General features: G+C 46.2%; 5 protein-coding genes and 1 long non-coding RNA gene across 9 annotated transcripts; 3 read left to right on the top strand and 3 right to left on the bottom strand.

The window, feature by feature from the left end:
• Nucleotides 1-7,100: 7,100 nt before the first annotated feature.
• SNF8 (SNF8 subunit of ESCRT-II) lies at nucleotides 7,101-15,650 on the top strand. Its single transcript, XM_080682103.1, has 8 exons — nucleotides 7,101-7,261; nucleotides 7,615-7,665; nucleotides 9,224-9,362; nucleotides 10,153-10,257; nucleotides 11,220-11,292; nucleotides 11,975-12,116; nucleotides 12,970-13,044; nucleotides 14,075-15,650. Exons 1-8 carry the CDS (start codon nucleotides 7,208-7,210, stop codon nucleotides 14,210-14,212), a joined length of 777 nt encoding a protein of 258 aa, XP_080538229.1. The 5' UTR covers nucleotides 7,101-7,207; the 3' UTR covers nucleotides 14,213-15,650.
• Nucleotides 15,651-15,653: 3 nt separating this feature from the next.
• Nucleotides 15,654-30,521, bottom strand: UBE2Z (ubiquitin conjugating enzyme E2 Z). Its single transcript, XM_080682105.1, has 7 exons — nucleotides 30,127-30,521; nucleotides 28,193-28,265; nucleotides 26,122-26,309; nucleotides 23,721-23,832; nucleotides 22,359-22,471; nucleotides 21,614-21,704; nucleotides 15,654-17,678 (listed from the first exon to the last, which is right to left on the bottom strand). The coding sequence occupies exons 1-7, from the start codon at nucleotides 30,447-30,449 to the stop codon at nucleotides 17,508-17,510; spliced, it is 1,071 nt and encodes a 356-aa protein (XP_080538231.1). The 5' UTR covers nucleotides 30,450-30,521; the 3' UTR covers nucleotides 15,654-17,507.
• Nucleotides 30,522-40,798: 10,277 nt separating this feature from the next.
• Nucleotides 40,799-43,604, bottom strand: ATP5MC1 (ATP synthase membrane subunit c locus 1). Of its 2 annotated transcripts, none has more exons than XM_080680533.1 (5): nucleotides 43,458-43,604; nucleotides 42,905-42,952; nucleotides 41,950-42,027; nucleotides 41,357-41,535; nucleotides 40,799-41,001 (listed from the first exon to the last, which is right to left on the bottom strand). In XM_080680533.1, the coding sequence occupies exons 2-5, from the start codon at nucleotides 42,941-42,943 to the stop codon at nucleotides 40,887-40,889; spliced, it is 411 nt and encodes a 136-aa protein (XP_080536659.1). In that variant the 5' UTR covers nucleotides 42,944-42,952; nucleotides 43,458-43,604; the 3' UTR covers nucleotides 40,799-40,886. The 2 variants fall into 2 exon arrangements, with proteins under 2 accessions (XP_080536659.1, XP_080536660.1); XM_080680534.1 differs by having other exon boundaries at nucleotides 43,528-43,600.
• Nucleotides 43,605-65,739: 22,135 nt separating this feature from the next.
• On the bottom strand, nucleotides 65,740-90,429 carry CALCOCO2 (calcium binding and coiled-coil domain 2). Of its 3 annotated transcripts, none has more exons than XM_080677697.1 (13): nucleotides 90,346-90,429; nucleotides 83,987-84,175; nucleotides 79,623-79,725; nucleotides 79,335-79,468; nucleotides 78,411-78,536; nucleotides 74,786-74,874; nucleotides 74,318-74,387; nucleotides 74,041-74,163; nucleotides 73,644-73,730; nucleotides 70,884-70,979; nucleotides 68,665-68,800; nucleotides 67,610-67,638; nucleotides 65,740-67,128 (listed from the first exon to the last, which is right to left on the bottom strand). In XM_080677697.1, exons 2-13 carry the CDS (start codon nucleotides 84,164-84,166, stop codon nucleotides 66,952-66,954), a joined length of 1,350 nt encoding a protein of 449 aa, XP_080533823.1. In that variant the 5' UTR covers nucleotides 84,167-84,175; nucleotides 90,346-90,429; the 3' UTR covers nucleotides 65,740-66,951. The 3 variants fall into 3 exon arrangements, with proteins under 3 accessions (XP_080533823.1, XP_080533824.1, XP_080533825.1); XM_080677698.1 differs by having other exon boundaries at nucleotides 90,198-90,355; XM_080677699.1 differs by lacking the exon at nucleotides 90,346-90,429 and adding an exon at nucleotides 88,997-89,019.
• Nucleotides 68,863-71,305, top strand: LOC308252878. Its single transcript, XR_013961068.1, has 3 exons — nucleotides 68,863-69,544; nucleotides 69,796-69,865; nucleotides 69,904-71,305. It is a non-coding gene; the product is annotated as an uncharacterized lncRNA (long non-coding RNA).
• Nucleotides 90,430-109,826: 19,397 nt separating the features above from the next.
• Nucleotides 109,827-126,897, top strand: TTLL6 (tubulin tyrosine ligase like 6; the record flags this gene model as incomplete). The annotated part of the gene is made up of 12 exons (XM_080679336.1): nucleotides 109,827-109,862; nucleotides 109,977-110,107; nucleotides 111,485-111,641; nucleotides 112,950-113,093; nucleotides 113,882-113,967; nucleotides 116,370-116,595; nucleotides 118,167-118,342; nucleotides 120,340-120,528; nucleotides 121,374-121,551; nucleotides 122,776-123,048; nucleotides 125,803-126,157; nucleotides 126,629-126,897. Exons 1-12 carry the CDS (start codon nucleotides 109,842-109,844, stop codon nucleotides 126,895-126,897), a joined length of 2,205 nt encoding a protein of 734 aa, XP_080535462.1. The 5' UTR covers nucleotides 109,827-109,841.
• Between the last annotated feature and the right edge of the window lie 14,948 nt (nucleotides 126,898-141,845).

Raw genomic sequence — 141,845 nt, 5'->3', positions numbered from 1 at the left:
CAATGGGAAGAAGAGGACAAGCAGGTCTCGACAGGTGGGCGGAGGCAGGGCCTGAAAGACCATGTTAGAGCTTTTGGATTTTATCCTCAGTGCAAGGATAGGTCCGAGAGGGATTTTAAACAGGGTCGAGTCACAGAGGATCTATTTGCACTCCCAAATGATCGCACTGCTGAAAGTAAGAATTACTAGTATATTGAGCTGAATAGGGATGAAAGGGGAAGAGGAAGACCAGTAAAGAGGCTCTTGCAGGATTCCAGGTTTATACTGGGGGGGGGGGGGGGGCGGCGGGGGCGGGGGAGCAAAGTAGGCAAACTCAATATACCCAAAAGTCAATACCTTTATCTCCCATGTTCAGAGCCTTCCCCACCTCAGCTTGCTGCCTTCTCCAATGCCCTGCATCCACAGACATGATATACCTTCTCTCCCTAGCTTGGGTCACCTTTTCCTGGAATGTCCTCCTTGATCTAGTCATAGTTTAGTAGACTACTAGAGTCTAACACACCTAGATTCAAAGCACTTACTAGCTCTGTGAGTTAGCAAGTTAGTTTCTCTCTTAAACTCAGTTTCCTGTCTGTAAAAAAGTCGAAAAAGTATCCACCCAATAGGGTAAAGTAAGTATTAAGATCATGCCTGGCACAAAGTAAGTGGTCAATAAAAGTTAACTTGTTATTATTACCCACACACCTAAGCCTTAGTTTAAAAGGGTGTTAGTTTAAATCAGGGAGTGGCAAGCTGGATGGCTAAAGGTCTGGGCCAGTAACATAAATGAGCGAAGTGAGGAGGGTGTAAGACAACAGGAAGGATGGGGACTGTGAAAACGGAAGAGACATGTTCGCCTAAAATCTTTCTGGTGCCAAACAACACTCTTTTTTTTTTTTTTTAATATATTTTATTGATTTTTTTACAGAGAGGAAAGGAGAGGGATAGAGAGTTAGAAACATCGATGAGAGAGAAACATCGATTCAGCTGCCTCTTGCACACCCCATACTGGGGTTGTGCCCGCAACCAAGGTACATGCCCTTGACCAGAATCGAACCTGGGACCCTTCAGTCTGCAGGCCAATGCTCTATCCCAGGGGTGGGCAAACTTTTTGACTCGAGGGCCACAATGGGTTCTTAAACTGGACCGGAGGGCCGGAACAAAAGCATGGATGGAGTGTTTGTGTGAACTAATATAAATTCAAAGTAAACATCATTACATGAAAGGGTACGGCCTTTTTTTTTATTTCAATAGTTTTATTCATTTCAAACATTTTAACAAGAAGAATGTAAGCACTAATTATTATAATTTGAAACTTCAAAAAATGGAGGAATCATAGCACAATAACATACCTTATACTGAAGATGGCAAAGGCAAAATAAAATTGCCTAACAAAGGAAAGGTACAAAAGCCTTTCAAATTAAACTTAAATATAATAAAATAATTTAAAACTAAAACAAATAGAAAAGAACAAAATGTGTAAACAGTAAATTAAATATTTTCTTTAGTGCAACTTCCAAATTATGCCCGGGACGTAGATGTAGATGGCAATGTAGACTGGGTTGAAAGGTTTTTGGTCTTTAAAACATCAACTTCAGTGGGAACAGTGTTGTTGGTCTCCTTTTTAGCTAATGCTCTGATACTGTGCTCTCCAGGGGCGTGTCTCCCTACATCACCAGATAACGTGTCTACGCATTCCCAGGGTGATGTGGGGGGACGCGTCCGCGGGCATTACAAGGAGCCTCTGGAAGATTGAGAGGTTGTTCCTTCTACTGAATGGGCGGATATAAATCTGCCCACTCAGAAGAAGGAGCTGCAGCCGAAACCGGTTTGGCTCAGTGGATAGAGCGTCGGCCTGCGGACTGAAAGGTCCCGGGTTCGATTCCAGTCAAGGGCATGTACCTTGGTTGCAGGCACATCCCCAGTGGGAGGTGTGCAGGAGGCAGCTGATCGATGTTTCTCTCTCATCGATGTTTCTAACTCTCTATCCCTCTCCCTTCCTCTCTGTAAAATATCAATAAAATATATTAAAAAAAAAAAAAGAGTGTCTGCTGGAGGAATGGAGAGACCTTGAGAATGGAGAGACCTCGATCTTTAAAAAAAAAAAAAAAAGAAGAAGAAGAAGGAGCTGCGGCCGTGTTTCTCCTGACGTTGCCATGTTAACACTGCTGCTGGTGAAGGAGCGGAGGGGAGAGCAAGAGAACACTGCTCTTTTGGCTCCGCGGGCCGGATAGAACAGCCGAACGGGCCGGATTCGGCCCGCGGGCTGTAGTTTGCCCACGGCTGGTCTATCCACTGAGCCAAACTGGTTAGGGCCAAACAACACTCTTGAGAGCTGAATTTGCCTGAGCACTGCCAGTTTGCCATCTCTCCCGTATTTGGTTTCCTTTCCTCTATAAACTCCTGAGGTCTCAAGAATGTGTACCACACAATTTAGAGCATGCCTTTGTTCAGAGGATGTATTTTAGTGATTCTCCATGATAGTACTGATTGTCTTGGGGAGAACTTTGGATCTATATTTCTGAATTCTTGGGTGTCTCTTGAAAATCAGTAAATCAGAAAGGGTTATTTTAAAATATTTTATGCAATGTTCTTGGTATGGGGCAGGCATTGTGCTCAGTCTCCTATAAACATTTTTTCAAATTTTTAAGTTTTTTTTATTATTTTAAAAAATATATTTATTTACTTATTTTAGAGGGAGAGGAAAAGAGGGAGGGAGAGAGAGAAAAATCATTTTGTTGAGCAGAGCCCTAACCGGTTTGGCTCACTGGATAGAGCGTTGGCCTGGGTTCGATTCCGGTCAAGGGCATGTACCTTGGTTGCGGGCCACATCCCCAGTAGGGGGTGTGCAGGAGGCAGCTGATTGATGTTTCTAACTCTCTATCCCCCTCCCTTCCTCTCTGTAAAAAATCAATAAAATATATTAAAAAAAAAGAAAAATCATTTTGTTGCTCCACTTATTTATGCATTTATTGGTTGATTCTTTTTTTTTTTTAAATATATTTTATTGATATTTTACAGAGAGGAAGGGAGAGGGATAGAGAGTTAGAAACATCGATCAGCTGCCTCCTGCACACCTCCCACTGGGGATGTGCCCCCAACCAAGGTTCGTGCCCTTGACCGGAATCGAACCCGGGACCCTTGAGTCCGCAGGCCGACGCTCTATCCACTGAGCCAAACAGGTTTTGGCTGTTCATAGTTGTTTTTTTTTTAAACTATAGTCCGGCCCTCCAACGGTCTGAGGGACAGGGAACTGGCCCCCTGTTTAAAAAGTTTGAGGACCCCTGCTTGAGCTACTCGGTCAGGGCTGAAGTTTTTTGTTATTTTTTTGTTGTTGTTCAAATTTATAAACATCATTTTAAAAAGTCATGATGATATCATTTAAAGCCTCATCACAACCCTTTAAGATAATACCATAATAGCTGCTAACCATGCACTACACTGCCTCCATGAGGCAGAGAATTAAAAGCCTATGCTATTAGCCACCTTGCCACAAGGCCAGAGAGTCACTTAAAGCAAGTGAGGGCATCTGTCACAATCAGTATTCATGGTGTACTGTAGCCATGTGCTTCTGAGAGCCATTGTTAAATTGTCAGGAATTTTGAAGAGGCTGTAAAACCACTGATAGCTTGAAATTGGCCATGGTTAGAGGATTTATACCATGGCAATTGGCAAATGCTGTCATATCAGAGCCTCCCTTCCCACCTGGAGAGGTTGTTAAACACTTACTAGCATATTACTGGTCAGCATCCTTTCTCTGAAAGTATAAAGGAGAACAAATGTGTACGAATAAGGGAATAAGCATTTCTGCTTGAGGATGGCAATGAGGTTTGTCAAGGGTCAATGTGTGTATCTAAAGGAGTGAATATGTGTATGTGCATTTGAGGATATGAATAGTTAAATCTAAGGTCAAGGGTGTGAGTTAGGGGTCAGTGTGTGCACCTTAAACTGTCATACAGTGTGAGTCAAAAAGTGATAAATGGGCCTGGCCGATATTTCTCTCTCTCTCTTTTTTAAAAAAAAATATATTTTATTGATTTTTTACAGAGAGGAAAGGAGAGGGAGAGGCAGAAACATCAATGAGAGAGAAACATCAACCAGCTGCCTCTTGCACACCCCCCACTGGGGATGTGCCCGCAACCAAGGTACATGCCCTTGACCGGAATCGAACCTGGGACCCCTGAGTCCGCAGGCTGATGCTCTATCCACTGAGCCAAACTGGTCAGGGCCGATATTTCTCAATGGTTAGAGTCTTGGTTGCAGGCTTCATCCCCAGCACATGCCGGAGGCAACCCATTGATGTTTTTCTTTCACATCCTTGTTTCCTCTCTCTCTCTCTCTCCCTCCTCCCTCTCCTCCACTCCCTAAAAAAAAAAAAAAAAAAAAAAATCAATGGAAAAATATTTGGGTGAGGATTAAAAAAAGAAAAGTGATAAATGAAGCAGGTGTGATGGTGTCAATGAGTACCTAAAGGACCAAGTTTTTGTGTTAGGGAATGGTGTAGTAGGGAAATGAGGATATGAGGTCAGTGTATCAGTATGGGACTAGTGTGTTTTTCACAGAAGGGTGGGGACGTATATTGGAAGTCAGTGTGTGTGGGGGGTGGGGTCTGAAAAAGCTAGTATCTGTTGAAGGGGACAAATACATATTTGAGGAAGATTGTGTCTAAAGGGGCATATGCTGCCCTAACTGGTTTGGCTCAGTGGATAGAGCGTCTGCCTGCGGACTGAAAGGTCCCAGGTTCGATTCCGGTCAAAGGCATGTACCTTGGTTGCGGGCACATCCCCAGTAGCGGGTGTGTAGGAGGCAGCTGATCGATGTTTCTCTCTCATCGATGTTTCTAGCTGTCTCTTTCCCTTCCTCTCTGTAAAAAAATCAATAAAATGTATTTAAAAAATAAAAAAATAAAGGGGCGTATGCTATCTGAGCTTAAGTGTCTGAGGATGTGTAGGAGAATGAATCTGAAAAACATTTAAAAGGCTGAGTGATTGTTTTAGCCTTGGTCCGTGCATCTGATAAGACTGTATTCTGCTTCAAATAACAGAAAAACACAAAATAACAGTGGCTTTAGCAAGATAGGAAATTATTATTATTATTTTTAATATATTTTATTGATTTTTTTTTTTTTTTTATAGAGAGGAAGAGAGAGATAGAGTTAGAAACATCGATGAGAGAGAGACATCGATCAGCTGCCTCCTGCACACCCCTCACTGGAGATGTGCCTGCAACCAAGGTACGTGCCCTTGACTGGAAGCGAACCTGGGACCCTTCAGTCCGCAGGCTGATGCTCTATCCACTGAGCCAAACCAGTTTTGGCTATTTTTTTCTTGTAAACAGCCAAAGGCAGGCAGTCCAGGGCTGGCGTAACAACTCTGCTCCACGAAACCCTCAGGGACCCAGGCTCACAGGACTCACAACTCCATCAGCTCTTAAGGCTGCAAACGGCAACTAAACAGCTTGCTAGCCATCTCTGCACCATCCTCTTATCCTTTTACTAGAAACCCCTCTAATAACATCATTCACTTTGGTTTCACCTGGACCTGATTCCCAGCCCAACTTTTTCTGTAGAGTTTCATACAGAAATAACAATTGGCCATCTCTCCTGTGATGGCCGAAGACCTCAATTTCTACATGTTCAAAACGACTATTAATTATTGCCCCAACTTCATGTTGTGGTCTCCCCTCACCCCCAATGGCACCATCCTTGGTGCTCAAGCCAGAAAATCGAGCATCCTGCTGACTTTCCCCACCTATCCTGGCCCCATCTTGTCAGTTTTATCATTTCACCTTCTTCCTATCTCCTGAATTTGTCCCATTGTATCTTTATTGCCACTATCTTAGTTCTGGCCCCCATCATTTCTAGATTATTTGGCAGAAACAGACTTAAGTATAGGTTGCCACTACCTTTTCTAAGACAAAAATTTCATCTTTTTACTCACTGACTTAAGAATCCTCCATATTAACTCCTTTGTTAGACTCAATAATCACTGGGGGGGGGGGGGGGGCGGGGGCAGAATCACCTACGGGGTTCCCTAAACACACAGGTGACTAATACCCCTCTTTACTGACTAACTTTGATTGCTGACTAACAATCATAGCTGATACTTAACTGATGTGCCAGGCATTGTGTTAAATGCTTTGCTAATATACTTTCTGAATTAATCCTCACGAGTAGGTATCATTTACCACAACTGTGGGAACTGCAGCACAAGAGGCAGAATCTGCTTGACGTTAACTGGACCGTATGTAATGGAAGTAAGCTATGCAGCCAGCAATCTAATTCCAGAGTCCAACTTAACTGCCAGGCCTTCGCCGGACAGAATGCGTGTGACTCTCATGGTTAAGGCCCATTAGTCTAGAACCGTGGTCGGCACACTGCGGCTCGCGAACCACATGCAGCTCTTTGGCCCCTTGAGTGTGGCTCTTCCACAAAATACCACGGCCTGGCCGAAACCGGTTTGGCTCAGTGGATAGAGCATCGGCCTGAGGACTGAAGGGTCCCGGGTTCGATTCCAGTCAAGGGCATGTACCTTGGTTGCGGGCACATCCCCAGTGAGGGGTGTGCAGGAAGCAGCTGATCGATGTTTCTCTCTCATCGATGTTTCTAACTCTCTATCCCTCTCTCTTCCTCTCTGTAAAATATCAATAAAATATATTAAAAAAAAATACCACGGCCTGGGCGAGTCTATTTTGAAGAAGTGGCGTTAGAAGAAGTTTAAGTTTAAAAAATTTGGCTCTCAAAAGAAATTTCCATCGTTGTACTGTTGATATTTGGCTCTGTTGAGTAATGAGTTTGCCCACCACTGGTCTAGAATGGATTCTGGTTTATGCTCTATACGGAACCCTCGTTGTTCAAGAACCAAGTAGGCGGCCAATGAGCATGGTGCCTGGGGTGGGGATGGAGGGGCAGTCACGGGAAGATGAGAGAGTCCGAGACGTCCACGTGGGTGAGGAACGCAGGGCCGCACTAAGACGGCCTGGGCCGGTATCCGGACACCGTGCCTTCCCCGTCGCCGCCGCCAGCTTCGCGGACCTGGCCACCAAGGCAGTGCAGGGCCAACTCCAGGCGCTGGGAAGTCTGCGCCCCGCGGAAGGAAGTCGGCGCGCAGCTTCCGGCGCGCGGAGATGACGTAAGGACCGCGCTTCCGCGTTGGGGAGCGGGTGGCGGATCCCGGGAAGTGCACACCCGGGGTCCCGGCAGCGGGGTGGCCCGCGGGCCCACGGCGGGATGCACCGCCGCGGGGTGGGAGCCGGCGCCATCGCCAAGAAGAAGCTTGCCGAGGTGAGGGGAACAAGGCGGACCCGCAGCCATCTCTGATCCGCGGGAAGCTGGAGTCTCTGGAGCGGAGAGCTCTGTATCCTCAAACTGCCTCCCATCAATCCGACGCGGGCTTCTTGGGTACCCGGGAACGGAGTTTCTCTGGCTTCCGGTAGATTGGAATGTCAGCATCCCCAAATCTACCAACCCTTTCCCCACTTCCCCAAATTTTACTACAGGCATTCGTCCGTTCTACTTCCTCATCCCTCTCCCTAAGAAAAACCAGTTAAGAGAGACCTTCTTTTCAGCGGAGGCAGTATGAGTGGGTGCCCTCAGCGCCCACTCTCTCAACTCATGCTGGTCTCTTTGTCTGACAGGCCAAGTACAAGGAGCGAGGGACTGTCTTGGCTGAGGACCAGCTGGCCCAGGTGAGTCCTTTGGAAGGCTCCAGGCAGGAAGGGAGACCTCATAAGCCTGGGCAGGACACATCTGGTATAAACTAGATTGTTTGGGTTGAGTTAAAAATAGGATATTTGGCAAGTCCTGATTTCTGAGCTCCTCAATCTTTTAGGTGACTTGCTAATAATAATGATAGTTAACATCTTTGAATGATTACATGCTCATAGCCTCCCAGGCATGTGTCCACTTTCTTTACATAGACTGTCTTGTTCATTCCTCCTGAAAATCCTGCCAGGGAGGAACACTGTTCTTCCTAGTGTGAAATCGAGGACCCTGTGGTATTAACTAATTTATCCAAGGTTACTTGGGTAGTAAGTAGTAGTGCTGTTTGATTTAGGTCTTTTGGAGTTTTTACTTTAAATTCCTAAGAATAAGACCGGCTTTGGTGGATCTGGGGTTGAGCTTCAACCTATGAACTAGGAGGTCACGGTTTGATTCCCGGTCCAGGCATATGCCCAGGTTTTGGGCTCAATCCTTCCTCTCCGAAATCAATAAAGATATATTAAAAAACTTAAATTCCTAAGAATAACGTGAAAATATTGCCTACCCTATGGCACCCATCACCACGATCATCATGTCTAGGTACATACCAGAAGTGTGTATGAGTGATGGGTGTGGCTCCTGCACAGTTCCTTTTCTAACTACTAGTACTTCCCTTTTCTGTGCTTGCCCTGAATTTACTCAGTTATTGTAACTGGTGAAGAAGAGAAGAAGGCAGTGAAGCAGGGAAATTGGCCCCTGAACTGAGGAAAGATAGTAGGCACAGGTTGTGCTTTTCAAAAACTCTCACTCATGGGGAGACGGCATGCAGGAAACAACTGGAAATGATGACTAAACAGTTTGTAAGTTTCTCATGTGCAGCAAGAGAAGAGATATTGGGCCAGACGTAACTCTTGGTGGGGTGGAAGATAGGCTTTGTGAGAAGGAGTAATACAAACGAAGTCAGAAAATCCCCAAAATATTTGTATTTAACTTTGGAATGTAATCTGGAAGAGCCGCAGCCCTCAGTCAGGGATTCTTTATCTGGAATTGATCCCCAAGGAGGTCCATGACTCAGATTAGACAACCACTGTAACTGCAACACCTAATTCATGCCACGTTTCCTTTTTCTCCTATCCAGCCTTTCTTTCAGGGGCTGAAGATTTCCCGTTGCATGCATGCTGCAGTCCCTCCTTTTGAAGACAAAATGAATCATTAGATTCATCTTCAATTTAATGACAGTTTTCCTGGGGAAAAGAAGTACCACATTAGATATGCACATTGATTGTTAGATGCATCTTGACTTTAGAACAGGAAAAAAATGTATATTTTAGAAATAAGGAAACATTACCGCATCTCTTCTGCGGACAACGGGACTGCGAAGGAAAGGCAGGGATCAAAAGAAAGGGAACAGAAAACAGCATAATGGCAGGCCTGAGGACATACCTTACTTAAGCCTTTGCACTGCCACTGGGCCAGGACCTATTTTTGACATCTGATTTTCACCTAGGGGGGCTAACCTTACTCTCCCCCTTGTCCATCTTACAGATGTCGAAGCAATTGGACATGTTCAAGACCAACCTGGAAGAATTTGCCAGCAAACACAAGCAAGAAATCCGGAAGAATCCTGAGTTTCGGGTTCAGTTCCAGGATATGTGTGCCACCATTGGGGTGGATCCTCTGGCCTGTAAGGAGTTGTCTGTAGGAGTCAATATGTTCTCCTAGGATTCCCAAGGGACAGAAGCTACCTAGTTGTTAACACTGCTGGTACAGGGGCATCTTCTAGAAAGGACTGCAGGGAGATAAAGCATTGTCTTCCAGTTTGATGGGGAAGATGGAGAGGCTGGAATGCAGGTTGAGGAGCCAGTGTTCTTCTCTTGAATGATCTACAGTGGAATTTTTTATGGCTATTTTTTCCCTTTATTACAAAATATTTAGTTTTAATGAAAATAATGTGTGATCATGCAATCAACAAAGGAGAAAAAAGAAAAGGAGAAAGTAGAAGTCTTCTCAGTCCTATAATTTCAGAGATAAAGTACTGTTAAGGTATATCTTTCTAGACACCTTCATATTTATAAATTTCTTTCACATATATGGGATTAATGCTCTAAGTACAACTCTAACCTGCATTTTTCACTCAAAATATTGTCTTCAATAGATTTTTTGAATGCTAGGTCTGTGTATTTCTCTGAGCCTTGTTTAGATCATATGTCCCATTATGTTTCACTACATACTTTGGGAAAGGAAAACTCATTTTTATAGTACCTTGAGCCAGAATCAGCAGCCAAATAGAAATGCCTTTTAGATTGCCTACCCTTTACAACTGAGCCTGTTTCAGGAGTCAGATTGTGTTGAGGATCCTACGTAATATTGGAGCAGAAGGACTTAAGGCTAGGCAGGGAAGACTTCCCATAGGGTAGCTTTCAAAGAAAAAATGTAACTAATGAATACCTGGTTTTTGTTTTTCTGTCTTTTAGCTGGAAAAGGATTTTGGTCTGAGATGTTAGGTGTGGGAGACTTCTATTATGAACTGGGCGTCCAGATTATTGAAGTGTGCCTGGCCCTGAAGCACCGGAATGGAGGTGAGGGTGGTTAGGTTCTGTGGACTAGGCTTTGGATTTCTCTGAGAGAGAATAAACCTTGAAAAATAACCTTTCCCATCCTGCCATTTGCAGGCCAATAAGGTCTTGAGAAGCATCTTAACTGCTTCATGCTGTTGAATCCTTGGTAGGCAAATGGAATTACCTGAATGATTGTCTCTATTCTTCAAAGATCTTTGCCGAGGAAGGTCTCCAGCCGTGGGCAAACTACGGCCCGGGGGCCGGATCCGGCCCGTTCGGCTGTTCTATCTGGCCCGAGGAGCGGAAAGAGCGGGGGTGGGGGGTGGGGGGGTGTTCTCTTGCTTTCCCCTCCGCTCCTTTACTTTGAATTTATATTAGTTGACACAAACACTCCATCCATGCTTTTGTTCCGGCCCTCCAGTCCAGTTTAAGAACCCATTGTGGCCCTCGAGTCAAAAAGTTTGCCCACCCCTGGTAGCCCCTAGTCATCGCAGAAAATAGTAGGGAGGTAAGAAATAGGGTATGATAATGCCAACTAAGTGTCTGTGTTCTCTAAAATGTGACCTTAGCCCTGGCCCGCATCGCTCAGTTGGCTGAGCATCGTCCCTCCTGATCAGAGGTCACTGGTTCGATTCCCAGTCAGGGCACATGCCCTGGTTGCAGGCTCTATCTCCAGTAGCGGGTGTTCGGGAGGCAGCTGATTGATATTTCTCTTTCTCCCTCTCCCTTCCTAAAAAAAAAAAGTCAATAAAAACATATTTAAAAACAAAACAAAATGTGACCTTAATTATGGTCATCAGTGTCATCTTAATAAGCACATTAAATGGTCTGTGAGAAAACCTAAAAAACTGGTTATAAATCATTGGTTATAAATAGACAGCATTGATGTGAAGGGAACATTTATAGTTTTTCAAAGATGCTGCTGCCTTTGTTTTATTAACCATAAAGGTAACCCTCTGCTTTCTGTCTCCCCTCTCCAATAGGTCTGATAACTCTGGAGGAACTACATCAACAGGTGTTAAAAGGAAGGGGCAAATTCGCCCAGGATGTCAGCCAGTAGGTCTTAACTTCCAACCTCTTGGAGTATAGAAAGGTCTTTAAAAAGCAGATGGATATCTTTCCTCCTTACTGTTCTATGTCTAGAATAGTTTAGGAATCATTTTATTCCTCATTATGATCAGAAAACTCAAAATACAGAGATAAAACACACACAAAAACCACTCATTTCTCAACTGAGAGATACAACTGTTAAACATTTGGATATATTCTAAGTTTTTTTTCCCATTCATACATACGTATATTTTTAAACATTCTTGGGTCTTTGTGTACTCTTGAGATTGAGATCAGGTAGAGTGGCAAGCACCGAGAGAGGCTTGGGAAGGGGATTGGGTTAGAAGATGGTGTATAAATTGTTCTGGTTCACCCAGCCTCTGTGTGTGACTCCAATTTGAGAAAAGGTAAAAAAGGTTGTATGTGGGCTGAATATTTGGTCTACACATGGTTGCGCAGGTTTTCTTTTTCTCTAATTTGAGTTGGTTTGTTGAGTAGGGAGCCTGACCATCTTCCCAGAATGTTAAAGCAGTTTGGTGCCCTTGAACCCTCTTTTTACTGAAGTAGTTAAATGTTGTACAGCCTTTGGAGTCTTCTGTCAAGGTATTCTGCCCAGGGCAGAGGTGAAATTGCATTGTTGCTGGGTTTGCTTTGCCAACGGTCTTTCAGCAGCTCTTCCTCACCTTAGAGACGACCTGATCAGGGCCATCAAGAAACTAAAGGCACTTGGTACTGGCTTCGGCATCATCCCTGTCAGCGGCACTTACCTCATTCAATCTGTTCCAGCTGAGCTCAACATGGATCACACTGTGGTGCTGCAGCTGGCAGAGGTACTGATGTGCGTGCGTGCGTGTGTGTGTGTGTGTGTGGTAGGGAGGGGATTCTGGAGCACCTTTGATCTCAATCACTCAAGTCTTTTTGCTGAAACTGTCTAATGGATGTACTACTCAGACCTGTGCTTATTTAGCAGACATTTATTGAGTAGCTACAGTGCAAAGCACTGGGCTAGGCTGTGGGCCATATAAAAATGGGTGCTACATAGTTCCTGCTCTCAAGGAGCTTACAGTCTAGTGCAGTAGACAGACATGCAGAGAACTAACCGTTATTTCCTTGGGGAGACAGATTCTTGGATGTCTTCTTAAAACTATGTAATGGATTCTTGAAAACAAATTTTTAAATCTTGTTTGCCATCCCCTGTTCCTCATCATGCTTTAAGCATAGGCCATCCTCCCCCAAAACCTTATCATGTATTTAAGGAAGACATGTTCAGTCTTAATTCTGTAATGTAGAACAAAACTAATGAGGGGCTTTTCTTGATTGGAGAATAGGTAGGGTGAGACGGGCAGGGGCTGAATATTTAAATATTTTAGATTATTACCATTTTTTCCTATCACTTAATCATTCTGAATCTTCCCTTGTCACACTAGAGTTCTCTGAGATAGTAAAAATTAATATTTTAGTGCCAGGGACTCTACTTTTTAAGACTGAATCACTCAACCTACCTGTCACCCCTCCCTTCCTCTCCTCTCTCTGCTGGGACCTCTAAACATTGTTTTTTAAACATTGTTTTTCTATGCTCTTAGGCTTTCTGTGCCCACAAACAGTTCCTCCTTCTGTCTGGATAAGTCAATTGTCCCTGGGCAAAGGCTGGGTTCTAAAAAATCCCATTCCTCCTTCCTTCAGAAAAATGGCTACGTGACTGTCAGTGATATCAAAGCCAGTCTTAAATGGGAGACAGAGCGAGCTCGGCAAGTGCTGGTATGTGACTTTTGGAATGGCCCAGAAAAGTTGGGCCCCAGATGGGAGGAAGTGGGTGGTCAGGAACCACACAGACAGGAGTTGCAGCCTTGATCTGCTGACCTCTTGCCTTGAAGGCTACTGCTGCCACACTGAAAGTAACCCCGGCATTTCACTGAAGATGGCACTGAGAGGTAGAACACATAAAGGCAGGCTTCTGACCTCGACACGTGTAAAACCGGGCTGCCACTGCTGCTGGAGGATCACCAGCACCTGCTCTCTCTCCTGACCGGTAGAACTTGGTCAGATGGTTAATATAGTTTATACTGGAAGTAACAGTTCAGAGTGAAAGAAATTATTAACACTTATGGTAATTATATATCTAAGTTATATACTATTGCATATATATCTATAATTATATACTGTTGCATATAGTTACAGTTTTATATGTAATTTCATGGTACTAATGAAAGATTGATGTGGTTAAGAGGGAGTAAGTAGCATGGAAATGTAGGCTTTTAATACCTTCTTTCTTATCCAGACTATTAACCTGTAGACACAACTTCATCTGTAATGTTAACATAGACATCTGTAAAGATAAACATACACATCTGTTTAATATTGGGCAGAACAAACTCATCTCGAGCCTATTTCCAGCTGTAGGAATTGAGCCCATTATAAATACTAATAATGAACTTGCATTAAGTTCTCCAAAAAGGTTTACCCACATTACCGGTAAATTAACTGAAAGATAGTGATCTCCATTTTGCTTCAGGGAATGGAGTCTGTGATTAGCTCAAGGCCGTATACAAGTACTTCTGTAGTTTGTACCCCCCTCCCCCCCAGCAGCACAGGTTAAGTGACTTGGTGGCATTTTTCACACCTCAAAGGTCGAGGCCAAACAGATCATTCCAGTTTGGTTGTGTAAATGTGTGAAGGCACTCGTGTAGACTTAATTTGAAAACCCCATTGAAGCCAGAATAAGACGGGATTCTCTACTTTTGTTTGTGGGAACTCCCCTTTCTCAAATGATTCTTCCTTTTCCCTCCAGGAACACCTGCTGAAGGAAGGGCTGGCCTGGCTGGACCTGCAGGCCCCAGGGGAGGCCCACTACTGGCTGCCTGCTCTCTTCACTGACCTCTACTCCCAGGAGATTACAGCTGAGGAGGCCAGAGAAGCCCTCCCCTGACTCTGGGAGTGTGGAAGGGGGCTCAGCAGCAGGAAGGGAGAAGAGGGAGGACCTGTGGGTAAATAAAACCTGGACAACTTTGTTTAAAAAAAAAAACCAAAAAACAAAAAAAAACCACACACACAGAAAAATATGTTCCAAGTTTTTTTTCTTCCCCCAATATTCTTCACTCATTATTTTATTTTTTAAAGTGCCTTCACATTGCATCTTTATTGGAGAAAACCTCATTTATCCAGTAAGGATAACCTGAGTAACAGAACAGCGAGCATGTAAAATGACTTGCAGAGGTCATTGACAAGTCCATGGTAGAGCTGGGCCTAGAATGAAGGCCGTCTCCTGGCTTAGACAGTCTAGTCTCTCTGTAGCCCTGAGACATAAATTACAGCCTCTGTTAATTCAAACTTCCTTATAAAATGTTTTTGTTTTTTTTGTTTTTTAATCTCAAATGAGATCCTAACGTACTAGTAAATTATATTCACTCTTCCAGCATCCTCTTATAGAGGTTCCAGGTTATGAGACTCAGCTATAAGTGTGAAGGAAATAGAGGTTAATGTTAAATGGTGGTTATAGGGAAGAAAACAATGGGATTTAAGGGGAACTGACTAATAGTGAATGTAATGTTTCTCAAATTCCCTACTAGCTTTTCCTCCTGGACTGATCACTAGGTCCTTATAGCCTTAGTTGTGGGAAAGGAAGTAATTTACTGAATCCCTACCCTGTGACCATTTCTATATACACCTCTTAATCCTCACTACCACCTTCCAAAAAAAATAGGTATCCTTAACTTTGCAGGTAAGAAATCTAATTTGCCAGGGACCACCAGTTTAAGACGCAAAGCTAAAACTAGAGCCCAGGCCCACTAACTTGAGCCCTCACTGCAGGACACAGGCTGGCAGGACACCCTTCCTCCATGAATGGTCAGTGAACAGGAAAAGCCTCTGCACCAGAAAAGCTGGGGTGGCGATAAGCAGGAAGGCTAGTTCAGTTGTTTTCAGTCTGAATGCTAAACTGCTAAGGGCTGGCTTAGTACAGAGAACAACCCAATGGATTATCCATACTAAGACCCCCTTCCCTTAGTAGGAGACATAGCCTAAGTCCATCTTTACCTCTGTCTGTGCCTGTAGGACATGCTCACTTAACAGTTTCTGAACGGGTATATCTTTGGAAGCAACTGAGACTCCAATGGCATTCCTCTCCTTTATTGCCAGAGCTACAGCCTTGAAAAAAGACCCTATTTCTGGTTGATGGAAAAGTTTTGCCAGTAGTCCTGCTCCCATCCACATCATGTAACTCATTTTTAGCTTCCAGACAATTCACTGAACACTTACTTTCTGACCTAGGTGAGATGTGTGGTTGTCCATATCCCAATCTTCCTTGACACAAGCCCTCCCACACCCATAGGCGCTTCCTCCTTCTGCCAAACAAACTTTATTGCACCAAAAAGAAAAAAAAAAAAAAAAACTTCATTTATGTACAGTCAGATATAAAGACATCTCTTTGACTCCTGTGCATATATTTCCTCAACTCAAGATTAGGGAGTAAAAGTCAGGCCAGTATGCCAGACATGCTCTGCCCATGACAGGGCCAAGGAGAAGATTGTCACTTGAAAGTGGGAACACTTAAATGGATGACAGACAACACTGGACCGACAGACCAAGGGCATTCTTCTAAGCCCTGTACTAGCTCTGGGAATGGAAGAGGGAAATTGGAAGCAGGGTGCCTTTTTGAGTCTCCTTGCAGAAAGACCACCCGTTAGATATCCAAGATAAACTTCTGTTCTCCAGACCCACTTCCTGTCCAGTTCCTTTGCTTCCTGCCCTCCCAAGTAGGACATTCTCCTTTGTGCCCAACCCCCTTCCCAACTCCCCCAGGGAAGTCCCATGATTCACAAGGCAGAGGCCTCCATAGCAGCTGGAAGAGCAGATACAAGTTATCCTCTCTCTCACATGTGGCTGGATACTGATTGGGGCCCTGTGTCAGGTGGGTCACCAATAACCCACTGGGAGCCATAACAATAAGAATCTGGAAAGCACGGGGATAACCCCTCAAAAATGGGAAATATGGACTCCCTTGATGCCCAGTATCAGGGCACCTAAAGCACATTTTTCTGAGCCAACCAGCTAAAGGATCACTGCAGCTAAATACAGATAAGCACACAGCCAGGCAAACACCCATCAGAGCCAGTGACAAACAGCAGCTGGGAGGCAGGGACAAAGGGAGAGAAGGGTAGGAGTTTCCAGAGTTCCACACCCAATCTCCTCTGCCATTGGCTACCCTTGCTCCCCACTAGTCCCTGGGCCTTGACGTGAGGAAGGGGGACTATAGGCTGGGGGTTGGGGGGGGGGGCACACAAGGATAGCCAAACAAAATACAACAGGATTTGCAACAGCCTCCCCCCTCACCCCACCAAGAAGCAATACCCTCATTGTGACTAGTATTGATGAAAATCTGTGAGACTATTCTATATAGTGGCTCTATCATACATCCAGCAGCTGCCTGAATTGGGAACTTTTTGAATCAATGATTTTTGGGAATAAATAGTACTTTCAGCTTCCTATGGTACCTGTGCAGGCTTTACCAAGACTTTGGTTCAGTCCCATCACATTTACCTTCTGTCTTAAATCTAGAAATGGGGGAGGGGATGGGAGGAGAGAAAGGTGCTCAGGTGCTAAGTAAAACTCACTGATCAGCAGCCTAGATTCCACCACTGTTCCTTCTCTTTGGTCTGTCTAGAACAGTGACTATAAATTAGGAAAAACAAAATTATGCTGGCCCACGGGAAATAATGGGGGAAAAGAGGCAAGGAGGAAAAGGGCATTGGGAAGCCCTGCTTCAAGACTGAAGACAGACAGACAACCAACCACCCAGACTGCTTAAGTGTCACAGACAGCCCCCCACCCCAAGCTCCCTTCCAAATATCCCATAATCATTTGGGCACACTCCCTCTTGGAATTGCAATTTCTGTCTCCCAACTATCCCTAAGGAGCTGGCCCTTTGGAGAGGTGTGTCGGTTGTTTTGTTTTTGCCAGAGGCCCTCGCCCTAGGTGCTCCTGCATAGGTCCCTTGGCCCCTGATATGGGATGAACATAGCCCCAGATGCTTGAGAGCCAGGGAAGTCAGATCAGGAACAGCCTCCCCACTCCCACACCCTGGGAGATCCAAGCTTGCTTGGTTCTTGCCATCTTGCAGGATGACGTCACATTGGAGGGAGATACACAGTGCCTCTCCATCCCTGGGGTGGGGAAAGGAACTTGCTGGGACTCTCGAGTGGGGGGAAGGGAGAAGGGAGCAGGATCTAAACCCTCAAGCTCCCATGCAGGTCTGTCTCTGTCCCAGACGAGCTGCTGTCAGAGTCCATTTCGGCGTTTTCATTATGGAGCCTCTCCAGCACTTTCTGACGAATCAGTCCCAGGCGCATCAAGAGGGACTGGTAGTCAAAGTGGCCCCGCTTCTCTCCAAAAGGGTCCTGTAGGGGAAAGGAGACAAGGGGGATGGAAGACGCAAGTCTGGGTGGCTCACCCTAGCGAGAGCAGCTTTAGGCCCATGTGAAACGCACGCTCAACTTCTGAATCATAGGAAGAGAGGAGGGCACAGCACAGACAGTTCTGAACAGCAGACAACATAATCTTTGTTCAGGAATATTATGGCCCATGTACTGCCCCAGACAGGTCTGGCTTTGGCCAACATTCAAATGTGTTTGCATTCCTCAGAAACAAGCCAATATACAGAGGCAACACTAAAGGCAAGATAAATGGGGAAGAGAAATACAAGACCAGGATTGTAATGAAGTGTATCCGTGTTTCCAATTAACCTCAAAAACTATACAAGGGGGAAATTATCCTTCATTGCCTATAGAATAGGTTCAACACTGATGCCTAGGAATGTAACTCTTCTTTATATCAATTGCTAGTGACCCGGTGCATGAAATTTGTGCACGGGGCGGGGGGGGGGGGGGTTCCCTCAGCCCAGCCTGCACCTCTCCAATTGGGGACCCCATGGGGGATGTCCGACTGCTGGTTTAGGCCCGATCCCTAAACTGGCAGTTGGACATCCCTCTTGCAATCTGGGACTGCTGGCTCCTAACCGCTCACCTGCCTACCTGCCTGCCTAATCACCCCTAACTGCCCTCTTCCCCTGCTGGCCTGATCTCGCCCCTAACTGCTCTCCCCTGCCGGCCTGATCTCACCCCCAACTGCGCTCCCCTACCTGCCTGATCGCCCCCAACTGCCCTCCCCTGCTGGCCTGATCGCCCCTAACTGCCTCTGCCTCGGCCCCCACCACCATGGCTTTGTCTGGAAGGAAGTCAGACGTCCGGAAGATGGCTGGTCGACCCAGTCTAATTAGCACATTATCCTTTTATTAGTATAGATGGTAAACTTGGTTTTGTTATATGTTGTTTTGCTGCCGTTCCAAGAACTTAACAACATTAAATGAAGACTTACTGTACTCAAAAAGGGTAATTTGTTTTCTAAGGTCACAGAGAGGTCTAGAACTTAGGAGTTCTGACTTCCAAATAAGCACCTGTACTCTTTCCCAGGGACCAATCACCATACTCCTATCCAGGTTTCTGGGCATCATGCCAGGGCCAACTAGCCTTGATCCTAGTCCTTGTCATTCTAGATCAAAGATCTCCAAACATTATACAGAAAGGGCTTAACTGTCCTTAAAGTCCAAAAATAAATAGTTGGGATGAAGGATATAAAAAAAGGAATTAAAACAAAACAAAACAAAGAATTAAAAATGCTACATAAGGAATATGGCAGCCAAGTAGCATGGCCAAGGCTCAAATAAATGGAGACTACTTTCCTTGGCAGTCACAAAAAGGCGTATGATTTTTACTTCTCACAATCTGTCTCCTTCACCCACATAAACTCCTTCCACACTTCTGCCCACATATTACCCCCATGATCAGGGACAAGGTGACGGAAGTCAGTCACTGTGACTATAGCGCACATTTTACACTTAGGAAGGTTATATTCCCCCAAAGGCTGAAATTCACACTTACTCTGGAGCTATCCATTTTCCAAATCTTCCTTTTTTAAAAAAAATATACTTTTATTGATTTCAGAGGGGAAGAGAGAGGGAGAGATAGAAACATCAATGATGAGAGAGAATCATTGATTGGCTGCCTCCTGCATGTCCCCTACCGGGGGATCAAGCCTGCAACCTGGGCATGTGCCCTAGACTGGAATCGAACCTGGGACCATTCAGTCCGCAGGCTGACGCTCTATCCACTGAGCCACGCCGGCGAGGCCAAATCTTCCTTTTTTCATATTTGGGTCCATTTCTACCCACTGTCCTTCCCAGATGTTGCGTTCCCTTTCCTTCCCTCATCATGTTATTTTTCCTTAATACACTGAATATTGGAAATGCTGCTGGGTACCAGCAATGAGAATTCCTGATGGGGAACAAACCACAGCATCCATCATCTTCAATATACTTTTTAAAATAAATACTTTTTATTGATTTTAGAGAGACAGGAAGGGAGAGGGAGAGAGAAAACATCAATGAGAAAGAAACATTGATCAGCTGCCTCCTGCACGCCCCCTATTGGGAATCAATCTGGAATCCTGGGCATGTGCTCTGACTAGGAATCAGGGCTCGATATACTCTTGAGCTGGCCTTACCCTTTGAGTTTAAATGTGTCAGGTGGGTGTGAAGTCTTTGAAGGAAGGATAGGGAAACTAACATTTCTAAGCAGCACCTGAGAGAACAAGACATTTACTTCTGCTGCTGGTGCTGGGTGGGAAGTGGGAGGGAGTGGGGCAGGAGAAGAACCCAAGAAGAGCTGGAGAGAACCTTAAGAGGTCTTAGTCATTTACCCACTCGCCGTATTTCTTTATTTATTTATTTTTTTAAATATATTTTATTGATTTTTTACAGAGAGGAAGGGAGAGGGATGATAGAGAGTTAGAAACATCGACGAGAGAGAAACACCGATCAGCTGCCTCCTGCACACCCCCCACCGGGGATGTGCCCGCAACCAAGGTACACGCCCCTGACCGGAATCGAACCCGGGACCCCTCAGTCCGCAGGCCGACGCTCTATCCACTGAGCCAAACTGGTCAGGGCCCCACTCGCCGTATTTCTAAGTAACATCACCAGTAAGTGATCCAAAAGACTCAAGAACTAGTCCTTCAATACTAAGGGTTCTCACACTCTACCAACCAGGCTGTTTATTTTGAAGCCTATTTGCAATTTGGTTTAGTAAGAACCTCTTTTTAAAAAAAATTATTATTGATTTCAGAGAGTAAGGGAGAGGAAGAGAGATAGAAACATCAATGATGAGGAGAATCATTGATGGACTGCCTCCTGCATAGCACACAACGGGGGATAGAACCTGCAACTTGGGCATGTGCCCTGACGGGGATCGAACCGTAATCTCCTGGTTCATAGGTTGAACCTCAACCATGAGCCACACTGGCCAGACTAAGAATCTCTCTCTTTTTTTTTTTTTACTGATTTTTTTACAGAGAGGAGGGGAGAGGGATAGAGAGTTAGAAACATCGATGAGAGAGAAACATCGATCAGCTACCTCCTGCACGCCCCCTACTGGGGATGTGCCCACAACCAAGGTACATGCCCTTGACCGGAATTGAACCTGGGACCCTTGAGTCCTCAGGCCGATGCTCTATCCACTGAGCCAAACTGGTCAGGGCAAGAATCTCTTCTTTAAACAAGCCTTAAGTTCTGTACTCTTTTTAAAAAAAATATGTATTTTTATTGACTTTGAGAGGAAGAGAGAGAGAGAAACATCAATGATGAGAGAGAATCATTAATCGACTGCCTTCTGCACGCCCCTTACTGGGGGTCGAGCCCGAAACCCAAGCATGTGCCCTTGACCAGAATCAAACCCAGGACCCTTCAGTCCGCAGGCCGACGCTCTATCCACTGAGCCAAATCAGCTAGGGCAAGTTCTGTACTCTTATTGGAAGCAGAAGCACATTTCCCCAGTATATGCACAGAATGAATAATTGGTTACCATCTTGTAATAGGAATCTCAACATATAACACTATATACACAATGCTTCTCTAAGCCTTCTTTCTCTTAGCACCCCTCTGGGCTAGGGATGGAATTCCAATAGATGACTCTACCCTTACTATCCTTAAGATTCTGAGAGAGCTGAGTGTTCTTGATTTGAAAAGACTACTGACCAAGAGGAGGAGTTCTAGGCTGGAATGATTCAGATTCTGCTCATGAGTACCTAGTTTATGCTAGGAATTTAGAACCAACTCCATACGGCTTTAGGCAAGTCAGTCTCCTCTCTGAGCCTCAGCTACTCAACTAAACTAGGTTCCTTTTGGCTCCGAGTTCTATGAGAGGTGTGGATGTCACTCTGGAGGGGGATTTTACATAGTCTGCTGGAAGGCCTCTGGAGTCAACAGCAGGGACCGCATTACCTGCATAGTCTGGCCTTGAAGGTGCAGGCGATCTTTGCAGGCCACCTCATAGAAGTCGTAATACTCCAGGAAGGACTTCTCCATCACTCCTCTGGAAAACAAGCAGAGAAGCTTACGTTAGGAACAAGGGGGCAAGGGGTCACCCCTTCACTATCTAAGCTTAAGGCCAAATTAAACAGCTAGAGTTCCTAGGCTCATGGTTAATTTCTCTAAATCTTAAGGATTATAAAATGAGTAACTGTTAATACCAATCATTCCAATCCCAACTTCAACTCATGTCTTGCTCAATCTCATTTGTTTTCTACAGGCCATCCTTAATTCCAATCCTTACTCAACATTCTCCAAGGAAGTTTGTTTCGTTGCTCTTGACTTTATTCTTCTTGTTTTAACACTTAGAAATAAAGTTGAACATTAAGAAATAGGTTTATTATGAAGTGCTCTATACCTCATTTGGCTGTAGAACAGTTATGTCTTTAATATGGCCAGATTCTCGAAACTGGGGGCTCCCTGAGGACATGGACTATATCTTTCCATCAGGCCTGATACTCTCCAAGAACAGAGAATCTCTCTCTCTGAACTTCCTCTTGGGGAACCCTCATGAACCACATGTTTTTAAACCACTTGCTTCTTCTCTGTCTCCCTCTGGTGCCCAACATTGGATTTTGCCTCAAAAGTTCTCAAAGGTATGAACCAGCTAAATCTCCAAAAGGAATACAAGTTCCAAGTGGGTTCTTGATACACATACCGTAAGGGTTCAGGGCAGGGACACTTTCCTTCCATCATGTCACAGACCGCCACTCTGATGGTCTCATGCCGAATACACTCATTATAATTTTTGCTGTCTCCTGGATGTCTCTCCTGTAATGTGACAGACACCATAGAATCCAAGTACAAAGAGAAAAGCCAATGGGAAGAGACTTCAGAATTAGTATGGGGCTTGTGACCCAAGCAACTGAACAAGGGAATATCTTTTCACTGTATGGCAAACCCATTAAAGAGCAACTAGGCCTTCATTTTTGAGACTGTTTACCTCCTCCCAATGCATACCAATACCCATCCTCTGTTACGAGTCATATGATCTATAAGCATCAAACTAGATCCATCAAATTTTCCAAAGCCTGAAATGAAAGGCCTCTCAGGGAAGGATTAGTGAGAAATAACCAATTATGCATAAATGACGTTAGGCGTCTCAGTCTAGAAAGTCTGTATGGTATCAGGATGCTTCCTGGTTAACTCCTTTACACATGTGTATGGTCCTACCATTACTGATTATATGTGAATTTTTCCCCAGTAAATACAGTTAGCCCTTCTTATATGCAGGTTTCACATCCGTGTATTCAACCAACAGCTGATCAAAAACAGTATCTTCACCTTCCCAACCATGAATAAAAAATACTGTTTTCAATCCACAGTTGGTTGAATAGATGGATGCAAAGGGCCCATCATAGTCAAAGTTATATGCGAATTTTCTTCCTTTTTCTAAAAAAAATATTTTTATTGATTTCAGAGAGGAAGGGAGAGGGAGAGAGAGATAGAAATATCAATGATGAGAGAAGATCATTAATCGGCTGTCTCCTGCACGCTCCCATAACCCTTGACCGGAATCAAACCCAGGACTCTTCAGTCTGCAGGTCGACACTCTATCCACTGAGCCAAACCAGCTAGGGCTGTATATAAATTTTCAACTGTGGATTGTTCAAGGGTCAACTCTTATTTCATAACTTCCAAAGAATGCCTGGCTTGGCAGCAGTCATTACAGAACACCTCAAGGGGACACTGGAGAATGGAGGCATGCAGAAGAACACAGCGGGTAAGACAGCCCCCAAAGCAGGCTCAGAATTAATTTCCAAATGATTCCACTGACTTCCACATAGTGGATTAATCCAAGTCAAATGGAAATACCTTGAATGTTACTGTAACTCACAAGGGAAAAAATTCACTAATGAGGAGCAGGCATGCCAGCTCCTTTTTCTCTCCTAAAGTGACAAGTTTAATACATAGGCTAAGCCAGGTTAAAAACAACAATCCCAAAACCCTTGAACAGACCCTCTCAGATCTCTTAAAACCCAACATTCCACACCCCAGAGCTGGACCCACCTGGTCTTACCTGCTCAAAGCCAGGCTCATTGTGATAGGGGTTCTCAGTCATCAGGGACTGGATGGAGATAAGTACAGAAGAGATGCTCTGGGCTGGGCTCCAGGCAGGGCCAGTCCATGTACTGCAAAATACATCAGAGGAAATGGAAGAGGGATGAGGCACAGAGAGAGGGGGAAAGACCAGTACACAAGTACCCTGGGGCCTAGCAGCACAACCTTTCTCTTTCACTATTAATACTCTGGATTTTCCCAACCGCTGTCTCACCCTCATTCACAAGAAATCAGTCAACTGCCTAATCCTCTTATCAAGTGGGACAAAAGAAAAGAGGGTAAAGCAAGCAAGATAACTTTGAAGGGATTTTCTTTGGGTTAGGAAAGAAATAGTAGCTAGGGAAGGTTCTGTTAATCAGAATGAAAGAAATAAGGTGAGAAAAAGCTCCAAAGGGAGTAAAAATGTTAACTTCTGTGGACCTCAAAGAGCTTACTTATTTACTTATGGGTATGATGGAGTTAGGAGAGAAAAGCTGAGCACAGAGGGACAGAGGGGACAAAGCCATCTGGTTAGAGGCCACATGGTGGGATTGATGATCAGGGATCCAGTTCTTTATCAAGCCCCCAAGGAGTGTCAGATCCTCTGAGGATTACAGAACTCTGCCAAAGGACATGAAGGTAGAATAAGGGGCACTTCTACTTTGTGGAGGGTCTGAAAATACATGAAAAACAACCTGAATAGGAGAGAAACACCAAACCACTCCTCTCTTTCATAAATCTGACCAAATAGTCAGAGGAAGAGGGTGGGCTGGACATTAATGATATTTATTTTTATTAACTACTAAGAGGGCACCTGAGCCACAACTGCTTCTTCAAGTTAGCCGGTCAATTCTCTTTCCCCATTGGTCTTGAGGAAAGCCCAAGTAAGCGATTCGAAACAGTAACTACATCAGAGCTCGCTCTCCAGTACCTCTCAATCTGTTCTTCTCAGCTTTGCTCCCCCCAAAACTGTAAACTTTGTGCTAAGGTGTCACATATTCAGGGATTCAAGTCAACATGGTACTTTCATTAAATTTCTTTTGTAAGTCAGCCCAGCATTTTTTTCTAGGTAGGGAGGGAAGAAATGAGGCTGATAAAAGTGAATATAATCACCCAAGAACTCACGGGAAAGTTCTACTTCAATTCTTTGTGGCAAATATTCAATTTCAGGGTAGCTTCTTCTTTTCCACCCAACATACTTCTGCCACTCTGACCCACTACCATCTTGCTTCCCCTATTTCTACTGTGAGCCGGTGTTTGCTCAAAATAGTTTTGTATTGGCCTAATGAAGGAGAATTTAATACAAAATACTTTCATGAACTTTATACAGAAGCAATAACTAAATTTCTTTACCACCGTGGGTTACACAGACCACTATCCTACCTGCAGACAGTTATATACCCTAGTGAGATAAAGGGCTTTCTTTAAGGACAACCTCCTTTACCGGACTTCCTTACTGTCACAATCATAGGATATACCCCTAGGTCTGAGAGATTAAAAAATATATATATCATGTCTCCAGTTTGTGTCAGCTACCTTGTCCACACACAACCCTGGAAATTATTGGACAGGAAGAAAGGAAACAGTATCACCAGCACGGGTAACTTTCTCAACTGCAACCTGCACTTGCTCTCTGCCCCGGGGAAATTCAGACCACACTAAAAAGACCAATTCAGAATATACTAGAAGACATTTCCATTCTGAATTTTCAACCCCTTAATGCAATTAAAAGAAATGGATGAGAACTACATGAAGCAAAATCTCAGTTGCACCCAGAAATGAAATGTACTTAAAACTTCTGTGTTTTGTATGTGATGTGATTTCCAACCTCAGGCATTTTTCATTCAGTTGTTAAAATATCATAATTATTATCACCACCATCACCGCCTCCAAAGCCACTCAATGAGACTCAGAAATAAGACACCCACAATCTTGAATGGCACAGATCTGCAGCCTTTCTCAACCTGTTTGGGAGAGAATTAAGCCCTGATGCCCTACGGGAGTGGTTCTCAAACAGGAGTGTGCAGCAGAATCACCTGGAGGACTTGGAAGACAGACTGCTGGGCCCCAGTCCTAGAGTTTCTGATATAGTAAGTCTAGGGTGGGGCCCCAGAATCTGCAAGGCTACACGTTCCCAGATGCTGGTGCTGCTCAGGGAGAACCACTTCACTAAGGCATCCACCGTATGTAATGAATTAACTTCTCTCTTTTGCATCTGGAACGATACTAGTTACGGACCGTCCTGAGGAGAATTGAGGCAATAGTCACTCCAATTATTTTCTGTGTTCTGTAGTTCAGACGAGAAACTCTGGTTGATAAAGGCTGGCCTAGAGTAATTATTTGCTAGCAACCAACTTGGCCACTTAGAAGTCTCCTCTTACCCTAGAATACTCAAGCAGACTTTCCCATTGCGGTAGAAGTTGGGGTTAAACCTCACTGTGTTATTGCCCGTTGTCATCAGTTTGACCCGAGGAGGGTGGATGGGATAGTCGGGCGGACACCGAAACACGAACAGGAAGAAACCCCCTTCATAAGGAGTGTCAAATGGGCCTGTGATCAATGCATGAATCTGCAAAATAAAACCCCATCTCAAAATTGTGAGGTGATGTCCCATCCCAACCCCTCCTGGCTTCCACTTGCTACCCGTGCTGGAAGCAGGACCTTCATCTGGTATCCACAGTCCATATCCTCTCCATGCAGAATGAACAGCCTGTACTCACTCATATTAATAAACATGTTTGGCCAGTGGAGTGGCATCTTACTCAGGGGTTACATTCTAAAGGTAGATAGAGCCTAAGGTGAAAAGCCAATCTAGTCAAAATCATCCTTGAGTATCCTTAAAACTCGCTTAAAGCCTATATTTTGCTGGAACTTTCTGACCAGTGTTATGTATAGCAAATGGATAGAACACCGATGTGCAAAATATAATATGCATCTGTAAAGTATTATCCTGACATATTTTAAGAAATATGTATTTTTTTCTGAATATGTATGTTTGGATTTGTCCAAGTTTAACATGCGTATGATGCAACTCCACCCTCCATTTATGTGGCACAAAGGGGAGGTAAGATGAATGGAAAAGAGGAAAGGGATGGGAAGCCACAGCACCAGTGCCAGTAACAGTACAGAGCTGAGGGTTGTGATGGAGGCCTAGGGTGTCTACTTCCTCTACAGAGGACCAAACCTACTGCAGAGGATGTGGCTCAGGCAGCATCCAGCTGTGTCAAAGGTGCTAAGAAAAATGTGAAAACTTCATGGTCTACTCAGAGCCATTAGACCATCCCCAGAACTTGCCCCAACACTGTAGGTTACTTTTTTTTTTTTTAATTAAAAAAGAAAAATGCAGTAGCACTTAAAACAGAACACTAAATTCTCTTCCTCCAGCCATGATTATTGAACAAGATTCCCCTAATCTGAACTCAGTTATATTTCTTCTACAAAGGTTCCTAGGCATGTGAGTCTACTCAGAATTTGAACAGCAAGAAGAAGGACCTACAATCCAATGCTTCAGTGTAAGTCCCTACCTTGCTCTGGTGGCACCCTAGGTTTTCTTTTAGCCCTCAGTCATTGGAATAGCAAGCTCAACTGGTATCAACATGCCATCAATTCTGGGAACCTAGGGACTAGCATATTAATACTGATACTTGACTGAGGACAAGATGTTCCAGGAAAAACATTTCCAACCACAAAAATTTTTTTAATTGAAAGAGAAACCTATTCATAACAGATACCCACAATACAAAATCTGAATTTCTGTTAAGGAATTTGAAACTATGAGTTTTCATTAAACACAAGATTTAGGAAATCTGATTTCTTCCCAACATCAGTTTAAGTGCAAATTCACTTCTGATGGTAGAACACTCAATGACAGAGAAGCCTGTGTATCTATGCCAGAGAAATGTGACATTACATACTAAGCTTTCTCTGTGTTTTGTGTGTGAAGGACAAGAGAAGAAAGGTATTTGGGTGGAAGGGATACTCAAAAGCAACCAGTAGGGATGGGAGCCTAACAATGCCTTTTAACTGCAAACACTGTTCTCTTGAGCTTGCCCTATCCCCAACCTTCTCTGCACCTGATTTATAGCAGCAAACTTAAAGGTCAAGAGTGGTGGGATGGGAGAAGAGTTGGGTAGTACAATGGCAGGGTGACCACATAATTTATTATCCAAACTGGAGCACTTCTGAGAATAAGAGGGCCCTATTAATAGTTAGGCTGGAACAAGAGGTGTAAACTGGGATTTCCCAAGCCAAGCAGGACCTATTGGCACCCTAACAAGATACCTGTTCAAGGCTTTGTTCCACCTCACTGTGTAATCTTGGGCAAGCCATTGACTCTCTTGGGGGCTTGATTCCTTCTGTATGCAATCAAGATGTGAGCTGGATAATCTTTTAGACTCTTCACCTTTATGGGCCCAATTTCCCAATACATCCCGACTCCCAGCAAGTACATACCTTAGTCATGTCAACAGTGTCAGGTACAACGAACATTCCCGGAGGAGGCTCCTTATAAATGGACATGATATCCCTGTATAACACCAAGAGGAGGTGGGGAGGGAGTGAGGGAGAGGAGAAAAAAGGGGAATCCCTTGAACAGGACAGTTATCACCTCAGTGAGGCCAGGGTTCGAGAAAGTGGTGCTTGGTACCACAAATGTTTTCACTGTCTTGTTGGCTGAGAAATCTCAGCTGAGTACTTGTCAGGCAGACAGAGAGCAAATTATTATCAAAGGGGCATTGTTTCCTCAGGCGGAGGATAAGGAGAGGGGGGGGGGTGAAAAATCAGAGATCCCAATGGCATCAGATGTCACCCTGGAAAAGCCACATCCCATTTACTCTCACTTCCTCCCACATGGCAATTCATTCACTCCCACCCCCGAGATTCTCAGGTACTACAGCTGAATCCTAAATGAAAACTTATTTTAGTTAACTGGGAAGCACCATCAACCTCACTAAAAAATGAATTCCATAAACCAATGTGGACCTTTGTTGGCAAGTGAACTAGCAGGGAGCAATGATCTTTTTGCCCAGGAGACTAATAGGGCTGAAACTGCTTCAGGCTGGGGAGGGGACCCTCCGAAATTGCTGAGAATCTCACATCTGGAAGATGACAAGTAGTGACTACTATAGAATTTAGAGGATTTCTAGATCATATCTCACAAACTAGAACGGATCAGTTGTAAGCAAGGGTTTAATGGGGAACATTCTAGGTGGAAAAAGGCTAGGGACTTACCAGGGTACATAGGGACATAAAAAGGTGCAAGTAGAGCAGAGAAAATAAGTATTGGCAGAATTCAAGGTATGTCAGGATTGGAAAACTGTATCCTGTGTCAAGCACTGTTTTATTATACACAATGTACTCGTTAATTTCCATTAAAGTCTTGAAAGGTAAGTAGAGATAAATATACGTGAAGGGACTTGGAAAGTGGGGGATGAGAACACCTAGATGGACTATAATGGGAGCATGGGGAGAGAAAGTCTGGTCATCAGGAACCAAGTTTCAGGATTAATAGTAGCTGAAAAGCATTGCCCTTTTCCTATGCAATAGGTACTACGCTAAGCATGTTTGCAAAATATTACCTACCAAATGATATGATCAAGATCAGTCACCCAAGAAGCAAGCACAGAAGGGACTTAGGACCTTGTTCCTATATTTGAATTGGGTACAGCTACTTCAGAAAAGTAAACCAGATAACCCATAGGAAAAAATACAGGAAAGAAATATCTTGACCGGGATATTACATGCCAGAGTGAGATTGGGGGGAGGAAGCCCGAGTTCCTGGAACAGGTGTGAGAGTGGAAGTGGTTCAAGGGAAAACTGTGGGTATGTGAGGGAAGTGATCTAGACTTGGGAAGGGACTCTATGGAGGGGGGTTCAGGAAACGGAATAAAAACAAAGGCTGGTCTCGGGTCTGAGGCCAAGAAAGCAATCGATAGTGTGTGTGTGTATGTGTGTTTCACAAACGGGGCTCGGGAAGAGACGACCAAGGGACCCCGAAGGGTGGGAACTCCAAGGAGTATCTAGCAAGGATGCGGTGGGGAAGGGGGAGAGGGGCGGGGCGGTGGGCGGGAGGGGGTGTTACTGAAGCGCGAAGGGGTCGGGTTTCGGGCAGGCGGTATGGGGGAGGGTTCCGGCATGGAGACGGAGGGCTCGCCGGAGGTTGCCGAGGGGCGGGGTCGGACCTGGGCACTCGAAGGAAGAGGGGTTTGGTGCGTGTGGGGCGGGGAACAGGGGGCTCGGGTCCCGACGCCCCGGACTGGCCAGAAGTGGGCCTTCCAGCCGGGCTGCCGAGGGAGGCGCGCAGGCGGTGGGGAGCTGTAGCGGGAGGGATGGGGGCAGGGAAGGTCGAGCCTGGAGCTCGGGGCTGGGGGAGGAAAACCCCGGCTCACCGCTTGATCCGGAGTAGACACTGCGGCGCGGTTCGCTCGCTGTCCCAATCGGAGCTGAGTGTGGGGTCCCAGTGGCTAAGCAGCGCGGCCCCGTGGGCAGCGGCCGAGGGCGGGAGCCCGGGCAGCGGAGCCAGGCCGCTCCCGGGTCCCCCGGCCCCGCCCGCTGCCGCCGCCGCCGCCCACACATCCGGCAGGAAAGGCGGCCCGAACCCGCCGCCGCTGCCGCTAACGCCAACAACACCAGCGACGCCGCTCGCCCCAGGGCCTGCCGCCCCGGCGCCCGCCGTCGCCGTCGCCGCCTCTTCAGTCGGACTCTCCGCCATCGCTGCTTCGCTTCCGGGACTGCTCGGCAGCACGTCCGCCGACCAGAGCGGCCGCTGCTCCCACCCGCGCCCGCACCACCGAGAGCCGGGCCAGAGTGTCCCCACCCTCGGCAGCCACAGCCCGGTGGCGCTGGCTCCGCCCACCCGCCTCTACCAGCGAGAGGCGCTCTGCAAGAGCGTCCACCCACGGTCCTCCAGGGCGGGCGCGGGAGGGGCTGGAGGGAGGTCCGGGGTTCTGGGCTGTATGGGCGCCGCGCTTTGAGGAACGAGGTTCCGAGGCGAGTCCCCGGGCGCCTCGGTGCTGTTGACAGCCCAATTCTAACATTTCTCTCAAATGTTGAAAGGGGAGGAAGAGAGGGCCATATCCCTTCTTAAGGAGAGCGACCCTCAGACGTGTCCGTGGGGGTCCAGCCTCCTGCAGGGAGACGCTGAATAGATTGGGATAACTCGTTTGGGTCCCTTGCTGTCCGAAAGGCTCTGTGACTTATCCTTCCTCTCTGCACCCTCACTGCTGCCATTGCCCCTGCCTGCAACAGGACCAAGAGGAAGGAAGAAATCAGAACCTGCGAGTAAAAAACTATCTCGTTTTAGTGTTTATTCAATATATATTTATGAAGAGACTATTAAATGCCAGGCACTGTTGCTAGGCGTTGCCATAGGGATCAGGAAACAGACCTAGAGAAGCTTGGTGAAGGGAAAATTCAGGCCTCCTGACTCCAAGCTCGGTGTTTTTTCTTCACACAAGCCCTTGAATATACAGGAATCAAGCAAGGGGCAGTGAGTTTAAATCATGGAAGGATCCCTCAGGACTTTCCTGAGATATGTAAGGTGAAAAATAATACTATGGACTAAGAAAAACAGCTTTCTAAAAAAAGCTTTCCCTTTTCTCCCTAGCAAGAATACAAGCTCATAACTTATCCCGAAAGCCTTGAGGCCAGATGTGTTTCAGAATTTAGAGTAATACTTAGCAGCAGGGCCTGGGGCAGTACCAAATAACCAAACATTGATACTTCTACTGTAAAGTGTATGAATAATCATACTAATTTGGGTGCCCTCATGCATATTCATATTTAAGTCCACGGAATAGCCTCACTTTGGATTATATGTTGCCTCCAAATTTGTATTTTTATTTTTTAAATGTATTTTTATTGATCTCAGAGAGGAAGGGAGAGGGAGAAACATCAGTGATGAAAGAGAATAATTGATCGTCAGCTGCCTCCTGCACGCCCCCTACTGGGAATCAAGACCGCAACCCAGGCATGTGCCCTTGACTGGATTGAAACCTGGGATCATGTAGTCTGCAGGCCAACGCTCTATCCACTGAGCCAAAACGGCTCCGGCCAAATTTGTGTGTGTGTTTTTTTTAAGTGCAATTTTGGTTCTTGCTGGGTAGCTCAGCTGGTTAGAATATCGTTTGGATGTGCCAAGGTTGCTGGTTCAATCCCTGATAAGGGCACATACAAGAATCAACTAATGGGCCTAGCTGGTGTGGCTCAGTTGGTTGCTGGTTTAATTCCTGGTTAGGGTACATGCCTGGGTTTCGGGCTCCATCCCCTGAAGGGAGCGTGCATGAGGCAGCCTATCAGTGTTTTTTTTTTTTTAATTTAATAAATCTTTATTGTTCAGATTATTACAATTGTTCCTCTTTTTTCCCCCCATAGCTCCCCTCCACCCGGTTCCCACTCCACCCTCTGCCCTTACCTCCCCGCCCCACTGTCCTCATCCACAGGTGTACGACCTTTGTCTAGTCTCTTCCTGCATCCCCCACACCCCTTTCCCCCTGAGAATTGTCAGTCCACTCCCTTTCTATGCCCCTGATTCTATTATATTCACCAGTTTATTCTGTTCATCAGATTTTTTATTCACTTGATTTTTAGATTCACTTGTTGATAGATATGTATTTGTTGTTCATAATTTTTATCTTTACCTTTTTCTTCTTCCTCTTCTTAAAGAGTACCTTTCAGCATTTCATATAATACTGGTTTGGTGGTGATGAACTCCTTTAGCTTTTTCTTATCTGTGAAGCTCTTTATCTGACCTTCAATTCTGAATGATAGCTTTGCTGGTAGAGTAATCTTGGTTGTAGGTTCTTGCTGTTCATCACTTTGTATATTTCTTGCCACTCCCGTCTGGCCTGCATAGTTTCTGTTGAGAAATCAGCTGACAATCGCATGGGTGCTCCCTTGTAGATAACTGTTTTTCTCTTGCTGCTTTTAATATTCTCTCTTTGTCTTTTGCTCTTGGCATTTTAATTATGATGTGTCTTGGTGTGGTCCTCTTTGGATTCCTTTTGTTTGGGGTTCTGTGCGCTTCTTGGATTTGTAAGTCTATTTCTTTCACCAGGTGGGGGAAGTTTTCTGTGATTATTTCTTCAAATAGGTTTTCAGTATCTTGCTCTCTCTCTTCTTCTGGCACCCCCATAATTCTGATGTTGGTATGCTTGAAGTTGTCCCAGAGGCTCCTTACACTATCTTCAAATTTTTGGATTCTTTTTTTTTTTTAAATATATTTTATTGATATTTTTACAGAGAGGAAGGGAGAGGGATAGAGAGCTAGAAACATCGATGAGAGAGAAACATCGATCAGCTGCCTCCTGCGCACCTCTCACTGGGGATGTGCCCGCAACCAAGGTACATGCCCTTGACCGGAATCGAACCCGGGACCCTTTAGTCCGCAGGCCGACGCTCTATCCACTGAGCCAAACCGGTTTTGGCAAATTTTTGGATTCTTTTTGCTTTTCTGGTTGAGTGTTTTTTGCTTCTTTGTATTTCAAATCTTTGACTTGATTCTTGCGTTTCTCTAGTCTGCTGTTAGGTCTCTGTATAATATTTTTTATTTCAGTCAGTGTATGTTTAATTTCTAGTTGGTCCTTTTTCATATCCTCGAGGGTTTCGCTAAATTTATCGGCCTTTTCTAGGAAATTATTGAAAAACCTTATAACCGTGGTTTTGAACTCTAAATCCAGTCGTTTGCTTTCCTCCATTTCTTTCGTTTGTGATCTGTTTCTTTGTCTCCACATTTTCACTGCTTCCCTGAGTTAGTAGAGTAGCTTTGTGTGGTAGGTGTCCTATAGGGCACAGTGGCTCAGCCTCCCCCGTTACCTGAGGTGGACATTCTTGGTGCACCCCTTTGTGGACTGTGTGTACAGCCTTGTAGTTAAGTCTTGATTGTTGTTGGTATCACTGGGAGGAAGTGACCTCCAGGCCAACTGGCTGTGAGGATCAGCTGTGTCTACGCTGGGAGAAGTTCGGTGTTGGAGACAGCCTTATGAGACAAGACTTGCAAAATTGCAAAAGCCTCTGTGCTCAGCTTGGATGGGGCGGAGTCTCAGGGCTGAGCAGACAGCCTTGGCTTCCTGTCAGCCCTGCCCAATGAGGCCCCTGGGTCTCAGTGTCCCTCAGTAATCGCTGCAAGCACCTCTGAGAGAAAGCCGCCCTCGAGTTTCGCCCACTGCCAGACAGTCCAGTTTCTCCCCCAATGAATCTGGATTCCCAGATTCTCACCCGGAACTGGAGTTCAGCGCAATTGGGAGTTTCTGTCTTCCTCCCGCTAGAGAAAGCCAGCGACACACTCAGCAGTCAGTCCTCTCTGTGCGCACTTGCGCGTGCACCTCCAGACCTCTGCCTTTCACAGCTCCCCTGAGTTTCCATTGCTCTTCTCTTTTCCCAACAGTCCAGACGCACCCCGTATGAGTCTGGGACCCCAGGGTCTCGCCTGGAACTGGGGTTCAGTGCAGTCGGAACTGGGGTTCAGTGCAGTTGGCAGCTTCCGTCTCTCTCCCGCTAGAGAAAGCTAGCCAGGCACTCAGCCACCCGTCCTCTCCGTGCGCGTGTCTCTGTACCTCAGCCTTTTGCAGCTCCTCTGAGTCTCCGTGTGCCCCTCTCTTTCCTTCTAGTTGTAGAATTTCCACTCAGCCAGCTTTCCTGTGGTTCTGGATGATGTCCATTCTGTCTTTTAGCTGTAGTTTTGAAATTGTTGTGTGAGGCAGCAGTTTAGGTGTTCACCTATGCTGCCATCTTGGTTTCTCCTCGCCTATCAGTGTTTCTCTCTCGCCCTCCCCCTCTCTCTCTCTCAAAAAAAAAAATCAATAAAAATATTTTTTAAAAAGAACCAGTGAATGAATACATAAATGGAAGAACAAATTGATGATTCTCTCTCTCTCAAATCAATAGATAAAAATTACACACACACAAAAAGGCCCACTTTTCACAGCTTTGTGATTTCCAGCAAGGGACTGTGATCTTGAATGAAAATGACCAACATTTATTGATAGCTGAAAATTTGTGGGGTTTTTTAAGCTGATATTTATTGAGATTTAATATATGTCAAGCTCCTTGTATACTTTGTCTTATTCCTTTGAAAGATCCTATGAAGTAAGTACTATTATTAGTCTGTTTTGACAGATGGAAAAACAGGCTTACAAAGGTCCAGTCACTTACAGGGGTCACACTGAGAGCAAGCTGCAGAATTAGGGCTGGCCGCCAAATCTGCCTGACTCCAGAGAAAAAGTTCTAACCACTGAGTCATACTGTCACAGCTATGAACTCTGCCTGCATTTTACTTACTGCACTTTACCTTATACCGATTGTCCTTTGGTAACTGTTGCTCCCACTCTCTATCCCCCAACACACACACACACATACACACACCACACACTCTTGGGGCTCCAGACCATATACTAGTATTTGTGAATCCAGCACAGAACCTGGCACAGCTTAGGCACATAACAGAAGCAAAATGAATCAATACGATATTTTATACAAATGTCATGATTCATTGACACAGTGTTTTACCTTCTGTAATAAAGATGCTAGAATATCTCGGAAAGAGTACACAAGAAACACAGCAGCGGTTGCCTCGGGATGATTTTGTTGCTGACAAGGTGTGCCAAAGAGATAGAGATACCTGTCTATCTCTTTATACCTTTTAAATGTTATACTGTGCATCTACTGACTATTCAAACTATGTATTTTATTTATTTTTAATGGATTTCTGAATTTTGCTTGGGTATTGATTTAGTAAGATGGTCCAAAAGTCAATTCACTGGGTAACCTCACACAATGAAAAACACTACTCCATGAACTCCCCCATGGCTATGGACTGCCGAGGCCCAGCTATGGACTCCGGGGTGAGAGGGTTCCTCCGTTTGTCCCCTCCTTACTGCTGGACCATTGTTTTTAAGCACAAGGTCCGTTAGCGATGGGGCAATGAACAGAGAACACTTACCTTAGATCTGGAAGGAAGGATCAAGCTTTTGATTTGTACCATTTGGCAAATATCCAATTTTAGCCAACTTCTGCATCCACTGAATGGTGATATTTCCGACCTCTCAGGGTTTTTTTGAGGATTAACTGTGACATTTCCAGAAATGTTCTGTCAAGTGGCAAGCACTGTCCAGCTAATTGGCACCTCTCCTGCCATGTACCTTCTTTCCCCCTTTGCTCCGATTTTCTCTCCCTGGAATAGCCTTTCCCTCTCCCGGGGGGAATTGTAGTCATTAAACTTGTCGAGCCTCTTTTCCTCATCAGTAATATTGGGAAAATAATAGGAGCTATAAACAAGTAATAATGTGATAATGAATGTGTACAATACCTGGCCAGAGTAAATGTTCAATAATTAACTCTCATTACTTTTACAGTACTCACCTTCAAAGCTGGCTGGAATATTACTTTTTCGGCCAAGCCTAACACCTCCAGGCATATTATTATTAGTCATTTTTAATTACCCCATCCTCTGGAGTAATTCATACCTTTTTTATGGCACATACTTTTTATTTTAGTGGTTTGGTTACTCATCTGTCTAGCTACTGCAGATGATGTCCTCAGGGCATGGAGCACTGATCTTGTATCGCTAGGACCGGACCTTCAGTGAGGACTGCAGAAATGGTGAACAGATTGGAAATGAGGACATGGTAGTTAGCTCCTCTTCCCCTGGCCGTGGATCTTTAGGTTTTCACCTCTTCCTGCTCAGATCTGCCTATTTTCTTTCCAAAGGGCTGACCTGAGCTTGGCACAAAAAATCTGCAAACCAAGGCCGTAAGGGCTGCAGAAGATGGCAGCTGCTTAAAGGGAACTCCAGGAGGCCTGTAAGCTGGGGAAGAGGAAGGCCCAGGGAGAGGCTCAAAGGATTTTTTAAGTTGGCATTGGTTACTTTACCCAGTGCTCACTGATTTTTTTCCAAGGCAGCACCTGGCTGCTTTTCACTGGCAGCTTGGCCAGAGGGCAAGAGTATGCCTTCTGGAGCCACTCTCATGTCCTCTGGGGATGCATGACACAACCCAGTGGTCTTCCTACAGTAACTTGGATCCAAGCCTCTTGCTTCCCTCCCCAGGAGTGGACTGCTTTGCATTGAACTTTTTATTTATTTTATTTTATTGAATTATTTTGTTAATCCTCACCTGAGGATATTTTTCCATTGAATTTTAGGGAGAGTGGGAGAGAGAGGGAAAGACAGAGAGAAACATCAATGTGAGAGAAACACATCGATTGGTTGCCTCCTGCACGAGCCCCAACCAGGGCCTGGACCGGGGAGGAGCCTGCAACGGAGGTACCTACCCTTGACCAGAATTGATCGTGGGACTCTTTGGTCTGCAGGTGACGCTCTATCCACTGAGCCAAACCGGCTAGGGCTGCATTGAGCTTTTTATGCAACAAAGTTGGTAGTGCCTTGCTCATGGCAACTTGGCAAGTGTCCTTCCCCAAGGACAGAGGCCAGCAAGTATCCTAGAGTCCAGATCACAGCCTTTTATCAACCCTCTCTAAAGATACATTGTTAAGATCCTTCTTCTCCCCTTTCCCAAAATCCTGTCTCCCCATGCTCTCTGGAGAAGTCCTTCCCCTCCAGGGCCCAGCCTTCTGTCCTGGGCTCAATGCCAGGGAAAGATGAAGAATTCCCATCCAGGCCATAAATTCTGTACTAAAAGGAAAAATTAGAACTTGGACTGGGTGTTTTGAGACTTCTGACTATAAGTAGTAATAGCTATATTTAAAATTTCAATAATACCTATATTATATTATCACATATTTCAATACATCTTTTTAAAAACATATATATTTTATTGATTTTTTACAGAGAGGAAGGGAGAGGGATAGAGAGTTAGAAACATCGATGAGAGGGAAACATCAATCAGCTGCCTCCTGCACACCCCCTACTGGGTATGTGCCCGCAACCAAGGTACATGCCCTTGACTGGAATCGAACCTGGGACCCTTGAGTCTGCAGGCCGACACTCTATCCACAGAGCCAAACCGGTTAGGGCTCAATACATCTTTTGTTTTTTGTTTTTTTTTAAATATATTTTATTGATATTTCACAGAGAGGAAGGGAGAGGGATAGAGAGCTAGAAACATCGATGAGAGAGAAACATCGATCAGCTGCCTCCTGCACACCTCCCACTGAGGATGTGCCCGCAACCAAGGTACATGCCCTTGACCGGAATCGAACCCGGGACCTTTCAGTCCGCAGGCCGACGCTCTATGCACTGAGCCAAACCGGTTTCGGCAGGGCTCAATACATCTTGATATATATCTCATTAATATTGTACACATATATATTCCATGCATCATTTGCATATATTTACCTATATTATCTCATTTAGTTGTCACAACCACCATGAATTGTTCTCATTCCCATTATACAGATGAGGCAATCAAGGCTCAAGGGAGATAATTAACTGCCCAGTTAGGAAGTGGCAGGGCTGGGATTGGCGCACTCCTTTGACTCCTAAGTCCATACTCTTTGCTAGCATGCCGAACTCCTAATGCAGAGATGACTGTTTTTTGGTCATTACCCCTGAGAATATAATGAAAACAATGGATTCTCTTCCAAGAACAACACACATCCGTATCCACTCACAAATAATTCCCACTAAGCAAAATGATTCCATCCATGGACGACAGACCCTAGATAAAAACCACAATGGTAACTGACTGACTAGCCTGGTTGAGGGAGGGGGAGCATTCTCCCCTGACCCTGTAGGGCTCCGTGGGCTGCTAACCACATTTCCAATCTTGCTGACTTGGATTTCCAAGCAATTCCAAGGCTGTTTGGAGCCCACTTGGAGGGAAATTACTACCCTCGTGGTAAACATGTTTCCTGGAGCTTTGCAGGAAGAAAAAGGCAACCACCTCCCTGGGGGCTGCTCCTTGATTACTAGCAGAGGGTAGTGACCTGGCAAGGATGCCAGCCTGACATCCCAAAGGGTTACTGAATTCCGTTTGCGTAACAGTATTAACAGTTAATCCACGGCTCCCTTGGTGATACCTCAGCCGCCAGTTTAACCTCAGTCCCATTCCTTCTCTTTGGCCCTGGGATTCCTGGGCTCTGCCTTGAGTTACATAAGGTGAAGAGGCTGGGGACAGGCAGCAGGTTATGGTAGACCAGTAGTTCTCAACCAGAAGTGATTTGTCAAGAGACATTTGTCAATATCTACTTGGCAATTGGTTGTCATGACCGGGGAAGAGGAGGTTGTTACTGTTATCCCGTGGATAAGAGGCCAAGGATGCTGCTAGCAGTCATACATTGCACAGGACAACCCCACAATGAATTATCTGGCCCCAAATGGGCCAAGGTTGAGAAGTCTTGTGCTAGAAGATCATGACTGTTGAATGACTGTTAGATGGACTTGGATTAGAATCCTTGGTCTGCTGTATGATCTTGAGCATGTCGCTAAACTTGTACAAACCTTCGATGAAGTCAGCTGTGCTAAGAACACAGGGTCTGGAGTTTGAATCCCAGCTTTACCAACAGCTGTGTGCCTCAGCTGTCTGGGCCTCCCTCTTTCCTTACCTATAAGATGACTTCACAGGGAAGCTGGAAGTTATTCATGGAAAGTGCTTAGCAATGAACCAACATACAAGTGCTCAAATGTCAGCTGATAGTACATGGCTTCTGTACCCACATATTCTGTAACGTATGGCATTGTTCACTATTATATCCACTCTGCTGATACCATATTCCTTCAGAGCAAGGACCTTAGATTTCTTTGTCTTCCCCAAGACTCCTAGGATGCTTAGCACCTAAATACTTGCATGACTGTCTTTAAATTGCATATAAATTATGAATCAATTTTATTGATTCACATGTTTGGTGTTAACACTAATTAGGAATATTCTTGGTTTCACTATTTCACAGATATTTTGCAACAGGTTGAGGTATAAGGTTTTCACAAAATGGGTCCCACTTATAAGTTATTACTCATTTTGAAACCACCCAATTTGAGATAACCATGTCTACCAGCTCCTGCGTTCATGCTGCCCATGTTTTGCTCCTGCTAGAGCTTAGAGAAGCAGCAGGTGTGGGTAGATCAGCTTCTCTTTCTCTTACCTGGATTAGCAGTCCCACTTTGGCCAAGTGGAGAGCCTGCTGAGCAGACTTGGAGAGGATGCTTCGCGAACCTCTCAAGCAATTTGTTAGTTTGCTCCTCCTCCCCTCCCCCCACAACACCCTGTTTACCCCTAGCAAAGCTAAGATTGTAAATTCTCCAAGAACAGAGACTGTGTGCCTCATCTGCTCTATTCAAGAACACCTTGCCAAAACCGGTTTGGCTCAGTGGATAGAGCGTCGGCCTGCGGACTGAAAGGTCCCGGGTTCGATTCCGGTCAAGGGCATGTACCTTGGTTGCGGGCACATCCTCAGTGGGAGGTGTGCAGGAGGCAGCTGATCGATGTTTCTCTCTCATCGATGTTTCTAACTCTCTATCCCTCTCCCTTCTTCTCTGTGAAATATCAATAAAATATATTTAAAAAAAAAAAAAAAAAAGAACACCTAGGCACTCAAAAAGGCGAACTGATGATGAAATTTACAAGTGGGGCTGAATGTAGGTGGGTGGAGGCCTACCTCCATCTCTAACTTCTTTGGGACTACGTTTCCCTCAGTTGGGTGGCCAAGAGTAAAAGAGATGGGACAGCATAGTTGAAGGTTTAGGCTGGCCTGAGGGGGAATCCCTAATTCTGCCACTTACCAGCTCTGTGATGGTAGACAAGTTATTTTGCTTCCCTAAGCCTCAGTTCCCCCATTTGTGAAACTAATCACTGTACTTATAATTCATAGGGTTGTTGAGATAAAAACATAAAACACTCGGTACAGAGCTTGGTGCAAATGAACCCCTCAAAAATGTTACATATTATTATACTAAATTTGAAGGGAAAAAGCACCAGTTATTACTTAGACAAGCTCATGCTCTCCCTGGGAGACAATGAGGACCTCTGTGTTCTTACAGTCGTGGCAATGATATTTCTTCAGCCCTAAGGAGTTCCTAGTCACCAACAGCTGACCCAACCCACTTCCCTTGTCCCACCTTTCCACCAAGACCCTCCCCAAGGGCAAAGGACAGAGGCACAGGCATATGGGTTTAGAGAAATCTTGTGTTTAATGGGCACATTCCAGCACCGGGCCTGGAATCGAAGCAGCAGGGATGGGTAGGTGACCCCACGGAGCCTCACATGGCGAAGAGGATGAGGAAGGCGACCATCAAACAGAAGAGCCCCATGGCCTCAGACAGGGCAAAGCCCAGAATGGCATAGGAGAAGAGCTGCTGCTTGAGAGACGGGTTCCTGCCAGGGACAAAGACCGATGGAAAGGAAGGGGTGAGGGCGTGGGTGGTGGTGGAGGACTCAGGTAGGTTAGGTGAACGGGGATTGCTGAAACTGGGAGAGGGCCTCGCCTGCATATATCCTCGGGATTTGGCCAGATAAGCAGAGCACTGCCATGGTAAGTTTAAGTGAGCCAGGTTGGAAGCATGTTTAAATTCTGATTCAGAGAGTTCAGAGAGGTTTCTCCTCTCCTCCTGGAGAAAACAGGAGGTGCACAGAATAAACCAGAAGCCTCAGGGATCTCTTCTTGCCGAGGCTTCCCCCAAATAGGGTGGAATTTACGATGAGAGATAGTCTAGACCGCCTCCAAACTCACCTGGCATAGCCAATGATCAAACTGCCAAACACTGTTCCAATTCCGGCCCCTGAACCAGCCACACCCACTGTGGCAGCCCCAGCACCAATAAACTTGGCCGCTGTGTCAATGTCCCGGGAGACAACACTGGTTTGGAACTCCCGTCTGGCCACCTGGAGTGGGGAGCTGCTGTAGGAAGGCTAGAAGGAGAGAAGGAGAGAGGGAGAGAGAGGGAGAGAGAGAGAGAAAGAGAGAGAGGAGATAAAGGAGATAGTGAGGCACAAGGACAGGTGGCTGACTCCACCCCCTTCACCCCACCCACCTGAGCTCTGAAACTGTTGGCAAACTGCCTGGCAAGTACAAAATGCTCAGACTAGAGCATGCTGGGAATTACTCTTAGGGTCTGTTCTCAGAGAGGGCTAGGGAAATGTCATGGGTTAGGGAAGCCTCACTTTTGCAAGTTTCTCACCTACAATGCTCACCTTGGGGTACTTAGCACTATTTAAAGCACCACAGATTTTCTAACTCTCCTCCCACTTTGGCCTAAAGGCAACTCAACTAACTTGAAGGACATCTGTCTGGAGAAATTCGTAAGAGGGCCCATACTCCTTTACCTGTTCAGATGGGATCTCTGGCCTACTCAGGAAGGAGGCAGACACAGGCCTGATTAGACCCCTGGTACAGCAGCGGATCTGTAAAATGAGAAAGACATGTCCCCCCAAATCAGGCAAGGAAAAACCCCCACAAACCCAGGTGCTGAGCTTCTATCAGGAAGGACTACAAATGTTAGAAACAGAAAAAGTCCAATGTATTTCAAGGTCAATTAAAGTATTCCTGTTTCTACCACTAGGCCTACACCAGACAACTATCCTGAGACCCTGGTGTTGTCAGCAGTGGCAACCTTCCCGTTTCAAACCGGGTACCAAAGTTCACTTCTTTGGGTACAGCCCTAAGCAATATCTCAGAATGAACAAAAACCCACACCAGTGTCAAACCAGGTACAGGAGGGGTCTGTACCTAGATCACCAAAGGAATCAGAAGGGGGAAATCTTATTTTGCTAAAACGGTACTCACTGTTACATACCCTGAATGGAGTGGACCAGTAAGCCTGCAGAGGCTCCTGAAACAGCCACCTAAGCAGAGCCCTTTATAACATGGTTTTCTTGACATATTTTTTAGCGCAGTGGTTCTCAAACTTGGCTGGACATTGGAATCACCAGGGGAGTTCTAAAAAACACAGATGCATGGGTTCCATCCTTCTTCCCAGAGTCTGTGAAGCCTGGGGATCAGTACTTTTTAAGTATTTTAAGGCTCCCCAGTTGATTTTAATGAGCAGCCAAGGTAGAAAATCACTGTATCCGTGGGCCAGGCTGGGGGTAAAGGTCAGATCCAGACTCTCTGACCACATTCCCAAGCCAAGACAGTTTGGTTTACAGATGCAAAAAAACAGGGGTTAACTGCATCACATCCTACAACCTCCCCAAAGAGCCAACGTCATCTCAGTTCATTCATTACACACTGATGGCTCCCACACCTGGCACTACAGAGCGCCCGGGAGCCGCAGCTTACCAGAGCCGGAGGAATGAGTAGTGCCCCGGTGGTCTGCATTTTTCCAGTCTGCAGAGGAAAACAGAAAATTCCATTGACAGTCTGGTTATTTCCTTAGAGTGGCGACCTTCGGTCGTCCCCTTCACTCCCGCCCGTCATCCCTGGACCACGCTCTTCCTAGCACCGTGCCCAGCATTAGAGGTCAGAGGGACAGAGCGAGCTCCCGGGTCCACCACTTTCGGCGTGGCGGGTCTGCAAAGGAAGGTCATGCCGATCGGAAGTAGCGGAAGGAAGCCCGGGCCCCAGGAGGGAAATGTTGCGAAAGAGGACGGTCTCCCGGGAAGACTGGAGGCGGACACTGGGCGGGTGCCGTTCAGGGTCCTCGTTCATTTTACACAGCCATGCTGCTCCGCCCGCCTAAGTCGGGACAGTTAATCGCTCATTTCCGTTGGTAATTGACATTAATTGTTAAGGCTATAGATGTCCACCGTCTCTCCCGGCCCTGGGGGCAAATGCCCCTCCACACAGCCCAGCCCACACCTCTGCCAATCGCTGGCTCCAGGCCCCAAGTCACCTGCACTCCTACAGCCCTGCTGCCCTTGCTCAGACCACGGCGCTCGCCCGGCTCAAGGTGACTGACTCACCTCCCAGCTTTAGCTCTAGGTTTCAGAGCTCAGCTCCCCCACCCACGTGTCTCGGGGTCCCCCCACTCTCATTGGCCGCAATCCCCCCGCGTCCCCATTGGTTAACGTCCTCAATTCCTCTTTCCTTATTGGTTTGCCGCAGCTCCTTCCTCTCTCTTCACAGGAGCTTCGTGGCATTTCCCGCCTCCCTGCGGGTAAAGGCGGGGTTTTCTCCCGAGATCTGGCTTCCGATTGGTTGATCTCTGAAATGCTCGACCATAGAGTCGGCGGGACTCAGAGGTTCCATAACCTCCCAAACAAAATGGCGACTAAGATGGAAGCGGCCGAAAGAGGCGTGAGAGAGATGACCGGACGCCTTACGCAGACAGACACATGACCTTGGACCCGAGACTTCATTCGAGCGCTTGGGCCTTGAGGCGCGTTGCATATTGGGATTTGTAGTCGGGTCGTAGGCCCAAGGACAGCTGAGATCCCGCGAGACGCTCTTCCCGGGGCTGGGGGAGCCAACGCCTTTGCAGCAATTCCCGCGTTGGTGATTTGTGGAAACCTTACTTCCGCCGTGGGGAATAAAGGCTGCCCGCTGGCCTTGAAAGTTCACAGGTGGGCTTCTGCTGGTGTTCAGCAGTCGTGCACTAGCAACCAGATGTTTTTTATTTTAAAGTATTATTTTGTATTGTAAAAACATTCTAAGGATAAACAGTACCCTGATAGAAAACAAGCAAAGGATAGGAATAAGCAATTCACTAAAGAATTATAAAGGAAAAAAGGTTCAACTTCACTAATTAAAGAAATAGAAGTTTAAACGCAACATTTCGCAATTATCAAAAGAGCATAGTTCCTTTTATTAATGTGAGCCAGGCAATCTCCTATACTGCTGCTGAGAGTATGAAACAGAAAACCTTTCTTGAAAGAAATTTGGCAACCTTCATTGGAAGGCTTTGAATGGTGCATTCTCCTTGATCCAGAAATTCTTGAGGAATTGAGAGCCTTTTTAAACTCTTACTATCCTTTTTGACCCAAGAATATAACTTCTGGGAATTTATTTTGAAGAAATAATCAGAAGTGCAAAATGCTATTTAAAGGATGTGCATTGCAGAGTTTATCGAAATTGGAAACAAGTAAATGGTTCAATAAATTATGCTATCTTTCACTTGATGTTATAAGCAGATATTTAAGATGTTTCTGAAGAGTACTTTATATTGAGAAAATTTTCATGATGAAAGACATGAAAAATGCAAAACTGTATGTATAGCATTGTGAAAAAAACGATGGAAAAAAGATTGGAAGAAAATAAGACTATATTAATAGTTAATTCTGGGAGGTGTAATAAGCTTGATTTATGAATATGCATTAAATTTATAATAGAAAAATATCAAAAATTACACTAATCTGGAGAGTCTGGACTCTTAGAAAAACATTTTAAGATTAAGGAGACTTAAGATAACCTGCCAGCATAATATAATGGAAACAGTGTTGAGTTTTGAAATCCCACAGACTTGAATTCCTATCGTGGCTTTTCCAGGCCTAAGTGGATATGTACCTCTGAACAGATTACCAAATTTCTCTTATTTTCAGTGTTACAAACTACCACTTATTGAGACTTTACCATCTGGCAAGCATTATGTGAAGTGCTTTCACCTCTTATAAAATTTAATTCTCAAAGGCAAACAAAAGAAAAAATAAACAAATGGGATTACATCAAACTAAAAACTTTTTGTACAGCAAAAGAAACCATCAGAAAAACTAAGAGACAACCTACTAAATGGGAGAATATATTTGCCAATGATACATCTGATATGGGGTTAATATCCAAAATTTATAAAGAACTCATACTACTCAACACCAAAAAAATACAAACAATCCAAAATTAAAAAATGGAGACTATGAGTAGACACTTCTCCAAAAGGGGCATACAGAAGGCCATTAGACACATGAAAAGATGCTCAACATCAATAATTGTCAGAGAAATGCTAATTAAAACCACAATGAGATATCACCTTACACCTGTCAGAATGGCTATCATTAATAAATTCACAAATGACAAATGTTGGCCAGGATGTGGAGAAAAGGGAACCCTAGTATACTGTTGGTGGGAATGCAGATTGGTGCAGCCACTATGGGAAACAGTATGAAGTTTCCTCAAAAGATTAAAAATGGACCTGCCTTATGACCCAGTGATTCCACTTCTGGAGATTTATCCAAAGAAACCCAAAACACTAATTCGAAAGAATATACACACCCTATGTTCATTGCAGTGCTATTTATGGCCAGCTAATGCTCCATTGTATATATGTACCACTAACTCAAGTGCCCATAAATAGACAAGCGGATAAAAAAAACGGTGGTACATATATACAATGGAACATTAGCTGGCCATAAAAAAGGATAAAATTTTACCATTTGTGACATCATGGAAGGACCTAGAGGGTATTATGCTCAGTGAAATAAGTCAGGCAGAGAAATACAAATACCATATGATTTCAATTATATGTGAATTCTAAAGAACAACATAAATGAACAAACAAAATTGAAACAGGTTCTGCTCGACTGGTGTGGCTCAGTGGTTGAACATGGACCTATAAACCAGGAGGTCAAGGTTTGATTCCCAGTCAGGGCACATGCCTGGTTGCAGGCTCAATCCCCAGTGTAGGTCATGAAGGCAGCCAATCAATGATTCTCTCTCATCATTGATGTTTCTATCTTTCTCTCCTCCCTTTCTCTCTAAAATCAATAAAAATATATTTAAAAACCATACATTAAAAATATACACATATATAAAAGATCAAGTTATTACTATAATTTTACTGTTATTAACACTTTAACTCTCATCATGGCAAGAATATGATGTTTTTATGTTATTATTTTTGCTTATCTACAGTTTTTAATTTTCTTTTCTTTCTTTTTTTTTTTGTAAATATATTTTATTGATTTTTTTACAGAGAGGAAGGGAGAGGGATAGAGAGTTAGAAACATCGATGAGAGAGAAACATTGATCAGCTGCCTCCTGCACACTCCCCACCGGGGATGTGCCCGCAACCAAGGTACATGCCCTTGACCGGAATCGAACCTGGGACCTTTTAGTTCGCAGGCCGACGCTCTATCCCACTGAGCCAAACCGGTTTCGGCTACAGTTTTTAATTTTCTACTGTGCTTATGTATTTCTTCTGAAATAACAGGTTATTTATTTATTATTTTTAATTTTTATTGAATTTATTGTGGTGGCATTGGTTAATAAAATTATAAATGTGCCGAAACCGGTTTGGCTCAGTGGATAGAGTGTCGGCCTGCGGACTGAAGGGTCCCGGGTTTGATTCTGGTCAAGGGCATGTACCTTGGTTGCGGGCACATCCCTGGTGGAGGGTGTGCAGGAGGCAGCTGATCGATGTTTCTCTCTCATCGATGTTTCTGGCTCTCTATCCTTCTCCCTTCCTCTCTGTAAAAAATCAATAAAATATATTTAAAAAAAAATAAAATTATAAATGTTTCAAGTATATGATTCTGTAATACATCTTTATGTGTTCACCATCCAAGGTTAAGTTCCCCTTTCATCACCATTTCACCATTTATCTCCCGTTTCCCTGCTTCTACCTGCTCCAACCCGCCTTTCCCTCTGGTAAACACCATACTGTTGTCTATGTTTTTGAGTTTTTTGGTTTTGTTTAATCTCTTCATCTTTTTCACTCAGCCCCCCAAGCTCTCTCCCTTCTGACAGCTGTCAGTCTGTTCTCTGTATCTATGAGTCTGTTTCTATAAAACAGGTTATTTAAAATCATAATGTAAAATAGTGAATAAAAAACTAAGAATAAGAAAAATAAGAGAATGGAAGGAGAGGACAAAATATCATTCTTTTGAAGAATTTTGCTGTAAAGGGGAACAAAGAAATGAAGCTGTAGCTGGAGGAGGAAGTGGGGTCAAGTGAATTTTTCTTTATGATAAAAAAATAGCAGCATGGTTTTATCAGATTGGAATAAACCAACAGAAATGGAAAAAACTGATGAGAAAGGAGGAAAAAAAGGAGGATTTCTGAAGGAATGCCCTTAAGTAGGCCAGAATAATGGGCCTTATAACTATACTAACATCAGGCAAGATATCCTTTAAGCAAAAAGCACTATACAGAAAAGAGACTCATATATACATTAATAAAGGGTTCAATTCATGAAGAGAATATAATTCTACACTGTATGCATCTAATAACATGCATATAAAGTGAAAGTTGACAAAATTATAAGGAGAAATTCAGAAATTCACCCTCATGGTGGGAGATTTAACACAACTCTGTTGGTAATTGACAGATCTAACAGACCAATATTTAATTAGGATATAAAAGATTTGACCAATACAATGAACTACCTCTATTTATTGAACTTATATAGAACTTTCCCCTCAGCACTTAGAGTGCACACACTTTTTTTTTTTTAAATATATTTTATTGATTTTTTACAGAGAGGAAGGGAGAAGGATAGTTAGAAACATCGATGAGAGAGAAACATCGATCAGCTGCCTCCTGCACACTCCCCACTGGGTATGTGCCTGCAACCAAGGTACATGCCCTTGACCGAAATCGAACCTGGGACCCCTCAGTCCGCAGGCCGACGCTCTAACCACTGAGCAAAACCGGCTAGGGCAGAGTGCACACACTTTTTAAGCACAGATGGACACTTAAAAAATTGGCCCTCACCGGTGTGGCTCAGTGGATAGAGCGTCGGCCTGCGGATTGAAGGGTCCCAGGTTCGATTCCGGTCAAGGGCATGTACCTTGGCTGCGGGCACATCCCCAGTAGGGGTTGTGCAGGAGGCAGCTGATCGATGTTTCTCCCTCATCGATGTTTCTAACTCTCTATTCCCTCTCCCTTCCTCTCTGTAAAAAAATAAATAAATAAATAAAATATATTTTAAAAAATTGACCACTCACTAAGCCACAAGACAAGGTTCAATAAATATCAAAGAATCAATATCACACAGACCACATTCTCACGATACAATTAGATAAGAAATTAAAACATTAAAACCTGTCTAGCCCCAGTGGTTCAGTGGTTGAGCATTGATCTATGAACCAGGAGGTCATGGTTGGATTCCTGGTCAGGGCACATGCCTGGGTTTCGGGCTCAGTCCCCAGTGTGGGGGTGTGCAAGAGGCAGCCGATCAATGATTTTCTCTCATCATTGATGCTTCTATCTCTCTCTCCCTCTTCCTTCCTCTCTGAAATCAATATAGTAAAAAAAGAACAACAACCATGCATTTAGACAAAAAAAAACCCAAACAACCTTTCAAATGTGACTGTTGGAGTCCAAGAATTGAGGGGCAATATCTAGAAAAGGGAAAATGAAGACTCATATCCAGGCAGATATCCCAAGAGATCTCCACTATATTCTAGGCCACTTTGTCCACCACATGTGTATATCACACACGTGTGCACATAGATACTTACAGACACACATACCTTTCTCCTAACATGGCCTAAGATGACCCCCACCAAGCATGACCCAACCACCTCAAGGACAACCATAACTCATCTTCCCAAAGTTAAATCATCCATGTTCAGTTAGTATCCAGAGGCCACATTGTGAAGCAGCTATTCCCCAAGGATTATAATCTAAAGATGTCTAGTCTTCTAGTTCAAGCTCAGTCTTACCTTGGGGTGGCTCCACATCATCCTGTCATTTATGGATCAAACAGTAGATATAACTGCCACCTGCCCCACCACGTGCTCACTTGGATCTTCCTTCCATGCAGCAAGGTCTTCTGTGGTGCAAGGTCAGGACAGATTCATGGACACTTGGTTCAGCAAGACCTTTCTGAGTACCTAGGTTCATTGAATTTCATTTTGCCCATAGCTTAGACATTTAGTCTATGGATCTCAGTCATTATCTTTGCACAAAGTTCTTCTAAGTTCCAGCTCAATTCCTCCCTCTCTCTCTCTTATGATTGAAAAAGTGTCAAATGGTATAATATATATATATATTTAAATCAATTTTGTATCTCCCAGTGTTTTACTTACTAAGCATGTTCACTTAATTTTCTTGAATTTCTCCAACCCCAAAATATTTCTAAACATCCATGCTCAATTATTAGGTACATTTCCTTATACATTACTGGCCATAACAAAATCCCAGTTTTAGTTCTTATTAAAATCTCAGTTTTAGCCCTAATCGGTTTGGCTTAGTGGATAGAGTGTCGGCCTGGGGACTGAGGGGTCCCAGGTTCGATTCTGGCCAAGGGCATGTACCTTTGTTTCTCTCATTGATGTATCTAACTCTCTTTCCCTCTTCCTTCCTCTCCATAAAAAAATCAATAAAATCTATTTTTAAAAAAAGAACGAAAAAATCTCAGTTTTAGTTCTGATTAGCAGTACCTACTAGTAATCAGTACTCATATACGATACTGGGAAAGGAAAAAAAGATAACCACAATAGCTACTCTAAGCACTCTTGGACAAGTCTATACTAGAATCAGCATATCTCATAGGCACATTATGTAACTCACTTTCTGGCCAGTGGAATGATCTCATTGGTCCTTATGATCTATCTGCCTGGAGGGCTTCCCTTATACAACCAGCATCCTTCAGGACTGTTCCAAAGAAGACCAATGGGTAGGGTCTCCTATAGGGAGCTGTGTAGGTTGAGCCATCTGCTTCCTATTACTGCTGGTATTCTTTTTTTTTTTTTAGCGGGTTTGGGACTGAGTCTTTCTGTAACATTGGATTAAGAAAGTTTCAGGCCTCTGCCAACATTATATATTTTTGTCTGGTACTACAATTCCCATAAATCCTGGGCAGCCTGAGCATTTCATTTGAGAGGTCTCTGCTAAAGAGCCCAAACTAGGAATCTTGTGTTCGATAATTTTCCAGGCCTGGTAAGGGGCTATACCAATTTCTTTCTAATGAAGAGCCTTAACCTCAGGGTATGGATGGTGGCTAATGGGAGTGAGGGGTCTGATGGGAGCCTTTCTCCTCTAATCTGCCTTGGAAGGTTAATTCCGCAACCTTTCATTCCACACTACCAGGAAGTTCTTTTTAAATGGGAGGCAATTTCACATTTGTCCGACAGAGGGCGCTCAATGGAAGATTTGGAGAGACCTGGGTCCCTCTCTTCTCTCTCTCTCTCTCTCTCTCTCTCTCTCTTTCTCCACCCCCCACCTCCACCCCCACCCCAGGAAACCATTCTGGATCTGACTTCAAATTCTGTCTAGGGCCCTAACTGGTTTGGCTCAGTGCATGGAGTGTTGGCCTGTGGACTGAAGGGCCCCAGGTTCGATTCCCGCCAAGGGCATGTGCCTTGGTAGTGGGCACCTCCCCAGTAGGAGGTGTGCAGGAGGCGGCTGATCGATGTTTCTGGCTCTCTGTCCTCTCCATTCCTCTCTGTAAAAAAACAACAACAACTAACCAATAAAATATATATATTTTTAAAAATTCTGTCTAGGATCTGATCACTTCTCCACACCTCCTGTGCCACAGCTCTAGCTCGAGTGAGTCCCCTTTATTTTCTCAGCTGGATTACTGCCCAGACCTAACACTTGCTTGCCTTGCTTTTACTTGTTTCCTTACCATCTAATCTCATCTACCCAGAAGCCAGAGAGATCCTTTCAAGATACAGCAAGTATGATGTAATACTTGTCCCGAATAATGTCCTTTCCTTATAATGTAGATGAGTTGCATAGGAACTTAACTCTTGCTTATATCAATTAGCCTATGGTAAAATCGATTTGGTTATATGTCATTCAGTTACAAAACCTGTTCAGGACGTTAAGTGAGGAGCTGCTGTATAAGAACACCAAATCACTCCTCTGCTCAAAATTCTGCCATGGCTTCCCATTGCTCTCAGAGAAAAGCCAAGTCCCTTAAACTCCACCCCCCTTGGTCCTCGGTTGCTCGTCTGACCTGTTCTACAACTCTCTGCTCACCTTTCCATATTCTTGCTCTTCCCCTTTAAATTCACTCCTTAGTTTCTTTCATATATTTGCTCAAATCTGGCCTTTCCAATGAAATCCTCTCTGACCTCCCTATTTAAAATTGCAACTAAGTCTTCCCTACGCTCCCCAAACTTCTTACTGGGCTCTATGATTTCCTCCATAGTACATAGCATCTTCTAACCACTTTTCTATTTTGACTATAACAAACAAATGCAAATTTGTTTGTTTACTATTTATCATCCTTCTCCCTCCTACATTTAAGCTCCTTAAGGCAGGGAGCAGAGATCTTTGCCCTTTTTTTCACTGTGTTTAGAACAGTATCTGGCCCAGAGAAGGAGTTCCATCAATACCTGTTGAATGGATGAATCAATATCCTCATTCCAATAGCTAAGAGCTTTCAGTTTTCTAATCACTGCTCTAAACTTCCTTCTTGGGTGTGGAGGGGGTATTGAGAATCAGAGAATTGACGGCACAATTCTGCAGGGTTCAAGGCTAATTCTTGATCTGGACTGTGAACATCTCAGTGAGGTTGCCCTTGGTTTTACAACTTTGGTTACCTGGGCCATTGATGGACAACAGCTGCTCTCTCAGTTGATTAACTTCTCTGTGTTTCCATTTCCTTAGACAAGACTATAGCAGATTAAATGAATTAATATTTATCAAGTATGTAGAACACTGCTTGGCACATAGTAAGGGTCTGAGAAGCATTTGTTTTTCTTTAACTAAATATGTTAAGCTGTGGCTTAACTTTCATAAAATTCAAACTTTGCACCTTATACAATGGGTAGCCTAGATGTAACAGGATTTCTTCTTCTTCTTCTTCTTCTTCTTCTTCTTCTTCTTCTTCTTCTTCTTCTTCTTCTTCTTCTTCTTCTTCTTCTTCTTCTTCTTCTTTAAATTCCCAACTGATTATTTTCCCCTCCCCCAAGAGCATTACTTGCTAGAGCACCTCTGTGGATTTGATGGCCTTACCAATAATCCTGTTTTCCTCTTCTTCCTTCTTAATCATCATCTGTTTTGAGCCCGGCGTTCCTTCTCCACAGTGTTAGTGTGTCAGCAGCCAGGAACTGGAGCCCAACCCGGGGGCAGAACCTGAATGAACCACGGTGATTTCAGTTTCCTTGCCACTGACTGGTTCAGTAGTGGTCAGGTGCCCTCCACTGGGCTCACTGGAGCACAGCCTGAGACAGGGATGCTTGTGCAAGTGATTGATGGACAGGCTGTCCTCAGGAAATGAGGGGAAGCAGGGAAAAGAGAAGCAAGGATATGGTCTCAACTTGGAGATCAGCTTCAATCTGAGCTTATGGGGAGCTCTGGAGGGTGTCTTTGTTTTGGCATTAAAGGCCCACATCCCAGAACACACCCCCAGTCCCAGGCCAACTGAGATGGTTGGTCCCTCTACACAGAACCCAAGTTTGGTCAATGATACATGAAGGGAACCCTGCCAGGGGGTTTCCAAGAAAGAGACACAACAGGGATAACTAATTCGTTTTCTCTCTCTGGATGTTGTGTGGATTTATGCTTGGAACTGCTGCACTTGCTGGGTGGCCACAGGAGAGAGTCTTCAGGCAGAGCTGACACGGGGGGTGGGGGGGAGGGTAGTGACTAGCAGCTACTCCACCTGGAAATCTAGGCGGAGGGTGAACTGGCTGTCTCAGCAAAAAACCCCGGTGAAATAGGGGCCTGTCTTCCCTTCATGAAACACACACTAGGCAACATGAATGAAGGAGCTCAAAAGAGCTGTGGAGTGTGAAAAAAAGGGACAGTAATTTTATTTTACATGTTCCGCTGTGTCATACAAGGGAGGGGATTCCCGTCCTAGGCCTTAGAAAGGAGGTGTTTAATATGGACTCTCCCTCTCACCCAGCTTTGTCTGTCCCCTCAATCCTGCCCACTTGCCGCTCTTAGAGGCTCTCAGTACAGTGCATCCCAGCCACTTTTTGAGAAACTTCACCTCTTGCCTAAAGAAAGGACTCAGTTCTTATTAGTCCTGTGGCAGACAACGTCAGTGCCCCCGCCCCCTGCCATCCCTTCCACACGCTCTGTTCCCTTATATGCCTGCCTTACACACAGGTGGTCTGTATGTCAAGCACCTGCAACTTCCCACCGGAGGCATACTGTGCTGCTGAAGCATGCTTGGCCTCCTTGGGGCAGGCCAGGAGCGGGCAATGTTGGGAGTTAACAGCTCAACCGATGATGGGTAGGATTTGGTGGATGAGTACCCAGCTTTCTCACTCCTGGTTAGGGCAACTCTGAGGGGGGTTCTATACAGGATGGAACCCCAGCTGCTTACAGCAGTCATCTGCTCATTAACACTTCCTGTGTTGGCTTCCTTCCCTCACTTCCTCGCTTAGTTGTTTTTAATACTTTGCTATTAAGGTCATTTCTTTCTCATGAAGCAGTAGGAGGAGAGCAGCCCAGGGCTTTTGGGTGTCTCTGCCATCCTCAATGTGTGGCTTCCATCTCTGTGTGTAGGCCACGTCTCAATCAGCAGGAAGGGGGGATGTGACGAGAACAAGCTACTTTTTCTTTTCGAAAGATGCAATCCAGAAGTTGTGCACCTCACTATTGCTCACCTCCTGTTGGCCAGAACTTAGTCACGTGGCCACACCTCGCTGCAAGGAGGGTCATAAAATCTGGTCTCTGGCTGGACTACCACTTATCCTACTAAAGCTTAAGGGCGGGGTTTCCCTGACTTTCAGGAAGAAAGGGAGCGTGGGTAGTATGCGGTACTTCAGGGGGTAATTAGAACTCTCTGTCCCAGTGTCTGCATGAATCATAATAAAGGACATTTATTGAGGAGTGGTTATTATGTGGACACCCTGTTCCACACACTTGGCATGTGTAAGGCGTTTAATCTGCAGTTATGTCTGAGATAGGTTCTATGCCGTTGTTTTATTTTATTTTATTTATTTTTAATTTTAATATTTTTTTATTGTTTAAAGTATTACATGTAGTAGTAAATATATCTCCTTTTCTTTTCCCCCCCTTGACCTTCCCCCAGCCTCCCCTACCCCCTGTCGCATGCCCTCATCTCACCTATGCCATTGTTTTAGAAAGGAACCTGGGGCGGAGAGCAGTCAATTAATTTTGCCCAGAATCTCATAGGCAGTAAGTGACGGAGCCAGGACCATCTGATCCTAGAACCAGTACTCTTTTTAAAAAATATATATATTTTATTGATTTTTTACAGAGAGGAAGGGAGAGAGAAAGAGAGTTAGAAACATCTATGAGAGAGAAACATCAATCAGCTGCCTCCTGCACACCTCCTACTGGGAATGTGCCCGCAACCAAGGTACATGCCCTTGACCGGAATCAAACCTGGGACCTTACAGTCCGCAGGCCAACGCTCTATCCACTGAGCCAAACCGGTTAGGGCTAAAATCAGTTCTCTTAATCACTATTTTATTCTGCTTCTGAGCCATACGTAGGTATTGTGAGATTTTTTTTTTTTTGCACTCTCAGACCAGAACTTTATTTCCCTTAACACATACATCAGCTGTTCAGCTTTCAGACATATCACGCTCATGCACTTTCCTGGGAATGTGTAAGGCTTGCCAGCAAAGCACTGCCTCCCCACAGCTGCACTGTGGCCTTGTGGACCAGTCACCTTCCCGGCACGACATGGCCTTCCCCGTTGGCCTCTTAATAATCCCCCATTATATCAATCACTTCACTGTGGCTCAGGTCCTTGCTACTTGAAAGAACCCAAAACTCACCCCTTTGTATGTGAGGCGGGGAGTTTACTTTTGTCTTGTGCGTGTTGATGAAGCGGTTTAAGCAGGGGGAAGTAAGAACAGATTCACTCATGATTTAGGGGCATCCTTAGGTAGCACCGGGGCAGGGCCAGCAGGAGGTGGGAGGGAGGAGAAATAAGGAGGTCAATGCCAGATCTTAACCTAGCTCCAGCAGTGGGGACGGAGAGAGGTTCCTCCCTCTTGTTTGGCACAGGAGCCTGGCCAGAGGTCACGTTCTTGTTTTTCCAATGCTAGTTCCCTCTCCATCTGGCCCCACCTGCCTCCTTAGGTGGGTGTTGTCCTGTTCCAGACTATGCACGCTCCAGCTGCACCACAACTCTCACTGGCCCCCCAGCAAGCCTGCACTCCTACAGTGCATTGCCTTTGCTCATGCGGTTCCCTGGGCCTGGAATGCCTTTCCTCTCCAGCGCTGCCTACCAAACTCTTACTCATCCTTCAAGGCCCAAGTTAAATATCACTTCCCCTGTGATGCCTTCTCTTACGGTCCCAGACTCATTCCCATTCCCGCGGTGCTCCCACAGAACTTAGTACACACATCTAGTACCGTAGTCATTGCACGGAATTGTGATCATGTGTTGATGTGTTTGCAGTGGCCATGACAAAATGGTGACTCCCCAGAGACAGGCATGAGCTTTATTCTCTTCCTATTATCCTCTGTTCCCAGAGCACGGACATGGTGCCTGGTATAAGCAGACGCTCAGTAAATGTCAATGAGTGGTGGGGTTGATCTCAGCCTGATGATAGAAGAGGGGGCTCCTCACCTGCACCTTCTTGGAGCAACCTCTAGAGGGCAGTCTCGCATCACGCCCGCTTCTTCTCTAGCCTCTGCCCAGTTGCTTTTCTCCCCTAGGCAGCCTGATTAGATAGATGATAGATAGATAGATAGATAGATAGATAGATAGATAGATAGATAGATAGATAGATAATATATATGACATATAGATAAATTGATAGAGATAGAGATAGAGATAGAGATAGAGATAGAGATAGAGATAGAGATAGAGATAGAGATAGAGATAGGCAGGTAGAGATAGATATAGCTAGGGCATGGTCCAGATGGGCTCTAGGACCTGGGAATCTAACCTACTAGAGGCACTGCTGGCCCACCCCTTAGACATAGGCTCAGGGTCTAGGAAGTATGGTTGAAACTACTAGCTTCAAAATGAAAATAGGAAATTGCAAAATGGAAATTTACAAATATTTAAATAAATGGCGATAAACCAAAAGGTCAGCCAATCAACTGCAACTCCACTTGTACACAGTTTACGCGTAATTTCATTTCACGTGGGATGGGAATGCATCTTACTGTTTTTGATATGATGTGGGCAGTCCTAAAGGGCCCTTATGCCCTGGGAAAGGCCTTGGGAGGGAGTAAGGAATGGAGTGTTACGTGAACCCCAGACTGTCCGCCAGAGGGCTCAGGGTGCCGCCCACTGAGTCAGAGGCTGCTGAGGTCAGGTTTCCCCTCTTCCTGCTGAGGGCTCCAGAGCTAAGCCCATGAAGATAATGGTCAGTAACAAAGATTGCTCTCAACCCCCATCTCTCTTCCTCTCTAGGTAACTGGGAGAGGAGTAGTCTTGCATTTACTTAAGTTCTTACACTGGAGAGATGCTGATAGGAAGAGGCTCTGCCCCCTGGGACTTCTGGCTCATGGGGTGGAATGGACAGGAGAGAGAACAGAACTGAGTGACTCCAAATTCAAGTCAGAACCAGTCAGGGGCTCTGGGTGGGGACCCGGGAAGAGGCAGCGTTTTGAGTGGGCCTTGACAGGTGAGTCAGCAGTTGCACAGGCAGTAGGTGGAGCATCTGAAAAGGGCACGAGAGAGGGGAAGGGAAATTAGATGGCACGTGCTTCAGGCCTTACAGAATTCCTGGTTGTCATTGTCTCCAGTTTAAACATGAAGGGACTGAAGTCCAGGGAGTTAATTGTAATAGTAGCAAAGGCCACTATTTTTTTAAAAAATATATTTCTTTATTGATTTCAGAGAGGAAGGGAGAATGAGAGAGAGAGAGAAACATCAATGATGACAGGGAATCACTGATGGGCTGCTTCCTGCACGACCCCCACCGGAGATTGAGCCTGCAACCCAGGCATGTGCCCTTGGCCGGAATCGAACCTGGGACCCCTCAATCCCCAGGCCACTGCTCCATCCACTGAGCCAAGCCGGCCAGGGCAAGGGCCACTATTGAGTATTTGCTTTCAGCCAGACCCTGTGCTGAGCCCCTTCCATATATTGTCTCATTTAATCCTCTCAATAACCCTAATGGGAGGTAGATGATATTAGGTTCATTTTACAGATAGACCTCTTATTTTTTTTAAAAAAATACATATTTATTGATTTCAGAGAGAGAGGGAGAGGGAGAGAGAGATAGAAACATCAATGATAAGAGAGAATCATTGATCGGTTGCCTCCTGCAAGCTCCCCACTGGGACTGAACCCCCAACCTGGACATGTGCCCTGACGGGGAATCGAACCGTGACCTTCTGGTTCATAGGTAGAAGCTCAACCACTGAGCCATGCTGGCTGGACTAGACTTCTTATTGAGGTCAGAGAGGTTAAGCAAGTTGTTTAAAGTCAGGATTCGAGGGCAAGGTTGGCTGACTTCAAACTTAGTGTTCTTATTCACGACCTCATACCTTCTTTCCAAGTATCCTGCCCAATTTCACAGGGCTCTTAATTAAGTGGCATAGTGGAACACTTACTGAGTGCTTACAATCGATGTGTCAGACACAGTTGTAACTCACCTAGCTGACGTGGGGACTGTAATTATCACCGCCACTTACAAACGGGCAAGCCAAGGCCGAGAGAGGCCAAGTGATTTGCCTGACTTGCTTCCAGGCTGTCTGGTTCCAGAATCTAGGCTCTTTGTCATGATGGGCTACTAGACTGCTGGGGCAAGGGACAGGCCTGTGGCACAGGGAGTGAGAGGCAGAGACAGTGAGATGTGAGGCGTGTGAGGGGGAGGGGACAGGAAGGAGAACCCAACCACAGAGGACATTCACTGTGTTCTGGGTTTTTCCCTTTCTCCTCTTTTGTTGTTTCCCCCATAGGAATTCAGTGCTGAGTTCCTATCAGAACAACTGAGAGAGAGAAAAAACCAACCAAACAACCAACAACAACTGAGAGCACAACAATACCTCCCCAAATATCGTTTCCTTAAATGGCCTTCTGTTGAAGTGGTTTTTAATTAGCTTTGCAAATAAGGTTCCCTTCTCCCTTGTGACCAGGCCTACTGGTCGGCTGGAGCTCCCTGAATGGCTAGCACAGGCCTCCAAATGAGGAACCACTTTGTTGAAGGACATGAAAAAGGACAGGGCTTTACAGGGAGAATGGCTGGGGTGGACGTGGTCAGAGATTGAACTGAGCCGTGGAAAGGAAACCCTCTGTGGCTCTGGTCCTCCATATACATCCACGCAGGGCCTTTGGGGCCAGTTCTAGTTTTCCTGACGCAAAGGGAAAGAATAAGGACAGGTTTATGGAGGTAGAACGATCCCATTTGGAGAAAGGAAGACTGTAGGGAGACAGAGCGCATTAATAATTAAGCACATGGGCTCTGAATTTGGATTGTCTGCATCCAAATCCCAACTGTTCTCATCTGTAAAATGGGTAATGATACTGCTAACCATTTATTGTTTCCATATGAATGCTGAATGGTTTGTTGTGGGGATTAAAGTGACCAAATATAAAGTGTTTAACACCGTGCTTATCACACAAGCATTGAAGGCCTCTTTTTTTTTTTTAAGCCAGTTCATGGCAATTTATTTAATGTTACCTTGACCTCCATGTCACTTGGAGTACTCCATTATGTCCAAGACTTCTCCTCTCCCTATTCTTTTTTAAAAAAATATACACTGAGTGGCCAGATTATTATGATCTCTGAATGCATAATAACCTGGCCACTCAGTATGTGTGTGTGTGTGTGTGTGTATATGTATGTATGTATGTATGTATGTATATATATATTAGAGGCCCGGTGCATGAATTCGTGCATGGGTGGGGTCCCGCCAGCCTGGCCAGGGGGAGGGGACATGGGCGGGTGGTTGGCCGGCCTGCCTGCTGGTAGAACTCCTGGTCGAGGGGACAATTTGCATATTAGCCTTTTATTATATAGGATATACACTGAGTGGCCAGATTACTATGCATTTAAAAAAATATATTTCATTGATTTTTTACAGAGAGGAAGGGAGAGGGATAGAGAGTTAGAAACATCGATGAGACAGAAACATAGATCAGCTGCCTCCTGCACACCCCCTACTGGGGATGTGCCCACAACCAAGGTACATGCCCTTGACCGGAATCGAACCTGGGACCCTTCAGTCCGCAGGCCAATGCTCTATCCACTGAGCCAAACCGGTTAGGGCCAGATTATTATGTGTTTAGAGATCATAATAATATGGCCACTCAGTGTATATTTTTATTGATTTCAGAGAGGAAGGGAGAGGGAGAGATAGAAATATCAGTGATGAGAGAGAATCATTGATCTGCTGCCTCCTGCACACCCCCTACTGGGGACAGAGCCCACAACCCAGGCATGTGTACCCTTGACTGGAATTGAACTTGGGACCCTTCAGTCTGCAGGCCGACGCTCTATCCACTGAGCCAAACCAGCTAGGGCAAGGCCTCTTATTTTAAAAGGAGATATTAAAGAGCAGATAGGGAACAACAAAAACAGCCCTATTGTTCAGCCTGTATTTAGGTTTCCAGAGACTGGAGTTGGCTACAGGAAGAATTTCCTAACAATGAAGGGTGTGAAGCCTGAGCAAATAGTAAAAGCGCCTCCTCAGTTTCCTCCCAGGAGCATTTTCATCTCAGGGGTGGTCATTTCGGAAGGCCCCGCCTGGAGGAGATGCCCTGGTGATGGGTGATGGGCAGGTGGGTCTGTTTGGCTTCCTGAATCCATGACAGTTGATAAACAGATGCTGTTTGGCATTACCTGCGGTTTACCAGCAGGAGACGGAGCACCTGCCTTGCCAAGCTGCCCATTTACTGTATAACTAACTATTTCCTGGACCGGAGTCAATTTCTGTTTAAGCCCCTTACCTAAACCTCTCTCCTGCTTAACATTACCAGTTGCTTCTCTTTGGCTGAGAGGGAGTTGAGCTGCAAACACTCTTGGAAGGAAGAAAGAAAGGAAGGGAGAGGTGAGGTGGCAGGGCTGCGCCCCGCTTCTCCCCCATGGAGGATTGGCCAGGATCTGGGCCTGAATGTCACTAGGCTTCTTTAGGAGGATTTATCCTGACTTGATGGTAAACTGGAAAGCCTGGCTACTAGCAAATAGTTACTGAGCCTGACCAGTGTTGCTCAGTGGTTGAGCATCGACCTATGAACCAGGAGGTCACGGTTCGATTCCCTGTCAGGGCACATACCCAGGTTGTGGGCTTTATCCCTGGTGAGGGGCATGCAGGAGGCAGCTAATCGATGATTCTCTCTCATCATTGATATTTCTCTCTACCCTCTCCCTTCCTCTCTGAAATCAATAAAAAAAAAAAATAAAAAATATAAAGAGTTACTGAGCATCAGCTGAAGGGATGGCAAATAGTGGGGGAGCTCCCCTTCCCCCCAAACAGTTCTTAACTTCAGGGAAAATTTCAGAGTCTTTGTCATCTTCAGAGAATTTCCTGGACTATGAACTTGGTTGCAGAGAGCACAGAATGGCTGGGAGAGAGGAAGTTAGACTCGCCCCCCTCTCTATTTGGGGGGGGGGGGGCCCACCCCGCCCCATTCCCCACAGCAGGGGTTGCTGTTTCCCCAACAGTAGTGTTAGAAACCTAAACCCAGGTGCAGCCTGGCCTCCTGTGGCTGCAAACCTTCCTCAAGTCCTCATCCTCACTAAGCCTTGGCCCGCTCCTCTATAAAAGGGGATGGCAATAGTGTTTATAGTAAACGCTGAATGCATGTTGGGTTTAAATAATATAATGCATGATGACTCCTGGAGTCAGAGATTTGCAATGAGGTCAAGGAACAGAGAACAGAGTCTGTCCCTGTTCCTGGGAGCTGATCAGAGGAACAAGACAGGCACACATCCAAAGAAAAAGAAGTGCAATTGGAAAATGCCTTTCCCATCCAATGGCAGGGAGCAAACGCACAAAGATTGAAAACAATTTCCTGCTCCTTTTGCAGTATATTTGGTCACATGTTTGCATTGGTTTTCCCTTCCCCATCTATTCTGAGATGCTGTTCACATGAAGGTGTGTCCCCAGGGCTCCCACAGGCTGACAACAGGAAGCAACTGTCAGGAAGCACAGCGTGGCAAGCCGGATATTTGGTCAGACGTGTTCAGGGCCCACTGGCGGATGCCAGGGAATTGACCATTTAATTCCAAAAGCACAGAGGACTTTGTAAGTAGGGACTAGATTGTGCTGCTTGAAGATTAGGCGGGAATAACCGAATTCAGCAGGAGGCACCCAATTCACTCTCCACAGTGCTTCTACAACCTGGAACCACAGGGACCATCCTGGAATACAAATCCGATTTCTCCACTCCCCTGTTAAGAAACCTCAAAAGCTCGTTATTACCTACAGTAGGGCCAAGTCCAGATCATTCCTCCGAACAGGATACAAGGCTCCTCCCAGACTGACTTTCCCGCCTCCTCTCCCATTGTGCCCCAGTGGGAACACCGTGCTCTCATCGCGTGGATGGGGGTAATTCCCTCATCTGGACATGCTCTTTCGAAGCTCCTATTCTTTCTTAATTAAATTTTAAATTTTGAGATAATTGTAGATTCATATGCAGTTGTAAGTAGTACAGAGATTCCACGTACCCTTTATTGCATTTCCCCCAATACCTTGTAAAACTTTATTACAATCCACCAGATTTCCCGGTTCACTGGTTCTCACCCGTGTGTACCATGGAGTTTATCGTGTGCAGGTTTGTGTATCCACCAGCATAGCGGAGATATAGTTATATCAGAAGGACCCCTTGGGTAGCCTTTTATGCCACACCCACCTCTCTTCTCCCTCTCCTCGCCTTGACTTAACCCCTAGCAACCACTAGCCTAGTCTCCATTTCTATAATTGTGGAATTCTAAGAATGCTAAGCACAATATTTAGTATGTAATTTAAAGTGCTTTTTTAATTTAAAAATAGATTTTTATTGATTTCAGAGAGGAAGGGAGGGAGAGAGAGATAGAAACATCAATGATGGGACCGAGTCATTGATCAGATGCCTCCTGCATGTTCCACACTGGGGATCAAGCCTACAACCCGGGCCTGTGTCCTGACTGGGAATTAAACTGTGACCTCCTGGTTCATAGGTCGATGTTCAACCACTGAGCCACACCGGCCGGGCTTATCTGTCATTTCTATTTCTCAACCTCTTCCAAAGCACACTCTTATAAGACATCATTAACTTGGGCTTTGATTAGAATTTAATTAACCATTAGGTCTCATAGCTCTATGTCCTCAGTTTGCAAGAAGACTTCCCTTATCTTTGTGTCCTTAAATTGCTTTGTGGGTGGCTATCTCTTTTCTCCATATTAGCAGACCCCCTGAAAACTGAGACTCTCTACTCCAGCAGTTCCCCTTAGGGGAGAGAGAACGTCTTCATTAATCTTGTAGATCCTTCAAAGGAAGAACTTATCTTCTATTTTTGTAATCCTGACCCTATACTAGTTCTGCACACTATGGGTGCTCAATAAATGTTGATTGACTGAATAAACAATAGACTTAATTCCCTGGAGTGTCATATTCTTTCTTTCCACAGTGAGAAAGTAATAACATTAGACAGAGCAGGCTGGATCCCTTAATATGATTACCTGGGATTTGTGGGCTGGTGGCTCTTTCCCCCAAGTTTATTGGATACATTCATCTTCACAGAATAGATATTCCTAGAGACCACTAACGCTGCTGGCCACTAATTGCCCTGACCCTGTTAATCACAACTGAAGCTGCTGTCTCCAGCCCAAGGCAGGGGAGACCCCAACACTGTTGTGGCAGTGAGTTCAACTGAGATGAGTGTACTCTAACCAAGTTCAACTGTTGAGTTTGCTCTGTGCAGTATGTTATTTAAGACATCCTACCATGAGCCAATGTATGACCTTAGCAAGTTTTTTAAAAACCTTTTAAATAATATAACAACTTGAGATATAATTCACATAGCATACAATTCTCCCATTTGAAGTGTAAATTCACTGGTTTTTAGTACATTCAGAGAGTTGTGCAACCATCTCCACAATACATTTTAGAACATTTTCTTTTAAAAAAATATTTTTATTGATTTCAGAGAGGAAGGGAGGGGGAGAGAGAGGTAGAAACATCAATGATGAGAGAGAATCATTGATGGGCTGCCTCCTGCCCGTCCCCTACTGGAGATCGAGCCCACAACCCCGGCATATGCCCTTGACCAGAATTGAACCTGGGACCCTTCAGTCCGCAGGCCAACACTCTATCCACTGAGCCAAACTGGCTAGAGCTAGAACATTTTCTCTCCCAAAGAAACTCCATACCCATTAGTAGTCATTCTCCACTTCCCCCAACCTCCAGCCCTAGGAAGACACTTATCTATTTTGTTTCTATAGAATATTTGCCTATTCTGGGCATTTCATAAATATGGAATCATACAGTATGTATGTTTTCATGGATGACTTCTTTCACTTAGCATGTTTTCAAGGCTCATCCATATTGTGACATATATTCATACTTCATTCCTTTTTATTGCCAAATAATATCCCATGGTATGGATATACCATTTTTATTTACCCATTCATCAACTGATGAACACTTAGGTTGTTTCCGCTTTTAGCAAGTCATTTGTTTCAACTTATTCATCTATAAAATATGAAACACATTCTAAACTATAAAGCACTATATGCATGTAAAGACATTATTTTCATATTTATACTAGTGACCCGGTGCATGGATTCATGCACATTGAAAGGAAATTAATTAGAAGGTGGCTGGCAGAGCGGGACTGGGCAAGACAGGGCCAGACACGCCCTGGAGCCAACCTCCTGAGGTCCCTCCCCAGCCGGTCGCACCTAGGGTCAACGGTGTCTTCGGAGTGAGCAGGGGTCCCTCCAGCAGGTGGGGTCCCTCAGCCTGGCCTGCGGGGATCAGGCCGAAACCTGCTCTCCGATGTCCTCTGAGGGGTCCCGAGTACGAGAGGGCACTCTGTAAAGTTGCTGTCACACAGGGTGTGGAATGCAAACACAAGTGTGTAGTAAACCAGATTCGGGGCCAACAGTGCCCCAGCAACAACATAACCCATGGCCGAAGGTGGAATCGTGTGGCCCTACGAGGAATCAGGCTCCCTCCTCTCTGGTTTCGGGGTGTGTCACCTGAGAACCACCGCTGCCAAGTCACTGCAGCTTGGCAGCTCCTGTGTTGAGCCTCTGCACCCTGGTGGTCAGTGTTCATCATAGCAACTGGTCAGATGGGTGGAGGGACACTTAGCATATTAGCCATATATATATATATAAAAGTGGAGCACTGGGGCCAGTGTGACTTCTCTCTGAGTGTGTGGTCTATTATTAGGTAACTCAGAGGAATTAGGTGAGTATCTCTTTGGGTTTGATCTCTATGTTAAGTCCATTTTGCTTTTTTCCTAGGTAATGGACTGTATCACTTAGCCCTAGCCTATCATCTCATTAATATTTGTTGCTAGGAGACCAGGTTAGAGTATGCTTAGCTCAGTGTAATCCTTGCCAATGTAGAAAATCACTCGACTCAGGAGAATATTTAAACATTAAGGCAGTTTCATTTCATCCCAATTTTTAGCAAGAACAGGGACAAGGGCTGAAGCTACAGGAGTTAAGGGCCTACGTTTACCAAATATCTTGCCAGCTCTCCCTTTTCTGATTTTAGGTTAGCTTTCCTTCACCACTCACACGCACATGTGCCAGGGTGACTTTTTCCCACTGCCCATCAAGTAAGTGTGTTAAAGTAATATAAAAATATTTTAATATTAGACCAAGAGAAAATAAATTAGGAAGGAAAACTTGTTGCTATAGAAGAAATTGTCTTCTACGTTAAGTACAAAGATTGTAAAATCTAATCTAGATGTAAATACTATTTTGCTCCCATAACGTCGTATTTTTTTGGGGCAGGTACTTTACAGCTATAAAATGTGTGGGTGCCAGATAGTGTAGAGGGGAAAGGCTGGGGTGAGGAGTGGATTATGGGAGATTGTTTCCTTTACCACTAGTAGCTGCCTGGAGTATAATTCCCCTTCAAAGCTTTGGTAAGAGCAGCTGGGGACAATGAACAGAGGTTAAGAGGTTTTGTTTTACATCCAGCAAAAAGGAGCATTAACACCTCAACTGGCTTTTTAAGGAAGCCTTTGGAAGGGCTCCTGCTGCTGCTGACGATCACAGTAACCCTCAGGATGGCGGCAGGGGCAATGTGGTGGGTAATTCACCAGAAGATGGTACTCAGTGATTTGGATTCTGTGCACGACTGCTCCTCTCCATTCACGTGTTTAATTAAGAGCTGACGAGTACAAAATAAATGAAACTCAGTTCTTCATTGGAACTATGAGGAAGGGTGTCTGCTAGAAAAACTGCATCATTTCCCCCTTACACGTCTATTCTAGAGTTAGTCTTTTAAAAATGTATTTCTGATTGATTTTTTAGAGAGGGGAAGAGGGAGAGAGAAACGTTGATGTCAGAGCATAACATGGATTGGCTGCCTCCTGCATACCCCCTACTGGGGATCGAGCCCAAACCTAGGCATGTGCCCTGACCAGGAACTGAACTGACAACCTTTCAGAGCAGGGACAATGCTCAACCAACTGAGCCACACCAGCCAGAGTTCTAGGATTAGCCTTAATGTCTCATCTGATTCTAGGAAGGGAGCGGGAGAGATAGAGACATCTATGATTGGTGAGGTCCGTAATTCCCACAATTCTTTTGATTACGCTTTTCCCATAAGCTTAAAAATAAAAGACCACAAACTCAAGGTTTATTTTAAATTAACAAAGTTCCTGAGAAAGAGGACTAGTTTATTTTTAGTATTAAAGAGGTTAACATTAGTTCTCATTATTCTGACTCATCCATAATGAAAGTCACCAGCTTACAAAGTTGCAAACCCATACAGTTTCTAACAACTCCCACTAATTGTTAAGGATTTACAACAATAAATGCTATGTGCATAGGAAAGATCAAAGAGTAGAAAGTGCCAATCAGAGGTATCCAGAGAGAAAGAAGGTTTTCTGTGACTGAAATAATATTTCATGTCCATGGTTCTGGAATAAGGTTCTTCTATTAGGAGCTGAGAAATCATTGGTATCCCAACCGGATGCCCGAGTTCTCTGCCGTGCCATTTCTGGCCAGCCTAATGCAATCAGCTGGAGAAAGAGGCCTGAAGAAGAGCAGGAAGAAATGCTCAGCTTCGATCAATCTCCAGCCCCAAGGGTAGGACTGAAGACTGAGTACAAATATACTCAAGGCTTGACCTTGAATGGCTGTGGGACAATTTGGAAAATGAACCACTTTGTGTTTGAGTCAAACCCGTTCTGAATAGCCAGGGTGCTTTTATTCCAGGGCCCGGGTACTGGAAATCCTTGGAAAAATGGGCATCGTAGGTGAGAGGCTGACACAGCTAGCACTCTGGGATTTAAAAGGTCACAACCCACACAGATGGAAGTAACAGCCCTTAACACTGTCCTTTAGATGATCGACATGATTCTACCTTTAGGGCAGCAGGACGGAGTAAATCCTTAATAATTTCAGGTTAGGCAGGCTCCTGTGTCATAGCCACAGTAGAAGCTATAGGTTCTACCCTATAAAATCTATGTGCAGTACAGATCCAGGAGGCTGGGTCACTTAGAGACTGTGGCAGAACACATGGTCTTCAAAGATTTGCTCTTCGTTTGGTGAGAAGCTCTTGTCACAAATCGGACAATTCAAAGACAGGGTCTGAGTGGGCTGCTGCTGCGAGATGTGATCAAAAACGTCGTCAGCAAGGTTTGATTTGCAGGTGGGACACTTCTTGATGGAGCGCTGGGAGGAAGAACGAAGAGGTCGGTAAAAATGCAGGCTGTATGTGGCGGAGACAATGTCTATCTTCTTTTCTACTCTCTCCTCAGCATCTAGCATAATGCTTGGCACATGGTAGGTGCTCAAGTTCACATGTGGAGAGGCTCCCTGGGGCTTTCTCTAACCCCAGGATTGAAAGGCCCTAACGTCGCTGAAGCAGTCAAATAGCTTCGGGCCTGGAAGGGGCCCCGGACATACCTTGTCTGGCTAGCTGCCTAGCTCACGCCTCCTTCCTAATCTTGTACCAAACCCAGCTCACAATGGAGATCTCGAGCAGGAGGTTGATGGATAAACTGCGCCTCCTTCTCCCACCTCAACAGGCTGCGGCTGACTTCAGGAGTTATCAACATGACCCCGTTCCCCTAGGGTTCTCCCATAACTGGAGCAGAGAGGGAAATTTCCTCAAGGATTGGATGTGGTCAATCTTATGATTCAAAATACTTACCAGGCTGGGGGCAGAACTTTCTTGGATGCCTGAGGGTCATAAAAAAGATTTCATTCAATGAGAAAATATCACCCCCAGATCTCTACCCCAGTACATGTGTTCTATCAGCTGTTTTTTGTAACCCCATATTTCCCTTTCTCCCCACTGCCTCTGACTGTCTATCTCTTTTATAAACCACTTACTTCTGATGGAGGTCAATAAGGGGGGAAAAATGAAAAAATAATGAAGTGGCCTTTTCAACAGCCATGTATGTTACATAATCAGAAAAAAAAAAAACACATCTATTTTCAGTGGGTGGCAAATGAGATTTTAATAAAAACAGTAACAATTTAACAAGGAAACAGCCTGAGAATAGATTTTAAGACTGAATCCATGTAGTTGTTTTACAAATAAAGTACTTACAAATATTTAAAAGGAAAAATAAACGTGTACCCCTGCCTGTTGCAAAGATCTGATTGTGACTCTTGAGAGAACATGACTGCTTTAAACTTCCAGAAAATGAGGTCTCAGGTCACTTTTGAAGACAAAAGAGGGACGTTCCCTGTTTGGTAAGGACACCTGACCCCTGGCCCATGAGACACAAGAGTGGTTGTCACCCCCATTTCCTGTCATCCACACCCCCAGGGGTCACTGAGGAGCACACTCCTGCTGCCCTTGGTCAGGCCATTGGGTGGCTGATGTAATGCTCATTTCTGGGTGGCACTGCCCGCCTCTTGTGCTTTCATTTCCAAATCTTAATTAGCCTCCTCAGCTTTGTATGTGTATATCTTCTACACAGAGACAGTTCCCTGATTTATATATCTGGAATATAGCCACGGGACTCAATTTGTGTCCGCTGCTTCTAGGCGAATGATCTGATTTGCGTCTTCTAGATTCAGATTTATTTCTCAATTAACACTTCTCGCCTGGCAATCTTTCTACTGGGTCCTCAGCTTCTGCCCAGCAAGACTTAACAATGAGACTGGTCTTCATTAGCATCTCAGACACACAAAAGTTGAGTGGGGGAAAGGGATAGCGGCAGGGGTCTTTCAGCTCCAATGGCAAAGCTGTCTTACCAGAATATGGGTTTCCAAAGACAAGTCCTGGGTTTTGTCCTGCACCTCCTTGATCTGAAGTAGGCGCTTGAAACGGCAGAGAGTCAAAATCCAGACCCATGTAACTCATCAATCTGATGTTATCCCTCTTCAAAAGCTAAGGATAGAAGATTTAGAGCAACATGTTGAAAGACAACAACAAAGAATGGCCTCAACCATTACAGGTCGTTCTTAATAAACAATGTGGTACTGAAGAGCTGTGGAAATGATAAACTACGATTCTTGAGAAGGGGAAGAAGCAGCCTCCGGGCTCTGAAGATCTGAGTTCTTAAGATCTGAATTTAAATGCATACCAAATTTTGTTTAGATTAACATAAAAAAGAATTTAAAATCTCTAAACACATACAAACTGAAGGAGGTACAAAAGCTGTATGAATATATGAGGCAGGCAGGAGCTATGTTAAGACTGAAATTGTACATTATTGAGAGCAAAATGCTTCTTCTTAGTCTTCTTCCTAGAACAATTTTCTTACACAATGTAAATATTAATCTGATATAATTTTCCCTCCTTTATGTTTTATCCCATCCAATGGATATCCCAACAGAGAGAGTGAGAGGGAGGAAGGTAAGAGGGAGGGAGGAGATGAGAGAGAAAGAACGAGAATAAGTTACACGGGGGACAGAGAGCACTGGAAGTTCTTTAAAAAGAAAATTAGTGTACTGCTCCATAACATCTTAAGAGGACTTTACTATAGCTCTTAATAAAGCTTCCAAATACCAGACCTTTTCCTTCTTGTGCTAAATTGTGTGCACACGCCCTCCCTACCCCTGCCTGGCCCCACTGGATTATTCCAGGAAAATAGGGATTTCAAAGTCAAAGTGTATTTGTCTAAATGAAGAGGTTGAGCCCTGACCGGTTTGGCTCAGTGGATGGAGCGTCGGCCTGCGGACTGAAGGGTCCCGGGTTTGATTCTGGTCAGGGGCACGTACCTTGGTTGCGGGCACATCCCCAGTGGGAGGTGTGCAGGAGGCAGCTGATTGATGTTTCTCTCTCATTGATGTTTCTAACTCTCTATCCTTCTCCCTTCCTCTCTGTAAAAAAATCAATGAAATATATTTAAAAACAAATAGAAAAAATAAATAAATGAAGAGGTTGAGAATGACAGGGCTAGAAATAGACTCCAAATGCCTTTTACAATCCCGAAACACACTGGAATAAATAGTAAAATCAAAAGTAGAAATGACTGCTTAGGGGCCTAGCCCAGAAGGGTTACAGAGAGGTTAGAGAAGGGAACTCCTGGAGGTGTACGGCAGACCTAGAGGAAGTAGCCAGAAGGCATGGCATGAGAATGGCTTCAAGTGCAACCACTTTACTTGGTGTCAGCATCCTCAATTAATCAATTAATAATAATTTGTGTTTAACACAGCAGAAAATATCGGCTTGATGAATGAATGAACAGATGAATAAATGAATGAATGAATGCACAGTTATTAGGAGCCTACCATGGGTACAGGACTGGTACAGACCACCACTTCTGCTCCTGGTTTGGCAGCAGAGGAAAAAAGAAAAAGTTGTGCTGAAGGAAAGGGGTTCCCCACTAGCATAAAAGTGACACAGGATATTACCCTCCAAAGACAACACTTATAATTGCGCTAAAGATAAAACCAAAAATAGTAAGCCAGGTCATCAAAGCTTTCAGGTTGACTGTTGCCATGCCAAACAAGTTTGTTACAGAACAGAGAGGGGACTTTGTGGTCGATCGGGAAACCAGATTAAAGTTACTTTGTTTAGGAGCGTGTGCCTCACCCACTGTCCCAGAATGGGCTCTTTTATTTAACTTATTTATTTATATTTATTTTTTAATCTTCACCGAAGGATATATGTTTTCCCCATTGATTTTTTTAGAGAGTGGAAGGGGTAGAAGAAACAGAGAGAGAGAGAGAGAGAGAGAGAGAGAGAGACAAAGAGACAGAGAGAGAGAGAGAGAGAGAGACAGAGACAGAGACAGAGAGAGAGAGAGAGAGATCAACATGAGAAAGACATATCTATTGGTTGCCTCCTGCTCGAGCCTGGGATTGACTGGGAATCAAACCCAAAACCCTCAGGTCCCCAGGCCGATGCTCTAACCACTGAGCAACCAACAGGGCTATTTAACTTCATTTTATCACCGTACCTCTGGTTCACCCTGCTCCTTCCCCTTAAAATCTTGAGAGTTTTCTACCCTCATTTACATACTCACATCATTTTCTCCTTCCAATCTCTCTTTCTCTCTCTGCAGAACATTACATATCATCTTGTTCTCACTCAGCCTTTTTGACAGGTCAAAGTTCTGGTCCTGTCAATAATTAAAAAAAAAATTAGGATTAGGATCACATATGATAATTTGGACCCACGGTGGGGTAAAACAAGATCGCAGAGGTTTTAGCTTTTCAGTGTTCGAACCGAGGTGGGGGAGGGAACTGGAGTAGGGACAAGTACTATAGAGCAGATGTAACTAATAGAAAAGTGACTTAAAATGCCCGAAGGCCTGGGCGAGCATCCAGGTGCCGGTTTCTTCTGGTTTGTAAGTGACCAAAAGAGAGAAACAGTTGGGGAAAACATTAAGTCTGACTTATCAGAGTTAGGGATAAATGGAGCCTTTTTTCACCCCAACCCAGCGATGGAAACAATCATCTTTGTCTTGAATAAACATCTCAGTCAATGCAGCCTGAAGCTTTTAGGGTTAGGTTGGGCTGACTCCCTCCCAGTGTGAAAACAGGCATCTGGACTCAAGTTACAGTGAGGAAGAAAGAATCTGAGCAGGAATTTATTCAAGGCTCCCAGGAACCCACACGGGGATGCTGGGCTTGATGTTGACCTGACTAGTTTCATGAATCGCAAATTCCTAGGCATGCTTCAGAGCTTTCCATCTCCTACCTCCATGTATCCACATTCCCATACCTCCCAGGAACACTTAGCTAATCCTACTAATGGTGGAGATTTTTCCTAAGATTTTTTTATTTGAATGCTGGTGCTCTAACGGCTGTGCGCTTCTAGCCAACCCTGAGGTAGTAACGCTAGAGGGGCTACCCAATGACACTGCTGACTGCAGGCCCCTGGCTTCCCATCCCCATTGGCTCCTGCTGGCTCTTCCAGTCCTGCTTCACTTCTTTAAAGAGCAGACATAAGGAAGGGCTCCCTGAATCTGCTCAGAAATCTGCTCAATGGTTACAAAAATCCTCCCTGAGGCCCAAGGCTGAGCTGGGGCCTGTATTTCCAGGGATTCCCAGGCTGGTTTCTGGCCACACACTCCATCCCTCCTCTTTTTAGAAGAAAGATAAATTTCTCTCCTTAACAAGGGTGTACAACCCTCTGGGTTTGTCGAAGAACCACAAACATTCACACCCCTGCTTTCTGGGCCCCTTATCTCTGTTACCTCCCAGTATAGCAGCCCTGCGTTGCCTGATCTGTTTGTGGAGTCAGTGACTCTTTGTACTTCTCTAAGAAACAGGCTTTCCCGGCCTCTACCTTTGCCCTTAGCAAGTCCACCTCTTGTACTAACTGCTCTTCCACAGCTGTTTTCTTGTTCCTACGCCCCTGGAGCGTAAGAGACAGAGTCCTCTAGGTAGGGGCCTTTTGGATGCGTTAGGAATACAGAATTGGTATTAGCCAGGGAGCCCCTGGATCTTGCAAAATATCCCATGAAAACCGAGAAAACCCACAGCTGCCACAAGAAGGTTCAAATCTTTGGATGGCTCTGGATTATTTAAAACAGTAATTTCTTTGCTACATTAGAGGTCACAAACTCAAATATGTAATATAATTGAAGGAAGGAGTTGAATGCAATGAAACAGTGAAGACAGTAAATGGAGAACATGTGACCCATCTACAGGGTGCAGCAGCTACTCAGCTCCAGATGTGGGCTCAATGTGTCCAGATCCTCTAATTTTTCAATGGAAGCTGGAATACAATTTTTAATGGGAAAGATTCCCATTTTTAAGTATTAGTAACTAACTCAATTTTTTAAAAAACATCATCTGGGCCAAATAAAACATTTCTGTTAGCTAAACTTAACCTATGAACTGGTGATTTACAAACTTTGTTCTACTCTTCATTAGGCTAAAATATACAGTATCTTATATAGTAGTAGGTATTCAATAACTGATTGGATAATGACTGACTGAATAAGTGATGCATATATAATGAGTTACAATTCCAGTAGTTGGATAGGCTCCAGACATCAGGATTTCTCATGTTTTTACATCATTTCATAAAATGGGGTTCCTAGGCACCTGTCATCACCATGAGGCCTCTTTTCCAATAATAATTATAGAAAATTATTAGTCAATTAGGCTAGCATTACTCTTATACTATAGCTCAGAATAATTTATAATGATGACCACTGACAATATTATATCAATTGCAACAAAATTTTTGGCTGCTGTAATATTTTCCAATCATAGAGCTCAACTTTATAATCATTTGTCTGCCTGCACAAAAGCTCTTTAAGAAGGGAATTCCTGTCCGGCTGGCATGGCTCAGTGGTTGAGCGTTGACCTATGAACCAGGAGGTCACTTTTCAATTTCCAGTCAGGGCACAAGCCCAGGTTGGCGGACTTGATCCCCAGTGTGGGGTGTGCAGGAGGCAGCCATTCAATGATTCTCTCTCATAATTTATGTTTCTATCACTCTCTACCTCTCCCTTCCTCCCTGAAATCAATAAAAATATATTTTAAAACAGAAAAAAGGGAATTCCTAGCCCAAGGCTCTATTTACTACAACTTGTCATAAAGTTTACCTTCCAATATTCTTTTATCATTCATCACACATTAAAATACCTACCTCTCCTAAACATTTTGTACCTAGCAAATTCTCTATCCTTCTGGGTAGAATGCAAAATGTCCAGAGGTAAGCGCTATTCTCATCTTTGCTTATTTATCCTGTCCATCACCTGAGTGTAGACCCTATCCCTTCCTTTTTGTAGGCTCCCTCCCATGTAGTCCTCCAAAGATAGACATGCCGTTAACTCCTGCTGTTTCTTCACTGCAATAGCTTCTTGCTGCTTCAGCTCCTCCATTGTCTTCTCCAGCTTCTGCTGGTGCTTCCTCTGCACAAAAACAGATTTCAGTATCACTGCTAGAAACACACACACACACACACACACACACACACACACACACACACTCACACACACTCAGTCACTGGGGAAGGGCCTGCCCAGCTAATGAGCAAGCAGGATGCAAAGAAGCAAGCCTTCTCTTATTAGTTTCTGAGAACAGCCATGAGATACCTCTTTCAGATGGCTTCCTCTGAGACCTTCCCCAGAGCCAGTGATATCCAGGTATATGATAAAGAAAGAACAATGAATATATTTTCTCCTAAATGACAAAAAATTATATATTTTTTCATGACTCTACCTGTTCCATTAAACTGAGAAAGAGCTGGCCATTTTCCTTTTTCAGACATTCCAACTGCTCTATCTTATCTTGTGCTTCCTGAACAAGCTTCTCCATTTCTTTCTCTTGAGTTGACAGCTGCGCCTAAAGGAAAAATAGTAAATACAACAAAGATATAAAGAAGGAAAGCTAACCAGGAACAATGCTTTTTAATGTGCAAAACATAAAGAAATGTGTGTTCCTCCCGGTCGGTGTGGCTCAGTGGCTGAGCGCTGGGCAAAGGTTTGCCGTTACTTACCTGAAGCTGATCCACTCTGACTCCCATCTTCTCGTTTTCTGAGGACATCTTCTGGTTTTGCTCTTTCAGTCTGCGGAGGTGGAGATGACCATGTGAAATATATGGTGATGCCTGCTGGCTCCCCCAGGCTTTAAATGACTTAAGGCTGCCTTGGCCCTACGCCTCCAGATTTATTTTAAAATCCATTAGTCTCTTCTTCAGTCCTGTTTTGGTTTCCTGACATCAAAGTGCAGGTATCCGACACTTCACGTTAATACGTGAATTTAGGTCATTTCTCTTTACCATTCTGACACAAAATTCTCTGACACAAAATTCTAAAGGCAAAGAGATCATGACTCAAAGGGGAGAACCACACCCCTCAATGTTCTAACAGGAAGACTGTAGTCTAACAAATTCTAGAAATCTAATCTGACCCTCGTAACGGTGCCTATCAGACGGCAGTTCCTCACATGCAAGGATCACACTCACTGTAGCAGCTTTGTCTCCCAGCTGTCCTTCTGCTCCTCCACTTTCTGTTCCAACTTCTTGTTGATGCTCTTTAAGGTTTCTAGCTCCTCCTATAGATTGAAATGTCAAAGGCACAAACCATTTCTAAGACAGTTTTAACATCTCAGGCAGCCAACAAGTATTTATTGAGCACATATTACATGTCAGGCATAGCATGGCATAACAGTGAATAAAATATCCAAGTAAAGGGGTTTCTCATATTCAAATATTCTTAATACGTTCTTTCCATATTAAAAATGTATTTGCCTTAATTTCTCTTCCACTGGAGCATACATTTGCCCATTAATTCATTAAACAAATATTTAATAAGCGCCTACTGCACACCAGACACTGTCTGGCATTGCAGACACAGCAGTGGATAAAATAATGTTGCTTTTCTCCTAGAAATGCACTGTTCAATAAATTCAGAGAGCCACATATGTAATTAAAAAATGTTAGTAGCCATATTAAAAAAAGTAAAAAGAAACATGAAATTAATTTTACCACTAGTAAATTTAACCCAATATATCTAAAATATTGTTTCAAAATGTAAATAAAAAGAATTTTATACTTTTTTCAAAGTCTTCAAAATCCGTAAAGTATTTTAGGCTTACAGCATATCATAATATGCCACATTTCACATGGGGCAAGTGGCCACCATATTCGTCCTAAACATTTGTTTTTCTTTCCCAATGCCTTCTGAACTGAATCAATTCTTGTGTGTAAATAACAACTATTTGTTTTTAGCTCTAAGATGGGAAACGTTTTAGTTTATAGACCTCTAAAAAGTCATTTTTTTGTTCTGTTTAACAAATTGTAGTTAAGGCCTAGCCGGTTTGGCTCAGTGGATAGAGCATTGGCCTGCGGACTGAAGGGTCCCAGGTTCGATTCTGGTCAAGGGCACATGCCCAGATTGTGGGCTTGATCCCCAGGAGGCAGCCGATCAACAATTCTCTCTCATCATTGATGTTTCTCTACCTCTCCCTTCCTCTCTGAAATCAATAAAAATATATTTTAAAAAATTGTAGTAAAATATACCTCGCATAAAATTTACTATCTTAACCATTCTGAGCACACAGTTCAGTGACATTAAGAACATTCACATTGTTGTGCAACCATCACTCCATCCACCCACAGGACTCTTTTCATCTTGCAGAACTGAAGCTCTGAACCCATTAAAGACTAACCCCCATTCCCCCCTCCCCCACCTCCTGGCAAGCACCATTCTACTTCCTGTCTCTATGACGCCGACTACTCTAGGTACCTCGTATAACTGGAATGTTATGGTATCCATCTCTCTGTGTCTGACCCGCTTTTCCCAGCATAATGTCCTCAAGGTTCATCCATGTTGCAGTATGTATCAGAATTTCCTTTCCTTTTAAAGCTGAACAATATTCCATTGTATGTACATTGTATGTACACGACACGTCTCGTCTAGCCATCTATCTGTCACTGGGTACCTGGGCTGCTCTCACTCTTTGGCCATTGCAAAAATGCTGTTATGGACATGGGTACTAGTATCTCTGGGAAAAAACAGGGAGGGAAACTGAGGCTCATCAGAGAAGTTAAGAAATTTCTTCTGGCCAAAACCGGTTTGGCTCAGTGGATAGAGCATCAGCCTGCGGACTGAAAGGTCCCAGGTTCGATTCCGGTCAAGGGCATGTAACTTGGTTGCGGGCACATCCCCAGCAGGAGGTGGCAAGAGGCAGCTGATCGATGTTTCTCTCTCATCGATGTTTCTGACTGTCTATCCCTCTTCCTTCCTCTCTGTAAAAAATCAATAAAATATATTAAAAAAAAAAAAAAAGAAATTTCTTCTGGCTCATCAAACAATAAATGGGAGAACCAGCCTGTGTGACTCCAAAGACAAGGTTCCTAACCACTGTATGATCCTGTCTCCAAAAACATAAAAAAATATCTGAGTGCAAATCCCAGCTCGTTCCAAAGCACAAAATATGACATTGAGCAAGTCACTTACCTCTCAGAGCTGTGAGGCTGTTTTAAGAATTAAGTGAAAAAAAAAAAGAATTAAGTGAAGTGATGAGCTTAATTATAGTGCCAGGCACAGAGCAGGTGCTGAATATTGGCTTTGCTATCTTCATAATAACCATTAGCAAGTACGTAGGAGAGCGAATCCAAGAACCCAGACTTTTTGATTCCTTGGCTAGAATCTGGTAGATAGGCTGTAAGACTCCTGGCCAGATGCTGGTTCTTGACAGCCGAGTTGTGAGTTATGCCTATGTCACCTTTAATAGATATATCTTTTTAATTTTATTTTTTAAAAAATATTTTTATTGATTTTAGAAAGGAAGGGAGGAGATAGAAACATCAATGATGAGAATCACTGATCAGCTGCCTCCTGCACGCCCTCTTCTGGGGATCAAGCCCACAACCTGGGTATGTGCCCTGGCTGGGAATCGAGCTGTGACCTCCTGGTTCATAGATCAATAGTCAACCAGTGAGCCACACTGACCGGGCTAGTTTACAGTCTTTAGAGAAAACTTCCACTTCAGCTTCCAGCATTATCAACTCTCATTCACCACCCGCAGATTTGAAAAGAAGTTACAAAGAGTTTAGATAACCCAAGACCTTACTCTCGCCCTGATTGGTTTGGCTCAGTGAATAGAGCGTCGGCCTGCGGACTGAAGGGTCCCGGGTTCGATTCTGGTTAAGGGCATGTACCTGGGTTGCAGGCACATCCCCGGTGGGAGGTGTGCGGGAGGCAGCTGATCAATGTTTCTCTCTCATCAATGTTTCTAACTCCTCTCCCTTTCCTCTCTGTAAGAAATCAATAAAATATATTTTTAAAAAAAAAGAAAAAAGAAAAAAAAAGACCTTACTCTCTTACTGCTCCTCTCTTTTTTTTTAAATTATTTTATTGATTTTAAACATTGATCAGCTGCCTCCTGCACACCTCCCACTGGGGATGTGCCCGCAACCAAGGTACATGCCCTTGACCAGAATCGAACCTGGGACCTTTCAGTCCGCAGGCCGATGCTCTTTCCACTGAGCCAAACCGGTTAGAGCTGACTGCTCCTCTCTTGATGTCATGTTCTAGCTCATCAAAGCAAATTATTTCTAACTAGAGGCCTGATTTACAAAATTTGTGCAAGAGTAGGCCCTCGCAGCCCCAGCTGCCTCGGCTCTCACAGCCACCCCGGCTGCTGCCTTGGCCCTGCCTCAGCCCTCGCAGCCCCGGCTTCGTCCGGAAGGTTGTATGGATGGTCATTCCGCTGTTCGGCCATTCGGTTGATTTGCATATTACACTTTTATTATTATAGATTATAAACAGGCAATGGAAAGACGTAGTCAGACTGCATGGGTCTGAATCCTGGCTCCATCACTGATTAGCTGTATAAGAGATTACTTAACTCCCCTAAGCCTTAGGTAACTCACCTATAAAACTGGGATAATAATAGTACAGATTCCAAAAGTTTGCCATGAAGTTTAAATAAAATGATCCACATAAAACTTTTAACACTATGCCTGTTCGAAGTTATTAGTATAAGGGAGTGAGATCACAAGCAAAACAGAAAATGGTACTGGACAGGCTAAGAGGCACCATCCAATTCCATACTCCAAAGTCACCTTTAGCCAACAGCCATACCTGCTTTTTTTGGAGCTCAGCCTGCATGTCTGAGTTCTGCTTCTGGAGGCTGACACAGCTGTCCTTCAGCTCCTGGTTTTCTTTGCGAAGCTCATTGTTGTGTTGCTCAATTTCTTCCACCTCACCCTATGAAAGAGCATTCTAGAAACTTCTATTTGACCCTCTGTAGCTCAATAGATATTCAAATCCTTGTAGCAGAAAACTCCCATAGCCTGGGATAGAGAAAGTATGAATGACTCCCACTCACTGTAGTGATATCTCTGTGCCCCAAATGGGAGCAGCCCCTCAATATGTAAGGAAGACAGTAATAGATGTATGTCTGTATAAATTGCAGTACTGAGCCTGCCATTACCAAGAAGAAAGAGAAACAAAATTAAGGCCATGTAAAGTGAAAAGGAGGAATGACAGAAGACTGTAGACTCTTCTCACAAACACTTAGTATTGCTTGTCTCTCCCATGGACTTAGCTCTTGAGGCCACCGACAGTGTTTTAACTGATTGTACATTGCGTCCCTAGTGCCTACCATTGTGCTAGATGGACAGTAGGTGTCCTGTTAAGTGAATCTAATACTCGTGCATGACAGGCTCTGTGTAGAACTGAGAGATCCAAGAAGAACAGTTAGTGCATCTCTCCTCAAAGGAGCTTATCAATTTACTGTGGTGATAAGGTGGAGGTGGGAAAAATTAAGGAAATAACTGAATGCCAACTGAGCTATACTAGTTTTAGAGAAAGGAGAAATCACTTGTTATGATTCTTGCTAACGTTCCTAAGTCATTCTGAAGTGGGTCTGAGTGAGTATTGTATAAATTCTTCTCAATAGTATCCGTTAGACAGTCATTAAAGGCTTTTTGACTCAAATCCCTCCCTATCCTAGAATTACTACTCTTACTGGTGGGAAGGGATAGAGGTGAGATAGTTACAGACCTGAGTGGTAACAACCAGGATGTCCTCCTCGTTTTCTGGACGGAACTGGAAAGGGATACTTGCTCCCCGGACCACGCCATCCTGATCCACATAGCAGAACTGGTAATACTCATCATCCTTGGGCAGGTAATAAGCTGAAAACACAATATGATTTGTAATCCAAAATAAGGTCTTTTCAGAAAACTAAAAATTGGGAAGTCTTTTATTTGCTCCAGAAAGCCCAAGATCAATGAAATAAATTAGTCTTGGCTACTGTTTTCAACACCTTTTACCCACTATTTTTCTCACCTTTGAATTGGACTTCTTGCTGTTTGGTTGATATGTTGTTTGGGTCAACGGGCAAAGTAACCCACATGAAGGTGTAATATTCACGGGTTGTCTTCCATCCCACCTGCAATGACAAGAGGCTCAGGGGAAAATCCTTATTTGGGCTATGTCTTCTCAAAGTGTGCTTACTTTTTATTTATGTTGAAAAGACAATAGAATGAGTGGACAAAATCTACTCACCATGGATCAAATCTTGTTTTTTGACCTATGACAACCATATATGGTAAAATGTCTGATACAACTAAAAATTGGCGCACACACACAGAGTCCAAAATACCTGTCTTAGAAGGAAACAAAAACTGATCACTCAACATCCAGGACAAGAGTTCCAAAAATTGTATCTCCAAGTCAGACACAGAACCAGGAGTGATGGGAAGAAGTTCCGGGATTGTGAACCTGGATCCTGCTATCTTCTTACAAAGGTTCTTGGAACTTCATCAGAAAGCACTTTTGATTTGCCCTCTCCCTTGGTTTGTCCTTTCCTGTGTCCAGTTCAGTCTTATCTCTTACACCAACATGGTTATACTACTGCATTTAAAAAAAATGGATTTTTTGAATAATGTGCATGTTGGGGATGGAGGAGGAGGAGGCTTCTTAGATTACAAGGCACCACATAGCCGAGTCCAGTCTACATATTTTCATTTCTTTCGTGTTTTTCTTCATGCATGCTTAACGAAGGCTTTTTGGTGCTAAAAAGAATAACAATCTGATATCATAAAGGCCTCTTCTATGGTATTGAATGCAGTTAAGTCATAAGATAGAAAGATACTATAAAATATGCCGCAGAGCAGACAGCTGGCTACGTGGAAAATATTCTCACCAAATGTGAAGAGGAGTACAAGATGGCTCAAATTATATCTCAGAGATAAGAGGACACCAGGGAATAGAAAGGGAGCCATTGTGTCTCCAAGGGGAGAACACTCAGCAAATGAGAAGCAAAATTACATTTATTGCCATATTTTGACCCTGCCTGAGCCCAGTGGGAAGAAAAAGAACTGAAAATAAATTCCATTTTTCCATATTAAGGAATCGGAGCAGGGTTGAAAAGGCCACACTGAAAGCTCATCAGAACATACTAGGCATGTTTTAGTGTCTCATTAATACACACCCATCGCTGTAAGCATCTCACAGCCACTGCAGTATGCGGCGGAGCAGGAAGCAGGAATTTTATGGAGTCTTCATTCACTTCCTGTAGTTTCTTAATGTACTGTGACCAAAATATCATCAGGAAAAGCCCAAGAATTACTGCCGCCTTGGAGCAAGAAAACAACTTTTAGCTACCTGCGATTTCTGTCCCTGGCTCCTCCACCTGAGTAGTCCTGGTCCCAGCCTGCCTCTCGTGGTATTTCCCCTCTGAAACCTTGGAGGCATTTACATGCTCAGGTAAAGGAGAGTATGGAGCTCAGGACTAGACACTGAAGGAAGGAAAGCTGACTCCCACTCACTTTAAGCTCGATCACTGGTGGTAGCTTTTGCTATGTTGAGAAGATGTAGCATACTGCACATTCAAAAACATTTCATGAATGCCTACTTGGTGCCAGGAAGCACTTGGTGATGTGGACTTGAGGGATAAGATTAAGAACACACTGAAAAGCCTGGCTGGTGTAGCTCAGTGGTTGAGAGTCAACCTTGAACCAGGAGGTCACGGTTCGATTCCCAGTCAGGGCACATGCCTGGGCTGCAGGCTCAATCCCCAGTGTGGGGTATGCAGGAGACAGCTGATCAATGATTATTTCTCATTATTGATGTTTCTCTCTCTCTCTTCCTCTCCCTTCCTCTCTGAAATCCATAAAAACATATTTTAAAAAACACACTGAAAGAACACTGAGAGAGCTTTAGAAGTGAGACACAAAGGACAAAGTTTAGAGTTGACTTTTAATTCTCTAATTTACCATTTGTTGTTGAAAGGAAGAAAGGAGAAGAAGCAGAGGTTTGGATGTCAAACAAATTTTCTTTACTCCTTACTCATTGGGAGATCTTGGGAAAGTATTATCTGTGCACAAGAGATAATATGACTTATCTCAGGGGCTGCTGTGCTGTGAGGATTAAATTAGAAAGCACACACACCACCTCATCAAAGGCCTAGCACATTGTGTATTCTCAAAAAGTTTGCATTCTTTGTTAGTCTTAAAACTTTCAGGCTTCAGGGTAGGTGTTGAAATCAAAGCTCTATGGACATGAACATTAGAGGCCTTTCTTTGGATTGACTATTTCCTTATTGAGGCATAGCAATACCTCTGAAATGCATGAAGCATTCCAAATGCAGATGCATTTTTTAAAATGTCTTTAAACATGTCTTTTGAGAAAGCCTGACTTTCATTTGGTTTATGGGCAAGTCTTCACTGGAAGTTGCTAAGTGCTTGGGGAACACAACCAGTCTAAGCTGAACAGAAACATAACAAAAAAGTTACAGATTACACTACGAACTCTAAAAAGTACTTTTTGAATCCTCCTCTTTTTTGTTATCTACCAGAGGCCTGGTGCACAACATTTGTACAATTGGGGGGCAGTCCCCTCAGCCCAGCCTGAGCCCTTTAGCAGTCCAGGAGCCCTCGGGGGATGTCTGACTGATGGCTTAGGGCCGCTCCCTAAGCCACAGTTGGAGATCCTTAGCGCTGCCTTGGAGGGTCCCGCCACCACCGCTGCACTTGCCAGCCATCAGCCTGGCTTGTAGCTGAGTGGTGCTCCCCGTGTGGGAGCGCACTGACCACCAGGGGGCAGTTCCTGCATTGAGCATCTGCCCCCTGGTGTTCAGTGCACGTCATAGTGACCTGTCGTTCCGCTGTTTGGTTGATTTGCATATTACCCTTTTATTATATAGGATATCTGCACTGTCCAATATGATAGCTACTAGCCACACAAGGCTATTTAAGTTAGTTAAAATAACATTTATTATCCAGTTACTCAGCCACACTAGCAACATTTTATTTATTTTTTTGCTGTTTCTTTTGTCTTTTTTATTGATTTCAGAGAGGAAGGAAGAGGGAGAGAGAGATAGAAACATCAATGATGAGAGAGAATCACTGCTCGGCTGCCTCCTGCATGCCCCCTACTGGGGATCAAGCCCGCAACCTGGGCATGTGCCCTTGACTGGAATTGAACCTGGGACCCTTGAGTCCGCAGGCCGACACTCTATCCACTGAGCCAAACCAGCGAGGGCCACACTAACCACATTTTAAATGCTCAATAGCCACATGTGGCTAGACTCTAGAGACTACTGGACTGGACAACGAAGGTATAGCTCCATTGTACTAAGTTCTACCTTACCTGTGGGGAGGATAAAACAACTATAATCTTCTTTACAAAATAGGAAACACTCTGGTGTGTCCGTTTCCTGTGTTAGGACATCTTTTAGTCTAATGTTTCAGCCTCCTGCAGTCTCCGGAGCTAGCATGCTACCTGCCAGTGTCCCTCTGGTTGTCTGTCCCTGCCTCGAAACACCAGCTGCCCTGGCTCCAGCAATTAGCTTGGAATTTCAAACAATTAGGGAAAAGTAAGTTAGTGGGGGATGTAAATAAGCACCAGCTCCTTCACAGCGTGGTCAGAATGATGTCCGAGTTCAGGATGAACAGCATTGGCAAACAAGCACATGACATACTATGGTGTCAAAACAAAGGTCACAGACATTGGAACTCAACAGTGTAAATTACTTAAATGTGACCTTTACTTCCCGTCTCTGGAAATAGGAAGATTTGTCATTATGATGTGTGTGTGTGTGTGACAGATAAAGACACAGATGAGGGGAGAAGCCGAGATAGAGAGCAAGTTAACTCTAATAAAGAAGTACCATTTCTGTACTTGAACTGACAGGATGGTTAGACGTTAGAAGAGGCCACTGAGGGAGCTCATAAGCCTTCTGCCCTGGGAAATGTTTACAAAGAAGAAAGACACACTTATTCAGGAACAAACTTGGATGTAGGATGCCAAACCAGGCAACTTCTCAACATCCTTTCCAGATTTGTAATACTCGTATTAAAACAAATTAAACATTCTACTAAGTAAGAAAAGAAAGCTTAAAGTCACAGAAATGATGTAAGGGGACAATCATCCCTATCAAGTCACAGATGAACATTTCAAAATAGGATAATTTGTACAAATTTACATTTGGTCTTTGAAAGCACAATACAACTCGGCGTTTGTATGATTTGCCACCTTATTTTCGCTTGGGTCCCAAGGCACATGTGGGTGTGTGAAGGGGGAAGTGCTGGAGAGCTTCGTTCAGGACTTTAACACTGGCCAGATATAACATGCAAAATGCTTGTAACACACAGTAATGAAGATTCACCTCTAGGTCCCAGTCACTTGGTACTGAAGTAACTACTTACTCTAAAGATTCCAATCCAATCCTTTCGACGGGGAGTGAATTGCTGGGTGAGGGTGTAATAGCATGTGACATCCCCTCCAGGAACATAGAACTTCTCCACACTGTTAAAGATGACCTGAGAGAAGTGACAGTGGTCCAGCAAGACAGCTGATGTGGGCGGGTCTCCTACTGTCTCCTCCATGGCGGGGTCCTGTTATGAGATATGGGATAGAATACAGCTCAGAGGGAGTTGTCTGAAATGGTGGCCATTTCTGGGCTCTCATCCAGGGAACATTCTGTTAGAGACAAGCCAGGAAAAGCAAAAAGCAGCCTGCCTAGTACTGAAATCATACAACCTGCTTCTGGTTTCACTTTGAGCATTTTGCATTCGTAACTTCCTTTGCTATAAGAATTTCCTGAGGATATCTTTGTCCTCTTCACCACAGGCACCACCATGCTCACATTCCCTTGTTCTGTGCTCATAGCTAGTTTGTTCACCTTCTTCTAAATGCCTTAAATAAGTGAGGCAGCCCAGAGGAAAGTGGCTGGAGCTGGGAATTGTAAGATATAGATTCTGGATTTTTTATCTCAGTAAGCTCTGTGACTTACGGAATACCAATTTCTCTAGATTTCAACTTCTCCATTCAATTCCATTTACTATCCTATAATCATCAGACCCTTCCATATGTTAAGGCACTCTTCCAGGAACTGGGGATGGGTGCTGGGAGGAAGATAGGGATGAGAGGAGACTATTTGACATGTGATGGTGACAAGCATGGGTTCTGCGATCAGAATGGTAGAGTTCAAATGCCACCAATTATATGCGTGACCTTGGGCAATTTACTTAATCACTGGGCTCTATGCCCGTTTCCTTAATCTGTAAAATGGGGCTAATCACATCTACTTCATTCGGTTTTTCGTAGCATGAACTGAAATAATGTAGTGTGCAGTCCCTAAATCAGTACTTGCCATAGAGTAGGTACTTCTCACAAAGTAGACATGTTGAAGGACAGAATAAAGTACTTAGCATAGAGTTTGTATAAAAAAAGGGTTTAACAGATGTTAGTGAATTACTACTGTTGTGGGGTTTTCCCCCCACTTCTGACACAGTGTTTGCCCTCACAATGGGCCCCAACCCAATATGGAAGTTAGATGAGTAAACAAGTGACAGCCAAATGGATGGTATAAGTGCAAAATCTCTTAAATTCAAAAGGAGAAGACATGCGACTGGTTAGGACAGTGGTCGGCAAACACATTAGTCAACAGAGCAGCAAACCGCGGCTCACGAGCCGCAGTTTGCCGACCACTGGGTTAGGAAAATGAAGGAAAGTTTCAGGGAGTGAGTAGAATCCTAGATAAGGCCCTCAAGGAAGATTAGAATTTTGACTAATGGCTTTTTAAAATATATATATTTTATTGATTTTAGAGAGGAAGGGAGAGGGAGAGAGAGATAGAAACATCAATGATGAGAGAGAATCATTGATTGGCTGCCTCTTGCATGCCCCCTCCTGGGGATCAAGCCTGCAACCCAGGCATGTGCCCTTGGCTGGAATCGAACCTGGGACCTTTCAGTCCACAGGCTGATGCTCTATCCACTGAGCCAAACCAGCTAGGGCTGACTAATGGCTTTGAGGTGAGGAAATACCAGGAATGAAACAGCATGCAAAAGAGCAAAGAAACAGAAAAATGCAGCCCATGTTTGGAGGACAGCAAGCGAGTTTGGATCCCTATCTATAAAATGGAGATAATAAACTTTCTAGGTCACAGTACAGATAAAATGTGATCAAGGATGGTAAACAATTTGGGAGGTAAAAGCGGTACATAAAAGAAACACACTGTCTTTTGAACTGCCGAGACTTGATATTTCCTACCCTTAAAAGCGACATGTCCTGACTTCTAAATGCCTCCCTGGTCTAACATGTAGTGAATCCATGATTCTCAACCCAGAATTTTATCGGGAAATGAAAACAATATTGCATTTCTACACAGCAGATGAAGAGCTGTACATGTGCAAACATTATACGATACCTTACAAGCTCAGCTGTTGGAACATGTTGGAAGACTGTATACTAGCACACGCATATACACAATTTAAAATAAATAAGTACAATAATAAAAAAACACAGTAGTTCTTCTAGCCCTGCCCCACTTTACTTTTCCTGGTTTTATTTTGAACTCTAAGCAACCAGGCCAGTTTTTTCATAGAAAAGCCAAGGCGACTTTGAGGCACTGAACTATCAATTCTTGGGATTGAGTTTAATTTTAAAAAAAAAGTATTGGCTTTCTGGTTTGTGACACAGTTTAACCACATCCTCAATCTCAAACCTCAGATCAGTTTTTCTAAGGAAGCGAGAGATCATGTTGCAGTCTAGGTCAGGACTTGTTCCTCGTGATAAGCTGCTGCCTGCGTGAGCTCTTAGATGAGGGAGGGCAGGACGTTTTCTCAGCCTTCAGACCCTTCCTTCTCTTCCCTAGTGGTCTCCAGTCATCCTGGGGCCAGTATATCCCCTGTCATGTAAAATGACTTAATCTGTCTTTTGACTATGGATCTGAACAGTCAGGTAAGAGGGACTTCAGGATCTCAAGTAACCCAAGTACCATACTCCCTGTTCTTTTTCTTTTTTAAAAAAATATATCTTATTGATTGTTTACAGAGAGGAAGGGAGAGGGATAGAGTTAGAAACATCGATGAGAGAGAAACATTGATCAGCTGCCTCCTGCACACCTCCTACTGGGGATGTGCCTGCAACCAAGGTACATGCCCTTGACCAGAATCGAACCTGGGACCTTTCAGTCCGCAGGCCAACGTTCTAGCCACTGAGCCAAACTGGTTAGGGCTGTTCTTTTTCTTCATAACACCATCACCACTGCATACACAACATAATGCCTTAGCTTGTAGTGATTGCTAATTGAGTATTCATTGTATAAATGAATGAATGAGATATATGCATGTAATTCATCAAGAAATGAAAGGTGGTGAATGGTGGTGAGACTAATTTTTTAAGTCCTGCTCTTACTTTGTTGGATTCTCTTGGAGGAGCTGCTGTTTCCCAGCTTTCTCTTTTCTAAAATAGGGTAAGGAGATGATAATCTCCAAGTGCTTCATCAATTCTTGGTATGGCTGGTTCAGCTGGTAGAGCTGGTTCAAGTGGCATGGTGCCAAAAAAACAGAAGGCCCAGATTTGATTTCCTGAAGGACCCATAAAATTTACACTCCATTACCCACCTTCCACACATTCAAACTCTCGCAAAATGCTCTGCAAATGGATGCTACTGTGAAAGACAAGACCAGCTAATGGTATGGGGGCTGGGTACAGCCTCTCTTTCCTTACTAGAAAAACAATCTATACATTAGCTCATGAACAGAAGATCACTGATGAAAGGTCAGCATGTATGTTCAAAACGACATGGAAGAGCTCATGTCAAAGCTTGAGTGCAGCCCATCAGCTGTGGCTCAGTGGTTGAGGGTTGACCTATGAACCAGGAGGTCACAGTTCAATTCCGGGTCAGGGCACAATCCACAGTAGGGGGCATGCAGGAGGCAGCTGATCAATGATTCTTTCTCATAATTGATGTTTCTCTCTCTCTCCCTCTCCCTTCCTCTCTGAAATCAAGAAAAATATATTAAAAAAAAAAAAGCTTGAGTGCATAGCCAATGGATACTTTATCTTTCATCTGAAAATCTAATAATCTATCTGGAAAAGTCAACAGTCTTGGTTCCTTGCTTATAAAAAATGTAAGACTCCATAAAGTTACCTATTTCAGTGACCCCATCACCTTCCCAGAAGGACCCAGCAGGCACCCAAGGGCACTCTGGGTTTTTGGAACTCAGCCATTCTTAAAATAAAAACTATCCTCTGCCAAGCCTGTGCAAGGGGCTGAGGAGGCAGGTAGAGCAGAAAACAGCAGTGGTTTCCCTTGTCTGCCTCTTACCAAAGCTGAGGATGGAAAAGGCCATGGGCAAGCCCAGAGCATGACCTTGCCAATCTAAGCTGGGCCAGTGATGATATCTCATTCGACTTTTTCTGGAAGGAAGATATCAACTGATTTTTAAGGTCAGCGATCCCAATAGCCTTTCCTCCCTCCCAGTGATAAAATATCTGGGGAAAGCAAACCCACATTAATTTAATTTCTTTTTTTAAATATATTTTTATTAATTTCAGAGAGGAAGGGAGAGGGAGAGAGAGATAGAAACATCAATGATGACAGAGAATCATCAGTCAGCTGCCTCCTGCATAACCCACACTGGGGATTGAGCCCACAACCCAGGCATGTGCCCCTGGCCGGAATCGAACCCAGGACCCCTCAGTCCACAGGCTGATGCTCTAACCACTGAGCCAAACCAGCTAGGGCTAATTTAATTTCTTCATCCTTCTGCTTACTTAACTTTCTAAATGATTAGCAACTAGAAAATGGATGAACTAATTTGAGTCCCACTCCTGGCCCCAGGAAGACATGCTTTCACAGAAATACCCTTAGAGAACACTGACAATAGATACACTGGATTTGTAGATGGCATGAGACAGTAAGCAAAAACAAAGACACAGTCACTGGTCCTCAAATTATTAAGCCACTTACTGTAATTCAAATTTTCCAAGTTCATTTTAGTTCCTTACCTAGAGTCTTTCAGAGTGCCTTAGAAAAATTTTATGCCCCCAGGAGGCTTTACATGGTACTCATTAACAACTCACTGGATTGGCTGCCCAGCTCCTCTCAGCAGGCCCTCATCCCACATCCCACACCACCAGTGCCAGCAGCACTAGGGAAGAACACAAAAATAGTTCTTGGACATAAGATGCAGGCAACCATAAGAAACTGTGAAAAGCTCAGAGCTGTGTACTAACTCTCCATTTAACTCTACTGAGATTTTACACTTTTTTCTTTAAAGGGGTGACCATGCTAACTCCTGAAGTGACCAGGGATAGTGTTTGGAGTGTAGTGGAAATGGGACTAGGCTAGGAGCCGGGGCACCTGGGTTCCTGTCTTAGTTCTGCCACTAACAAGCTCTGAGATCCTGGCCAAGTCACACTACCTCCTTTGAGGCCTCAGTTTCCTCGTCAATAAAATGCACAGATCAGGCTAGAAGATTTCCAAGAAAAGCTGCAGCTATCATGATGATCCTAAGTGAAAGAAAAAGGAATTAAAAGAGGATATTTTAACTGTCTTTTCATCTAGGAAAATAAGGAAGCATGGCATGATATCAATAAGCACTGTCAAATTTTTTTTAAGAGCCCTAGATGTACTAGCTGACTTGAAAGATAATACAACTTGTTAGTGCTGCGGAACTCTCACTGACTGCCTTTCTCGGGGTCCTTTCCACTCCACAGCCGTCACATCTGCTAAAGGGTAGAGTTTCAGGTAGAGGCCTTCTGAAAAGTCACCCGGGTATTAAGTATGTGCTCTACACTATCTACGAAGACCTGCTGCTTTAAACGGTTTTTGCAATGGTGGAGATAAGTTATAATATACAGCAGTCCTCGAATAACGTTGTTTTGTTCAACATCATTTAGTCCTCATGTTGATAAGACGCTGTAGGAACTTAACTCTTGTTTATATCAATTAGCCTCTGGTAAAACTGGCTTGCCTATACGTTTGGCTTAAAGTTGCAGAACCTAGGACAACGCTAAGTGAGGATTTACTGTGTAGCATCAGTATCAGTTCCGCCACTTGTTGCCCTACATCAGGAGCAAGAATCCAAGTGATAAAAAAAGAAAAAGTTAACATGCTCGGTTGAATTACAACGTGAGTGGAAACAATCAGCCCCCAAGCTAAAGTGGCCTGGTGGTGGCAGTGGGAGGGGCTACGGGAGATCGACAGTAAAGAAGCAGGTCACCCCACTCCTGCTCCTTCTTCTCGGATGCCTGGAACGCCTCCTCCAATTACAGAGGCCTCACCTGAAGGAAAGGAGTTTCGGGGATCAAGCCTCGTCATAGGGAAAATGAGGCCCAAAGAGAAAGTAGGGTGACTGCGCAGGGCCCCGCCTCCGCCTCCACGCAAACGACGAAGACGCCCAGGACTAGGATTAAGGAATCACTAGGACTTCCGCCCGCGGGAGGGGTGTGATGCCGTGACGTCAGGACTCTCAGTCCCGTCAGAGGGACCCCTTCTGCCCACGGAGTCTCCCACCCGGGCACCAGCACTGACGCCCTGCCTTGCTCGGGAGAAAACTGTCCCTCAGCCCTTCGAGGCCGCGGAAAGCGCTCCAGGGGCCCCATGACGCCACTCCCACTTACTGTCTCCCTAGAAAGATGGAAGGAGGTGAAAACCGAAACCAGTAGCACCTTCACCACTCACGGTACTTTCTCAGGACTGCAAGTCTGATTTTAGGGAACCCGAGGGCCCAACTGCCGCCAATTGCCCTCCTTCACTCCAGGGACTCACCAGGGGTAGCAGCCGGCGACGACGCAACAGGACAGGGTAGGGGAGAGGGGCGGAGCCAAAAACCCAAGGGAGCGCTGATCCCGCCTGACCCCGCCCACAAGTCACATTGGTCACAAGCCCCGCCCCCGCGCGATGCTTGCTGGGACTTGTAGTGTTCAGATGACTGGGCTCCAGGGGAAACTCAGGGATCTCATCCTAAGGAGCTTATAAAACAAGCCATTTACTTACCTTAAAAAAAAATTTCAAACTTTATTTCTTTCCGTTTTGAATGAGAAAGCTCCATATCTTTGAATGGCCATTGAGAGATCATCTTTATTTTTTCTCCTGCCTCCACATAGCACTTCCCTAAGAGTCTTATAGATGAGACCCTCTTTGACATTTAATCATGCTTCCCACCTACCCATAAAGGAGACCCAACAATCTGCCAGGTGCCCCAGAGTTTGTGTTTCATCATTCCCCCCACCCCCCCTTTTTTTTAATCCTTATCCACGGACATGCTTAGAGAGAGGAAGTGAGAACCAGAGAGAGAAACATCCATCGGTTCCCTTCTGTACGTGACTGGAGATCAGATCAAAACCCAGATATGTACCCTGACTGGGAATGGAACTGGCAGCCCTTTGGTGTTCAGAGTGACACTCAACCAACCGAGCCACTCCGGCCAGGCATCATTTCCTTTCTATAAAGAAATGATCCTGTAGCGTTAACTCTGTCGAGGTAGTACTCTTCCCAACTGCTAAGAATTAACTCAGCGAGAATCCTGCTAAGTCACCTTAGAGAGAATTCCCTTTAATATCTGAGCAACCTGTGGCTTACCTTTAGCAAGAATCCTTCTTACCCTCGGTGTCTCCTCCTTTTCATAATCTTCTTTCTTTCTTTTTTTAAATTAAAAGAAAGTATTGATTAATTTTAGGGAGAAAGGGAGAGAGAGAAACATCCATTTGTTTTTCCACTTATTTACACAGTCATTGGTGTATTGGGACTATGGGGAGGTTACTCCAACTGAGCTCCCTGGCCAGGGCTCCTTTCAATAATTTTTCATCCACTTGTCCTTATTGTATTTACTAGTAGAGTTGAGCACAATCTCTCTTCCCTATTGTGATGTCCCTATTGCAATAGTCTAAGATAAAGTCTTTCTTACCATTTTAATAAGGGTCAGAATAGTTATTTCTTCAACACTGCACATGCTATCTCTGAAAGGTTAAAAACAGAAGTGCCCCTCCTCCAAGGAGTGGCATCCGAAGTTATGCCCCTGAGGCCACTTTAGGTTTCAGTCAGGAGACTGAGCATTCCTGATTCTGCCTTCTCACAAGACTGGTGACATTCAACTGAGGTGAATGGATGGTGAGGAGTGAGTAAACCAGGGAGTGAGGCTTCTGTTAAAAGTTCAAATCACCTTCTGAGTTACTAAAATAATACTCTTCCGTTTAAAACTCTGTCCCCAAGGGACAAGTGCTGTCAGTATTCTGGATGTTTCCTTTAATTTTGCTTACTAGCTTTTTAAAAACCATTGAGAACTGACACTTCCTACACCCACATAAGCTTACTGTCTACATTAACATGACAACTATTTTATGACACTCTTGCCTGGAACATAAAAGTGCAGGTAACAGCCCAGCCTCGGTAGCTCAGTGGTTGAGCAATGACCTATGAACCAGGCGGTCATGGTTCGATTCCCAGGCAGGGCACATGCCCCGGGTTGTGGGCTCAGTCCCCAGTGTGGGGCATGCAGGAGGCAGCTAAGCAATGATTCTCTCTCATCATTGATGTTTCTTTCCCTCTCTCCCTCTTCCTTCCTCTCTGACATCAAAGTCTCAAGCAGTACCACGACTTTTTCCTGCTGCCTCTGAGTCACTACTACAGCTCTGCCAAGGTAGTGTTCTTCCTTACTATGGTAAGAAGAAACTCAGTTTTGTCTTATCAACAGGTTGTTTTACTGATATTCTGGGAAACTATTTGACAGCATAGAATAAAAAAAGATTAACTAGTCTGAGTTATTTCCAATAGAAATGTCAAGGGGAGGCTGCAAGTACAACCCTTTTATAACTGGATATGATGGACTGGGACTTGATATTCAGACCTAGAAAGAAAATTTTCTACTCCTATCTTCACCTGCTAGGAGTGGAGGCAAACAAAAACTAGGGGTGGTGGCAGTTACTCGGTGCCTGACACAATGGATTATCTAATTTAATCTTTATAAGGGAAGCACTTTTATTATCCCCATTTGACAGATGAGAAAATTGAGGCTTAGAAACATAAAGGTACTTGTCCAAGCTCACATAGCTAGTAAGTGCCATCACAGGGCTTTGAACCCAGTATTCAGACTGAAGTGACTGCACTCTTAATCACTGCATTCCCTATACGTTTCATGAGAGTTCAGTAATCCAGAAGGAAAGACAAACGTGTAACTGAGTTTAATGTCACATAATATTGGCTTTAGGAGAAGAACTTACACAGTGCTAAGATAGCACAGAATTAATTTTTCCTAGGGGCAAGCAGGACCCTGGCCGGGTGGCTCAGCAGGTTGGAGCGTCATTCTGTGCATCAAATGGTTGTGAGGCCAGAGACGAGAAAAGGGTCAGAATAGTTATTCAGAGGAGCCTAATGAGGTTTGGTCAAAGAGAGTCATTGTTGGAGGTGACATTTGATTAATTTGAATAAGAAGCTTGACAAGCAGAAAAAAGGATGGGAGAGCAATGTGAGATGGAGGGAGTGCTGCCCATCTCTAGCAGGGCTGTCAGGTGGGTTTCTCTGCGAGGATGGACATGTCCAACACCTGCGCTGGCTGATCCAGTAACCACCCACACATGTGGAAATGTGCTGTTGCAGCTGGGAACTGGATATTTATATAATTTAATTAAAAAATATATATTTATTGATTTCAGAGAGGAAGAGAAAGAGAGAGAGAAACATTAATAATGTGAGAGAATCCTTGATTGGCTGCCTCCTGCACGCCCCCCACTGGGGATGGAGCCCTCAACCCTGGGCATGTGCCCTTGACCAGAATCAAACCTGGGACCCTCTGGTCCACAGGCTGATGCTCTATCCACTGAGCCAAACCAGTTAGGGCTATAATTTGTAAATGGTAATTTAAATAGCCATATGTCGTCGCTGTCCTGGCTAGGGCAGATCTACAGCCTCCGGGTAACTGGGGTGTGGACTCTGGGAAGGAGAAGCAGGAGGCAGCCAAAGAGCAGGTGCCCAAGCAGCAGCTGCTGCTTTCACCTCTGCCCTGAGCGCCAGTGCGGCCCAGCCCTGCCCAGCAGTAATGACTCCGGCCTTTGGACTCTCAGCTGCACTGAAAAAGAAGGTGAGAGAAATTTTACCCCTGACACTTGCTGTCTCTGTCTCCACCCGGACTCAGCAATTTTGTTTTTCAAAGGCCAGGTAGTTCTATGCCCACGTTGGAGAAAGAGGTTCATAGGTCAATGCTCAACTGCCGAGCCACGCCGGCTTTCTTGTGATGGGCACAGCAAGCAAAGGCTTCCAGGGGGGCCTTGCTTCAAGGGAGCAGAAGGTGATGGGCACAGCAAGCAAAGGCTTCCAGGGGGGCCTTGCTTCAAGGGAGCAGAAGCAGGACTGGTTTTTTTTCATGAGTGACTCGAAGCGTCCTAAACTGAGAAACAAGAGGTCTGTGTGTCAACTGCAAACAACCTTCTGAGGATTTTGTTGTCTCACGATTTATTTATTGAGTCAGGTGGGTTTCCTAGGAACAAAAAGACAGTGAAAACAAGAGTTTCAGACCTTTCCCCCACCCACACACACACACTTTTGCCTCTGCGTTGGAGCTCAGAGGAGGGGACACAGTCCATATTTTTTGATGACTGGAAGGACCCTCCAACATATTGCTTCAACTTTTCACATCCGGGTTCAAAAAAGCTCTGCGGTTGTCATGTTTCTAGTTTGCCCGGCACAAATCATCGCGAAAGCTCTCTGCTTTCCTGGCTGTCTCTCTGGCCCTGGAGGGGATGCCCGATGGGGGTTCAGGCCAGCTTTGCTCTACGGTGGGGGCAGCTCTACTGTTCGCTCGGTGTTTGTTCCTGTCATCACCCAAGAAAGGACAGCGGTGCTGGCTCTGGCCAGTTAGCTCCTCCGGCAGCCAGAACTCTCATAAAGAACTGGCTGTCAGGGATTTTAATGGAAACCCTCAGGAAACCGTAAATCTTGGCGGTTCCCTCCAGCATCCTCTCCCTCATTTCCATCACAATATCACTCCAGAGGGACCAGAGACCAAAGCAGGAGCTTGGGAGAGCAGAATGGTAGGACACCAGGGAAAGAAAAAGGCGGGATGGGGGAGGGGAACAGAGCTGGGACAGTTGGTCTTAGGGAAGCATCTGCTGGGTGGCCGGTTGATGATGGTCACCTGGGCTCCCAGGGCCTTGGAGAGGGGGAGGGGCAAGATAACCCAGGGCCACCTGGAGGAAAGAGAGAAGAGGATAGTAGAAGTTTCTGGAAGATCAGCAGATGGGCCACTGATGTCACCCTCCAGGATGAATTTAAGCTCCATGTAGCAGGCTGCCTGGGACTAATCCATGCCTTTGCCTCTGGCCTCCTTCCTGGGCAGATCAGCAGGTATAGATAAAACCGACAACCAATAGGTTCAGGCTGTCACTACTTGAGCCAATTCAGCAGAGAAAGTGTTGAATCATATATGAGCGTTTATTACAATACTGCCGGCAGTGCGGGAGAGCAGCAGGTCACCCACAAAAATCTGCTCTGTAACCCCACACAAGCCAGCTGTTTATAGGCATGGGGAAGTAGGCTATGCAGGTTGGGATGGGGCTTCATTGTTTGGGCAACACATTTGTTAATCTTTCCATGATAATAGGCAATTCTTTTTTTTAAAAAATATTTTTATTGATTTCAGAGAGGAAGGGGGGGAGAGAGAGAGAGAAAGAGAGAGAGAGAGAGAGAGAGAGAGAGAGAGAGAGAGAGAGAGCTAGAAATATCAATGATGAGAATCATTGATTGGATGCCTCCTGCACACCCCACACTGGGGATCAAGCCTGCAACCCGGGCATGTGCCCTTGACCAGAATTGAACCCGGGACCCTTCAGTCCGCAGGCTGACGCCACTGAGCCAAACCAGTTAGGGCTACACAGGTTTGTTGTGTGTTTTTTTTTTTTTTTTTTTTTTTTGAATGTCCATGTTGAGCCTCTCTGACTCCCCGCAGGTGGGGGATTATGGCGGTTCCTCTATTAAAGCTCTGCTATTCAAATAAGGAAAGTGCAGATAACGTTTCTTTCTGCATCTTCTGTAGCTCAAATGTGTTCATGGCAGGTGAAAGGATTTTTTTAGTCCCTTCACCTGCCATTTCTCTGATGTCATATCATAGCCTGACGTCCTGGGCACCCGCATGGGATACATGTTCCCAGTGAAGGTGGTAAAAGCTTACCCCCTCTAGGAAACTTTGCTGGACCAATTCCATCAGATGTGGCTATTGCCTCTTCCATGAGTCCTTTTTTTAAAAAAATATATTTTATTGATTTTTTACAGAGAGGAAGAGAGAGGGATGGAGAGTTAGAAACATCGAGGAGAGAGACATCGATCAGCTGCCTCCTGCACGCCCCCTACTGGGTATGTGCCCGCAACCCAGGTACATGCCCTTGACCGGAATCGAACCTGGGACCCTTCAGTCCGCAGGCCAAAGCTCTATCCACTGAGCCAAACCGGTTAGGGATCCATGAGTCCTTTTGAAGAGGTTTCCTGAGAAGGGCCCGTTTCTCCTCTGTGTGTGTGTTTCCCTTCAACTGCCAGAAAAGATTTCTACCCTCAAGAGAGAGTAATGACCCATAGTCTCACTTCTTGGGATTAAATAATCGCTTTCACAGGAGCAGCTACGTTTCAGTGGCATCAAGTCAAGCATCTGGAAAGCTCTCAAGAATGAAGCGGGATGGATGGACATAGGCAACAAGAATCCTCAGCTGCCTAACCGGTTTGGCTCAGTAGATAGAGTGTTGGCCTGCGGATTGAAGGGTCCCAGGTTCGATTCCGGTCAAGGGCATGTGCCTGGGTTGCGGGCACATACCCAGTAGGGGGCGTGCAGGAGGCAGCTGATCGATGTCTCTCTCCTCGATGTTTCTAACTCTCCATCCCTCTCTCTTCCTCTCTGTAAAATATCAATAAAATATATTAAAAAAAAAAAAAAGAATCCTCAGCTGAGTCCTTTCAGGTGTTTCTAAAATCACTATGATTCAGGAACTCAAAGTTGATTTTTTGTTTCATCTTGCACCAATCCTGAATTAATCTAGGCAGAAACAGCTCTACTGGCTGCCAATCGTTAGAAGGTAGGAGTCTGGGTTTAGCCAGGTGTGGACGAAAAGGGGGCCACATACTAAACCTGACAAGCCCAGGGGAGGCCTTACAAACTCAGAGACATGAAGTAACTACAGGTGGTCTGAATTAAAACTTCCTAATAAAAGCGAGTCATGGCGGGTAGTCATGTCGAGGCTGGTATCTTCTCTGTCAAAGGTCAGTCTGTACCTTAACTGAGCCTATTGTCTTTTTGCATTTAGGATAACATACCTTGGGTATGTCAGGTGACCCCTCAGGGCACAAACACTGCACCAGAGCATAAACCACAAAACCCCTCATTGTTACTCGTGTTAATTGTTTTTATTTTTATTTATTTATTTTTTAAATATACTTTATTGACTTTTTACAGAGAGGAAGGGAGAGGGAAAGAGAGTTAGAAACATCGATGAGAGAGAAACATTAATCAGCTGCCTCCTGCACACTCCTTATTGGGGATGTGCCTGAAACCAAGGTACATTCTCTTGACCGGAATCGAACCTGGGTCCCTTCAGTCCGCAGGCCAATGCTCTATCCACTGAGCCAAACCAGTTAGGGCTCGTGTTAATTGTTAACTGTTAATTATCTATACTCACCTAAGTAAAAGAAGTATGTGTCTATTCATTTTACTTGTTATCTAATCCCCAAGATTTCCCCATTTTGCTTTCTCCTGCTTCCCTAATCTATCAGCAATGGATTTCATGTAATCCTCTTACAGTCTTGTCCTTTGATTCTGATGTATAAAATAAATGGTAAAACTGTCATTTTCCAGAGCATTTTCTCAATCTGTTGAGAGTTTGCCTCCCGGTAATTGTCATCAGTTTGGCTCAAATAAACTCATAACGATTCTGAAAGGTTCAAGTCCGTGGTGCTCGGGCAGGCTAAATAGCCACCTCAGAACATAATTAAAGAAAATCTGAATTTATTTAAAGAAAAGGGGGTGGGGGATGGGAATATCCAAAGGGAAGAGCTACACAGCACTGAGCCAAAGGGTATTATTGGGTCCATGATGGCAGCAAAAATGTACTTAGGACAGTGAAACACGGAAGGCCATAGAAGCAGCAACAGGAGAGCCCTGGCTGGGCTGCTTTGGCTCACTGAGAAGTCAGGGAAGAGCAGGCCTCGGAGACAGGTTCAGGGGTTAGCCTGGGATGAGCTGCTGCTGCCCATTGCTCCCCTGGTTGCAAGTCTCCTGGGGACCCTTAGGGGGAAGAGGGGAAAGGGAATAGCGCTAACATGCTTCTCTTGGGGAGAACTGGTGCTCGGTCCTTTGTCCTGAGCGTATTTCTCTCTCTCTTGCAGGTAGAAATCTTAGGGGAGGTTTCAGGGGAGTGTTTCAATAGAATATTCATCAGCTTTCCAGGTGTGTTTCAGGGTCATGGTCTCCACTGATTGGTGGGTGCCAGGGCAAGGGGGTCATTAGTCAAGGTAGCTGGTCCTGAGGCAGCCACGGAGTCACTTGTCTGATTTTTCTGCTTTTCTGGGTCTGGAGTTAAAATACAACTGAGGCCTAGATGTTGTCTTTAGGGAGGAAAAGGTCAGGAGGTCTACACTGCCTGACCAGAGATATGAAAGATCAGGGGTCCAAACCACATGACCAGGGATACGCTAAGGGAAGAAAAGGTTACCCTGGGGGTGATGTTCTTGTTTTCCCAGTTTTGCTTCTTGCTAGGCATCAGCCCTGGTGAGTTTCTGTACCTGGCCCACCGTCCTTGCCCTGCTCATGTCTGTCTAACAGATTCTCTCCAGGTTTGGATGTTATGTTGACACAGGAAGAAAAGGAAGGGAACCCCTATTATTTGAAACCAGTCAGGACTCTGATCCCCCACCTGTCTGAGGACAGTCAACATGTTCCTGTGAGAAGCCAAGACCCCCAACCTTGGGCTGCCCTCTCTTATTGACCAACTCAGGGGAGGAGCCACGATCGCCCATAAGCTCGGGAGTTGTCAGGATTAGAAAAAGCTCGGCCGTTCATATAGGTTTGTGATGCCCATTTTACAGTTGAGAAGCTAAGTCTAAGAGAGGTCCTGAGATCTTGGCTTGGGTCCCAATCCAATGCTCGCAGTACGGCGCTCCCGCTCCCCAGGGGGCCTAAGTGCCAGGCGCCCCTCGATCAGCGCAGCTGGAGCTGGGGAGCCAGACGGTTCGGATCTGCGCCTGCGCATGGCGCCCCGACGGTGCGGTCGAGGTGGACCCGCGGGGAGGGGGAGGGCGCGCAGTAGTGCAGCCCCGCGCTCAGGGAGCGTGGCTCAGCGTCCCCCGCGTCTCCCGGGACAACCTCAGGCGCTGGCCGCTCAGAGCGCAGGGGCGGTTAATTGGAATGAGGAGGGAGGAGGGGGGTCATGGCAGCCCACCTCAGGGGCCAATCGAAGGCCTAGAAAGCCCTATATGCAAATATGAGGGCCGGGCGGACCCCAAAGTAGGAAGAGCGCGGGTTGGGGTTAGGGGTTGTCTGGCAGCCAATGGGAGCGTGTCTCAACCCTTCGAGGAGGGGGTCCTCAAGCGTGCTTGCGAGCGACCAGGGCCCGCACCGCCCGGGCGAGACGGGGGCGTAGGAATCGTGGGTAAGAGCTCCCCAAAGCCAGGTTCTGGCCCTAGATCGCGGCCTCTTAGGGCCTCCCCCACTGAAAACCTGGGTCTACACGCCCCCCATGTCCCCACGGGGCTCATTTCCCCAGGGCGATTCCTCTGCCCTCCCTGCTAGCGTTCTAAGGCCAAAGCCTCTCACCCCGACGGCCCCTGCTCCCCGTGGGCTCCTCAGCCTATCGCTTCTCAGTTGGTCTCAGTAACGCTCACTCTCTCCCCCGCCCCATACTCGAATTTACCGCTAAAATACCCTCATTCCCTTTTCTCATCCTCAAGACCCCCATGCCAGGACCTTGCCCACAAACCGACCCTTCGTTTCCTAGCTCCACACACCCTTCTGTCCTCACATATCTCCGGGGGCACCCTCACTTCCTGCCCTCCCTCGATTTCCCAAACCCCTCGCCCCCAGGGAGCTGTCCCTTAGATAGCAGAGATTCCTGGGAATCGCGCCCCACTCTCCGCCCCCTCTTTCCCTATCCTTACATCCTCCCTCGATCACCTGTCTTCCTTTTTCTGGAGACACCTTCCAGAAACACACCTCTGTTTTTCATGGCCAGCACAGCCCTCTGCAAATGCTCCTGCCTCCTTCCCCCTTTTTTTTCCCTCACTTCCATTTGTTATTTCTCACGCTCCTAAAGGAAAGTTCTTCTTGAGGGAAGATCTCTTTTGGGATTTGAATCCTAGGAGAAATGTAACTTCTATGTGGGGATGTGCTAACATTTACTAAGCACTGGTATGTGGCAGGCACTTTTGATATGTACACCAGTCCTACCATCATATTTTTATTTTACCATATAGCCCTTATTTTGAACCATGCACTGCCTTAAAAAATACTTATCTTTAAAGCAACCCCATAGGATGAATATTATCCTCATTTTACTTATGAAGAAACTGAGGTATAAGTGGCTCAGTTTCTCATCCATAGTCACCCTTCCAGTAAGTGGTAGAGCTAGGTTGGATCCAGATCCATCTGTCTTTGCTGGTAATCCACTGAGTATTGTGGAGAAAATGGCTGGGCATGAGCTTGCTCTGAAAATTGCGTCCTCCAATCTTGTGAAATTCCTTAATTTTTAGCAGAATAAAAGATGGCATTTGAGTCAGCAAGATTCTTATTGTTCCCAGTGAATGTGGCTGGTTATTCTCAGCACTTTAAAAAACATTTTAATTCATTTATCTAAAAATTATAGTTGACATACACTATTATATTAGTTTCAGGTGTACAATATAGTGATTCGACATTTATATGCCTTACAAGTGATCACCATGATAAGTCTAATACCTATCTGCCATCACACAAAGTTGTGATGATATTATCCTATATAATAAAAGCCTAATATGTAAATTATCCCCTCGACCAGGAGTTCGACCGGGGAGTGGGGCCGGCTGGCCAACTGCCTGGGACCCCTTTCCCCTGGCTGGCCCCACCCCAATTGGCCCTGATGGGAGTGGGCTGGCTGGACCCCACCTGTGCATGAATTCGTGCACCAGGCCTCTACTTGATTATATTTCCTATGCTATACATTAGTCTCAGCACTTCTTATTGGCAAAAATTCAAAGGGTGGTTAGAATGAAAAGCCAAAAGGCCATAAAAGGTATCTTATTTGATCCTGCCTCCATCAATGCTCAAAGCACTTTTCTAGATAGGAAGTTTTTAATCTTCTTGGTGATCTTGTAATCACAGAGAAGATAGGGAATGAGGGAGCAGGAAATAATTATAGTAGTCCCCCCTTATCTGTGGGGGATATACTCCAAGATCCCCCAATGGATGCCTGAAACCACAGATAGTACCAAACCCTCTATGTACTGTTTTTTCCTATACCTACATACCTGGGATAAAGTTTAATTTATAAATTCGGCACAGTAAGAGATAAACAAGTAATAATAAAATAGAATAATTATAACAATATACTATAATAACAGTTATGTGAATGTAGTCTCTCAAAATATCTTCTTGTACTGTACTCACCCTTCTTGTGATGATGTGGGATGGTACAAAGCCCATGTGATAAGATGAAGTGAGGTGAGTGATGTAGGCATTGTGACGTAGCATTAGACTCCTACTGGCCTTTTGATGATTCCTCAGAAAGAGGATCATTGAGCAATGACAATGTGATGGATGGGTGTCAGGAGCAGATGATGTCGATGGTTGGGGAAATGTAGTATTTTCAAACCTCAGTTGACTCCGGAAAACAAAACCGTGAATAATGGGGGACCTGTGTACTTGGCTTCTTAGGGTATACGTTGTCAAAGAGGCAAATCTGAGAGCAAGTTTGTACACTGACCTCTTACCTCTACATCTTCCCCTCACCCCAATCCACGTCAACCTTTTCCAAGAGCTAGCCACTGGAAGCCTATGGAGAGATGCTTCTAGTAGAGGAATGAGGACCAAAAGATCAAAAGGGGCGGGGAGAAAGGAAAGCCTATTATTTGGGGGAAGAGAAGGAAGTTACAGGCAGACACAGGAGGAGGGCTCTTCAGTGCTACACATTTCTGCAGACTGAAAGAAAAGTCTGGGCTCTGAAGGTCAGGATGAAAAGATTTGGCTAAAACTTGAAACAGGTTCCCCTATTGTTCTTTTTTTTTTTAAAAAAAACCCCACATATTTTTTTAAAAATATATTTTATTGATTTTTTATAGAGAGGAAGGGAGATGGATAGAGAGTTAGAAACATCGATGAGAGAGAAACATCGATCAGCTGCCTCCTGCACATTCCCTACTGGGTATGTGCCCGCAACCAAGGTACATGCCCTTGACCGGAATCGAACCTGGGACCCTTGAGTTCGTAGGCCGATGCTCTATCCAGTGAGCCAAACCGGTTAGGGCCCCACATATTTTTATAGAGGAAGGGAGAGGGAGAGAAAGAGAGATAGAAACATCAACAATGAGAATCACTCATTGGCTGCCTCCTGCATGCCCCCCACTGGGAACCGAGCCCACAACGCTACCCGGGCATGTGCCCTCCTGACAGGAATCGAACCCTGACCTCCTGGTACATAGGTCGATGCTCAACCACCAAGCCACCCCAGCCGAGCTCCCCTATTGTTCTTAATCAAATGATTCTTTCCTGCCATTTACAGGACACTGTATTAATTCAGCCTTGCAAAAGAAAGCACTAACCATTTATCTACCCCTTTGCACCACCTCTAGGGGCAAGAAGAGTAGTCAACAAGTATAGTCCAGAAATAACCTGCAGTGTTTGCATGGAGCCATCCTAGAGTTCATTTCCTCCCCCTGGTGGCCAGGGAAGGTCATTTTCATGCAGTCTAACGGCTTTGGTTGGCAGCCTCTGGCTTGGAAGATCCCAAGCTCAAACCCCATTCTAAAATGGAAGAAAATATCAGATGTTTTTCATTGTCTTCACTATCCTAGTTGGAAAGGTGAACTGAATGTGTCTTGTGTCACTAAGAAAACTGAAGATTGTATTACTGTGTTTGCTATATTGGTAGGCCAACATAGTCTTCTTTTAAGCTCCCAAAGTAAAGGCGCACACTGCCTGGTCAGTAACCTGGCATAATGGAAAGGTATGTAGAGGGGCAGGAAGCCGGTGCCTCAGTCCTGGTTCCACTGACTTGCTCTCTGGCTTTGTGCAAGTCAAAGCCTCCTCTAAAAATCAAACAGGTTGACCTAGACACTCTCCAAAGTCCCTCCCAGCTGTAATATTCAGGAATTCCATAGAGCTTAGAAAATGTTCTAGTTATACCCCTAATAAAAGCCCTGGTACAAGGTTGATATTGGTAAAAAGAAGGGAAAGAAATAGTGAAAATAATTACCTAGTAGAAACCATAGAACTGTTCCCTGGTTATGGCAAATGTGGGAGACCCAGGCCCTTGTGGGAATTTGGAAGCAGTTGGCTTTAAGGAAAATGCTGTGGGACCAACTGATTCTTTTATTGATTGATTGATTGATTGATTAAGGTATCATATATTTGTCTTCATCCCCCCATTCCCATCCCGGACCCCTCTCCACGGATGCCCCCACCCCCCTGTTGTCCGTGACCCAACTGATTCTTTTTTTTTTTTTTTAAATATATTTTATTGATTTTTTTTAGAGAGGAAGGGAGAGGGATAGAGAGTTAGAAACATCGATGAGAGAGAAACATCAATCAGCTGCCTCCTGCACACCCCCCACCAGGGATGTGCCCGCAACCAAGGTACATGCCCTTGACCGGAATCGAACCCGGGACCCCTGAGTCCGCAGGCCAACGCTCTGTCCACTGAGCCAAACCGGCCAGGGCCCAACTGATTCTTAAGGGACAAAAGTCACCAAGACTCCTTGTGGGAGCCAGGAGATCAGTTGCTTCACTTTATTATTGTACCACATACGGGTGATCAGCAGAGAGGGAAAGGCAGTGGGTGGAGTGTGGAGGCAAAACAGCCTGTGGAGTCAGACAGCCTGACTTCTAATCCCAGCTCTGCCTCTTACCTTGCTCTCTCCTTGCCTTAGTCTTCTCGTCTGCAATAGATGGAAACTAATATCTATGATATGACTTCATCAGAAGGCAGGAGAGAAGGTGGGAATGCCCAGGTTAGCAGGGAGGAAGTAGTTGCTGAGACTGGGAAGGAAAATCTGGTAGAGACTAGTAAGGCCCACATCTGAGTAGACTAAGAGGTTCTAGCTTCAGCCAGGGTTATATCTAATTCCTGTTCTGAAAATGAGGGCGTTAAAATGTTTTTGGTCCAGCCTTGGAGGAAGCAGCTTTTGTTCTAAGTCCTTGCTGCTTGGAGGTCAGATACATCCAGATGTCTATGGGGCCAGGCATGTAGCCTAAATGAGAAAAGTGACCTGGACATACTAACATGTTTTTTTTTTTTCTCTCTTAATGCTACTCTAAGGAAAACAATAGCACAAGGGCAACCATCATTGGCTCCTGTATCAGAGAGACAATAGGGAATGGTAGGGACTGGGGCAGACACGGAAAATGTCTAAAAAGGAAGCCATTCCTCTGCTCTGGTTAATTGCTGGCATGAAGCAACGGGGACCTATTTTCTGAAAGAAATGGGAATCGGGGTGTTTTATGAAAAAAAATCTATATTTTCTAGAACTGGTAACTACTATTTAACAACTATAACAACCATCACACACTATTGTGGGCTGAGTAAATGTTCCTGCAGGCTAGATTCATGATGCAAGCCCCAGTAGCAACCTTTGAGCAAGATACTCTCTTTTGGGAGACCGTGGAGAGAAGCTGGCAGGATCTAGCCTCTGGGATGAAGCAGGAAGGCGAGACTGGGGGGAGAGAAAGCCAGGGGACCGAAGACAGCAAAAATAGCCACATATGACAATGACAGTTGTTTGCCTTAACACCTGTCTCAAGTGCCATCGAAGTGGCTCAGGGGAAGGTAGGCAAGAATGCCGTAGCGAACCAGTTCCTTTAAAAGTACATGGGCCTAGCCCTAGTTGGTTTGGCTCAGTGGATAGAACGTAGCCCTGAAGACTGAAGGGTCCCGGGTTCGATTCCAGTCAAGGGCACGTGCCTGGGTTGCGGGCTCGATCCCCAGTAGGGGGTGTGCAGGAGGCAGCCGAGCAATGATTCTCATCATTGATGTTCCTATCTCTCTCTTCCTCTCTGAAAAAAAAAAAAAGTACATGAGCCAAGTTTCTTGCTATATGTGCCTGAGGCGCTCCCTTGTAAGAGTAAACAATTTGACCTTTGTTGATGTTGTTGTTCTCTTGGGGGCAGACAAATATAAGCAGTCATGATTTGTTCTTGCTACTTGGACAAGGATATGAAAAAGAGCAAAGACAACCCACAACTGGAGGCCAAATTCAGGGTCAGTTTTCGCTCCTCAAGTTAACATTAACCTTTAGGTAAACGGGGCCACTCCTCCAGGGCTTGGTAAACCGGAGCCGTTGTGGAGGGCAAGGGAGTGGAGCCGGCTGTTTACCTGGAGGGAAGGGAGCAGCCTAAGGTCAAGATTTCGTGTACTTTAGCCTTCTTGAACTTTGCCAAGAATGTGCCTGTTCACTGGGAACAACTGACTCTCAGGGCCCAGGTTTCATCACTTGGTTGTACTGAGCACAGCCCTTTCTCCCCCTGCGCAGGTGTCACCGTAAAGGGACCTGGGTGTAAGTGACAGCCCATCCTTGGCCAGCTTCATGATTCTGCCTCCCTTTTGGGGGTGGCTGTGAGCATTCAGGGAGATGGAGTATGGGACGTGTTTTGAAAAGTCCACATACGGGTTTATTACTAAACTAGCGACGCAGTGCACATTGAAAGGAAATTAATTAGAAGGTAGCCTGCGGGGTGAGATGGGCCAGACACACCCTGGAGCCAACTTCCCCGATTGCCGAGTGAGCGGTGTCCCTCAGCAGGTGGGGTCCCTTGGCCTGGCCTGCGGGGATTGGCCGAAAATGGCTCTCCAACAACCCCCGAGGGGTCCCGGAGTGGGAGAGGGCACTCTGCAAAGTTGCTGTCGTACAGGGTGTGGAACGCAAATGCAGGTGTGCAATAAACCAGATTCAGGGCTGACAGTGCCCCAGCAACAACATAACCCACGGCCGAAAGTGGAATCGTGCGGCCTCACGAGGAATTGGGCTCCCTCCTCTCTGGTTTTGGGGTGCATCACCCGAGAACCACCACTGCCAAGTCACTGCAGCTTGGCAGCTCCTGCGTTGAGCGTCTGCTCCCTGGTTGTCAGTGCATGCCATAGTGACTGGTTGGATGGTTGGGCACTTAGCATATTAGCCTTTTATATATATAGATTATTTATAGGTTTAGAGCCCCTCCCCCCAATTTTGGTTTGGGAAAGGGGCAGAGCGAGGAGGAAGGGTGTAGTAATGGTAATAACATGGCTGTAAGGCATAAAATTGTCTCGAATTAGCAAGTCTGGGTACAGAGGAGAGGTGATTCCCAAGAGGTTGTGTGACTGGTGAGCCTGCTGTAATTGCATTTTGCTGGTTGTAGTCCAAAGGGTTGGAATCCCTCTGGGAAACGACATGGTGATATAAAGAAATAAATACATAACATACGTAAGCTACAGAATTTTCATATTCATTAACCTAGTACTCCTGATTCTGGATATGTATTGTAAGAAAATAATCCCAAAGAAGTAAAAGGATTTCTGTACATGAAAGTATACATTTTAGAGCTAGTTATAGAATAATAAAGTTGGAAGCAACTTACATTGTTAATAATAGGGCAATGGTTGGTTAAATTCAGACACATTCCTTCAATGGGTTATTATTACACAACCATTAAAAACTAGAAATGTGTAAAGTTGGCCGTAACTGAAAGGATGTTGATATGATATAAAGTGGTCAAAAAGCAGATACAAAATTCTTTACATGTTATGGTTACAGTTATGTAAGAATAATTATGCTTAAAATTAAGAATAGCCCTGCTGGTGTGGCTCAATGGTTGAGCCCTAGACCTTTGAACCAGGAGGTCACTGGTTCGATTCCCAGTCAGGGCACATGCCCGGGTTGTGGGCTCCATCCCCAGGAGGCATGCAGGAGGCAGCCCATCAGTGATTCTCATCATTGATGTTTCTATCTCTCTCTCTCCATCTCTTCCTCTCTCTGAAATCAATAAAAAAATTGAAAAAAATTAAGAATGAAAAAAGAATATACAAAAGGGCCAATGTTGCCATGTTAGGGTAGAAGAGTAAAGGTGATTTCTCACCCTACCCTCTCCTAAACTTTCTTTAATGTTATAGTATTTCAAGAATAGTAATAATAAATTAGAATAAAGATATTATTACTATCTTTACAAGAAGTCGGAGAGTAGCCGAGGGAAGAACAGGTAGTCGTAGCAAGAGGACTACAGGCATTAAAGGGGAAGACTGGGTGGCAGGCGGTTGGCCAGGTTTGGAGGTGAGGAGAGGCAGGAGAACACCAGAAATAGGCTTGGTGATCATAGAAGTCTTAGATGTGAACAGGATAGCCGAAACCGGTTTGGCTCAGTGGATAGAGCGTCGGCCTGCGGACTGAAGGGTCCCAGGTTCGATTCCGGTCAAGGGCACGTACCTTGGTTGCGGGCACATCCCCAGTAGGGGGTGTGCAGGAGGCAGCTGATCGATGTTTCTCTCTCATTGATGTTTCTAGCTCTCTGTCCCTCTCCTCTCTCTTCCTCTCTGTAAAAAATTAATAAAAAAAAAAAAAAGATGTGAACAGGATATAAATCAGTTAGTTAGGCCTGGGCAGTTCTGGGTCACTCAGAGGCATACTAAGCACCTTCTTAAGGATTAGTGAAGCAGGGGTATTAAAAACCATTAAAAAAAAAAAAAAAGACTCGATATTTGAAATTCAAGCAAACATCAAAGAAGTCATCATGGGGGTGGAGGGATGAGAACTTTGCTGGACTTCCTCGCGAGTATTTTACGATTGGTCTTGTTTTCACTTGGAATGGGATGGTGGGGGAGACACGACAGCCTCTCTGTAGTTGGGGTCTCTGAAGCTCTGCTTTGGGCCCCGGGCTTGACTCTTGTCCAAGCAGCTGCAAGTCAGTCCTGCACTCTGTGAGCACCGGTTGCTTTCGCTCTCAGGCCAGCAGGTTGCCTGCAAGGGGTTTCGTGCAGAGCCCACACGTGAACAGGCCTCCGCAGAGCACCTCCTCTGCACCCGCTGGGACTGACTCCCTCAGCTGGGAAGGCTTAGGGCTTGGTTCTGAGGCTGTCTCCAGACACTCACTCACTTTAATAATAAGATTGTTTACCAGGTGGTGCCCTGCATAGCACCTCAGCCTGCTCCTGAACATCCCAGGAGGGAGAAACCAAAGCCAGGATTGGCTGAGTGAGTCCCTCAGGTCATAGTCAGGGGCAAAAGGTGGAATCAGCTCCCTCCTGGAGCCTGGCACCGACGGTAGAGGTGTGGTGGCCTTTTATAAACTGCAACCTGTTGCTTGGGCCCAGAGCCCTGGTGGACCACCCCCATGAGCAAGAGAGGGGGTCCCCCTGCAGGTGGACCCAAGTAATTGCCGCTTTCTCTGCCTTCTTTCCAGGTGGGGGGGCCTGTATTTCCCCAGAGTCTCCTCCTAGTCCAGGGAGATGCTCCAGCGTCAGCCTTTGGAAGGCAAGAAAGGGACAGAGAGAGAAGAGAGGGAGGAGAGTTCCATGGCAGATCTGAAAGAAATCGTCACCCTGGCTTTGGTGGGAGAGAACATTGGGACACAAAAGGGGCTTCAGAATGTCCAGCAGCAAGTCAAGAAGAAGAGGAAGAAAAAGAGGTTAGGATTGAAAGATGGGAAATGGGGATCCATGTTGGTAAGAGCAGGAGGGGCCTGGGAGAAAGGGGGCCTTGGCTGCTAATGCATGGGGAAAGGAGACACCATCTGATGAGACTGCCAAAATCACACCGCTTTCGGTTCATATAAAAAGAAGCCACTTTGATGATGTTTTCTAGAATGAAACAATGGTGCATGTGATCTAAACCCACACCTGGCCCTCATCTTTGTTGTGTTTGCGTTCAGGCTGCCTTTTATTTTTTTAAAATTGTGTGTGGCGGGCTAGTTTTCCTGCAGCCCCACCTGGGACGGGATGTTCCTGTGCGCAGTCTCTTGTTCTGGCAAGTGTGTCTGTCTCTGTCTTGCTGCTTTTCTTTTTCTCTTTTCCAGATGATTGGTGATCAATCTATCCAGCTGCCGATATGAGAGCGGTGAGCATCTGCATTCAAGGAATCCACGATGGGGACCCACTGGATTCCCCCACAGGGTTGGGAAGGGTCACTCTTACGTATTTTTGAGGAAGAAAAGGGGTGTCTCCCAATCCTGTTCTTTGCTTCTCTCGGCTCATTGAACTATTTGAGGAAGTTGGGGAGCTCATTCCAAGAAAATACGGGTTTGACCGCAATGCTGTGTTATGAGGGGATCCGATTGTAGGGAAGGCAGCTGTTGCTACAATCAGTGGCTCTTTTTTAGAGCACAGCTTCCAAACTGGCAGTCCCTGAGCTGGAGATGACCTGTAGACCTACTTTGGTCTACGGAGCGGAGTGTTATCGTTATTTTAATTTCACATTTGGCTGCTCTGGGCCGGCCCTGACTCTCCTGGTCACTGCAGGCACTTCTTCCTTTCCAGGCCCTTGAAGGCATTTGTGTTGGGGTGGGAATCAGCTCCCAGGTATCAATGCTAACGGACAGGGGGAGAAGGATGTGAGAGCGTGTGTGTGGATTTGAAATACACTGTGTAATTTTTTTTCTGTTAATTGACTTTACTAATTAAGCTGGGCTCTGGCTGATGTTAAGGATTTTGGTTTATATTCCCTGAACATACAGTGCTTCATGTTTAGGGGAAAGCCAGACGCCCACTTCCTGGTCAGGGGAAGCCAGGGTGGTTAAAACATTCATCCCAAATAACCTTCTATGGGGATTATGGGGCATAGGCTGTATTTTTTTAAATAGTTTTCAACTCTTTGTGTTCCTTTCTTGGCGATGATGTCTCTAGGCAGGGCAAGATGGCTTCAGTCCCAGGGAGCCGAGATGTCTCACTTTGGTGCTCAGTCTGGGAGCACCTGGGAATGTCACTTCCCCACTTTATGCTGCTCCCTCACCCCCCGGGCTAATAGGCCTTTCTTTCTTCCACCCCACGGCAGTGCGTAGGGCCGCCCAACAGTATGGCCTTCGAGAGGGAGGGGAAAACGATGACTGGACTCTCTACTGGACTGACTTCTCAGTGTCGCTGGAGCGGGTGATGGAGATGAAAAGTTACCAGGTATCTGGGTCAGAGCTGGTCCTCAGCATAAGTGGGGTCCTCACTGTCCCCCATGGGTATCCCATGGGTACTCCCGTGTCCCCCATTGTTCATGAATTCCGGCTTCCTTTGCAGAAAATCAATCACTTCCCAGGGATGAGTGAAATCTGCCGCAAGGACTTGCTGGCCAGGAATATGAGTCGCATGTCAAAGTTGTTCCCTAAAGATTTCCACTTTTTCCCTCGGACCTGGTGTCTTCCTGCTGAGTGAGTGCCTGCCTGAGCTCCCTTCTCCACTCCGCACCCCAATTCCATTTCCCGCAGGATCTCCCAGCTCTCTCTCCTGTTCAGGAAGAGAAGGGATAGAGGTGCGGTCAGGGTTCCCAGACTTTCCTCACTTGTCTGGAATGACTTTCAGGGCTTAGTAGCAACTTAGAAGGAAATGTGTTTGCCATCAGGTCAACAGGCATCTCCGGATTTCAGAGCCACCGAGGACCATTGAGTTAAGTGACTTCTCCACTCGTCACAAGGCTCCTTTGAGTTAAAGTGCAAAACAAGAAATATAGGAAGACTGAGATTTATAGTCCATTAAGTTTCTTTCTCTCTTCTGAATATACTTTCTTTTTAAAAAATATATTTTGTTGATTTTTTACAGAGAGGAAGGGAGAGGGATAGAGAGCTAGAAACATCGATGAGAGAGAAACATTGATCAGCTGCCTCCTGAACACCCCCTACTGGGGATATGCCTGCAACCGAGGTACATGCCCTTGACTGGAATCAAATCTGGGACTCCTTAGTCCTCAGGCCGACGCTCCATCCACTGAGCCAAACCGGTTAGGGCTATACTTTATATATATATTTTTTTATTTCAGAAAGGAAGGGAGAGGGAGAGAGGGAGATAGAAACATCAGTGATGAGAGAGACTCATTGATCGGCTGCTTCCTGCATGCCCCACTCTGGGGATCAAGCCCGAAACCCGGGCATGTGCCCCGAATGGGAATTGAACTGTGACCTCCTGGTTCATAGGTCAATGCTCAAACACCAAGCCACGCTGGCCAGGCTGAATATACTTTCTTCAAAGTATGTTCAAAGATGGTATTTACTCTCACACTCTGGCTGGAGTGGAGATACTACAGAGGTAGAGCTGAGCCCAGAGCAGGGCAAGAGGCTGATTGACCCAAGGCCACGTCACGGGGCTTGAGCCGGATTCAGATCTCCAAATCTCCAATCTGCAAACCAGAAAGTCAAACTCCTTGGTCACGGCTAACTTTATGGGGTGTGCAGTATATATCAGCACCCTGCCTGCATTATGTCATGTACAAGATGGGTGTCATCATTCCTCATTATGTAGATGATGGAATTGAGGTTTTCAGAGGCCAAGTCCTTGCATAGGGTTACACTGGTAAGTGGTTTTGCCTGGGTTTAAATCCAGGCCTGAACTCCCTCCAGAGCCCATCTTCTCCCCACTGTGGGTGCTTTACTGGCTCTCCTATTACCAGGCCTCTGGGCATCTGTCTGTTAGCCCCAAGGTGTTTGTCACATTAGATCGTTTGGTTTGTTTGTTTGTTTGTTTAAGAAAGAGTTAGCCTTCCTTTTTACTGCTCCCCAGCTAAAAGTGTATCTCATTCCCTCCCTGTCTGGTAGCTGGGGAGACTTGCAGAACTACAGCAGGTCAAGAAAAAATAAGACATACATTTGTAAGCCGGATTCGGGCTGCCAAGGGAGAGGTATATTCGTCACCCGGACGGTGAAAGAAATCAAACCTGGGGAGGATATGATCTGTCAGCTCTATATTTCAAAGGTACTTCTTCATTGTGATTGTTTATTTATCTCCACAGCAACCTCAGGCTGTAGCTCCACTGGACCGAAGGAGAAATGGGGGAATGGAGGGCAGAGGTGAGGGTGAAGCTGAGTCCTGCCTTCTGCCTTGGACTTTGTCAGCTCCAGCCTTCTGACCGGGGATGTGACATGTGCCGGGGCCAGAGTGTCCCTCACCCTTGCACCCTGTCCGTTGGTCTGGCTCTACCAGGCTGGTCCTTTGCCTCTAACAGACGACAGCTAGGAGAGCACCTTTGGTCTGTGGAGGCCCCAGCTCATTGAGGAGAGGAGAGGAGTCCTGGATAGATAGTGGTAACCAGCTTTACTCCATGACTGGAGGTCAGAGGTCACAGCGGTATAGCCACTGCAGGAAGGGAGTCCTGCAGAAGTGTGCATGGAGGGGGAGGCACCGGCCAGCATTGCAGGTCAGCACTGCAGGGAGAACTCTTACAGAACTGCAGCAATAACATAGCCCTGGACAGTGACAGCATGTTCTTCATCACAGGATGTTTTTATTTTTTTAATCCTCGCCCGAGGATATGTTTCTATTGATTTTTAGAGAGAGAGGAAGAGACATTGAGAGAGAGGGGGAGAGAGAGAGAGAGAGGGAGGTGAGAAACAGCGATCAGTTGCCTCCTACTCATGCCCCGACTAGGGATTGAACCCACAACCTAGGTATGTGCCCTAACCAGGGATTGAACCTGCAACCTTTTGGTGTATGGGATGATGTTCAACCAACTGAGCCACCTGGCCAGGGCATCACAGGACTTTTTTTTTAAAAAAATATATATTTTATTGATATGTCACAGAGAGGAAGGGAGAGGGATAGAGAGCTAGAAACATCGATGAGAGAGAAACATCGATCAGCTGCCTCCTGCACACCTCCCACTGAGGATGTGCCCGCAACCAAGGTACATGCCCTTGACCGGAATTGAACCCGGGACCCTTCAGTCCGCAGGCCGATGCTCTATCCACTGAGCCAAACCGGTTTCGGCATCACAGGACTTTTTAATGCTATTTTGTTTAGTTGGCAAGAGTTCCTTTGGAGGTGGTTACTCATGACATTTGATAGCATAAGAGACAGGCACCGTGTGGTTTAGTGACTTGTACAAGATCATGTGGCTAGTCACTGAGCCCAAACCCCTTTTTCCCTGTCCCCAGCCCTGGCCAAGTCTGCACTCTGTAGCAAGAGGCAGTGTTGGAGCTGACGCCAAGAAAACTAGACGGGGCGCTAATGACTTTCAAGTCTGAATCTCTCCGATGCTGGTGTAACTTCTGTTCTCTCCTCCAGCCCTTTATCATTGATGGGTTCAAGTTTGACCTACGGATTTATGTGCTGATTACATCCTGTGACCCTCTCAGGATTTTTACGTATAAGGAAGGACTGGCCCGCTTCGCCACGACCTCTTACTCCCACCCTTGCACGGACAACCTGGTGAGCTCAGGGGACATGCTGCCTTACCTCCCTCCCATAGTGTGATAAAAAAAAAAAAAAAAAAAAAAAAAAATCCTAGTTAAATCCACTAACACATTCACTAACATTGTGGATTTGGCTGCCTTGGCCGAACACTTAGCACTTGCTGGGTTGCATATATTCTTTCCTTGAGCCCTCCCAGGAGCCCTCAGTAATAGGGATTATCACCTCCCTTTTACAGAGAGGAAATAAAAACCCAGAGAGAGTGAAGCCTTGTCCAAGGTCACAGAACTAGGAAGAGATCAGACTGGGACTCAAGGCCAGGTCTGCTTGACTGCAAAGCCAGTGCCACAGTTCCACACCCCTGGAGTGTCCCTCAGGCAGGGCTCCACCCAATCTCAGGAGGAATTGGAGTTTCTCATACTCCAGGCTGTGGGATATCCCTTCTTTCTTCCTCTGTGCTGCCAGTTTAAGTAAGACCTAAGTCTCCTCCCCCGCCTTTTTAAAAAATATATTTTTGTTGATTTCAGAGAGGAAGGGAGAGGGAGAGAGAGATAGAAGCATCAATCATGAGAGAGAATCATTGATTGGCTGCCTCCTACACGCCCCCCATTGGGGATTGAACCCGCAACCCGGGCATGTCCCCTGACCCAGAGTCGAACTGGTGACCTCTTGGTTCCTGGGTTGACGCTCAACCGCTGAGCCACACCAGGCTGGGCCCCCTTTCTTCTTTAAGCCCCAGGGGCCTTAGGAGGAAGCGGGAGGCCTGCCCTTCCTCTGACTCCATAGACTTGCGTCTCTTCCCCCAGGATGATATCTGCATGCACCTGACTAATTACTCCATCAATAAGCACAGTTCCAATTTCATTCAAGATTCGCACTCTGGCAGCAAGAGGTAAGCAAGTGGCCTCACATCTCTGCTTTCCCGGCCAGTCTCAGAGCGGCGCTCTGCGATTCGACCCAAACCCTGTCAGCCGGCATCAGTGCTTCCATCTTGGGTCACATGCTCTCAGAAAATATTTCCTGGCCTCTAAACCCAGAACAGACTCCTTAGTCTCTGCCCTCTGGCTGTTAATCATTAAAAGAAGGCCACATCGTAAACCCTAGGAGGGTGGGAGGAGGAGAGATAAACATGAACTGTTTCCCCAGCAGGGTACACACACACACACCAAAACATACTCTTGTTACAGTTGGCCCTGCTGACATTTCCAAGCCAACAGATATTTATTGATTCTGGTCTGCTGCGGGAACGGCCGTGCCAGTGGTTCCTAAGCTGTGGTTCCCTGGTGTGTTGCTCCAGCTGAGATTCTCAAATGGTGTGTCGCGAAGCCTGGTGTGGCCTGACCTGTGGCTAGCTGGCTTTAAGATTCTCCAGAAGGGGAAACATGAGAGGAAGGCCTGAGTATCTTCCTAAGCAGCTTTTAGATGCCTGCTATCGTCTAATCCTGTCTCATTTGAGTTTTAAGAAAAAGGGGGACTGAAGAATGTGAACATGACCAGACAAAGGAGAAAGAAAAAGGAAGTGTTTATGGAGGTCTCCCGTGTGTTTGGGCCTGAGCTGGGTGCTTTGGGTGCATTAAAAAATACATTTTTTTTTTATTTCAGAGAGGGAGGGAGAGAGAAAGGGAGATAGAAACATCAATGATGAGAAAGAATCATTGATTGGCTGCCTCCTGCAGGCTCCATACTGGGGATTGAGCCCGCAACCCGGGCATGTGCCCTGACCTGGAATCGAACCATGAATGACCTGGTTCATAGGTTGACACTCAATCACTGAGCCACACCATCCAGGCTGCATTTCTCCACCCCGCCCCCACTAAATTTTTACAACAGCATGGCAGAGTCATTATAAACTACCCTTTGTAGATGCGGAACTGTGAGTTAGGTGCCATCTCATCTTACAGATGAGGAAACCAAGTCTCTGAGAGGTTCAGTTGCCTAAGGTCACACAGTTTTGAATGCCACAGCAGGACAAGAAGGTCGGTCTGCAGACTCCGAGGCACATGCTCCTTCTCCTGCACCAGATTCAAAGGACTGATGAACAGGCAACCTGTTTGGCTTCAGAGCATCAGAGAGGCTCGGTGCAGGGGAAATCATGGTGCCCTCCATGGCAGAGTTCCAAAGAGCAAATGGGGACTCACTAGGCGGAGTCTGCTTGCAGGGGATGTGTCGGGCTGGGTGGGGGTGACCTCCCTTTTTCAGAAAGCCTCTGAGGCAGAGACCAGGTCCTCTTCATCTCTCAGGGAGCCTGGCACATAGCTGGTGTGTGAAATGGAACTGGCTAACCCCTGGGCGTTAGAATGACAATATACATTCCTTGTGATGTGCCTGCAGCATCCTGAAGAGGCTGTGCTGATTTGTCATGGAAGCTCCCTCTGACCTGCCCTGTGGGGAGCTGACTGGAGCAACCCCTCAGATGTTTCCTCAAAAACCTGTACACATCCTCTGACCTCTGTGATAGGGTGACCAGCCAACTCGGTTGGCCTGAGTGAGGGGTTTCCTGGGATGTGGGACTTCCTGGGGCAGTTGGTAACTCTTATCTGTGGAAATGCCCTGGGGCTGCCTTTTCCAAGTGGGCAGTCCTGACACAAAATTTCTGTATCTTTCGTGTCCCCAGAACCCCCTCAGATGATTGAGGTAGAACTCAGGCAGCAGTGTGTGTGTGTGTGTGTGTGTGTGTGTGTGTGTGTGTGTGTGTAAGTCTATCTATTGATCTGAGAGAGAGAAACATGGACCCATTTTTCCACCCATCCATACATTCACTGGTTGACTCTTGTGTGTGCCCTGACTGGGGTTGGAATTCACAACCTTGGCATATTGGGACGATGCTCTAACCAACTGAGCTACCCACCAGGGTGGCAGTTGTGTTCTTAAAAGGCTCCCTAAGTACTTCTCAGGAACACCGAAGAAATAACCACCAAAACAAAAGCATGAGGTAGGGTATTGGTTTTTTTATTTTTTAATTTATCCATTAAAAGCTTTCCACCCAGGGTACGGAGTCCCTGTCCAAGCCCATGGGTGGGTTCTGGGTCACAGTGACAGTGCCCAGGCAGGCCTTACATGTCATTATATCTGTGCCCACTCCAGGGCTGTGGCGGCTTGAGGAGTGTGGCCCTGTGGCTCCCACCTGACCCTACTTGAGCTGTCAAAGTCCTGGTGCCACCCTAGCTCTTGGGTGTCCATCCCTATTGGCTCTGGCACCTTATTTTCTTCAGAAGTTTCTGGTTCTCAGCATGCCATGGCCTTAGATGACCAGAGGTGGGCTGCCCAGCCTCATGGCCTGTGGTTCCCCTCCAGGAAGCTCTCCACCTTCAACAAGTACATGGAGAGCCATGGCTACAACGTGGAGCAGATATGGAGAGATATCGAGGACGTCATCATCAAGACGATCATCTCCGCCTACCCCATCATCAAGCACAACTACCACACCTGCTTCCCCAACCACACACTCAACAGCGCCTGCTTTGAAATCCTGGGCTTTGACATTTTGTTGGACCGCAAACTCAAGCCCTGGTTGCTGGAGGTAGGAAGGTTGGGGCGAGGGGTGAAAACTGGCCCCTGTTTTGGGGATCAGCCAGCTTCAGGCTCATCTCTCTGCCTTTCCAGCTCAGCTAGATCTGTTTAATCAACTTAATTGCGCCAGTTCCTCCCATGGTGCTTGCTGCCTGGGGCTCCTCCCTTAGCTGAGAAGTGGCCACCAGAGGGGGTTAGACGGCCAGGAATTGGAGAATTCCTTGTGCCTCTTTGAGGTCCACCCAGACTTGGAAACGGATCTCAGACACAGAGTGACAGCTCTACCTTTTGTAACAGAGTCCTTTCGTTTCCCAGAAAGGAGGTGCTCTTCATCAAAGCTGGGTTGGTGATGTTGAAGATCAGAGGGGAGCTGCAGGCCTGGCTCTCAGCGGCCTGGACCACTCAGTTCCAAGCACTAACAGAGAATGGCCTGGTGTCTGTGGCCACAGGAATGGGTGTGGAGCCACTCAGTGATTTTCCTGCCTCCCCTAGACCCTGGGGTGATGGGAGGAGGAGGAAGAGAAGCTTCTGGGTGGCTGTCTCTTTTCCAGATTGTACTTGTGCTCGGCAGCCGTCCCAAGCGGTTAGTTATTCAGTATGCACACTGGGTGGAGGGGTGTGGGGTGAGGGTGCAAGTCAGAGGTGCTAGTGCCAGCTGCCAATGACAAGAGTCAGCCTTTGGGGTGAGAAACGCAGAATTATAGATCAGATTCCTGAGGCCTTGCCTTTCCTCCACTCCCAGTCCTTGTTCCCAGGTGTGGGTGGGAAGGAGAATATGGCTGTTTGGAGCTCTTACCTCAAGAGCAGAATTAGCTACCAGGAGCAAGCCTGCAGAAACTGCTAGAACTCTTCCAATGTCACAGAGTGCCTCTGAATAGTATGGACTTTTCTGTGAACAGGAATGTGTCTTCTCCCTTCTCCCACCTGTCTCCCCCGCAAGCCCGGTCAGGATCTCAAATGCATCATTTCTTTCTACTCCTTACCTACCCGCCTGGTCCTTTGGACCGCCCCTCCTTCCATCTGCTCCAGGCACGTGAGAGGACACCGCACACCAGATGGAGGGGAAACCAAAGACGGGGTACTCCCTGATACCTCCCAAGAAACAAGAACTAAAATAACAGCTAGTTAGCCCTAGCTGGATTGGCTTAGTGGATAGAGCGTCAGCCTGGGGACTGAAGGGTCCGGATTTGATTCGGGTCAAGGGCACATGCCCAGGTTGTGGGCCCGATCCCCAGTAGGGGGCATGCAGGAGGCAGCCGATCAATGATTATTCTCTCTTATCGTTGATGTTTCTATCTCTTTCTCCCTCTCCGTTCCTCTCTCTGAAATAATAATAATTTAAAATATATATATATGTATATATGAAGAAATAAAATAAAAGCTAGTTAAACTAGAGGGGTTCCACTTCCTCCGTTCCTCACTGTGGCTTCAGCCCAGACCTTCTTTCTTTCTCCCTTCCATCATCTTGGTAGCCAGGGCCCCAAGGTGGGCTTAGCTAGCTCCCTGGAGGAGGTTTGTTGGCCTCACTCTCTGCTTTCGCTCTGGACAGCCCAGCTTCCAGCTGCCGTCTTGCCCTCACAGGTCAACCACTCTCCGAGCTTCTCCACCGACTCCTGCTTGGATAAGGAGGTGAAGGACAGCCTGCTGTATGACACCTTGGTCCTGATCAACCTGGGGAGCTGTGACAAAAAGAAAGTCTTGGAGGAGGAGAAGCAACGGGGCCGGTTCCTGCAGCAATGTCGTTCTCGGGAGGCCAAGTACAGTAGCACCCCCCCCCCAGGGACCCCATTTTTATGATTGGTCTGTCCCGATCCAAGTTATGATACAATAGCCTGCTCGTTACGTGGCCTTTATGTCACTTCTCTGCGCCTCAGTGTTCTTTCTGTGAAATGGAGCGAATGATACATAAAGTTGTTGGGGGGAATGAAATGAGATCATGTGTATAAAAGGCTTACTTACCACAATGCTTGGCATTATCATGTGTGTTTGAGACTATTAAGAATTTTGCCTGGAGTTGGTGGGGAGGGGAGTCAGCTCTCACACATGATTATCCTACTTGGAAAATTAGTTTATATTTGTGGAATGTGGCAGTTTGAATATTTTCACTGTGACTATTCCTTTGTCTCTATTTTAGGAGATTTAAGTTATAGGTATAATGATACATAATGGAGATAAGCTTATTAATATGATATGAAGATTTAGGGATTACCAATACGAAAAGTAAAACCATTCCTTTTTTTTTTTTTAACCCAAAAGAAAGATTTGCCTGTCCTACCCTGTGTTACTGTGTTGGCAGGAGCTAACGTGTCCCTGCTCCCTGCTGGGAAGCACGTGCCTTACAGAGGCCTCCTTCTGCATCGTGAGTCTATGTCAGAAGACTCTGAGCCGGGGCAAGGAGATGCCTGTGTTGGTTTTCAGACCCGCTGTGGCCCCTGCTCTCATGGGTGGGGCTAGCCCCGCCCTTCACGATGAAACTTCTGGCCCTAACCGGTTTGGCTCAGTGGATAGAGCATTGGCCTGCGGACTGAAGGGTCCCAGGTTCGATTCCGGTCAAGGGCATGTACCTTGGTTACGGGCACATTCCCAATAGGAGGTGTGCAGGAGGTGGCTGATCGATGTTTCTCTCTCATCGATGTTTCTAACTCTCTATCCCTCTCCCTTCCTCTCTGTGAAAAAAATCAATAAAATATATCTTTTTTTTAAAAAAAAGAGATGAAACTTGTGGAACCGAGGCAATAGCATCTGTGTTTGGAAGGCATTTTCATGTGTACTGTCTTCTCTGTAAGGAGGGTGGTAGGCAGTGGGGTGTAGTATGGTCCTGTTTGGGAGCTAAGGAGACAAAGACCCTGGAAGGGGGAACTGACTTGTACTAGGTCACCTCGCTGGTAAGCGGCAGGGCTGGGCCCAGAGCCCCAGGGGTGTGTGGCCTGGGGCTCCAGGACGCCCTCCACTGAGCTGGCTTTCTCTAAACTGCTTAAGGAGGAGGCAGTGTCCGTTAAGGAGCCGCTATGGCGCTCTCCTCCTTGTCACAACCTGGCCCTGGATAGCTCAGTGGCTCTTGGTTTTCCTGCTGTAAAAAGGGCTTATCATTCCTCCCTCTCTGACCTCCACCTCCCCAGGGGGCTGTGAGGAAGAGTGAGATCATCAGAGCACATAAAAGCTCATCCAGGAAGCCCTCAAATTTAGCAAACACAAGCTGTCGTTCTCCAGAGAGTGACAGGGTAGGAGGGGCTGTGATTGGGAAGGTGGCCATGGTCTGCCTGGTCAGAACTAAGCCAAGAGAGAAATGGGTTTGACCTGCAACAGGAGAGAATCTGACGAACTGTCAGAGAAGACTGTTCTTTAAAAAAAAAAAAAAAATTTGTATTGATTTCAGAGAGGAAGGGAGAGATAGAAACATAAATGATGAGAGAGAGTCATTGATCAGCTGCCTCCTGCACATCCCCTACTGGGGATCGAGCCCACAACCCAGGCATGTGCCCTTGCCCGGAATCGAACCGGGGACCCTTCAGGCTACAAGCCTAGCTCTATCCACTGAGCCAAACCAGCCAGGGCCAGAGAAGACTGTTCTAAACAGCTTTTAGCACATATGACAGGATGGCTAGAATCCTCTCTGAAACATTTAGGAAATACCGATTGACCACTGGTGTGTGCAAGGCTTCTGCCTGGCCCTAGATGATATCCAGCTTGGTCACAGGTCTTCCAAGCATCGAGCCGTGTCCCAACGCAGCCCCTGTGTTCTGCTTGCCAACAGGATCGAGGAACTCAAGGGTTTCCAGGCCTTGCGTCGAGAGAAAACTGAGAAGTATGAGAAGGAAAACTGTGGAAGGTTCCACCTGATTTATCCCAGTCTGAATTCGGAGAAGTATGAGAAGTTTTTCCAGGACAACAACTCCCTCTTCCAGAATACTGCCACCTCCAGGGCCCGGGAGCTGTATGCCCGGTAGGAAAGCACCTTCGGGGTGGGTGGGGTGTTGGGAGGATTGTGCTTGACCTGCTGGGTGATTGGCCTAGGTCGGTGAGGAGGGTTTGTGAGCTTCAGCCTCTAACCTTGAACTTGACAGGGAAACATTTGCTTTAGTGTCACAAGAACCAGTGTTGTTAAGTAGCTATGTGGCTGTTTCTAGAAACTCATCCCTGAGACAGGCCCCCCCCCCCCCCCGCCTCCACTCACCCCTCTCCAGAATGCCCAGCCCCTCAGAGCTGCCTCCTGGATTCCTGCAGGTATATAATCTGAGAGCTGGGAGGGGCTCATCCCATCCAGTCCAGTCCCCACCCACCACCTCATTTTATGGAAGGGGAGGACGGAGCAGAGAAGACATCATATAGAGTAATGACAGAAAAGAGACTACAGTTTGTCTCCTGATTCATGGGACTATGTTATTTCTACTACATTATTGGTCAGAGGCCCAGGATATGAAGTGGTCCATTGTGGGATCCCCTGACTTTGGCCTGTCCAGACCCTCTTTTCAGCACCTGTCATGTATGGGATCTGTCCCGCTGGGAGGTGGGGAGCAAGATAGGGTTGTGGTGGAGTGTGGTGGAGTCCCCTTCCTGCGTATTTCTCCTTGGATACTATTCCTAAGACCGGGAATGATGTGGTTTAAGAGATGCCTCTCCTCCACCTCCTGTTCTGTGACCTTCAATCATGTGTGCAGACTGGACATGCTGGGGGAGGCAACGGGGAGTTCTCTGCTCTTTGCCCAGTCTTGTCCACCTCTCCAGCAGAATGCCCTCATTCCAAGCCCATCCCTAACCTACTGACACTCCCTGTTCCTCAATGGGCAGGCAACTGATCCAGGAGCTGAGACTGAAACAGGAGAAAAAATCCTTGCAAATGAAAGAGAAGAAGGTAGAGATGCAGGGAGAATCGGCAGGCGAGCACGCGAGAGGCAAGGGGGCGAAAAGCTGGCAACAGACACAACAGCGAAAATACAAGGCTGCCGCCACCCAAGTCTCCAAACAAGTAAACCCGGATGGGAGGGGAGCACCCTTCCCTGGCTGGGGTGCGGGGGGCGGGGGGTGCCGAGGAAGCCACTGCTCAAAGCCCAGACACACTGAAGGACTGGGGCTGTATGGAGGGCTGGGCCACAGGAGGGGGAGCCTGGAAGTCACAAGGAGCCCAGCGTCCTTCAGAGGATTCCTCCATCCAGGCAGAGAGGACGCTCACTGGTCTGTCCTTGCCTCCATCAGCAGGAGCTGGCAGCTGGGAGGGTGGGCACAATCCCCACGCAGGGAGCGGGCTCCAGGACTACATGTACTCATTGTTCCCAACTCCAGTTTGGGCTGTAACGCTCTCTTCCAGGAGCCAGGGGCACCGCCTAGAAAGGAGGAAGCAGGGAAGAGGTTCTGGGAGGCAGGACCCTCAGAACATTACATGGGGTGACTGACCACAGCTGGGTCCTTCCCGCCTGCTCTCTGCTCAGAGTGTGGGCAGTCCCCCACTGTGGGCCACAGTTGTCCTGTGATCTGAATCTCTGGATTCCTCCATCTCTGCCTAGCTCTCTCTCTATAGGCTCAGTGGAGAGATTCAATTGACTATTCAGTCCATCTCCTTCTTTTCTTCCTTTCTTCCTTTCTTCCTTTCTTCCTTTCTTTCTTTCTTTCTTTCTTTCTTTCTTTCTTTTTTTTAATAGAGTTTATTGATTTTTTACAGAGAGGAAGGGAGGGGGATAGAGAGTTAGAAACATTGATCAGCTGCCTCCTGCACGCCCCCCACTGGGGACATGCCCGCAACCAAGGTACATGCCCTTGACTGGAATTGAACCTGGGACCCTTCAGTCCACAGGCCGATGCTCTATCCACTGAGCCAAACCGGTCAGGACCCATCTCCTTCTTTTCAACAACTCACCCAAAGGGACAGGAGTAGAGCACGTGTTTGTTTTTCATAACTTTATTGGGGCCATAGACCCTCTGAGTATCTGATAAAAGCTGTGGAATCTCTTACCATGACGTATACAAAGATAGTTTTAAGTGGTTCAAAGACCCCATGAAACCATCCATGAGCTCTCCAGGAGTCCCTGAACTCGAGGTTAAGAGCCCCAGATTAGAGAGACTTTGATACCAATTGCTTTCCTTCTCCCCCTCATCTCCTTTGCACCTAACTCTTGGGTGCAGATGAATCTGGAAGTGGACAGAGCTGGGTTCCCATGAGCTGTGTGTTTAGTTTCCTCCTTTCCGATCCCTCCAGCCATTGACATTAATGTCCTTCACGCCTGACATGCTCTTGAATGTCAGAGATGCAAAGAAAAATGAGACAGAGATCAGCCTCAACCAGGAGGCCCCCAAGAAGGAAGATGGCCCCGCTTCCCCTGAGCCTTCCTCTGCGAGACATTACTGCTCTCTACCCGACCTGAGGAACTCGAGCCTTTTCAGCTGCCCCGGGCTGGAGCTCAGTAAACCCATCTCCAGAATCCAGGAAGCCAAGTGTGCCTCTGTAGTGAACATGCTCCCCGGCCCCGTGGTAAGTGGAGCGGTCTACCTCCCAGATGGCTGAGCTCGGGAGGCGGTGATGGCACTCTTGCTTTCTTGTCCCTTCTCTGCCCCTGACTTCCTATTGGTCCTTTGAGGAAGCCTCTTAACCGCCCTGCGCCTTGATTTCCCCACTGTGATGCCCACGTTGTGGAATGGCCCAGCTGCTAGGAATAGCGGCCTATACTTTTAGGGCTTTTAGAAAGGCTGTCCTAGGCATCCCCTCTTTTTAGGCAGGGTACCTCCTAGGACTACTGTAACGAATTACCACAAACTTGGTGGCTTAAAACACACATTTATTGCCCTAACCCAGTGGTCGGCAAACTCATTAGTCAACAGAGCCAAATATCAACAGTATAACGATTGAAATTTCTTTTGAGAGCCAAATTTTTTAAACTTAAACTTCTTCTAACGCCACTTCTTCAAAATAGACTCACCCAGGCCGTGGTATTTTGTGGAAGAGCCACACTCAAGGGGCCAAAGAGGCGCATGTGGCTCGCGAGCCGCAGTTGGCCGACCATGGCCCTAACCGGTTTGGCTCAGTGGATGGAGCATCGGCCTGTAGACTGAAAGGTCCCAGGTTCCGATTCCGGTCAAGGGCATGTACCTTGGTTGTGGGCACATCCCCAGTAGGGGGTGTGCAGGAGGCAGCTGATCGATGTTTCTCTCTCACCGATGTTTCTAACTCTCTATCCCTCTCCCTTCCTCTCTGTAAAAAATCAATAAAATGCATATTTAAAAAACAAACACGCACATTTATTCTCTCAAATACTGAAGGCTAGAAGTCTGAAAACCAGGGCCAAGTGGCAGGAAGTCACAGAGAGAATAAGCATTAGGATGTCACTTCACCCTCTTGGGACCACAGCTCCTTCACTTGGAGATGAAGTTCCCCCTCTCTCAGAACTTTAGATTCCTCAGGCCCTGCTGTTGATTCTGCTGCTATCACTGCCTAAATTCATAACATCGTCACCTCAGGATTTCACAGACGTGGGGAGTGGAGAAAAGAAAAGGAGGTCTTTGAGCCAAACCTCTAGGGCTATTTATTTATTTTTTTGTTTGATGCCATTTCTCTTTAGCCTGAAAAACTCCCTTTAGTATTTATTGTAATGCTTCCCTATCTGCTGGTGATGAACTTTCTAGTTTTGTTTACTTGAAAAAGCCTTTATTTAGCTTTCACTTTGAAGGATATTTTTGTTGGACCTAGAATTCTGGGTTAACAGTATTTTTCTTGCAACACTTTAAAAATGTTGTCCCACTGTCTTCTAGTTTTCTTTCTTTCTTCCTTTCTTTTTTAAAGATTTGCAATTGATTTTGAGAGAGAGAGAGTGAGAGAGAGAGGGAGAGAAACATCAATGTGAGAATGGAACATTGATGGTTGCCATGGGGGATCGAACCTGCAACTGGGCATGTGCCCTGACTGGAATTGAACCAGCAACCTCTCGGTGGATGGGCTGATGCCCAACCAACTGAGCCAACTGGCCAGGGCTCTTTCTTTCTTTTTTCTTTCTTTCTTTCTTTTTTAAAAATTCATAACATTGTCCCCTGTATGCAATGTGTCACTTTGTAATGGATGCTCTCTTTATATCTCTGAATTTAAGCAGTTTGATTATGATGTGTCTGGGTGTAATTTTATTTGTATTTATCCTATTTAGGAAACTTGAACTTATTGGTTTTGTAAATTGAGGACTTACACCAAATTTGAGAAGTTTATAGCTGTTATTACTTCAAATATTTTTTCTGCCTTATTCTATTCCTTTCTGTTTTACTTTCTGTCTCTATGACTGCTCTAGGTACCTCATATAAGTAGAAATATACAATATTTGTACTTACATGTCTGGTTTATTTCACTTAGCATAATGTTTTCAAAGTTCATTCATGTTGTATTATGTATCAGAATTTTCTTCTTTTTTAAGACCGAATAGTATTCCATTATATGCATATACCACACTTTATTTATTCATTCATCTTTTGGTGGACATTTGGCTATGTTTGGCTATTGTGAATAATGTTGCTGGGATCATTGGTGTACATAGTTTTTTAAAAGGAGCTATCTAGCCCTAGCCAGTTTGGCTCAGTGGATAGAGCATCGGCCTGTGGACTCAAGGGTCCCAGGTTCGATTCCAGTCAAGGGCATGTACCTTGGTTGTGGGCACATCCCCAGTGTGGGGTGTGCAGGAGGCAGCTGATTGATGTTTCTCTCTCATCGATGTTTCTAGCTCTCTTTCCCTCTCCCTTCCTCTCTGTAAAAAAATCAATAGAATATATATATATATATATATTTTTTAAAAAGGAGCTATCTAATAACTTATTTTGAATGTATACCTAAGGCACAGAATTGATGGTCACAGGGTATTTGTAATCATATTTTACCAAGTATTTCTAGATGGTTCACCAGAATGACTGTCTGCATTCTCATCAGCAGTGCATGAGAGTCCCTGTACCTCTGCATCCCACCAACAGCTTTCTAAGTTTTGCTAATCTAATAGCTGTAAAATAGGTATTTCTCTGATTACTAATCTCTAGTGTTTAAAATCTCTGTCATATTTAAAGACCTCCTGAGGAAGCTCTGTGGACATCCCCACCATATTCTGCTCTAGTGTTTAACCAATTCCTGGTTAGGAAACTATTCTAACCTAATCTTTCATCCTGCTGATGAAATCAGTTCTTAATCTGTTTAAATCAAGAATGGCATAGCAAGGAGCCCTTTGCTTTCCACAGTCTCATTTTGGATTGTTTTCTCTTCCAGCTCTTAACTTCATTAGAAACCTCAGAAACCTGCACCCAGTTTTCAGACTCCCCTGAGTCCCTGCTGAGCATGACAAACAGCCCAGAATGCAGTAGCCCAGAGATGGACAGAGTGGTCTCCTTTAAATGCAAACAGCAGCAGATCCCCCAGCACCTCTTCCAGGAGAAAATATCAAAAATTTCTCTGCCTACAAAATCCCAGCGCTACTCGTTGAACCCACGTTGGACTTGGCTAAAGAATAACATGAAGAAGCAGCATCTGATGTCAGAGTTGTTCACCAAGGTTCAACTGAGGGAGAAGCTCTCCTTGTTCCCAGCTCCCTACAACTCAAAGCTGGTGTTAAGTAACCAGTCACGTGAGTGCCAGCCTGTACAGGGATATACCAAGAGCACATGGAGTAACCAACAGAACCAGTCCTAATCTTTGGGGAGCATTCAGTCTCCCCCAGAAGGGGGATACATTCCCTGTCCTTAGGGTGACCGCAGTCTGATGGTGGAGACATAGTCTGTGTCCTTAGGGAGTTTCCAGTCTTATTGGGAAGATAAGAAAGATAAAAATAGAATGCTATGTCTAAGTACCCTCTTCAACATTCCCCGGTTCTCATTCAGTTGAGGCCCATTCAGCTAAATCTGTACCAGATGGAGGCATTAAGTATGAAAAAACAGGGAAGAGAAACTATTTGGAGAAAAGAGCAAGGGATGATTCTGATTCAGGATCAGATTTAGACCAGGAGACCCTAGCGGGAGGTGGCCTTTTCCAAGAATTTGTGCTGAGTCCAGCAGCCTAAATTGATAATGACAATTTATCAATTTCTTTGCCTTTCCAGAAAACTTCCCCCTGCCCCAGGAGTGTTACCTGCGCAGCCAGAGCTCTCATGAGAAGAGGCCGCTGGATATGTCCTCCCTCCTCTTCTTGAAGAATGCTCACCGCCGTGATGTTTCTCTGAGGGATCTACTGGTGGTTGCCACTTCAGCCCGACTGGATCCGAGGCCTGGCAGAAGACGTTTGGGTGTTACAAGGGACCCGTGTATACAGGATCGGGAAGCATGCAATCACTGCCTGATCTCTGGCCAAAAAGGATATGAGAGGAAATAGGTAGGCCCACCCACATTCCCTTCCTTAATGTGCCTGGTGCATTGGCAAGCACCATATGTATATATTTCTGGAATGAAATGTTGGGTAAGTAGGTGGATGGATAGATTGATTGATAAATCCATACACGTAAGCAGACAATTAAGACTAACCTTAGTTAAAATGTGACCCCCTTGCAATTTATATTTTTGCTACGACTAATCTGTTCCCACTGCTTTTTAAAAAAAAAAAAATGTTTTATTGATTTTTTACAGAAAGGAAGGGAGAGGGGGAGAGAGTTAGAAACATCCATGAGAGAGAAACATCCATCAGCTGCCTCCTGCACACCCCCTACCCGGGATGTACCCACAACCAAGGTACATGTCCTTGACCGGAATCGAACCTGGGACCCTTGAGTTCACAGGCCAACGCTCTACCCACTGAGCCAAATCGGTTAGGGCTGTCCCCACTGCTTTAAGTGTACTTTGCCTTGTCTTCACTTATGGCTAAAATTGAGACCATCATTAATGCCGGTCCCAGAAGTAGAACCATGTCAACTATGAAGGGTTGATTCCCACATCTTTCATGCTGTGCCAACCTGGCCTAGGTCCAGGCCACTTGCCCCAAAGCTGGCTCTGTAACGGAGTGTCCTGAAGGGACTGAACAACCGGACAGTGGATACTGAGATTTGGAAACAAAGATCTTTAAGCTTTCATTCTACCGTGTGAAAGGACCAAAGGGACCAAGGAACCCTCTGTCAGAACTTTAGTTGGCATATAAAAACTTCAGGGAACTCGCCAAAACCGGTTTGGCTCAGTGGATAGAGCGTCGGCCTGCGGACTAAAGGGTCCCGGGTTCGATTCCGGTCAAGGGCATGTACCTTGGTTGCGGGCACATCCCCAGTGCGGGGTGTGCAGGAGGCAGCTGATTGATGTTTCTCTGTCATCGATGTCTCTAGCTCTCTATCCCTCTCCCTTCCTCTCTGTAAAAAGTCAATAAAATATATTTAAAAAAAAACAAAAAACTTCAGGGAACTCGACAACATAGCAGTGCATAGTAGAGGGGTTTGTGCTGCTGGGCACACTGGCTTTTGATGTACCAAAAGCCTTGCATGCATTATCTCAATCCTCAAAGAAACTCTATGTGGTTAATACCATTTTATTCTTTTTTTTTTTTTTTTTTTTTTTTTTTTACAAATGAGGAAACCAAAGTTTAGAGAGGTTAAGTAACTTGCCTAAGAACACACCGATAATGAGCTCCTAAGCTTGTGCTCTTAATCACTACCGCTTACCTCTGGCCAGCCGTCTTGGCCGCTCTTAAATAATCTATAGCAAATGTTTGGGGCTATAGGGATGTAGGAAGATGAATGCAAAATGAATGTAGGTAAAATGAATTTCTGGTGACCATGGATGTGAATCACCTGAGCATCTTCTGATACACTCGATAAGAATGGTGATGATGCGTTAATTGACTTGAATATTCTAGAGGCCATTTTACCATTTTACAGGAAAATCTAAAAAAATCTTTTTTCCCCCCCCAGAATCAGACTGGATCTCTGCCATTCCCCACCCCACCCTACCCCACCCCTCCCCCTTTTTACTTTTTACTCCCAGGAAATGATTTGTCTCTTCTTACAGTGTCTACAATGCCCATGGGATCAACCAAAAGTTTTATTTTCTCATCTAGATATCCTAGTCTTATAAGTCCCTCCCTCTCACTAGCACCACTGAGGCCAACAGCCTTGCCTTTTGTGCCCTCCCAGTTAGCTGACAGTGCTGTAGGACCATGACTTCTGGGAGTTATTGATGTTGTCCCAGGACATACCCCAGTTGCTCCTACCGGTGTCATTCCTATGGGCCCCTCACATGGCACCATCATCCAGAACACTCCCCCAGATAGAGCAATGTGAGGGGGGAGTGTTTCAGAGAAGGATTCACAACTGTCAAGAATCCAAAGCCCTCAGTCCACCAACAGGCCTGTGCCAGTTGGTCTTCAACTCCAAAGAGCAAAGGCAGAGAGAGGGCTAGACATGATGGAGAACTCAAAGCCCCGAGTAAGAGAATTGGGGCAGTCATAATCACCAGGTACAGATCATACTTCCTCCCATCCCAGCCACCTCAGTACCCAAACATCTTCCTGCTACTGCCCTTACCAGCCCAACGCAATCTCGCCAGTGAAGACAGAGGTGAGGTGAGAGTGCCCAGCCTGCAGATGTTTCTTCCATCGACCTACAGAAATGCTGCATTTCCCCCTCGTGTGTACATTAATAAAGTAAATCACCATGCTCAATGCCAGGACAAGGAGCCTGATTCAGAGTCAGAATGGGAAGGGGTGGTAGGAAAGATAGTTCTCCCTCATTTTAAAAAAGCCCCAAATCCACTGAAAATGTGTCAAGGACCTTTGAAGAATTTCTTTGGATGAATGGTCTACATGAGCCCTGCCTACCTTGCTGGAAGCCCAGAGCCCGAGGTGGTCCTTTGGTGGTGGGGTGCACTGTAGCTGCCGTGACTCCGCCCAGCATTGGGCCTGGCTCAACTCCAGGCCTAACATCTCACTTTGCCTGCCAGTTTATTCCTTACCCTCTCCAGGAGTGTAATCCAAGATTTTCGCCTCACTTGCACTTCCTATGTTAGATCCCTGGAGAGAGCTTTAGAGGAGCAGAGGTGGAAGAAAGGTGAGGTATGAAGCCAAGCACCTGCTTCACAATGTTGACTCAGCTTTACCTTAAGGATTCCCAATGGAATGAATTTCTGGCCTCAAGGATGTCAGGGGATTCTAGGGTACCTGAAACCTATAGTATCCCTCCAGCAAAAGACCTTAATTATCCAAGATATTAAATAGAGAAATTAGACTCAAGCCATTTGTGGCCAGCTGTAAAACATACACAAGTATATAATACCTTCATCCGCACCGAGGCCTGGTTTTCAAAGATTGCTGGTGTAAGGTTCTTTATAGTAAATAAGTAAAGGTCATCTAGATGGCAGAAGACAGAAGCCCTGGTTACTATGGGGAGACTAGTAAAAGCTCCATCATCACCTTGAAACCCGCCCCCCCTCATTCCCTAATTCACCAGCCCTTTCCTGATGCCATTTAGAAGGCCGAAAACAGACTGACCTGAGGCTAGTATTCCCATTGTTACTGTCAGGTTGTCATAGATCATAACCAGGCCCACCCAAAAGACGTAAGACGTGCTAAAATGGGGCTCTACGCTTCTCCCTAGTCACTCGCCCCACCCAGTCAAGGTTCCTGAGCTGATACAAAGAACGTCTCTTAATAAGGTGAAGTCAGAATTATTTGTGTTTCGAAGGGACAATTGGGCGCCAGCACCTTTGATCCTAGAGACAGGGTCAACGTCATGGGCCTGCAGTCTATGCGGTGGCACAGGGCTCCACACTTAGAAGGGCCCTGCACTTGGGTTAATGCTCTTGGTCACCGTCTTGAAATTCGGAATAATTTTTGAACAAGGAGTTGTGCCTTCTCATTTTGCAGTGGGCCCACCAAATTCTGTAGCCAGTTCTAACTAGAAACTTTTAACAGCTCTGGTTATCCAATGAGAAGGCCAAATGGCGGGCTGCCTTCCTAGCCCCACCACCTCCTGTGTTCACCTGCAGGGCTCTGCAGGGCTACGGTCTGCTGAATGCTTGTGGGAGACAAAGTGCTTGTGGCTGTCCTTGCCCCCATGGAGTAAGGGCACAGATAACCAGCCACTAAAGAAACGATTGCCAATAGATGACAAGGAATTGACCTCACACACCCAGCCAGGAGGGTCAAGACAGTTTCATTTGGATGACTTATTTGAGAAGGCAGGAAAACCCAAACACGCTTTTAAAAAGCGAAAATGAGGTGTGGGACTGAGCTATAGAGACCTGGAAGAAAAATAAAAACAACCCTGAACGTGGTCAAGAAGTAAGGTCTAGTCCAGCTGTGGGCAAACTACGGCCCGCGGGCCGGATCCGGCTGTTCTATCCGGTTCTCTTGGTCTCCCCTCCGCTCCTTTACTTTGAATTTATATTGGTTCACAAAAAAACTCCATCCATGCTTTTGTTCCGGCCCTCTGGTCCAGTTTAAGAACCCATTGTGGCCCTCGAGTCAAAAAGTTTGCCCACCCCTGGGTCCAATTTGGCTGAATTAGAAGGGAGAACTGGGAGAGGATGATGGAAGGATGGCTTAAGAGAACACACTGGATACCCAGGCACCCTTTGTTTATATCATCCCCATTGCACTCCTCATGACAGTTAACTTGTTTGTGTGACTGTCCCTCCATTGGACCGTACCATGTTTTTATATCCCCATACCCCCTGCTTTTAGCTACTGCTTGGGTCATAATAGAGATTCAGTAAACATTTGCCGAATTTTTTTCTTAAATATATTTTATTGATTTTTTACAGAGAGGAAGGGAGAGGGATAGAGAGCTAGAAACATCGATTAGAGAGAAACATCCATCAGCTGCCTCCTGCACACCCCCCACTGGGGACATGCCCGCAACCAAGGTACATGCCCTTGACCGGAATCGAACCTGGGACCTTTCAGTCCGCAGGCTGATGCTCTATCCACTGAGCCAAACCGGCCTCGGCTGCCGAATTAATTAATATTGTGAAGGGTCTAAAATGTTATCCCGGGAAGTGTTCCTCTTGACTTAGTGGGCTGTGGGAAACCACTGAAGGTTTTTGAACGGAGAGAGGTTTTATTTAGGGTGAGAAAGGTGAATCTGGTAGCAGATGGTAGAACGGATGACTGGCAAGGAGAGAGCCTGAGGTAGGAGAGTGGTTTGGAGGCTCATTCAGTGGCCTGAGGTTTAAGCCCTGGCAGCCCCTATCGGAATGGCTGACTGTGGGAAAGAAAAGAGGGCAGGTCAGTAAGCCAGTGGCGAGCTGGACATAGCAGTTGAACCAATGTAGGGAATAAGGAGAAGGGAAAAAGGTGGCTTCCAAAGAATCGAGTCCCTGTAAGAAAATAGGGACATGGGGAGAAGAAGCTTTGGGGGATGGAGATCAGAGTGTCTGTGTCATAAAGCAAGTGGATGAGTTCCCGTCCTCAGGTGGGTTTGAAAGAGCAGCACTAAAGGAAAAGTTTCTCAATGCAAAAATAATTTTCCTGAAATTATTAGGAAAATGGCCACCTTGGTCTGGGCAGGTTTTTCTAGGCTCAGAACTAGCTGGGCTCAGAAAAAGACTGTGTGCTCTCACCTTTGTGTAGATCAAATTGGTCAGTGGAGGGGGAAGGGTAGTGGGATTGGGTTGTCCTGGATCTAGAACGCTCCCTCGGAGGGTTCTGATGCATAGCCATGTTTGGGAGCCACTTAACTGGCTCACCCGCACTGGACAGCCCCCAGCCCACCTCAAACAGCCAGGACACCTCTCCTGAGCCTTAAAAGGGTGATTTCAGATTCTAGTTTTGCTTCCACCCTTGCAGGGAGTATAAGTCAGACAGATTGGCAGCTGTTCTAAGCGTCCTCCCCCACCCATCCTGGGTGATTACATGAACCAAATATAATCATTCACAACCCTCGTCTTTACAGCTGGCATGCCACTTAGCTTAATTACAGTGCACTGTGGCGTTCCAACTGGAGGAATCTAAAACAGCAATAAAATGGGTTTTGCAAATTGTTAGGGAGGCAATGAAGACCTTGGAACTGCAATTTCCTAAGTATTGCTTTCAATTATTTTGCATTCTCCAGCCATGACTCTAACCAGCAGCCTGGGAAAACCAAACAGGCAGTGTGTCCTGTGGAGGGTTCTTCATGCCTCCTGAGTGCACACTGTGTGCTGGGGAGGTGGCTGGAGGCTCCCGGAGCCACCTTGGGGCGGGAGGGGTTGTGATTGTTCTGAGCATGTGTTCTTCCCATGAGACACGTGCTAATCATGCTTCCGCCAAGACATTCCCACACCATGGGCTCTGACTGGTCTGGGGTGACCTTCAGCAAGGGACCCCCTTTCTCTTTACTCTGGAACATCTACTGTCTGCAGAAAGCATGAGGAAAGAAGTGTGGGGAAACAAAACCAGTCCTTTAAAAATCCAGGGTTGGTGCCTGGTTTCTCTGGCCCTTGGATTTCTTTTCCTGTTATTTCCTGGTTCCTTTTAACCCTTGAAAATGTACTTTTGGGGCAACCATTGTGAAAGGAAAGACCTTGGTGCTCCTCCACCACCCTGCTTTCCGAAGCCTCGTAGTCTTAGGAAAGATCACACAGATTGGACCCTGTCCATCTGAGAAAGAGATGGGAGCAGCAGGAAGCTGCAGCAGGCAGTGCTGAGACAGATCCCTCTTGCTGTGAGCAACACTGGTGGGCATGATCATCAGTAACAGAATGCCAGCTGCCTCAGCAGTTATGCCAGGCGGGAGAGCAAACACTGAAATCCTGTTGGCAAAGCCAGCAGGCCCATCACACTGTGGCCAAAGCAAACAGAGGCTGAGGCAGGCCAGCTGCAATGAACTCTCACTCTTACTCAGATCTAGATCTGGCAGAGGCTGAGACCGAGCTGGCTGAGCCCACGTACCAGGGCATCGAATAGCCATGGGTATGCTCGTGCCCATCCCTGGGCGGCTCTTCTTGCTCTCTTTGGCATGGTCCCCTTTTGTTTTGGCACTTTGACCAAGGAAAGTCTGATAATGATAAAGCATTTCACACGTATTACTTTGGTTATTCTTCCCGGCAGTCTGTGAGATCAGTATTATCCCCATCTTACAGCTGAGAAAATTGGGGCTAGGGGAAGGAAGGACATCAGAGCCAGCACTTAGTGTGGGGGCCTCTGACTCGGGGTTCGCTGCATTTCTCATTCTCTCTACCCTCCCACCTCTCTGCTCAAACTCTCCCATTTCAATTCCCACAGTCCCTTCATGGACAGAGCTCCCACCCTCTCTACAGGCGAAGCAAAGGCTCAGAGGAGGGTAGGGATTGTTTGTTTTTAGACCAGCTAGTTGACACCCCTGATTCTTTATCTGCCACACCCACCAGCACAGAGGCCCAGGAAAATGAATACGATTACAAATATTTCCCATTATTTGCATATTTTAACAAGTCACCACCCCTCCCCCCTTTATTTAAACATGAGAGATCTGAATCAAGATCTCTGCTTTTTTTTGTTTTCATGTTACAATGTGGTTGTATTTAAACATAGACTTAATAGACCCTCTTAGGACCTGCTACCTACGAAAATGCACCTGGTTGGGAACTGTCTGTTTCACGGAGAGACACACAGTGGCTGTATTCATGTCTCATGGAGCCGCTGGGCTCCTGAGAAAAGAGAGCCAGCTGTTGGGTTGGCTGCACCCTTCCAAGTGCCCGTCCTCAACAGATTTCCTGATGATCTGAAATTTCCTGATTATTCCCCAACATCCCTGTTTGCGAGGAGAGAAGGACAGGAGAAGAAAAGAGGAACCCTTCATTTAACTCAGTGGATCTTATAACCAGCCCTTTTCACCACCCAGCATTCAGATTTGCTCTCCTGGGCACCCTGCAGGGAAATGCCATTAGTCAGAGGGGCCTGGGGAAGTGGAGATGGAGGGCCTGCTCGGAGCACGTCCTCCATGTCTCCCTCTGCGGAGAGGCCCAAGAGCGCAGGGCGGGGCTGGGGGTCCCGAGGAGAGAGGGGCCCGTGCAGGGCTGGTTTGGAGGTTCTGTTGGAGAAGGTGCGCACGGGAAGGGCGCGTGGGGCGGCGAATGTGCTTGGAACCGCAGAGAAGACGCAGCGAGAAGAAAACCTTACTTCCCACGCCCCAGGCCTGCGTTGCTGTCCCAAGCGACCGGAGGAGGCCTGACTCCAGGCGCTGAGCCGAGAAAAATCCCGGGTCCACCGCTACTCTCTGCGTGCTTCCCCGACACCGCCCCCCGAACGCGCTGTCCAGCCCGCACGCATCCCGCATCCCGCATCCCGCATCCCGCTCTGGAGCCAGGCCTGGTGACCCGAACCGCGGCCGCGGGGTCAAAAGGCGCCCGCAAAGAAACCGGGACTTCGCCCCAGCGGGGTCCCAGGACGATCCGCCCGGGACTGGAAGAAGTGGGACAGGTTGGGAGAGCTGCGCCTCCGGGGCTCCCAGGAGAAATGCTCAGGGCAGAGCCAGGCAGCGCGTTATCGGGCGCCTTTCTCCGGCTCCCCTCCAGCGTCTCCCCTGCGGCTCCTGCTCAGGGGCCCCAAAGCAGCCGCGGTAAAGCTGGCTCCCCAGGGGAGCGTGAAAGGGGCTTCCTCAGGCATCAGCTTAAGCACAGGCGCCGCTGCTGTTGCTGTGGGCACTGGGGCAGAGCGCTGTACGGGCTTCCTCATCCCCCAGATCTCCCCAAGAGGGGGCTGCCATCTCCATTTACAGGGGGGAACGGTGGGCCCGAGAGGCGGAGTGAACCCAGATGTGTAGGAGGCAAGATTCAACCATGACTCCGAAGCCACGGGGACCCCGTGAGGCTCTTCCCAGAAGCCACAGGGACCCGGTGAGGCTCTTCCCAGACCACGGCGGCTTGCACTTGGCCTGTGTGCTCTGAACTCGGTTCAGCGTGGAGAGCAGTGTCAGGCCGCGCCGGGAACAGAGCTGCCTGGCCGGTGTGGTCGCCTCCATCCTGCCACTGCTCCCACAGGGGCTCCAGAGGAAGTCAGGTGGGAATGGTGGTCACCCCTACATTCCAGAGGGGAAAACTGAGGCTCAGCTTTTCCAAGGCTCCTTTGATTTCATTCTTTGTCCAGCGGGAGAGAAACAACGCCCCACCGGATGCTCCTGCCTGTGCTCAAGGAAGGCGGCTGCGGGATTCCAGGCCGGAGAGAGAGGGGGGGGTTTCAGAACCTCCCCTCCCTCAGCCCCCCTGGTCCCCGGGCACCTCGTTCTTTACCTTCCTCCTCAGGTCGGTTTTGGAAGGGCAGAGGATGTTTACCCTGGGAGCAGGCCGGATGCCTCTGAGGTCAGGAGCCTGATTCACTGCAGGGAGGCACCCAAGCCTGGCCCCCACCCAGCGGCCCCAGCTGTCAGATTGAGGGTGAGGGCTGTGGAGAGGGGACTCCATAATCCGCTCCACCTTGTCCCCAAGACACTCCTGACCTACCTGAAGCATCATCCCAACTAGCTAGGGATTTCCACTCGGCACCCCTTACCCCCTACCTGGCTTCTCTTCACTCCTGGGGAGGAGGAGCCGGCAGGAAACCCAAGAACGTGCACTTTTCCAGAAGCCAGGGATTGGGCATTCAAAGGCTTTGGAAGGGACTCCCAGGATGCCGTTAGGAGAAGGAGTTAGAAATGGGGGTTAGGATTAACCCCCTCTTTTCTCCACTCACTGACTCCCCACTTCAGAGCCCAAAAGGGGTTAATATTTCACCAACTACCCCCTTCTTTCACCTGAAGAATCCCAAAAGGCTTTTCCCAGGTTGTCAGTGGGGAGGGGGGCACTGGCCCCCAGGCAGCCCCTCCTCACCTGTGCAGCGCCACCTCAGTGTGTCTGTCCCGGACTCGCCTGGGCCCCTGGCTGACCCAGACACCCTGATAAGCCCCCAGACGGCCAAACATCGTTAACTTCTTTGCCTTTCTAGACTTCTCTCCCTGTCCTTTCCCCGACCCCAGCGGAGGGGTGTCCAGGGTGCCTGCACTTCTCCCAGCTGCTGGATTCCAGGGCCCCAGCCTTCGGCCTTTCTCCCCCCACCCCCGCCCCCGACCCTCCTGCTTCCAGATGGGGAGCCAACTTTCCCCCACACTTGGTTGGTCTAAAAATAGTGTTTGCTCCTTCTCTACCCCGCCCGAGCCCCCTTGCCCATGTCGACTCTGCCTGAGAAGGGCCCCAGGAAACAGTAAAAAATTAAGAGAGAGAAAGGGAAAGGGGATGTCAGAGAATCCAACAAGGATTTCAAGAATTGAAGCTTAAAAATCTCAGCTCAACCCTGAATAGGGAGGGAGGAGGGTTGGATTGTCCCTTGGGACTGCACGGCCAAGCAGTTCTCAGTTTATTCCCTATTGCCTTTAAAACTTTGGCTCACTCACATAAAAAGGGGATCAGACTGATGGGAGGCAGTGTGTACCCCCAAACACCCGGCTGCGCTGCAGGAAGATGGTGGTTTTCCCGTGGGTCATGGAGGGTGGACAGAGCCCTCGTGGGTCATGGTTCTAGGGTCCCAGGGTGGAGAGAGCCACCATCATTGGAAAGCGCACCGTTCGGGGCAGCTGTCAGCTGTAGGCGCCACCACGGCCGCTGGCTCCGCTTTCAAACCCTTCCCTGGCGCTCTTCTCCCACCCTTCTCCCGAGAAAGAGACGGTTCCTGGAAAAGGCCCTGGGAGGCGGGCTCTGACCGGGTGGGGGGGTGGGGAAGTGACATCCACAGGGGAGGGCCCATGCCTCACCCCCCCCCCGCCCCTCGTGGTGGGGATGGGTAGGGACCACCTGCCCTTTTAGACGGGAGCAGAGTTCTTAAGCCCAAGTGTGTGGTTTTCATGAACTCAAACAATTTTTAAATAAACTGGGTCAGTTTTCTCACGTAAAATAATACAATAATGGGACCAAAAATTAAATATCCTTTGGTCAGAAGTCCTGGGAGAGAGCTCTTTTGTCAGGCAAAGAGGTAGGTAAGTTGTTATCTGAATATTTTTTAATCTTTAAAATTTGATTGACCAAATCCAGACCTCACTTCCAACCGCTGTGAGGGAGTAAAAATAACAAAACCTTGGAGAAAGCCTGTATATGTTGTTTTGGGACCTTAAACTCTACCCTGAGGCCCTGAGCGCCCTCCCTGCACCGTCAGCTCTCAGTCAGTGAAGGCTAGCGGACCCTAATGCTGGAGCTGGGCCGGCCGGACTCCCTCCTCCCCTTCCCCTAAAGGTGTGCCCACGCGTTTGCGGTTTCTTGACTGGCATCTCAGGTGCAGCAAATGGGCGCCAGCCATTCTGTCTTCCAAAGAATTCCTGCGCGCGCTGGCCTGGCTCACTGTGCGCCCGCGCCTGGGGAACATCCCGTGCGATTCAAGGGCTGCATTTGTGAACAAGTCTGGGACCACGGAGCACCCGCCGCCCTGGAGTTTTGGACGCCAAGAGGGGGATGGAGGTGATCCAGCGAGGGGTGGGGGTGGTGAGAGGGCGTGGGGATCCCTGAGGCTGAAGGGCGCCTCTCCGGAGAGTGAGAGGTGGCTTCTGTGGCCACTCGCATCCCTCCACTCCCATCCCTCCGGACCCTCGACTCCTCATTTGCCTCCCTCGCCCCTCCAACTCCAGCCCCACCGACCCTTCTTCGCTGTCCTCCTCCTATGTCCCCTTGTCCTCTGAGGACACATAGGCGCGTGGCCATCACTAGGTCGTGGCAGCAGCCGGCGCCGGTAGCTTTCTACCAGTTGGCGGGAAGTGGAGGCCGAGAAAGTGCAGGATCTCCAATAGCCCATCTGCCTGGTGCCCGCGGGGCCTTATCTAAGACCCCCCCCCCATTTCCTAGTGTTTTGTAAGCTCAAGCTCTGGCAGGAGGAGGGCCTGCTGAGGCGTGGGGTTTGCCCTGGGCCGAGGCTCCGAGCAAAGAGGCTGCAGGGGGCAATGTGCGGCACTTTATTTAACCAGGCAACTGCCCCCTGCAGCCTCTTTGCTCGGAGCCTCAGCAGGCTCTCCTCCTGCCAGAGCTTGAGCTTACAAAACACTAGGAAATGGGGGGAGGGGCCTTAGATAAGGCCCCGCGGGCACCAGGCAGATGGGCTATTGGAGATCCTGCACTTTCTCGGCCTCCACTTCCCGCCAACTGGTAGAAAGCTACGGGCGCCGGCTGCTGCCACATCACAGTCCAACCTGGGCTTCCCTGCGGCTTCTAATCCAGAGGACAGGCGGAGAGGAGGAGGACACGATTAAGAAAAAACAAATCTCTCCCCATTTTCCAGTCAAGGTGGGAATCCCGCAAGAGGAAATCCGAACGGGTGATAGTCTGAAATCTACGCTCCATCCCCTCTATCCTGTCCTCCACCTACAGGCAACTGGGAGACTCCAGTATACACAGGCGGATGCATGTTAGATCCTCCCTCACAGGTACAATCCTGTCACCAAACAAAAGCACAACTTCGTGTTTTAGAAAAAGATTAACACAAATGAATGAGAAGCTAGATCAACAACAGAAAGTAGAAAACGGAGAGGACACAGTTTTCTGAAAAAGGACACACTCTATGCTTCCAGCACTCTACAAATAGGTTCAACCTCTATGAATATTAAAAATGCACGAGGCCTTCCCTACGGCCCGTTTCTAAGACAGATATACTCGCACATATACCCAGAGTCGTGTATATTATATGCACCGGCACGTAGAAAGGAAGCGAAATTCGGAAACAATCTAAATCTCTATCAGCAGTTGCCTGGTTAAATAAAGTACCGCACAGCAATGCAGTCACATAGCCGTTACAAAGAAGGGCACCTTAGTAACGATTTAGAAGCCTCAACATGTGTTTTTTAAAAATACAAGGCAGAATACAGCGCTCTGGGTGTGGCACGCTGCCCCGGTGTTCAAGGCGAGCCTGTGAGCGTTCCCAGGACTCTGGGAAGACGTAGGTGAGAGGCAGGAGGCAGGCGTACTTTTCAGGTAGGTCCTTCCCTAACGTCTGAGTGTTTCCTTTTGCATACGTTATGTGCTTTTTTACAGAGAGTAAAATCTGGGCATTATTATTCTAATCGTGTTTAATTATACAGGCAATAAAAGCTGATTATGGAAAACGTTGAAAACAGAAAAATTTTAAACTATATTTCTGCTTATTCGGGTCTGATCTACACAATCTTTATAACAACCAAAATGTAGACTTTCCCCAGATAATTAGAACTAATTACAACCCAGACCGTTGACTTAATTCGTTTTAAAAAAATAAATACGCAGTATTTTTTTTTTTTCTAGAGCAAGTTTGCGAAATCGAACGCTACCGGCACGAGGTTGGCAGTCGGGGTACAAAGCTCTATGCCGGGGTCAATGAGGACGAACTCCTTTCGCTCCCAGTCCAGGTCTTGACAGCCCAGCTCTCCCACTGAAGAGTGAAAAGGGAAACGGTTGGCACCAATCGGAACATGGGTCCGAAGGTTCAGGTTGACTTGTACTCATTTTCAAGTCCAAATACACGCGCTGGGCTCCCTGGCTTCGGGGCTTCTCACCGCTGGCGGCTCCGGCTCTGCGAGCCGCGGTTCCTGCCGCCGCTCTGGCGAGGAGTCGCAGCCGCTGGCTGGGGCGCCCCGAGAGGTGGCGCCTCCGGAGGAACCGAGGGGCGTCTGGGGATGGAGCTCGGACAGCAGTAGCGGGCACCCCACCCCTGATGGGAATAAATGCTTCCAGAGGGAAATGCTTCCCTGCGCCCCTCTGCGCCCCTTTGCGGCCTCCGGGTGCCAAGGCGAGAAATGAGGGCCCAGACCCAGGAGCCCCTCGCTCTCCGACCCACCCCGACTGCTGGGGCCCCTCCCATCGGGTTGGGCAGGCTCCGCGCCTTATTCACAGGTCGGTTGCCCCCCGGTGCAGGTTATCCCAAGACGCGCCTGGGTAGCGGGCGGCCTGGGGTTCTCACGCTCACTGCCCTGAGCTGCACCTCCGCCCTCGGCTGTTCTTTGTGGGTCCGCGGCTCCCAGCCGCTTTGGGTAAGCGCTGGCTGTGGGTCCCTGGAGCGAGCAGCAACAGACTCCTACTCGCGCAGGAGAAACACAGGTCTCGGGTCAAGCCCCCTCCCCATGGCTTTGCGCACATCCTCCCTCCTGCCTTCACTGGCGGCGTCTCCGCTGTCTCTGGAGTCTGCCTCGCTAAAAATATAGGGCAACTGAGGCACGGAAAGAGGAAAGAGATCTGCTGAAAGTTGGGTTAAAAAGATTGTGTGGATGGTTTCTTGGTCGGAAGGATCCTTAGGGAGCTTGGAGAATGAATTGTGTGAAGGGAAACAGACCGGGAAGGGGGGGCTCAAGTTGGGGCTGAGGAACATCTGGGTTAGGAGAGGGGGACAGGGAGAGCCCACGTTCCAGGAACCCCACAGAGAGCCCCTGAGAGGAGGTCTCTGACTTGAGAGCCGGCAAGCCAACCTCCTGGGCTGCGGGTCTGAGGTGGTTCAAACATCACAGGAATTATAAACGGACTAGATGTATCCCCAACAGCAATTCCCTCCCTTTCCTCCTTTCTCTCCCTTCCTGGGGATCCTGCTCTCCCCATTGTCAGTCCCCTCCAAAGGAAAACTGTTAAATGCTGGAAAGATCCTTGTCAGATCAGCAGGGCCCTTGGAGTTTTATTCCTCTGTCACCCCCCACCCCCCCCCCCCCACACACACAGTTCACAGTTCGGTTCCATTTAATTTGCGTGGCTAAAATGGGGGGAGGGGGACTTGGAATCTGAATATTTGCCCCAAACCACCAGTTTTCTTTGTCTAAACGTGGTGTGGCTCTGTGACACCAAGCAAGAAAAGATGACCAAGAATAAGACAAATATTACAAATTAAAACAAAAATGCGTTGGCTTTTCGGGACTTAAAAATTGTGGGTGGGTTTCTCTCTGGTCCTACTTCTGGCCTCTAACCTGACCTAGGCGATGAGAGTAGAGCTGGCAAGACTTCAGGATCACTCTAGGTTGTTTTGTTTATAAGCAACAAACCAGAATTCTTTCTCTGCAATGTTCAGTCCGTAGAGGTGAGAGGATCCCCCCACCACCACCATGGGGAGCAATGGGGTGGGAAACACGCCTACTCCTAGATGAAGGCAAAGCGGGGAGGCAGTTGACCAACTCCCCAGGAGTTAACTCAGGTAAAGTGAAAATTCCAGCCAATCAACTATTGTTTGGTCAAAGAAAAACCAAACAGTGGCTCTGGCTGATTTCTCCTGGAATTGGCTGAGCTGGCTGGTTATTTTGGCATCTCAGAAAGCCAACCTGGATGGGTGCTGAGCTGGGCGATCCGTATCTGTATCAACATGGGTTCTGGACAGTTCCAGCCCCTGCTGCTCTCCTGTCCAGCTGGCTAGGACTTCCCCTCGGCTCTGTGTGCACTGAACTCCCCAATTCCTTTAACTCTAATTTGCATCCCTCTTCTTGTCTCCATATA

This window comes from Plecotus auritus (assembly GCF_963455305.1).
Source record: "Plecotus auritus genome assembly, chromosome: 7".
Lineage (NCBI taxonomy): Eukaryota > Metazoa > Chordata > Mammalia > Chiroptera > Vespertilionidae > Plecotus > Plecotus auritus.
This window is presented reverse-complemented; position numbering and strand designations above follow the sequence as displayed.

Bases quoted from the DNA above. Each gene is read 5' to 3' on its own strand.
- SNF8 (XM_080682103.1), top strand. From the start codon at position 7,208: ATGCACCGCCGCGGGGTGGGAGCCGGCGCCATCGCCAAGAAGAAGCTT. The intron at 7,666-9,223 runs GTGAGTCCTTTG...TCCATCTTACAG, and splicing joins CTGAGGACCAGCTGGCCCAG to ATGTCGAAGCAATTGGACAT. The intron at 12,117-12,969 runs GTACTGATGTGC...TCCTTCCTTCAG, and splicing joins TGGTGCTGCAGCTGGCAGAG to AAAAATGGCTACGTGACTGT.
- UBE2Z (XM_080682105.1), bottom strand. From the start codon at position 30,449: ATGGCGGAGAGTCCGACTGAAGAGGCGGCGACGGCGACGGCGGGCGCC. The intron at 26,310-28,192 runs GTATGTACTTGC...TTTATTTTGCAG, and splicing joins ACACTGTTGACATGACTAAG to ATTCATGCATTGATCACAGG. The intron at 23,833-26,121 runs GTAAGAGGAGAC...TGTATTTTGCAG, and splicing joins GTCTGCTTGAGTATTCTAGG to TACATGGACTGGCCCTGCCT.
- ATP5MC1 (XM_080680533.1), bottom strand. From the start codon at position 42,943: ATGCAGACCACCGGGGCACTACTCATTCCTCCGGCTCTG. The intron at 42,028-42,904 runs GTAAGCTGCGGC...CTCATTTTACAG, and splicing joins TACTCATTCCTCCGGCTCTG to ATCCGCTGCTGTACCAGGGG. The intron at 41,536-41,949 runs GTAAAGGAGTAT...CTCTCCTTCTAG, and splicing joins CAGAGATCCCATCTGAACAG to CCTTCCTACAGCAGCTCCCC.
- CALCOCO2 (XM_080677697.1), bottom strand. From the start codon at position 84,166: ATGGAGGAGACAGTAGGAGACCCGCCCACATCAGCTGTCTTGCTGGAC. The intron at 67,639-68,664 runs GTAAGACAGCTT...TATGACCCTCAG, and splicing joins CTTTGGAAACCCATATTCTG to GCATCCAAGAAAGTTCTGCC. The intron at 67,129-67,609 runs GTAAGTATTTTG...TCTTCCTCCCAG, and splicing joins AAAGTTCTGCCCCCAGCCTG to CGCTCCATCAAGAAGTGTCC.